A 106,702-nucleotide genomic window follows, 5' to 3' on the forward strand; every position below is an offset into this window, starting at 1 on the left:
TAGGCTAACTGTATGTCAGCAGTCATATTAAAATACAAGTATAACTGGCAGTTGAAGTAAACACGATTCAGGTATGACTGTCAGATTTGATTTCTATAATAACATCTCTCTAACCTTGAGATGCACTAACTTCAGCTCCCTCATCCCTTGGCTGGCTCCAGAGGATGATGTGGATGTCTGCCTACTGGCAAATGCACTGCTACATGCAAAAGATGGCGGCAGGCTGATTGAGCGGGGCTAATGGCTCCACCACTGACTGGAAGAGTACTGGCTGCCTATTGACAGTGTCCTGTCAAGATTCCACCTCTTGACAGGATCTGGAGGAATGTCCTCAGGGTGAACTCTACTACCTGATCTCAACTCTACTACCTGATCTCAACCGCCTGATCTCAACTCTGCCGCCTGATCTCAACTCTACCGCCTGATCTCAACTCTGCCGCCTGATCTCAACTCTACCGCCTGATCTCAACTCTGCCGCCTGTTCTAAACTCTACCGCCTGATCTCATCTCTGCCGTCTGATCTCAACTATGCAACCTGATCTCAGTTCTACCACCCAATCTCTACTCTGCCTCCCAATCTCCTCTTTGCCACCCGATCTCAAATATGCAACCTGATGCCTGTGATGGGACCGCCCAGCCACGAGAGTTTCGGCCGTAGAGAAGGTGCTCCGCATCGCTCTCACACCCGAACACAAGCTGCTGGTTCATTGCCAGGGCCCCTAGAGGGCCATGGAGAGGGTCAGCCAACCATGAAGAAGGTGAGCATGACAGATCTACCACGTTAATTTACTGAAGGCGTACGTGGAACGGGAAGCCAGCGTCATCATGGGAGACCTTCTGGACGTTGTCAAGGAAACACCCCATGCAAAGGTCCTATGTGTTGCTGGAAACCAAGCAAAGTGCATTTCAATATGAATGAACAGGGAAAAAAAACTATGGTAGAGAGAAATAAATGTAGAATAGAAGGTGCACAAATTAGCCCAGGAACAGATTGCTGTAATATTCGAAGGGATATTTAATGTATCTCTTGCTAATGGGTTAACCGTGATTTACCTCATTCAATAGTCATTTTCACATAGAGACCTGAATTTGTAAAAGATTTTATTGAGAGCAGTGTGTTCACTTCAACGACTTGCTTCTCACAAGAGGGACTCTTCAGGCTGCAGTTTCCAATTTACACGCAGATTAGCCACTCGCCAAACCATTACAGTAAGTGCCCACAGAGAAGGCTTTTGACACATTCCCTTAATTTATAAATTCAACATGCACAGTTAATGAACAAATGGCGCTACCACCGGGAAAAACGTTTCCAACATCTTGACGGTGGCGTGGCACTGTGGATAGAGTTCCGGCTGTTGAAGAGAGAGGAAATCTTTGTTCGATCTACATGAGTCCTTTCATTTATTGTATTTATTTCATTATAGGCCATGACGGGCCACCGATAAATCCATTGTTCTGTATGGATTCAAGTGACCAACCACAAGCTTACTGACCACAAGGCAAAATGACTGTCACGTGTGAGTCACCCACTGTTAATCTGCATCAACTGCTTGGATTCTTACCCGCATTGAGATGGATAAGTGTGTCGGCACCTTGCAATGAAAAACAGCTTTATTTCTGGTGATCTCTCCCTAAGTGGCATGTTGCAGTACTGTAATCGAGAGGTGGAGAGAGACGGGGGCAGCCTTCAAAATGCCCCCCCCCATCCCCTATATTGCCATGTGGGGCCACAGCCAGAGTCTTCACCTGCTTGTACCCTGTCACTGCAAAGGCCAGACAGAGACAGCGAGGGGGCCCTGATTAATGCAGCCTGGGAGAACAGGAACGTGCACACCGCCCACCACACTCCCCCAGCCTAGCAGTTAATTAAAACCCTGTCCGCGGAATCCTCCGGGCTCTGCCTCAAATCATAGGAGCCTAATGCAATTCAAGTGATTTATCGGGGGAGTGTGGAGTCTGTTGTTGACATAATATCGGGAGGATGTTTATCATTATGATCCGGCAAAAGCTTTGCTTAATTAACCCAGAGGGCTTTACACAAAATTGTATTCTACTGGATAACATGTTCACGTTTTTGTCTCATATTTTCATTTGCTTGCTCTATGTACCTGAAAGCCATAAAAAAAATCTATAATGATATTAATAAAAAATAATTAGAGGGGTTAAGCATGGATCATTCGGATTTGGAGATAGGTTGCAAATAATTTAGTTGAATCAGTTAATAATTCTGAGGAGATATACATCTTTCAGCTTTTCATTCCAGCTTTGAACCTATTTCCTATTAGAGTAGAGTGAGAGCCTGAAAGGGCAGTGTAAATTGGCCCAGCACTAAGTGGAATGGCTGGTGAGAATAGCCTTGACATGTCACGCTCTAGCGACTCCTTGTGTTGAGTCAAAGGCTTGCAAGCTAATTGTAGTCTTTATCTGGAAGAGTGTTTTCCTCCAATTGTGTTGGTCCCATAGAGCAGGATAGAGGATCTCTACATTTTCCTCATTATAGAGTCTGTGAGTCATTATCATTCAAAGCAGCATCCGTTTTAATAAAATCAATCGGATGGAACTTCCAACTTCATCCTTCCTGATGGCCAAGTTTGACATGACTCCCAACTGGGTCACGATCAGACAGTGACAGCCACAAACAGTTGACTGGGTCATCAGGAAGAATTAACATGACTACATTAAATACCTTAAATGGCAATCTCCATGCAAAAATAGATTTTCTTTGTCCACGGAGTCCTTCCCTGATAACTTCCTGGTTGAGCGAGAAGAGTGATTAGCCTCGCTTTGTACAAGCCTCAATCTTCAACATTCCCGAGGTTGCTGGTACTTTCTGCAATGACGAGCCGTTGTCGCAAGTTGGATATGACATTTAGAGAAAAAGTGGTATAATTTAAAGAGAAAAGGTCTAGAAAAAGCGAAGGGTTTGGTTACCAGGGAACGGGGCCACCTCATAGGGAGTAATAGGGTGTCGTTCAGGTGCACAGCCAAGCTTGTAATTCCCTCCATCTGCTCTGCTAAATGGACAGGAGAGCTTCAACAGGTGCACATATGCTGACTGGACCTGACTTCCTGCACAGTTACCTTCACCTTGATGAATGGGGATGTGGCACCAGGCCTTGGCTCATTAAATTCGGCCCGTCCAGAGATGGCAGAGCAGAAACTAAGAGAGGCCAGAGAGTAAGGCTGGAGAGGTTTAGTTGAATCTCAGCCAACAGGCAATTTAGGGGTGTAATAGGTGTTTGGGAGGGAATCCAAAATACTAAATACATGGGAACAGATGTTTCAGCTTGATAGTGTTCTCCAGTTCGGTGGGCAGAGTCTCCGTGTATATCTGGTGCCGCTCGTTGAACAAGTCCCCCAAACACAACAAACAAGATTTACCAAATCCAATAAACGTCCACATTGTGTTAGCGACTAAAATGGTAACCTTCGTCTAGCGCTGAATTTGAAGGCAGTTCTTCCTGGCTTGTAGTCACAGTGAACACGACTCAATGGATATTCAAATGGATATTACCTTTACATTGCAATTAAGCAATTCTGATTGAATCGATCAGCGTTTCTCAAACCCTGGTCTACGGACCAGCGCCAGTCTGTGGAGGAATGCCTGACATTGCGTGGCAAATCTCTCATGAAAAAGTCCCATTGATTGCATTGACACTTCCTTCATAGACTTATTTGTGTATCTACCGTGATTTCCTCCAGTTAGCATTTGGCACATACAGGGTGCTTTTCATTTCACTTGTATGAATTTTACTCTGGCTTTTGAAGGGTTTAAGATATCATTATTCCTCTGATGCTTTTTCAACCCTGAAAAAGCAGGGAGAGATCCAAAACATGCAGGGCAAGGGGCCTCCAGGAGCAGGGTTGAAAAACACTGCTTTGTAAGACACTCTAAAAGGGACTGTGGCAAAATCACAAATGAAAGCAATGCATGTTTTCTTTTTTACACTCAATAATTACTCGATATTCTGTAAAATGTTCATGAAACTTCAAAAAACATTTTCATGCATTCCACTACAAACAACTGACTTAAATCCTTCAGATTTCAATTTGGTTCAGTTACAAAAAACAATTATATGTGTTATTTAGGTGTGTTATAAATCCTCGGTTTCAACCCTAGAAGAAGGCCATGCTTTGTCCCTGGCATTGTAGTTTGAGAATTGGAGTCAGAATTTATACAGGCAGCTTAATTATAAAACATTGTCCAAATACTGGATAAAGATCTGATTGGTCAAAAGGAAAATATCTGAATTGTTTTCAATTCTGTAAGTGCCCCTAATTCTGTAGTGGCATTGTGACGTTGTAACACTGAGGCATTTTACCTGAAAATTACCTGAAAAACTGTGGTTACACAGAGAACCATTGTTAACCAAATAACCTTGGACATTGTAGCATGCTTGTTTTCTAAAATTATTTGATCAGAGATCGCAATGCTTTACCATAAAGCATCTTCAACAGGGCTCTGCAGTAGAATCCCACCTGAAGTTTCATTAGACGCCGTCAGATATAATTACCTCCATATGAATAGGTTCTTCGTATAGGTTATCTGATAAGTCATCCGGAGACAGTCGATTAACCTACACATTATGGCACACTCAGTCTCATGAGACTTCATGCAGGATCCAATCCAATGCCTATTCTGGAGCTCTGTTGAAATTGCAATTATTAAAATCTATGTTTGCAGTGTTCAAGCTTTTGAGGGATAGCATACTGTGCATTCAGAAAGTATTTAGAACCCCTTCCCCTTTTGCACATTGCGTGACTTATAACAGCCTTATTTTAAAATGGATCAAACAGTTTTCCCCCCACATCAATCCACACACAATACCCCCTAATGACCAAGCAAAAACAAGTTTTTAGAATTTATATTTTGCAAATGTACTAAACAAAATTATTATTATAATTTTTTGTAATCACACAACTTCATTGGAGTCCATCTGTGGTAAATGGAACTGACTGGAAACTGGATTTGGAAAGGCACGCACCCATCTACATAAAATTGACAGTGCAAAAACCATACCATTAGGTCGTGTTAGTTGACCGTATAGCCCCGAGACTGGGCAAGGGTACCAAACAGGACACACTTTTAAAATGTGAATTCATGCACCAGTATTTCTTAACCCCCGGTCTGCCGTTTGCCATTAACCAGCGAGTCTAACAGCTAGTGAGCTGGTGTTTACTGTATGTAATACAATGTTAAGAGCCAGTAAAGAGGTAGCCATCTCTATAGGTACACAGTGCTGGTAAGCAAGAAACACAGTTGCTACCTCAGATCATTTTGTTTGCCGAATGTCTTGTTTACCTATCAATAAAGCGGGCCACCTGTCATCATTACTCAGGTTATCATCATAGAGATGTAGTGCTGAGAAGCAAGAGGCCCTGTGGCTACCATCTCTCCGTCTCTCCCCTCAATCCCTTAATTGCTCTGCTGTTTCACAACTCTACAGGTATGATTTTTTTCTTTAAAATGTAATGACAATCTTAAAATAAGCAGTTATGTCCAACTTGGTTGAGCTTCAGTGGAGCTTTTAGAGGTTGTAGCCTCCCTGGTTGCAGTACTTCTCCACTTCAAATGAGTAATTTGCCACTGCAGTGACAGTACATTTTCTCTAGGTGTACATTAGACCAGGGGTTCTCAACAGGGGGTCTATCCATGACATGTGACAGCAACTTTATTGGTTCACAGAGGAAGTCCAATGGTAGGGTAATTGTTTATTTAATCTGTGTCAACTGGAAACCTCCTCAGGGGTTGAATATGTACACAAGAAGGATATTTCAGGGACTTTAATCATTAATCATTTGAATAATTTAAGTGTGTCCTTAAATATTTTCTTGGAATGGGGGGCCTTGGAGGATTTTTTTTTTTTAGAACCACTGGATTAGACAATACCCAAGACCAGTCCCTGAGGTAATTTGACCACTGGAAAATAAGATCCTGCAAAAATACTGCAATGCAGGTTTTATTCGATTGTATTGAGCTCACAAGTGTAATTCTCCTTTTTGTGATTTGGTGAGGTAAGTTGGTTTATTGTTTGTTTGCTACACATTTGTAATTAGGCTGGCATTATATTCACTGGTTTTTGTGTTTTTGCAAAAATCCCTCAGAAATTAAACACTGTTCTGTGGGAGGAGAAAATATACTTTTTTGAATTTTCATTCCAGTCAGAAACTTACAGGTTGCTTTATTGTTTGTAATAATTGAATGTGCCTAGGGAGGTTGTATTGTTAGTGTTTGAGCCAGGCTAGAAATGGCAGATGGTGTAATAAGCGACGGTTGTTGCAGAAGTGCAACAGGTGGTGTTTTGGCTCATGTGATAATTATCTCCATGAAAATATTTTCTGAAAGTTTGAACAAAAGCGTCCTTGGCTAATAACAATGGCCCTGGACTCGCATGGGGTGATGTAAATTGGCTCAGTACTGTCCGGGGATGATGGGGTTCATATCACAATAGGTTGTCCGTCTTCTTGGTTGTGGTCTAGTGACTCCTTATGGTAGGTTGGGGGCCTTCAAGCTCAGTCGTGGCTGTGGGCAAGTACATTTTTTATTCTACAAGCCAGTACGTACTAGTGAGAAAGTTCGGGTTGAACAAGCAATGTGATATGATGCAGAACGATTTGGCAAAATGTACTTCAGAGTAAAACATTTTTGATCGTTGACTTGTCATCCTTTGGTTTCCTTGTGTTACTGTTGTTTTGGACTTCTGTTCTTCTGTCCATATACACATACACACACGATACTACTATTACCACTAACACTACAACTAACGCTACTACTACTACCTACTACTCCTGCTTCCTACTATGCTTCCTAATAATAATAATAATAATCTGACTGGGAAATGTAGAGATAATCACTATATTCCTTTCATAATGCAGATGTAATCAGATGCTAATCTTATTCAAAATATAGAGGATCTCTTTATGTGAACTTATTAAATTTGGACACCTCCAGAGTGAAATAAAATCTAAGAGTTAAATGTCAGAAATATCATTTTATCAAGCAGGACACAGTAATACTCAGGTTGTCAATAATATCTCCAGCTAATTTGATTCTTTTTATTTCATACCACCAGTTTGCAGATAGGACCAAATTTAATTAACAGTAAATGAGTTGTTTTTAGACACCTTGATTCAATGACCATTGACTATGTCTAGCCAGACAGCTTATGTATTGAGCATAAATGGGCCGACACATGAGCACATGCTTCTACTCGTCTGCTCATGTCAATCACATGTTCCAGTGCTGCTGAGTACTTGAAGGCTGCTGTACGTCACGCAAACATTTGCAGGTGTGCTGAATTTACATACAGACTCGCACTCACAGAAATGGACATGCGCACACACACACACCAAACAAACACACACACATATGAAACACACAAATACACACATATGAAACACAGCCAAGTTTGAGACACATGCACTTTGCATACTGTGAACACACGAGACAGAGACACACGCACACACACACACACACACACACACCTAACCTTTCCGACGAGGTGAGGTGACAGAGGTGTCTTTATAAAAGTCCTTATTATCTTCGGAAGAGGACGGGCACCATCTTTCCAACAAGACCACATTTAGACCACTTAGAAATCAATGACCCACATTTCTGAAGGGAAGCTTTTAGACATTTTTTATTCAAGCTGGATTCTGTGGCATGTGTGTGCAGTGTTTCGTCTGCTTGTGCACCTGTCTCGTGGAAGTGTATGAGACAGTGTGTGTGTGTTTGTGTGTGTGTGTGTGTGTGTGCGCGTGCGCATTAGTTTGTGTGAGTTAATTTAATCACTGCATGATGCCAATGTTTACTGTGACACCAGCTAGCTGACAGTAGAAGTGACACTGACAGCCTGTGAACAGCCACTTTGGAAGAAAAATAGATGGTTGCTTTTGGGTTGAACACCACTCATCTACTGAACTGTTACAGGGATACAGCCCTAATAAAATAAAACTGGATTTTCTTAACCATGCTATTGGATAATTAAGTTAAGAATGGAATTCCTGTTAGGGAAGTATCATAAAAATCCTATATCAGGAAAACCCTGTATCAGGACGACATATAGCTTAGTATACAAAGAGCATTAGGCGGGTAGTCCTAGATGATTCAAATCAAGTAACAAGTAAAACAAATCAAGTAACATAAAAACAACATTTCTCCTGGAAGTTGCTCTGGATAAGAGCTGCTAAATGACCTAAAGATATACTGGTTTCATATGATGAAGCCAGAAAAAGTATATACAGCTTGGATTCCTATAAAAACTCTATACGATGAAATCCAATATTAAAACACCAATAAGAATCCAGGTCACAAATTACAAAAAAAAAAATTCTGCATGATTCCTCGTCTGGTGTATTTTGAGTTTAATCTACTTTTTATCAGAGTGAGGGCATCTAACATCCAATGGAATACCTGAAATTCTCTTAAGTTCCTTTTCAAATGGCTCTTATTAAATGGGAAATCTTTATAACAGTTGAACCGACGGTTGACAGTCAGCGAGGTGAGTGGCCTGACTGAGCTACAGGCAGAGAGATGGGGTAGGCAGGCAGAGAGATGGGGTAGGCAGACAGAGAGATGGGGTAGGCAGGCAGAGAGATGGGGTAGGCAGGCAGAGAGATTGGGTAGGCAGGCAGAGAGATGGGGTAGGCAGGCAGAGAGATGGGGTAGGCAGGCAGAGAGATGGGGTAGGCAGGCAGAGAGATGCTTTGTGTGGGAGGGACAACCTTTCCGACAAGCCAACCTAAAATCTTAGTTGCTGGGTCAAGAGGGCCCAGACCACGGAGGTGTAGTTTCAGGGCAACACAATGCGTACAACATCTTTCTGATCTGATATCTATTTGCGCGGGAAACACATTGAGATGTATCACAGAGCCTGGAGAGGTCTTTTATCCTTGGTACACAAACTGTGAAACTTTGGCCTCAAGGCTACGTCCACACATCTGCCTTAACTTATAGACTTTAAGTGAGCGTGTATGTTCCTACACAGTACTTTGAGGGAGAATGCTATGCTTTAGTCGCAAATGGTTTTGGTTTTGGCAGCAAAGGCACCCGCTCACCCACCACCTAAGGAGAAACCCCACAGACGTTGTCTCTCAGACTTCCTGTGGCCAACCCCAACAGACCCTTCATACAGAGGCCCCCCAAAGGTGTGTGCTCAGGCCCCTCTTGTACTTTATGTCCTTTCTGGACCGGGGTACAACGCGGCGGACGACACACAGCAGAGACCTTGACGAGTGGTTTCAGGTTGATAACACCTCCATCAGCATGAAACCAACTGCTGAGCATGAACTCGAGGAGATGGGAAGAGAGAGCATTGCGCTTCTGTCCTCTTCGACAGGGGGTCCGTAGAGTTGAAAAGGTTTCAAATTCCACAGCATGCATGAAATGGTCCAACTGCACTGACAACATGGTGAAAAAGGCGCCACAGCACCTCTTCAATCTCAGGTCACCGAAGAATGCACTGTAAAAATGCACCGTAAAGAGCCTGCTCTCAGACTGCATCCCTGCCTGGAGCGACAAGCGCTCTGCCCACGTTCATGTGGCTCTTCTGAGGGTGGTCAGCAAGCTGTTGGGACACACTGCGTGTGCTCCAGGGCATTTACTGTACACACTAACGCAGAGAGGTTGCAAAGGTCTTCACAAGAATGTTTAATGTTGTACTTGACATTTGTGTTACCTCGCAGTACCATTCATAGGCTGTGCACCTTCAGCGTTTTCACTGATACTGTATATAACACGCTACTGTTAATGAGCCGGAAATACGAGCACTGCGATACGCACACCACAATATCTGGCCGTTCAAATCCTGAACAAACTTTGAGAGAGCTGCAATGTGGGGGACAGAAAGAAACAGAAAGTTAGAAAAAATCAGAACGTTACAGAGAGAAAAAACAATCTTCTCTACGGGGCTATGAAACACATACATTTCCCAGCAGAATGAAGTCATGATATATGACGTGGAACACAGCAAGGCTGTAACACAATCAACACCATAACATCATAACGGTTCTGACATCACCTCCATAAAGGAGCCGACACTTGAGTCCTCTCCCACTCCAGATTACCGGCACACAGGGAGCACACTTTGGCGTCACAAGCTAATGGGCATTGCATTATAGCATCAACTTGTGTGTGTGTGTGAGTGTGTATGTGAGTGTGTATGTGAGTGTGTGCAGTGGGTTGGATATGGGAGGAGGCTACACTTCATTGAATCCTGTTAACTGGCTCTTTATTCTGAATTCCCTCTTCTCAGCAGGGCCTGGGTCCATACAATCTCTGTTCCCAGTATTAGTATAGAATTAGTTAATTTGTCTCTTTCAACAGCAAAGCTGTCCAATACAGACACAAACTAGCCATGTTTCAATCAAAATCATCTAGGTTTTCTTTATTAAAACAACAATTTCTGGACAATCATCCAGTTTGCTGGAGGGCTCAAAACCTGCAAAAATAACCCAAACAAACAAAAGGTTTTGACAGATTTTCTCATCTTGAGATGTTTAGACAGATTATTGGCTAGGCTGCCAGTGGCTTAACTCCCACCAGAGCAATTCAACTATTCAAGCAGTGAAAGCTACAGAAGTTATTGCTGTAATAAATAACAAGCCATTGCAGCTGTAGCTATGGATACATCTCTATCAGGCAGCCATATGTATGTTACAGGAATGATACACAGCAAATTGTTGTATTTCTAACGGGCATAGAAACACACCCACACATTTCAGGAATCTGTATTCAAGCGGGCACACAAAGAATCGGTTAATTTAACAGGTTCCAAATGTGGAAGCCCGCCACAGGTAACAAAGTGCTTGTTTTTCACAAGGAGAAAAAGACACAGAAGATATGTTTGCTTTTTCTTGTCATGCGATTCTTCCTCTCTTGTCTTTAATAAAACATTTGTTCCCCCTTTCCATTTCATGTTCAAACATCACCACTCATTGTACAGTTGACAATACAAAATAGACAGAATAGACTGTGCAACAGCGTAGTGAGGAACGTGCGCTTTTGTCATCCGCATTAGTAAACACCTAAACTCTCGACCAGGTGAGTGATGCTGTTGTACGGAAAAAAATAAATATAATGTACGTGACTCATTTAAGTTTCAAGGTACAAGTGGGGCATCATTTTAATCAGGAGAATGTCCTATTTTTTATAAAATACGGCTTGCGCCATTCAATGACTTCAAACTAGACTTGAAATAGTCAGAAAAGGCGATTTTTTTTATATACTTCCACGTAACGCAGGTTTAAGCGCAATTAATACCATATAGGACCAGATGTTTACTTCCTATGCCAGTTGTTATTTTTCAGTTTCGTTGTGAAATGAGGTTACAGTATTAAAATAAAAGAGGAGACCTGTTTTGGTGCTTTTTTGAGGCTATGGAATTTTAAACTTAATTCAGGTTAGAAGAGGCTGAACAAAGGTTAGTTTCAATTCACTTGCTATGGGGACGCGCTAGCGTTCCAGCTCAGCCAGCGTTCTTTTGCCGTTTTTCACTCATCTTGTTGTGAGTTTAGGTGTTTACTAATGCGGATTAGTAAGTAAACCGGAAACTGCAATACCGACTTCTAGACAAAAGCGGAGGTTCCTCACTGCGCAGGTGCACAGAGCCTGTTCAATTCAATTTGCAAATAGCATTAATACCGTACACAACTGGCAGGTTTACCCACAATATTGTTCTTTTCTCTATCACATATATACAGTATAAGTACATATTTCAAACAGTTTACTATTTCATTAAACTTCTTGAAATTCCAAGACGATTTAAACGTAAGGATGCCTGTTCTCAACTAAGAACATAAGCCAGCTAATCTGACCACTAGACATCTTGATAGCATATTTCATTTAACATAAACACTATTACACGTACACCATATTGTTTTAACAAGTAGAAAAACAATGTAGCTGTATGTCTACAATAATGCTTTTGAAGCCACATTATATTGGACAACTGTCCAGAGCGTTTGGCCATTAGTTTACAATTGGGATATCGCTAACTTTAGCTACTGTTAGGTACTTCAGAAAGAAAACACATTTATCCCCAATATTTCGACGCGGCAATAAAACAACAGCAAGAGAAACATATTTTCTAATAATTCAAAATGATATGTAATGCTTATGAGTACCAACCTGTTTTTCACAAGAAGAAAAAGACAGGAGGTAAGTTTGCATTTCCTCAGACGTTTCTTCCTCTTTCGAGGCAGAGGAATTACGCGCCTTTTACACAGCCAAACTTCTCTTGTAGCTCCCCCTAGTGGTGTTTACCAACTTATATTGCTCCCCATCTCAGATGCATCCAAATAAAAGTTCTAAGATGCTAGCTTAAGAAATATTTCTTATAAACTAATTAAATCACCAAATTGTGACTAAAATATTTGTGTTTGTCACAATAACATTCAAAAAGATATTTCCCCTAACCTCCAGCCCTAACCTTAACCGCAAAAACCTAACCTTAACCCTGAACCTAATCCCAAATTCAAACCCTAAACCCATTGTAACCCCAAACCTAACCAGTAAACCAGAGATAATGTTTTTCTCCTTGTTGGGACTGGGGAAATGGAAATAGCTACCAGGGTTGTAAACCACACACATTTCGTAGGTCTACATTAGAAATATATATTGGGACATAAATGCATTCCCCCTAAAAATCTATGTTTACTTACCCTAACTCGCAGACACCTGACCACAAACCTTAATGTAACCCTAACTCCTAACCCTAAATGTGCACCCTAATCCAAACATTTGATTACACTAAATGCAGGAGGAGGGCAGAAAATGTATGTACAAGTAGAATGTATAGATGTGCAATTAATTAAAATGCATTACATATGGCCATTTTAAACGTGCAATGGAAGCAAATAGGGGAGTGCAGAAAATGTACAAGTATTATGTATAATGTATGTAGAAGTGGGATAAATAGTTGCGCTGGCACAATTGGCAATTGTCAATGGCATTTTGAAATTGCAATTGAGGCAGTAGGGTAGCAGGTGCAACTGAAATGCAGGAATAAGCAGCAATAAGGTTCCAGAGGTAGACGTGTGTTTGTAACAATTGAAAATGCAAGTACAGTAGCAGTTTTAAGTGTGCCATTAAGGCAATTTTATGGTGCAAGTCGGCATTGTGCAAATTGTGTGTAGTCGGCATTGTGTAAGGCAGTGACAGAGTCCAGTGGTACAAAGGGTGGGTGTGGTTAGTGATGGGTCACAGAGTTCAGCAGGGTAACAGTAGATGGGAGGAAACTGTTCCTGAGCCTGCTGGTGTGAGAACGGAGAGACCTGCACTGCCTGATGGGAGGAGGGCAAACAGTTTGTGGCATGGATGTGAAGAGTCCCTGGTGATTATGCGCGGCCTGCGCAGACATCACGTGCGCTAGAGGTCTACGGTGGCTGGGAGCTGGGTATTCGTGATGTGCTGGACGGTTTCCATCACCCGTTGTAGGGTCTTCCGGTTGGCCACGGAGCTACCGCCAAATCACACTGTGGGGCACATGGTCAGAATGTTCTCGATTGTGCAGTGGTAGAAGTTCACAAGGATCTTGGAAGACAGACAAGAAGTACAGGCGCTGCCACACCTTTTTGACCAGGGCTGAGGCATTGAGGGACCAGGTGAGGACCTTGGAGATGTGGACACCCAGGAATTTGAAGCTGGACACACACTCCACCTCAGTGCCATTGATGAGAACTGGGGAATGACTGTAGCCTTTAGATTTCCACAAAGATCTCCATGGTTTTCTTTGCATTGAGGGCCAGGTTGTAATCAGCATACTATGCCGCCAGGCTTTTGACTCGTCATTGTCACTGAACTGGCCTTCCACCGTGGTGTCGTCTGTGAACTTGACGATGGTGTTGGAGCTGTGTACATGAGCGCAGTCGTGGGTGAAGAGGGAGTACAGGACGGGGCTCAGCACGCAGCCTTGTGGAACCCCAGTGTTCAGTATCAGGCTGGAGGAGGTGAAGTTGTCTAACCTGACAGATTGGGGTCCAGAGTCCAGTTGCAGAGAGAGGGGCTGATCCACAGGTCATGGAGTTTGTTGACCACCACTCGGTGGTGATGGAGACATTGCTGGCTATGGGGTCGGGTTCTTTGGCTGGTAGTCTGTGATTGTTTGGATGCCCTGCCACCTGCGTTGGGGATCAGAGTTGTTGTTGAAGTGCTTCTCAATCCACAGTTTGTGGTCACTTTTCAGGTACTTAAGGACTACTTCATAATCGAGTACAATTTCCCCCCCTACCAATTTTTTATGTCTACTTCACAATTTTGGCCTCGTCTTGTCCCAACAATTCCACAGCAGGTGGGGAAAGTTGTACAGGTATCTTGTTATGAATGTTGCCAGGACATTCTGCTTTCTACTGTACACAGGCACTGAGGGGAACTCATTCTCCGAAAAACTTTTGTTGATTTCACAGGCACCCGATTTAACACAAGTTGCTAGAGTGCAAAATGAAAAGTCACCCTTGTTCAACCTCAACGCTTCCACCCTGAGCAGTATTTAGCCCAACTGTGCTGCCATTTGCTGGACCCGATAAGGCATACAGGGGGTTTGAAATTGACTTTGAAATGTGTTGCTGGCATCAAAATCAAAATAGCCATGCATTTTTCCAAAAACAATAACATTTCAACATTTTATATGTTGTCTTCGTACTATTTTCAACTACATAGAGGGATGATTTGCACATCATTGCATTCTGTTTTTATTTGCGTTATAAACAGCATCCCAACTTTTTGGGAAACAGGGTTAAAATGGAAGCTCTTTATAATTATATGCATTTAGCCACTTGCTGATTTTCTGTGGAAGACTGAAGGTTCTCACTGTTATCAAAAATGTTTAGATTTAATGAGGGATCAACAATTGTTTATTACTGGAATCTTGTGACACCACCTTGCCGCCGAGCCTTACGCTTTGAGACTCAGTTGCTTACAATTCAACTCTGCGTTTATTTCCACAGGGAACAGATTACCTTGAGTTTCCCTGAAACATAATTATTAAAAGTGAACAAATCCATACAGCTAGGTAGAGAAATCGATAGGCATGCTGCTCACAGAATCCAGTACGTAGAGGTCTGTGGGTTGAGGAAAGCCTTTTTGGGGACCAGTGAAGGTCACCTATTGATCCTCCCTTCTGGACTGATTGTTTAGGAAGCCGACATTTGTTAGAGGATTGCTGAAACAAGTCCTGAATGGTCTGTTTGATTCCCAGGGACACCAACACGTAAAAAGATATATCAATTAACGGGTCTGCTAATGGCAGGAAATACCCCACCTCAAACAAATGCACACATTTATATGCACAGACACACACACATACACCCACACATCCTTTAACTTAGTTGTGAAATTATCAAAGATTAAATAGATAGCAGTTTATGTACGTCTGTTCTAGCTACTGTTGGTGTCCGTTTGCTAAAATTGTCCCACAGATATTGGCTTGCTATTGACAAAATGGTCAGATGTTTTTCATTACAAATACTTCTACTTGGGGAATGATGTCACATCTTCAGAGTGGAGCCACCCAGCTTTTTAACTTTTTGACCCGTGAGTAGAAAAACATAAATTTTGACCTATTCAGTAATTAGTTTAACACAATGGTGTCATATATATTTCTGCCTTCAGGAGCAGATGCAGGAAAAGGTCATTTTCAGTAGCAATGATTAAATGACAAGGTGTATGCAGAGAATCTCCAAAGATGGGTATGACTTGAGGGGGGTGTGAGGGGATTTATGCGTGACACTAAGCCATAATCGCGGTGAGTAATGTAACTCATCCTCTATTCGACATATTCAATATATTCACATATAAGAACCCAGATTTCCCAATACTGTACCTTTAGGTTGGATTCTGTATTACTAAGGCAACCTATCTATTTTTCTTTTAGAGCTCCTTGAGGTTAGTGGAGTGAAAGCAACTACATTGTTCATGTAGGGAGAGGAATCCCCAAGGAAGGTTCAGTGTGTGTTGAATAGTGATGAGAGGCATTCCTTACACACACACACACACAGATGGCCAAAAAAACGCATCCTGCTTATACAGAGTGTGGGGGTGGTGATCTGTCCCTCAGGTAGTGTGTGTGTGTGCGTGTATGTGACTGTGGTGTGTGAGCGAACTGGTCGGTGCATGCGTGCGTTTGAGTACGGACGGGGGCAGCTGACGTCCGAAGCAGTGCTCAGGGTTATTACAAAGAGGAGTGCAGGCAGTCTGCATAGCATGGCACACACCCATGGTGTCGCAGCCCTGGGGGGGGGGATCACCGCACGCAGACAGGGACAGACAGCCACCACCAGAATGTAGAGCTGCCACCGCTGATGTGATGAATCCTTTCATTATTCCAGATCAGATTACCCTGGCTTGGCGGTGGGGATATTGGCTGTGGTGAACCTGGCTGTGTGTAGTCATAGAGAGGAGAGCATCGCTTTCAGAGTGCCAAACTAAAACAGAAAGCCAATCAGTAGCTATCTGACCCAGTCTATCCCTGTACAGCTATCGCAAACCTGTGTCAAGCATTCCTCATCTGGACTTTGACACATAATCAATCCATTTCCGATGCTGAGAAAACACCCCCTGTGTACAGTAACCTTAAACACACAGCCAAGGCAACAAAGGAGTGTCTCAAGAAGAATCAAATTAATGTCCTGGAGTGTCCTAGCCAGTCTCCAATCCCATAGAAAATCTGTGGAGGGAGCTGAAGGTTTGAGTTGCCAAACGTCAGCCTCGAAACCTTAATGACTTGGAGAAGATCTGCAAAGAGGAGTGGGACAAAATCCCTCCTGAGATGTGTGCAAACCTGGTGGCCAACTACAAGAAACGTCTGACCTCTGTGATTGCCAACAAGGCATTATAGTCTGATCATTTCTTTGTCAAGGCAAACGTACAAAATCAGCAGGGGATCAAATACTTTTTTCCCTCACTGTGTACGATTAGAATTAATTTTTTTTAAATCTTGATTTTGATTTGTTTTCTGTCTGTTATCTATCATCATATATGGTGACAGAAGGTCTGTTTCTACAGTGGCTCTACACGAATAAATTCCATAATGTCAAAGTGAAATTTTTTTATTACAAACAATGTGCAGTGTTAGGTTTGTGCCGAACATAAAGCTTAGCTTTGGGGCCAAAAAGGGACCATAGAATCTTATTTTTCACTAACATGTTTTAATCATCCAGATCTTGTTTTAATTTTGTCCTGGTCTTGCCATTTTACACATCTAAGATCTAATTGCAATTACATCAAAATGCCGTTTTTGATAGTTTACGCTTGTCAAAACAATACCGGCACAATCTGATTGTGGACCAGATCAGGACAAAGGAATCACGCTGTTTTAGCATTTCCCTTTATTTGCACTGTTCCTGGCTCTGTCATACATTACCAGATAAATGTAGTCATACATTACCAGATAAATGTTGTCATACATTACCAGATTAATGTTGTTTTATGAAACTTTCATCACACAATTCAAAGCATAGGACACCAGATCCTCATCTACACACAAACACAGAGTTCAAAACTGAGGACTTGCTCAGTGTACAACATAAAAATTTTGACTCAAATCTTAAAATAAAGGGTGGAAAGAACATAGACAGAACCAAGGTTCTAGTGTGACATTTTCAAGTACAGGAATATGTATTATTTTCTTCATTCATTTTCAGGAAAATTATAGATTAGAGCAAAAGTAGACAGAGGAGAAAAAACATCAAACAAGGTGTGTCATGAAACATCAAAGTGGTTTTGTTTTTTTGTATACGTCTTGTCAGAGCAGTGAAAGAATGGCCTTCAATATGGCTTTGGCCCATTAACTAAAGATTAACCTAACGTTTGCTCCAGATACAAAACATGCACCTGCTTTTGAGCAACCTGGGATAAAACACTAAAGCAAAGTCAATTGCACCAGGTGTAAATGTAAGTGAATACATTTATCTTCACTAACCATCACACCCACTGCAAACATTGCCTCTGTCCTTTGTCAGAAATGTTTTTCTACCAAAATCAACAGAAAACCATTACAAAGGTTCAACATCTTCAGCTGTTTAGAATGCTTCAGCAGTGCCACTGTCACATTTATAAACAATGAAAACACAAACAAACTCTGTGTAGCATCAAAGCAAGGTTAAAACTACAATGTTAACATCTTGGGTGTTCAGGGTTTGCCTTAATAACACTGTCTATGCATTTAATACAGTAGATACATTTCTCCAGAACGTTTTCTCAGCTGTTTACCAATTGTCAGCTTACTGACAGGTTTGTTATTATTATAAATAATGATCACTGCTGCCTTCCGGCAAATTGCTTGGGTTCAATAATAATCAATTTTATTTTAACATATATTATCTATGTTCTTGTCACTCCTAAATTCTTGTCACTCCCATTGTTCTCATCAATTTATTTGGAATCTGTGGTAATGCAGTGAACAACAAAAGATCTGAATGATTTGAAGTATAACATTCAAGTTCATGAACTAATGCCATGGCATTGTTTCTATGTTCTGATAATTAAAACAATTGACATATTTATTAATATGTTTTAATTTAAGTTGTGAAACTGAATACTTGCTACAAAAACAATATTTTTTTCTAAGATGGGAGATTAACAGGGCTGCCTTGTCTAGTTGCTCTTTATCAACTCCTTTGGGGAGATTGGTGGCCTGTAAGCTTAATCATGGTTGTTGGTCGGAGAATGCACTCTCCTCCAAGCGAGATTGTGGCCCGAAATGTATTTCTGGTTGAATGTCCAGTGTAATAATATCCAAGAACGGCTTTGTGTGATAGGAAATAGAGGACACTTGTCCTCTATTGCCGTTCATAGAAGTCCCAAATCAACATCTTTAAGGAATTATGTGTCTACTATTCAAGTATAAACTGTTGAACATGTAGGATACAAAATGATTTGCCAAAGAGGTTCTGGCACAACCTACATGGTAAATCGAACCTAGAAGCATTTATTCGATAATTTGTTAATTATTGTGCAAATAAACATACAAAAATACATGAGGTATACAAATGTTCAGGAACAAACATGCAAGGGGGTACAACAAATTACAGATTAAACAAATATCCTATAATAAAAACCACATACATTAATTGTTTTCATAGCGTTCTTGTTTGAACATAGACATGTTGTAGTAGGCTACCCTCGTGCTCCAGACGTCACATTATTGACATCAGTGGCTGCGCGCAAGCGTGGATACAGTTAAATACCAGCCGCAGCGGCAGGTGTAGCTGCATACAACAGAAACTGAAGGACATTGTTTTGGGAATTATCGGATGCACGCCGGTAGGGAGAAATTGCTCAGTAACATGTGTTCTGTGGTATTGTAACCTATGCTATTGATATGGTTGTGTTCATAACTTGCAAGCACACACTTGTGTGAATGGTCTGGAGATGATGGAAACGTTTCTCAGAAGTTGAACTTACCGGCTACTTTGTTTCAGTTTTAATTAAGAATTATGAATATTTCCGTCTATGGCGATGGCTCGAACATATCAGAAGTACTCCAGCCGCTCTGTGTCGCCCACAATCAAAGTACTTTCCCGCCTCTGCGACTAGAATCCAAGTCCTTGGTCACTTCAGCCACTATGTTCGCGGTTGGAGTCCTGGGGAACCTCATAGCTATTGTTGTGTTGTGCGTTTCAAAGAAAGAACAAAAGGAGACTACTTTTTACACCTTGGTCGTTGGAATGGCTATCACTGACCTGTTGGGCACCTGTTTCACCAGCCCGGTGGTTATAGCCACCTACATATTCCAAAGATGGCCTGGTGGAGGACTACTGTGCGATTTCTTCTCATTCTCTATGCTCTTTTTCGGCTCGGCTGGAATGTCTATCCTATGTGCTATGGCAGTTGAACGTTACCTGGCCATAAACCACGCGTATTTCTACTCACAATACGTTGACCGGACGATGGCGCGTTTTGCGCTTATGGGCATCTACCTGGCCAACATCGTGTTGTGCATCATGCCCAGCTTTGGTTTCGGAAAGCATGTGCGCTACTTCCCCGGAACTTGGTGTTTCTTAGAATGGAGGGCGACGGATCTCCTAAGCGCCTCTTACTCTTTTCTGTACGGCGGAGTCATGTTGACGTTGATCGCTGCGACAGTTGGGTGCAACTTCGCGGTGTGTCGGTCGCTTGTGCTGATGAGCCAGAAGACGCGGATAGTAAGAGCGAAGGTGTCGGTCCAAGGAGGCTCACGGCGCGGCTTCCTGCCATCAGTCACCTGCCCGTCTGCGGCGGAGACTCAGATGTTTTGGCTGATGATATTCATGACCATTGTTTTCCTGGTGTGCTCTATTCCTTTAGTGGTAAGTGAAATACGTCCCATGGCATCGGTGCTTTTCTGATCTGTGAATGTTCTGGTGGTTTATAGTATTTGAAGGTGTTTTGATAGGCTAGTTTTAAGATCAGATAAAAGATATAACGTTTGTGGTTAAATCTTCCAAATATATTGATGGAATTTTAAGAAAATCACAAACATCTCTAAGTTGGGCCATTGTGAAAGTTTTCGAGTTAATGGTAGGCCTAGGAGATAGGTCTGTAGTAGCAACAAGCGCATTATTGTGTTAGTTTATTTATTTTTCGTTTTCTGCAACTGTCTAATGTTTAAAATTATTATTTAAAAAATATTGTACAATTAAAAAGTGTTAACATCTGGGGTTGGTTGCTTAAAACCAACGGTTCCCAATATTATCCTAAAGGGAACCCTTTTTTCAAAAACATTTATTTTGTGTAATTAATGTTTTAAGTTATTAGTAATTGAATTGAAGATGTCTGGAGTAGTAAGCTTTTGCTAAATGTTTTTCTCTACATACATTGCCCTACAGCTAATACACATATTTTCTCTCAATTGTAAAGGTGCGCATCTTTGTTAATCAGATGTTTGGTCCTGCCTACATCTGTGCGGGGGGCCAACCGGATTACCGCAGTGATCTGATGGCTATCCGTTTCGCCTCTTTCAACCCCATTCTGGACCCATGGGTCTACATCCTCTGTCGAAAGAACCTGTTGGTCAAGGGCTGTGCGCGGATGAAGAATACAGTTGGTCGAGTCAAGGCGTGCCGCAATTTAGGCTGGGTCGGCGCAAGCAGTCAACATTCACCCCCATCGTTTGAACACAGCAACGAGACTAGTTACGCGTCTTTACGCACGACCAACCACAGAAACGACTTGGAGCACCAAGTCGTGACTGAAAGTAAATCGTTTACAGACTACACCGTGCGACAGGCGTGGGACTTTGACACTGCCCATGAAAACTTTCATCCGTTTAGCGTTCCCCAGACTAGTGTACTAGGGTTTGAGGCAGAGGTTCCCGCCGTGCCCAAATCGTCTATGATGTTGTCTCCAGTCGGACGAAACGAGATGATTCCAGCGATTTGCGCACAAGCAGATCTACACACCCATGTCAGTAAAGTGGATATAGTCACTTGTACCTTTAGCACACCTAGTTCCTGTAAGTCGGAGAAGTGCCTCTGAATCCGTTGTAGGCTGGCGTCAATGCTAGATGTTTCTCTACACACCGGAATACATGAAGCTGATGTCTGAGATGTTTAACACAGACAGCCAGACAGACCTAGGACATTTACCTTGATGTGGCCTACAGATCAGATGAGAAATACTTGGCATCTGCACACAAAATCGACGCACTTTACGAACCTGTAATGTATTTGTACTATCATACCCTATGGGTACAATAGACATATTCTTGCCTTTACAACAGCATTGTGTTCATGTTTTTGGAGTTCAATGAATTTAAGGACGTGTACGCAGTGGTCTGTTTCATATAGTCGCCAACTGCTTGAGCATAACCTGTGCAAATACATCAACAAATTAAAATAAATAAATCATTTGAATCATTATAATAATTCACATGTCCGTTTGCTGCAGGATAATGTCTTTGCTATTATACTGCCTGAAAGACCCTGCATGTGTGTCAGGCAATTCATTCATACAAATATGTACTTTTGTATGGATGAATCAAGGTTTAGAAGTACTACTTATTTTTGTGCCAAAACAGTGTTGCATGCAGGTTGTAGTAACCGAATATAGCAACATTCCAAACACTTTTTGCAGAGTTTTTTTTATTGTTGAATATTTTGTATTACATAACAATTTGTTTTGAAGGTATTGGAAAACTGTGAGATATTTTCAAAATGGTGTTGTCATTGATATTGTGCATTTTTGTGTTATTGGAGAATTATGTTTAACTTAATGCGTTTATTGTGTGAATGACTTGAGCATAATTACAGGAATTACCATTGACCGAGATCAAACCCAAACAGAATCAGTGTTTAAAGTGACTTATTTTGTGATGTGATCTATTAAAGGAAGCATGGTGCTGTTTATTATTTTCTTCAGGTCTGATTTATTGCTTTATTCCATTCCTGAGAACAAAATCAATAAACATATGTGTTTGTAGACAATCAACCTCATAATGGTGACACACGTGGGCAGGGCTATTCAGCTCTGGTCCAAGAGGACCGAAACACTTCTGGTTTTCATCATCTCTTTCAAAATTAGGGGCTAATTCAGAACTGGGAACCAGCTGAGTGCATTTAATTAAGGGGTGAAACAAAAATCACCAATTCCATTCCAAGACCAGGGATGTAGAGCCCAAAACTGGGACACCACTGCTGAACATTTCCACAGACTATTGAGGTGAATGCGTGTGATGCCCTCTTGAGATAGGTAGTGAGAACACCTTTCTTTATGTATTGCTTTTGTGTATATCTTTTGTGTATATCTCATCTGTAGGGGGCGCTATGACACAAGGATAAGTACCAGGAAAATCGCCCATACTGAAAAGGTCTTCCATGCGCACATTTATAATGGTCTCACTTCTCTTTTGTAATGGAAATCTTTGTATGTGTCCGATTTTGCCAATAGTCCAAACATGTGAACAAGAGTGATGCCAAGACGAATGTGTGGAGAATAAAAAGGAACTGCCCAGGATCTACAGCATACCAACTCATCAGTGAAATGTGGTGGAGAGGAGTTTATGGCTTAGACATATATGGCTTCAACTGAAATCATCTCACTTGTCCTCAGTGGAAATATAACGGCTGACGGCAATAACATAATTAATTCTGGAGTGCACAGAACCACATTGTCTGCCAAAATACCAATGCTTCCAAACTCGCTGGACGGTGCTTTTTCAGCTGGCATGACAAGACGCCAAACGTACTGTCATAGCAGCTAGAAACTAGGGGCCAAATTCTGGAAAGTTCTTGACTGGCCAAGTTAATCTCCATTTAGTCTTTGATTTGCTGAATATGAGACCTAAAACAAAAAGGTCTCGAAACAAACATTAGTTGAAGATATCCATAATGTAGGCCTGGCAGATTATCACCAGAGAAGATTCCCATCGTCTGGTGTCAATGAGTCACACAATTTAGACTGTTACTGCATGCAAATTATGTGCAACTAAATACTTAACTTAAATGCCCTAATTTGGACATCATATTAATCCCATTCTTTTAGTGCCGTGATACATGTACACATTTTTTTGACATTTCTAAATAGTCAAATTAATATATAAACAAATATATTTCAAAAAATCGTTTGGAGCATAGGGCCAAAAGAGATCACAATACTCAAAGAATAATAAAGATGGAGGACAATGTATGAATCTATAACACGGTCAAAGCAGAGGTACAGCAAGCGTTAAGGGGTTTTAAGACTCCGAAAAAATAAGCAATCCATTATGTCTTTAGAAATACTTTAATCCTACACAGAATAATGCCATTGTACAAAAATAAATGATAATATTGACTTAAATTGCTCTAAAATACGGAAACAACAATGTAAGAAAACCCACCAAACTTGCAATGTGGTTAGGTTTTTAACCACCAAACAATTTCCTTCGGTTTTTAGAAATGTGTGACTATATTTTAGAAATATAGTCATGAGAAAAAGTTTTCGCCTAGGAAAGAGGCCTTTTTTAAACACATTTGGAAATATGGATTCATAATCAACACCTCAACACTACTGACAGATAAAGGTAACTGAATTTATCAAATGACAATCAACAATTATATTTTGCACCATTTATTCATCAAAAATCAACTTCAAGGCATTTTCATAGTACGAAAAAAATAAGTACATCCCTAGCTTCAATAGCTGGTGTTGACCCCTTTGGCTGAAATAACTTCATGTAGTAACTTATGACTGTCACTCTGTCTCTTGCATTGAGTGGGAGGAGATTTTGCTCACTCATCTTTACAGTGCTGCTTCAACTGTGTCGAGTTCGAGGGTTTTCTTGCATGCCCTTTCCCATGACGGCATTTCAATAGGATTAAGATCTGGGCTTGGACTCAGCCATTTCATAACCCTCCATGTATGCTTTTTGAGCCATTCTGTTGTAGGTTTGCTTGTGTGTCTTGGATCATAGGACTATTGCCATGTTCAGTTCAGCTTTAGAATTTTGACAATCCCTCGATAATTCTCTGGTACGACATGGAATTCATGATTGGCTCAATCATGGCAAGTTGGCCAGGCCTTGAGGCAGCCCCATACCATAATACCACCGACCAAACAACTACACTGTTGACTCATCTTCCCATAGCACATCGTAACACTAGTTCTGGTCTTCATCCAGGTGTTGTCAGACAAACGTCAGTTATGTCTTGATTTTCCTTTTGGAGAACAGAGGTTTTTGAGTGTGACAAGAGGGTTCTGTAAATACCTTGACGTTACCCTGGGGTCCCTGAAGACTTCCATGAGCATCTTTCAGTCAGCTCTCAGGTTGCATTTGGTGGGTAAGACCTGTCCTATATAGATTACCATTGGTCTGGAATTTTCTCCATTTGTCTATGATAGGTCAGACAGTGGAGTGATGTACTTCAAATTGCTTGGAAATGGCTTTGTAATCCCTCCCAGACTCAGAGGCATTAATAATCAGGTCTTTTGATCTTGGCATGATGTGTTACCACACACCCATATGGTGATGGCCAAACCAGAACAATGTTCTAATCTTTTTGGAAGGCTGGACCCTCCCAAGTTACACTCTAATGATTTTCTAATCATTTGCACCTGTTTTGGTGCACCTGATTCTGATTTTAGCCATTTGATTTGATGGTAAAGGCAGGAGTATACTTTTCAGCCTAAGGACATTGTGTGTCTGTATTTTGAAATAGCAAAAATTGTTAAGAAGTTACTTTTTCAAATTGGGTTACGTTTATCAATGAATGTGGTTGGAATTTAGCTTGAATATCCATGTGTCAAAATGTGTTAAAGAAATACAACTTTCCAGGGGCTGTACATGTCCACATGACTGTATGTGTTTTGAAGTCAGTGCCGCTGATTTTGTTGTTGTCTTGTTTTTTTTTACCACAACATACACACTCCAACAAAAAAAGAACACAGCAACACAAACCCCCAGGATATGTGATCACTACAATAAATATATATATACTGTCCATAAAAATGACTTCTCATACAAAACAATAATAAATAAATAACTTATCTGTAATAAATATTTTGACTATAATATAGTTATGCAAAGGGATGCATGGCATCCATTTGAGATCAAGTGAACATTGAAACATGTCATTATGGTTTGGAAGATCCCTGTATTGAAAATGAGTTTAAAGTGTTTTGAGCTTGTCTGCCTATGGTCAAATGTAGGGAGATATGGTCCTCTTTAAGGCATCCAAGTCAATATTTTCAACACTACTGCAAGTTAGTTCTATAACTGTCACAACTTCTGAGATCACATCATTGCCAAAGATATCCTAAAAATAACAAATAAGATTGTTAAAAAGGTTTCTCAGAGACATTCAACTCTGACTTTCTCCATTGTCACCCACCATTGTCGGAGAAATCAGAATTCGGAAAAATTAAATAAAGAGCCTGTGATGCATTAAAGATTTTGCGTGTAATGATGACAGAATGTTTTCAATTTCAACAGGGACAACTCTGATATAAGGTAGTTCTCTCAAATTGCTGGGATGTGTTTCAGTACACTCACAACCAACATTACAAAACTGTACATTTGATCAATCATATGGAGGACCAAAGGAGTCAAAATTATGTAAATAAATATATAAATTATTAATTAAATATGGTATTTTAAGTGGCACATTACAATTACATGTTTATTATAATGCCACAGGCATGATATTTCATAATAAGATACTGTATTTCCAAATGGCTTTTTTCATCAAAATAATATCATGGGCTATTTCATAATGTCATGTCCTTTTTCATAATTTTATGGCCTATTTCATAATTTCATGGTCTGTTTTATAAAACTCACGTCATTTTTTTCAAGGGATATGTCAATCAATGCAAATGGCTGGTTTTTAGCTGCTTATTGGCTAAAAACCTGTGCCTCTTCTGACTACAATGGATGCAGCTCATTCTTGTGATAGAGTTCTCTGCTAGCGAGCATATTTATAAACAGTGTTATCTACCTGGCAACACCTGTTCAAAACAGGTTTATTATAATAGGTAAGCAACATGTAGCTTGGAATAGTGACATGCCAATTAGCCAGCATTAATGCCCTTGGGATATATGACATTACACTGCATTATTGGTAATAATCATCTGGATGAATGTCTTCTTTCTTCATACAAACTAGCTAAATTGCTATCCTCATGCACACACCATAAATGCTGCAAGATCCTGTTTGCATGCCCACAAGAGGGCAACTGTAGGTGAATCTATGGTGGCTGGATTAGCCAGTCAGAGGCTAAACACAACACACTTGTAATGATTGACATGTCCCTTGTGATCATGAAAAATGTAATTATATTACAAAATATTAAATTATGAAATATGTCACAATATTATGAAAGAGTTATTGAAAATTATGATAGAGGCCATGATATTATGAAATACATGATGGAAAAAAAGCCATTGGGAAATGTGTTATTATAAAATATCATACCATTATTTTGAAAATGGACATTCTTGAAAATATTTCATAGCAATGTGCCATTTAAAATAATATATTTACTTCATTTTATTCAGTTATATGTATAATTTTGACTTCTTTGGTCCTCCATATACAGGGCCGGCTCTAGGCATGAGCGACATAAGCAGTCGCTTAGGCCCCCCGACCACTAGGGTTCCTCCGACTGCTAGGGAGTCCCTGACCGACAGGGAAGGGGGGCCCCAAATGAAATTTTGCTTAGGGCCTCCAAATGGCTAGAGCTGGCACTGTCCATACAAATAAGCCTCAAGATTTAGAAAAGTGAAATACATTTTATCTTGACTAAACTCAACTCTTTCATTCAAAAACTCCCAATTTGCTTAATGTGAATGTACTGCTTAACATACGTAACATACGTGTGAATGGTCCAGACACATTTGACTTGCCCTTCACTGATCATAGTCCCTGGTGAAAACGGAGCAGATGTCTATAAACAGTGTCCGTCTTTCTTCAAAAGGAAGTTCTTGCCACAGAGTCAACAGACATCAGACACTCATTTTGTCAGTATTAACTTTGTAAGAGATTCCATTAGATTCCAGGTAGCAACGGCAGATGCTGCTTTACTTTCTGTGGTTTCCAAGCCGAAATATTAACATGGTGACGTCTCGTCCTATGAATTTTCTGTTTATTGGTTGAAGAGTCCAGACGAGTACCGTCTCCTACTGTTTTTTTCCCCCCATTCTCATCTTGACTAGTACGTGAGGAATCCAGCTCAGGCGTATTTTTTACACCTGTCGCATTAAGTCGATTGCCCCCCCGCCATCTCCCCCCCCCGCCCAAATCCACTTATCTTGAACAGAAAAGGGACAACAGGAAGAGGTGTGGTCTCACCCCACCACCATGGACTCTCTGCAGACTCTCCTTCCTGCTTTGCGCTCGGTGCCCTGGGCCCCAGGGGTTCCCCCGAGATCCAGATCCTTTCCCTCCATCCTCCCATGTCTGTCCGTGTGTCCTCAGGCAGGGGTTAATTGAGAGCCGGTCGCCCGCCGTCCTCTTTGCTCCGGGCCGCGCCGCCTCAGCCCACGCACGCGCAGCTGGCCGCCGACAGTGACCGGATCGTCTGCCACGTGGTGTGAGCGTCCATGAAGGATACCGGCTCGTAGCGGTCGGGTCGGCAGCAGGGGTGGGCGCCGACCCGCCGCAAGGTCCGCCTCGGCAGGGACCCGTTCAGCATGAGGGCCCTCAGAGCCAGGTCGTAGTTAGTCCTGGACGACTGGCAGGAGCCCACGCAGAACTTGAAGAGGACAATCTCGTCCGAGTCAAAGCCCAGGCCCAGGTCCCGGACACGCATCTCTCGTTTCTCCACCCGGCAGTCTCGGCTGCTCTGCTGGGTTTTCCGGCCGTTTCCTTTGCTCTTTCTGTCCCTCTCTTTGTCTTTCTCTTTCTTCTTTCTCTTCTTCTTTTTCTTGGCCGAGCCTTTTGGGTCGGCGTCTGAGGGGTCAGAGTTGCGCGGGGAACGTCTCCCCCAAAGGCTTCTCTGATTGTCGTCGACTTCATACATCGCAGAGCGGTCTGAGAGATGGAGGGATAGACAGACAGAGAGAAAGAGAGAAATAAGAACAGTGGCATATTCTCCTGAATAGCATCATGTTGCAGATCCTTTTTTTACTCTTGTCCACTCACAACATCAACGTTTCAATTAAAGTTACTGTTGAATTGTAAAATACAGTAAGAAACACCACTCTTACCGTATAGGCCATACCAGGGAGTGTTAGGGTCCCTCTCCTCTTCTTGTTCTTCGTCAACCTCAGGTAGAGTGTCAGGGAACTGCCTCTCTCCCATCCTGCCCATCATTCCCAAAGCCTGGCCCAAGTTTGCCCCAAAACCAGCGCCCACACGGGCCCCTTCCACCAGGGGCAGTAAAGAGACCACCACCCACAGCAGCACCTACCAGTGAGGCCAAAGGTTAATGGGAGATGGTCCACAGAGCAGAATGACACAGCCAACACTATGGCCACTAATGGTCGATGATTAACATTACGATTATGGTGTTGGAGATCATGATGGTATTTGTAGTGATGGTTGTGCAGAGGATGATGTTAAATGTCTGTGTTTATAGTGGTATAGTTGCTGGAGGATTATGTTTGGAAACCATTATATTGAAGGGGATGAAGATGTTGACAGAAACATGCTGTGAATTGGATATGGATGGATGAACTTAAAAACAATGCAGGTGAAGCTAATGAAGTGGCTCACCTTCCAGTTTCTCAGGGGGTTAGGTGTGCCCACTGACTGTATAGGGGTGGTTCCCCGTCCGTCCCTACAACTCGTCCTCCACCCGGGCCCACCTGGAAAGAGAACAGAACAAGTCCCGGCTCTGTCAGTTGTCCCAAAAAAAACCCTCCGAAAAGACTAACATAAACTAGCGACACAACAGGAAGGTGGCGGCGATAACGTGTTCGCGCATCTGGCCGCTCTCTACAAAAAAACCTTTCAGCCCTCTAAAACAACACTTTGTGTCACGTCAATCCAGTCCTCAATGGCCATATGGGGGGGGGGGGACGACATGTTTACTGTGACTGAGGTAAAAAGACCAGAGCTCACCGCTGCCAAGTGTGTTTTAGTGTTGGCTTGTCAGTGGAGCGGCTCCCGTCGAGCGACAGCGGCTACGTTGGGTCAGAGGCCCGTCAAAAGGAGGCGGTGGCGGCCCGGAGGGCACCACACAGAGCTGTAACGCTCCACAGCCACTCAGGTGATGTGGCCGCTGATAAGGGATCCGAGCACAGATTGAGATGTTTCTTACTAGGCGCCTGGTGTGACCTAGTAAGCGCTGTGACTATGGTAGGCCCGCACGTCTCAACTAGGGTCTGTTACCGTGAAGCACCCGCGAACCTCTGGGTGACTAGCGGGAATGTGAGCAAACACGGACCGAAGACGGACGTCGTGCTGACAGTAACAGATTTAGATTGACATTGTATTAAAAGACGGGTAGGTTGAAAATCAATGTGTGTTCATATCCGCTACATTCAGGAAGTCATGCCCATGCTGCTGGAACAGCATCACGTTTATCAACTGATGTAAGACCCCCAACGGACATTAAAATTCACACTCCAATGAGACGTAGGTGGCGCTTAACAGTTTAGGCATGGATCCAGCGTCTTCACAATTCTTTCATCGAACGTTTAGGGGTTTATTTCGTCACGTCCTTCCACTGGACATCACAGCGGATGTGCAGTGAAAGTAACACCTCAGGGAACATTAATACTGCAGTGGGAATGACTGGAAACAGGTCCTGTTCTTCATCTGATATCCTTTGCAAAGCTTAAACCCTTGTATAATGAACCCAGTCAAAACCTGGGTGATTTCGACATCATCGGCAGATGGTATGGCGAAACCAAATTCAACACAGAGACCCGTGGAACAAGAAAACAAAGACCAGCAACAAATTGAGTGAAAACAAGCGTAGGCCTTTATAAGACACATAAACAGTCATCTATCATCCGCCAGACTGAAGCGATAGCCCCGGTGGCTGAACTGGAGCGGGACGTGAATGTCCAAGGTAAGGTATGTAAACCCTGCCGCCCAGGCATTGTCTCTCTGCTTGTGTCCCAATTGGCGATCTATTCACTTGATAGTTCCCTACATTTGGTCAGGGCCTGGGCTGTGTTTGAAAAACAAGTGCACTATAAAGCGATTAGCGTGCTATTTTGGGCACAACAGTCTAAATTCCGAAGCAAATCATCACGATGCTATCTTGACTGGAGAGTACAGAGGACTGACAAGGTTACAGTACAAAGGTTACGATAACATCTGTGCATGCATCTTTGACATGCTGCAGAATATTACAAAAGCTTTGCTATATCAATATAGTTACTGAGAAGCAATACAAGAAATTGGGGCCAGGGGAGAAGGTATATATCAGTCACTTACACAACAGAACCTACGAAACAGAGGTGATCTTAGAGTATGTGTGCGCAAGGTTGTGTCTGTTTGTAATTCTGTTATTTAGTTCGAAGACTTTTTTCATTTTATGGGCCACAAATGTCAAACCTAACTGTTCAGAATGTGAGATTGTGAGAGTCTGCAATCCACCGCAAAGCAGCAGCCTCTCCAGCTCCCTCGTCGCTAACCTGATTTAAAATGCGGACCATTGCAAGTGAGAGAGAAAGAAGGGCGAAAGGGGCGTTTTCAACAGCTCCCTCCCTGGTCCCTTGGGAGACCTTGTTCTGAGTCCCTAATACCACAGCTGGGAGAGTTTAGCCTCCTTTAGCGCTGAATTCTAGGTGTCTGTGTGGGTCTGTCTGCCTGGCTCATTTCACCCCACCACTCCGGAGCTGTTTACAGCCCCTCGCCTCCAGCCCTTTGGGGGATTGAAGGTGTTATGTTTAGGGTTAGAGTTAGGGATGGGGATTTTGACGTTACAATTAGGTTTAGAGTTAGGTTAAGGGTTAGGGGCTAGGGGAAAAACAGAAGTTTTAATGTAAATCCGTAAAAGAAAATTACTCACTAATAGTGCATGAAAAGGTTGGTGTGTGTGTGTTTCTGCACGGGCCCCAAGGTCTGATTCGAGACATTGGTTTGGTCAGTAGCCTGTTTGTCTGCAAAATATGTATTGCATTGTATGTAAACTCATAGTATAAACTGACATTTTCTCATGGCTAGCCTGGACGGTGCCACTGGTGACCGGCCGCTGCAAATTGGCCGGGGGAGGCATAGTCGGCAGGGATTTCCTTGTCTCATCACACCCTTGCAACTCCCTTAGGGGGCTCAAGGGGTCAGCAAAGCCGACTGAGGTCGTCAGGTTAGCGAGTGTGCCCACACACGCACTGACTCAAGTGGCTTCCTGGTTGGACGAGCAGTGCTTAAAGGGGAAAAAGGGGCTAATACATTTGCTCAGGGTTAGAATGTCTTTGACTCAACGTTAATACATGGACGGATTACATTTGTTGAACATAAATGTGTTTCACATTACCATCACTGTTACCAGCACTACAGTATAAAGTTACATTGTTCTGTATTCTACCGCTGAAGGTTCTCATACAGCGTAGAGCTAGCTAGCCTGGGTTTCCCTCCTGTGTTCAGTCTCACCGTAAAAGGGGAAGTTCAACAATACACAACTTTATATGTAATACACAGATGTTTTTTCTCACATGCTGGAAGACGTCTATAGGGAAACTGTAATCCACAACCTTCATAGCTAAGGGAGGGTAAACTCGATCTTTCTTGCGGCTGTTTAAAGAAGCCTAAACCATTGAGTGTGGTTTTCCCCCTGCCAAAAGACTAATTAAAGGTGAGGAATCATCTAACATCATGTTGTAAAATCTGGAAGGTTCCCTTTAACAGAAGAGAACCCTCTGCCATAATGAAGCCTCATTAGAGGTGTTCTATCCTCCAGCTCTACTTGTCACTAACAGAGCCCCACCACAGGGGCTAGCGATTCAACAGACCCCACTAAATCACAGGCGCAATAAAAGACACCTGTGGAAGAAAGAGGAGAAGAGGACTTTCAGAGGACTAGCCACCGGCGGTCATGATTATTACCAGACACATTTTAAAATGAACTTTCTTTTTAACCCCTCCTATTCAGGGTCACTTACAAACATTATTGATTTTATATATTTAGTACCTATGGTACATTACGCATTCATCTTTTTTCTACTGGGGACGAATAAGTGGTTGTGACGATGAGGTCCAGATTAGACATTTTGGAGTGAACACACCTAAGACACTGTGGTTAAAGCACCTACTGTTCCGTGTCAAGGGGTCTTTAGAGACCAGAGAAAGTCCCTTTAGTTGCCCTGGAGCATTAGTATTTGTTCTTTAGACCAGAGGGAAATGTGCCCCCTACTGGCACTCCAACACTGCTGTCAGCAGCATCTGGTATCCCATTCAGGGACCGACTAGGACCATCCAGGACAAACCAGGACCAAACAGGCCAAACAGGACCGACCAGGACCAACCAGAACTGACCAGGACCAACCAGGGCTGGTGAATAGCTTCAGAGGTGAGCCAGCAGAGGAATGCTGAGAACACAAACTCCCAACTCTGTGAGCATCTCCCCTATTTCCTTCTACAACCTGCTCTGATATTATGGCGCTCCTAGCAAACAAAGACATCAACAATCCAGTACTAGGCCCTGACATGTTAAAGCGCAGGGTTCTGGTTCGGGTTCGACCCCCCCCCCCCCCCCCACCCACTAGTCTGGCCACACTGACTGCACTACACCAGATGTGACCTTCTAACTGCAGCTAGACTAGGCAGCGACAGAACCTGGGGATCTGAATAAACTGAATAATCCCCTAATCCCTTCCAGGCTGGGGGAGAAGGTAATTGCTTGTTAGTGCCAGTTTCCACTCTTATCCAAGCTGTCACCGGTGGAAAACCCACAGAATGTGCAAAATGAGAAACAGACAGACAGTTCGCAGATCGGATGACTAGTCAGAACCGGCAATCAGAAGGTGTGGAGAACGCTGCCCTGGGCCAGCGATCCCTGGAGGAGATTAGGTGGACGAATGACATCAGAGAGTTTCTTCCACTGAAGAGTTGTTGGGAGAGTATTCAAACCACTAGGATACTCCAGACAAATTCATACATAAATGCAGGTTGTGTTCTCACACACGAACCCCACCAGAATAGCCATTAAAGATCAAAGAGAAGTTAATAAGATATAACTGATCTGTGCTTCCATTCAAACTAACAGGAGATTAGTATCAAAGGTGTTTAACGAAGCCGAACAACTCCGGACTGGTCCGATGGTTGTGCCGTCTTGCCCATCCCATGGTCCGTCTCACAGTATATCCTCACATTGATGGTCAGTCTCCCAGTATATCCTCACATTCATAGTCACACTGTGTTGGCAAGACAGCACAAACCAATCTGGGACCAGGCAATAGCAGCACAAGGCTCATTCTAAAACTCACGCTGATGGCCTGGTGCAGTATAGTCTATGGCCTGGTTCGGATCCAACCTACAGCTCTTTCAGAAGAAAAAAAAACTCTATCATCTCCATCTTTTACCGCTTTCCAGTCTATTGAAGCTTTCCAGTCTATCTCTCTCCCGCTAGCCTGACTAGAAATAAATCTTAAAAACAAAAAACACAATGAGCACTGAAGCCTAGCGGGAGAGAGATCCAGAGCCAAATGTCATTGTTAAGATTAGAGTGGTTCTGCATAGGACATTTGGTTTATTTTAGAGAAAATAAGAGAAGAGCAACCATTACTATGTAGTTGGCTTTACAGAACCTTCCATTCTAACACACAGGATATTATGTCAGGGGGAAAAACAGGGTTCGTGGTTGGGAGTGACGTTTTTGTTGTTGAAATATCACAAATAGATCTAATAGTTACAGTATGGATTCCAGCTTCAAGGGGAGACAGAGTAACCTGGTCGTAATCAGTGGTGCTGGTCACATCCAAACAAAGTGGCAGCATGGTTATAAAACCACATCCTAACTGAAGAGGTGTGCACTCAACTTGAATTTCACATCAATCATGCCTTGATGTCAAAGGAGAAAGAAAACGGATTTCTGCAAACAGATCTTAAGTGAAGATTTGTGTGTACTGGGTGAGCACTGATTTACATCTGTGTCAAGAGGTTGGCATCCTTTCCTTAACACCTAACACCTCCTGAGCACACCAGAAAGGTCCAGAAATACCTGAGTAATGGTGTTTTAACTGGGGAATCAAGTGTTTGAAGTAGCATTAGTGGATTAGTACCCTAACCCTCTTTGATTTAAACCTCTGTCTGTCTCGGAGATGCTTTGGAAAGCGAAAACAGACCCTCCACCTGTTTACTCCAGGAATTATGACCCATTGGTGGGCATCCTGCAGAAGCCCCACCCCTAATCGTAACCTTCATCCCACTGGGATGGGCCACGCCAACCTGTGTGCTGATTGGTTCACTGGTCAATTCATCAGGCCCTGTATTTCCCAGTCAAAGTAATACACTAATGTATACAATGTGTGTTTTATTCATAGTAAGTTAACCACAAAGTAAGTGGGAGGATCAGTTGATTTGTTTTAGTAGCATACGCTAGCATTATTGATACTTTTAGGGAAGCATGTCGACACAACCGATCACAGACTTGGACTAAGACACCACATGTAATGGCTCTGCCTTTGCTCCTAGCTAGACCTCTCCCATGTCCCTATAAGAACCCACATTCCAAGCTGATTAATGTAGTTAAAGAGGAAGTCTCAGAAAAAGAACACTTGGGTGAACCTCACCTTAAATGGGAACATATTAAGTCATGCAGTGGCAGCAATAGAGAATAGGATTTCAGATGAGCGGTTTTGTGAAAGTTACAAACTTCTGGAGTCACAATTGTATTTGGGAGAAAATGACTGACAACTTATTTTTGTAATTATTTTTACAAAACAACTGACAATCAAAAAAAAAAAGAAAGTTTAATAATTCACTCACTTACCCACCCACTCAATCACTTATACAGTCTACCCCCCCCACACACACACACACACACACAAACATAACCACAAACACAGCCCCCCCAAAAAAACCTTAGTCCTTCAACCCCCCAATCTACTTCTCATGTCTCATTTTTTCAGATGAAGTTCAGCGTGGGTCCGGGCCCAGGGAAAGTTGCCCATTAGTGTGTCTGGATGAACAAACGCCCTGCAAAGCGTTTCCGTGTCGCCCACTTGTCTTGAGCCCCAGACGGGCTCTCGTAACGACGTGTTGGCCTGGTGGTTCAAAGAGGCCCGTGACACCATGATGAATGGAGCTGACCTGGCAATTTCAGAAGAATACCGCTTGTTGTATCAAAAAAAAAAAGTGCTTGCGGCCACAAGCACTGAAGTGTAAACACCGCTAGTTAACATTCTTCTAAATTCAAGAGCAAATTTTTAAGAGGGAGATCTTGTGATAAAGACAGGAGTGTTTCATCTTTGTTTCAAACTTTGGTAATTGGAGCTTTGTTCCAAATCTAAGTCTGTTTGAAAAGCCAAACTGCTTGACCAGAAAATCAGCAATAGACATTAGGAGCAATAATGCATTTATGACAATGGAATACTGATGTATAACTAAACTGCAAGAATGTACAAAACATTTTGAGGAACTGTGTGCTTTTTAAAATTAATAATACATAACAAATTGTTCATTCTTTTTTATTACCAATTTGTAAGGTATTATTACATTACCCTTCACTAACCAGAAGGTGTTTTATGGCCTCAGTAAACCATTCCAGGTTGAGATTGAGGTTAGTGACATTAACCAGTAAAATCATTGACATTAGCCAGTACTGATAGTGACATTACCCTGTAACAATCTCAACATTACCCATTGATGGTTGTGACATTACCCAGTGATGGTAGTAACATTACCCATTAACGTTAGTTACATTACCCAGAGACAATAGTGACATTACCCAGTAACAGGAGTGACATTACCCTGTACATTAATTTACTTTACCAAATAACATCTGTAACATTAACCAGTAACATCAGTGATATTAGCCAGTAACTACAGTGACATTACCAAGTACTGTTAGTGACATTACCCAATAGTAATAGTGACATCCACCAATAACAATAGTGACATTACCCAGCAATGCGGGTGACATTACCCAGGTATGATATTAATATAAAAATATATGAATTGTAATTTTCTCTGGATAAAAGCGTCTGTGAAATGACTAAACTGTGACTGTATTATATATTGGATTTACAGCAAGTCTGACATTAAAGTTTCAGCTGACGTCAATATCCAGTTGTCTAACATTTGAGAACCACTAAGGCAAAAGACTAAAACTTTAATATCACTTGAGCTTGCCTACAAACAGGGTAACGCCAGCCAAGCAGCATTTGGTTTGAACCACCCGGGTTATAACAACAAGTATATTAGCCTGTTCAGGCACTTCACGTAGACATGGACCTACTGCCTATCAGAGGTGAATGTTAAGACGCAACAGTGAAAGAAGAGTGATGAAACATAGAGACATACACCTCCAAACCCACAGCTCCCACAAAATCCAATCAACTACAAGCTTGTTTAAACAGACCCTGCAGAGGGACTTTGGTAGTGAAGGGCAAAGGAGTGTCCCAGGCAGTTGATCTGACCCCTAGCCAAGCTTCAGACCTTCATGACCTTTGACCCGGGGAAATGGAACCAGTGACCGGCTCACAGGTGTCAGTGAGGTACCTCAGACACACACATTATGAGTCAGCTCAGACACTTGTAACACTGCCTGGGTGTGATGGGTGTCTTAACGCAGCGGGGATATTCAGTGCTTCATATCACAAGTGCAGAAACAAACATGTTTTCAATGTAAAAGGCTGTAGACTCCTACTGGAGGTTGGACAATCATATCTTTCCACCATTTTGTGGGTTCCTGATATTCCTTTCTGTAACTTGTATCAGACCTGGTGGATTAACATCACCTGTATCAGACCAGGTGGATTTTCATTCAGTTGGGTCTTAATTTCCCTATCTTAAAAAATATCTAGCAGCTTGTAGTGGTCAGCCGCTTTCAGTTTAAGACCAGGGTTTAAACTCCTCCCTATCTGCTTGATTTGAGTAACGAAGGGCAGTTCAACTTCTAATTTGGACCTCAGGTTTAAACTGTAGATCATGGAAAAGCAATGAAGCAGCATAAAAACGCATTGGAGAGTTTTTCTTCTCTGCTTTTCATTATCAATAAGATAAGATGTCAGACTGAAAGACGTTTGCCCAGAGTGACAAGCAGCTGAATCAGACAGAAACATACAGTACACAGACAAGCAGCTGAATCCGAGTCACCTACATGTATAAGCAGGTGAACACCATGCAGATAATCCAAAGCAGCTAGCAGTGAGAAATAACGCAGCCAGGCCAAACCATGGCTCCCCACCAACTGGGAGGCATATCCGCGGGAAGTATGGGTACTGGAGGTGCCGAGAGCACCGACAATATTCGGAAAGTAACTTTTAGCCTGGCCGTTCGTCTCCCGTTTTATATGCTGTTTGAATATAAAAGCGTCCTTCACACACATGCATGTTCATGTCAGTACCTGTGTCCCCCGGCATGAGTCCTACCTGACATAACCATGCGTATGCAATTCCCCCTGATTTAAATTGCCCCCCTCCCCCCAACCCCCCCACAGCTATCAACCGCACGACAACTTCCCGCGGCTTTGCTAGGAGGCAATTGAAATCAGGGGCGATTGCATAGGCATGGTTGTCTCAGGTAGGACTCATGCATGTGTGTGAAGGACGCTTTTATATTCAAACGGCAGCCCATCCCTGATGAGGGTAACACACTAAGACTTCACGACCACCACATTATTTAGATGCCCGGGCCATATATGGAACTGAGACATGAATGAAGAGGCCGTATTGGCGATATAAGGCTTATAGTGATCAATCAGTTTATAAATATATGTCAGACAAACACGTATGACAGAAAGACTCAGCATGCTTCCATCAAAGAAATCTGGCAAGTCGACAAATCAGGCCACCTGGCAGGTGTGAGCGAAGAAAGTTTTAGACAACAAAAGCAGCTGATGTGAAAAGAAAGCATTAAACCATGCCATTTATTTGTTGTCATAGCAAACACGTAAGACAAGGGGAATGACTAATGGCAGGTAAGGACTGGACTGTGGATTTCAAAGCGACTGACATTCACGCGTGCACGTATATTATGCATGAATATTATTAAAATAATGTCTTAAATCAGTTGAAGAATTACATGTCCTTTGTAATTTACATTAATTATTTTATACAGAAATAAATAATATTTTTGTTGAATTCAAGATTAAATTATGCGTTACTTACCAGAGATTTCATGCGTATTAGTCCAGTCAGCGCGCACTCCGGAGAGCTCGGACCCTTTCCCCCCTCTGGCTTCAGGTCGGATGTGGAGCATGTCTCAGCGGTGAAAATCAAATCAACAATGTCCTTCAAACGCTCATAATTCTCAAGCGTCCAACTTTTCAGTGTATGTCCTCTTTGCCTGAAGTGAATAAAAAACCTCTTCAAAGATTTCGGTTTCTGGAGAGCGCGGAAGGCGCCTCCCTCTACGCGGCCAAGCCTTTCTCTTCTCTCCACAAAATCCTATCAGTTTCAACCTGCATGGGAACATAATATGAGAACATAACTGTAATTACATAAAAAGTAGAATTGTACACAATTATCCACATTAACAAAATATGTATGTTGTAGGCCTTCACTGTCACAAATGTATTGGGTCAAACTAGTCAAATTTAAATATCATAGGTACATTTCGTTAATATATGAATCTGTGAAAATGTAAAACAATACTTAAATTCTAACATGGTTTACATGTTTTCTTAAATAGAATATAGAAACATACTATATGCTGCGTTACATGAAAGATGAGTAACAGGTTATTCGCTTCATGTCTGATGTATTTACATTTAGGACTCATCTCTAAACCTATGTAAAAGAAAGAGAAGAAAAATGTATAACAAATTAAGTTCGCCCTTACCTTTAATGACTTGCTCAGTCTTGCCTCCAAACACTGATTTAATAAATAATTAAACAGTTCGCCAGGAACACGCATATCCTTTAGGCTATTGGATATCCACAATAAAATGTAAAATTAAACCTTTCCAAGATACACCTTCGATCTTTTGGATAGAACCCCTGCAACTTGGTTTTGAGACATGTGTAGGCTACAGCGTTTGTCATTCGAAGTGGCCCAGACCTTGCAACTCGATGTCGTTCATGTTTTAAGAGCTTTTTTTCTTCTTTGGTACCAGTTGTTTTTCATAGCATATAGCTCAGTTTCTCTTTGCGACAGGCGCGCGACCAAATCCACTTGTCCGCAAATGAGGATAATTGCATTTTTTACGTTTCATCTCCATGCGTCATACCATTTGTGTTTACAGTGCAACTATTAACAACTCTGAATCATAATTTCAGGCTGACAATCACGTTGTATAGCATTTTCCACACATTTATAACTGAAAGAGATCCAATGTTCAAATACTTTTTAGTCTCTATTCGGGCTCACACTACACAACACTGAAGCGCGGGAGCCTCGTCCACCACGCCGCTCTAAAACCAGAACGCACAAACGCTCTTCAGAGTCATGAGTTTTCCAGCCGGTCCGCATACGTGTTAATGAGCGCGCACTGAAGTTGTCATCAAATAACTAACATTTTTGTATGTGTTGTACTCCGTAAACGTTTAGCCAATTGTAGGTGTTGACAAAAACGTTCTCAGCAGAAACAATAGCAGGAGTGCTGCACATTTTTTTTTTTTACAATTACAATTGGCCCCTTCTGCAAACTCCCCAAACTGTGTACACTCACTGCCTCATAACTTTGAGGGATTTCACTGCTTTCTTACATATTTCATGCACCAACAAGGGACCAAGTACACCAACACTCAATCAGGGTTGCCACCCTTCTCCGTGTTTGCATAGTCATGGACTGGCCTCCTTTACAGGATATCACAGCGACTGCTGCAACCAACATGTTGGAGGGAGAGGGATTCCTTTATAAAGGGCCTGCCCGACATTCTTCAGGCCCAGGCTCAAGGCTGCACCGCACGGGACGCAGGGACTGCCCCCCCCCCCAGCCCACCCAGCATACCGGTGTTTGCCCCCCCCCCCATCCAGTGGGCCTTCCAGCTGTGTCCCTCCCTCCAGGGCAAACACCGGGGAGCACAAAGCCTGGGCAAACAGCACCTTGCTCTCTGTGTGCTCCTCACCACACACACTCCCTATTAATAGAACCGGGTAACAATACACACAGCTGAGCGCGGTGTGCAGGAATTTGCATGTCGCCTCCTGGCAGGTTCAGCAACTAGTGGGACCTGCGCCAGAGTGCCCTGGGGCATCCTCCACCCCACGGACGTCTCCCTCTCTCTGGGCAACCCTCACGGACAGACCCAGTCGTAAGCTGGAGTGTGAAACCGTTGCCCGGGTGCATTTCCATCTGAAAGAGGAGCATGAATAACACCATAACAACAAAGGCTGACACTTTCAAAAGCTTTCTGAGGAGGAGCTTGACGGTAGCGTCCGACAACGTGAATCCGGAAACAGTCCGTCAAAAGAATGTACACGTCACAAAGCTGTACGTGTGTTCGGGGGGGGGGGGGGGGGGGGGGGGGGATTTTAAAGCTGTGCAGTCGGGGGCCTTGGATTGTTAATGCTAAGAAGGTGCATTGAGATGCACAGCTTGGCGACACGAGCAGTTCCCTCTATGTGACCAGGGGCCAAGCAATTACTCTGAAAGATGCTAATGAACTTAGCAGTGGTGTGTATGGCTTCCAAGCACAGATGTGTGTGTACACACCCTTTGCTAAGTCCCATGAGCACATAAACAATTCCCTTAGGCACACGCAACACACAGTTTAAAAAACACCCTCACTTAAACATGTTCACAAGTACACACACACACCTTAATGCTGTGCCAAAACGCTGCTTCCCCCATCCACTCCCATCCAAAGAGAACAGGGTCAACAGGTGAAACCACGGCCAGAAAACTTCAGAGCCCCGCATCCTCCTGAGCTCCCGGGACTAGCCGTCAGAAGTGTTATTGTCAGCGAAGGTTTGGGATGAATGACATGACTGCCAACCTTCTGCCGACAACTGAATTGGCAGAGGAACAAAGCAAAGTGTTAAACAAACACGTCACTCCTTACCACTCATAAACATGACATTCTGACTCAGCCCGCGTTGACAAACATCCTGCACTCAAACTGTAATGAAGACGTAGAACATGCCCCTTCCAAAGGCTATCACACTTTCAAACTAATTTATTCCACGGGCATTCCGTTATATGTTGCAGATAGTTAATTGTAAGGTAGAAGCCCCTAAGAGGTCTGAAGTGTTGTATAATGACAGTACTGTTGTTGTGAAACAGCCAACAATTCGCCCGCCAGCAGCGAAGGGAAGCCATTGTCCTGTTAAGAGGGCTACTCGCTCCAGCACACAGGAGTTCTCCGCCTCTGTGACCCCCTTTGAACACGGTGTACCCAATTTGGCTGGCGGCTGCTTATTTATGGAGTCGACATGTGTAAGGAAATTAATCCCAGGACTTGGTTGGGAAGCTGGCACACCTCATATAATGTAGGAATGGCTTTACATTTTCAAAGGATTCTTCATTAGGACTTTTCATAAGGACCTGCCTTTTGGATACAGTCAGACATAAAGAGTAGATTAATATCATACTTCATTACCACATAAATGAGAAGTCCCTGTACTGCTCAGCAAGGGGGTGTCCGGAGGATTTTCCACAGTAACCAGATGGATGTGCGGGCCATTGGACCTGACAGTGTCCCACCCTGTTTCCAGACAGGATGGGGGGGGGGCTGTCCAAGCCCCGGATGGGGGAGGAGAAGCATGGAGGGGGTCTGAGAGTGGGGGGCACCCTCCAGATGTGAGAGATGACTTTTTAAGAGAATTTGGTTCCCGTTTGGTTTCTCCAGTTTCATTTCACCTGTTCCCCAAAGGGTTCCCTCCTCAGTGGGTGTTGTCCGACATTCCCATTCCAGTTTGCTTTCCCTTATCTAATGGGAAAGTGGGAACTTCCATCGAATTCACACAAAACCCAAATGGTATTTGGTTCAATGCCCTTTCAAGTGCGTCCAAATTGTGTTTCATTTTTTTTCAACACCACATTACAAGCATGCACTCTCTCAGGGCTTGATACCGAGAGTACGATACAGGCATATGGTTTTGTTAGCCAGGCTGTAATTCCACCATGTTTATCATCACACCATTGGGGAATCAGACTGCAATGAAACTCAACCCGGTGACTTTGTATATTTTTCGTTTTACCCAAATACCCGCTAAGTTGTTTTTAAAGGCATTAAACTGGTTATTGCTGTGTCCGCTGCAATGGTGTGTATTGAATGTTCTAGTATTGACAGGATACCACAAGGATACTGTTCCAGATGTTTCTGTCTGCCTCTGAAGGGCAGGCCTGGCTCCAGTCGTAAGCGGTTGCTTATGGCCCCCTGCCGCTCAAAACACTTTTTTTGGAGGAGGCCTCAACTTACTACTGAGAGTTAAACAAACAGAATTCACAAGGTGACATTTTGAAATGTGGTTGTGCACAACGGTTCAGTTTCATTACAAATTAGGTGACAACTATGTCAATTTGTTTAAAGCCGAATTTTGCAGTTTTTGGCCACTTGTAAATGTGCTGCTGTGAAACCAAAATGCACTGAGGTATGATAATGATTCTACTTATAGACTATTCACATACAAATAATGTATTACAAATACAGCCTAAAATGGGACATTCACAGTGGTTCCTAAACTTTTGAATATTTCTCTTCCTGGAGTAGCCCTGAAGTACCCCAGGTTCCCTCTGGTTGGAAACCACTGTCATAGAATATTGACCAGGCTAGTAGGGCAAGTGCCCAAGGGCCGCATTTGTTTATGCCTCAAGGCGGGAAGGGGGGAGGGGGGGTCCTTCAATCCATTTGATTTCCTGGTTGGAAGAGCACTGTGGCGCAAACTCCTGGGAGGAAGGCTCCCAAATCTGTTGAGAGTTGTTTCATAGAGAACGGGCTGTAATTACAGTTGGAAATAGGGAATGGCAGAAGGATAGAAAGGAAACTAACGGAACCTACAGTCGGATGCTGTTCTCTTCTCGGTGCGCGCACACGTTCTTTCCCTTCCAGGCGTCCTTGACTTTTTTACAAGAAGTTTAGGTTTCGGCCTGGGCTTCACAGCTTTCCTACTCCAAGCCCGTGGAGAGGAGGCGGAGTGCAGAACCTGTCGCCCAGAATGAAAGCAGAGTCCGCTGAAGGGGTGCAGGCACAGTTCTCGTCCAAACGGACAAAACGGGTCAAGACGGCCCAGCTGCCTCAGGCACGTATTCACCGCCGGGCGCTGGGGGGTGGGGCTCTTTTTGGGCCCAACGGGGGTGGGGGTCGTGAGGTCGGCTAAGTCTGAGAAGAGTTTTCGGTGGCCAGCAGAGTGTGACAGGCCGAGGCTGCTGGCACCCTATTAACAACAAGATGGGACAGGGCACCAGTGGCCTTTAAAAGGGACCACAGTGTCCCTCGCCATTCAACAAGCCAAGCGTGTGTAAATGAACCTCAGCGCTTTCCTCCAAGTGTATCCTGACCTTGAGTTTAAGGATGAGGTAGTGCCTGATTCAGACCGTTATTAATTGAGGCGTGTCGACACAGTGTACGGGAACCTTGACAAGCTTAATTCCACCATATTTGTGCACGGTAAAGCCAACCTGTCGAACTCAAAGTGGAACAAAATAAAAATGTTTCACCCTTCTTCCTTGCGTACTAGTTGACGAGATTAAATTAGTCTAGGTTCAGAAATTTGTTTTTTAGAGGCTGATTTACTGTGGTTTTATTCACCACTATGATCACTGGAGACAAACGCAAAAAACATATTGCAGCAAATAAAAGCTCATAAACACAAGTGTTCCCACAGTCAATAAATTGAAATCATCTGCCCTTTTAACTTGAAGGAATTAAATTAGGGGACGCAAACAAAATTGCCATTCCACTGTTCATTCTGTCTACGGTTAGTGACAGTCTGTTTTGTCAGCAGTTGTGACAAGCAGTTGTAACTTATGTAGTGGCACTGACCACACAGCAAAAATTCAGGGGAATTTCTTTGGCGTATGTCAGGGAATCTCTGCTGTTTTCATATTCTGTAGGACATGTCAAGTCAACTTAAAGCAGCACTCTGGCCACATCTTTCCAGCTGAAAAGTTCCACCTTGCAAACAAATCAACAGTCTAGAGGTTTAAAATGTAGACTGATCCTAATCTATTAAAACAGAACAATGCATCCCTCACCTCATCCTGCTGCACACCTGAACCTGATTTTGAAAGGGATTGGTGGAGACAGGGTCAGGTCTCTTTTAGACAAGGACAGCACTTGGGAGGAGTTTGGCAATCTCGATGGGGCGATCATGTGACTGCAGTTTACCTTTAAGTCCAAATCAGGGACATTTCACCAGCAGCCAAACTTTCTCTTTTCCTGTCTGGATATACACAGAATGGTGGGTCCTACAGATATCCTGTGTTTCTAGAATAATCACTGCAACATTGTGTGTGTGTCCTGGTCTTGATGTGTCCCTCTGGGCCACTAAGCTGCAACTAGATCCTCATAAGGGTTTTTGCAGGTGAAAGAGACAGGATAGGGGATTAGAAAGCCTTTCCCTGTTTCTCAGCAGGAGGAGCCAGGACACAGGGCTGAGTCTTCAACTTAACTGTACAGTTCCTGTGGAGTCCTCTAACAGAATAACAGACACAGTAAGTGTGGGTGTACAGGACATTCAACCCTGACCGAGAAAGGACTTATATTATTGCCTGGATGCCATAGACGACACATTTATACTCCTCCATGTGAATAAACACACAACAAATACACAGCATGAGTCACCTTACAAAGCGACCAAAGTGTCAACGTATTTATTAACAAGTTGCAGATAGGACAAAGTCTTGATATATAATATATAAAACAGAAAAACACCTGTGATTTGATCAATAATGAGCTTGCCAGTGATTGATTGGTCAGGTCAAGGTAATGATTGGTTTCCTGCATGATGTCATTGTCATATCCAGTCCTAATAGTAACATTCTGCTAAGTAACCAGGCAAACAAAAAAAACAAAACAAAATTAAAAACAGGGTTGAGTCAGTTCTATTTAAATTAATGTCAAATCCAGGATACAGAATAAGAGTATTCATTGAAAAGCCCCTTGGAAATGCTGCCTACACAGTCAGGGTGCCGGGGCCTGCATGGGTTTGACTAAGCAACGCCCTTCTGACTCACACAATCCCACCCTCGCCATCACAATACGCATGATAAAAACCTTTAAATTAAAGAGATAGATAGATAGATAGATAGATAGATAGATAGATAGATAGATAGATAGATAGATAGATAGATAGATAGATAGATAGATAGATAGATAGATAGATAGATAGATAGATAGATAGATAGATAGATAGATAGATAGATAGATAGATAGATAGATAGATAGATAGATAGATAGATAGATAGATAGATAGATAGATAGATAGATAGATAGATAGATAGATAGATAGATAGATAGATAGATAGATAGATAGATAGATAGATAGATAGATAGATAGATAGATAGATAGATAGATAGATAGATAGATAGATAGATAGATAGATAGATAGATAGATAGATAGATAGATAGATAGATAGATAGATAGATAGATAGATAGATAGATAGATAGATAGATAGATAGATAGATAGATAGATAGATAGATAGATAGATAGATAGATAGATAGATAGATAGATAGATAGATAGATAGATAGATAGATAGATAGATAGATAGATAGATAGATAGATAGATAGATAGATAGATAGATAGATAGATAGATAGATAGATAGATAGATAGATAGATAGATAGATAGATAGATAGATAGATAGATAGATAGATAGATAGATAGATAGATAGATAGATAGATAGATAGATAGATAGATAGATAGATAGATAGATAGATAGATAGATAGATAGATAGATAGATAGATAGATAGATAGATAGATAGATAGATAGATAGATAGATAGATAGATAGATAGATAGATAGATAGATAGATAGATAGATAGATAGATAGATAGATAGATAGATAGATAGATAGATAGATAGATAGATAGATAGATAGATAGATAGATAGATAGATAGATAGATAGATAGATAGATAGATAGATAGATAGATAGATAGATAGATAGATAGATAGATAGATAGATAGATAGATAGATAGATAGATAGATAGATAGATAGATAGATAGATAGATAGATAGATAGATAGATAGATAGATAGATAGATAGATAGATAGATAGATAGATAGATAGATAGATAGATAGATAGATAGATAGATAGATAGATAGATAGATAGATAGATAGATAGATAGATAGATAGATAGATAGATAGATAGATAGATAGATAGATAGATAGATAGATAGATAGATAGATAGATAGATAGATAGATAGATAGATAGATAGATAGATAGATAGATAGATAGATAGATAGATAGATAGATATATATATATATATATATATATATATAAAGACACTAAACTGTGTGATATGGAACCGACTCCAACCCTGTGAAGAGAGCAAAACATGTAGGGTCACCTTGTTCCCAGCATGATATTGTACTTGATCAGACCTTGGGCTGGTGGCGTGAGCCAGGGCTCCTACAGTGTACTGGGCATTGGTTAGCTGTTTGTTGTACCTTCGCAGTGAGTCGTATGCTGGGACCCATGCCTGAAAGGCTGAACAGTTTCGTTAAACATGGTCAGAGTTATTCCTCCTTGTTCTTCTTTGGATAAAAACACAAGGGAGCAATTTTTGTTGATGGAGCCTAACAGCGAGGCCTTTCAAAAGGGGTTGTGTTCATTTGATCACACAAAGGAAACACTTTCATTTGGAATTTGAGGTCTTGGCAAAAATAAATGTTTTAGTGCATGTTCTTCTATTGATTTGCCCAATGAACACAACCCTAAATGCTGAATGACAAACAGAAAAATGAATACATCGGTCATGTCAGACGCTCCATAAAAGCAGGAAAAATAAAGCAACAAGAGCCACCAAATTATCATCAAAAAAGGTACAAAAAAATACCACTCACGTGAATTAAAAATCCACCATTTTCATATAAACACTGATAATCGTATTCAGTTTCAAAATAAAATAAAATACACTGACATTCCTGATGAAGAGGGAAATGGCAAAGGAGGATGTAATCAAAGCGTGGCGTCTCATCTCAAAACACTAAACCAACAGAGCAACTCCTAAACACTGTTTGAACTGTAACAAATTACTAAATGGGCTTTTAGCAGAGACACTTGGCACCAGTCAGCTTCTCATATCACATTACCAACATAAAAACCAAAACAGGGAAAACATTTTTAAAGATGGATTAATGTTTTAACACCATCAGACTGACTGCAACCTTCTAAAATATGTAATATTTGTGTTAATATTAAAAGATTGTTTTTTTTACTAAAACATCCCAATATTCCTTTAATGGTTATTTTACTGCAATAGTAGGATTTTTTTTTTTTAGTACTGCAAAAGCGCAGTCTTCTGTAACACTACTGATTTGTTAGGACTTCATCTGAAAGTTGACCAGATACTATGAAAATACTGGGGGCTCATCAATGACTACATAACCGAAAGTAAATCATTGAGAAAACAACTGAAACAGGCACACCAATTCGGAGCCAAATCTTATTAATAAATAATTAAAAATAATATTTTTGCTTTCTTGTCTTCCTGGATTTTAAAATCTGAAAATTTAAAAACCACAGGGTGGCTTCAATAAAGTGTGCTGATATAAACAAGATGACTGCGAGAGTTGAGGTTTAGAAAAGGCCCCCACATGAAAAAAACAATACTATAAATACTACAGTTTTGACCACCACTGAAGTATTCCCCAATTATGCTTTCTACCATACTGCAATACTACAGTATTAAACTATAGTCCTTGCCAGCATAATGTAGATAACTGTACTCCAGACCATTAACAATGGTTTAAGTTGCCAGCTATACAATTATGCCGTAAACTATATCACTGTACTCACCGCAGAACCCTCTCATTGTGTAGAGCTTCAATTTGTATAAACTGTCCACACTCGTTTGACCAGGGTACAGTACTTCCTTTGCACTCACAATGTCCAGACATGTGCACTCGTGGGTTGGAAACCTCCATCCAAAGTATGGACCCTACTGCATTCCCTACAGGTCACAGAAGCAGTACTATCCATTCAAACTCCCACCCCAACTACATGGTCATTAGGTCTTTCAGAGTGAATCCTGTGGCATCGACAATGACTTATCTATGTCAAAGATTAAACAGAGAGTGAATACCACAGTAACATCGGCCAGAACACTACCTTCCCTGTATATTACAGTGCACACTGCAAATAACTCTGCAGTAAACACTGTAGTACACAAACAGTAATACCATGACATTATACCACTGTATTACCGTATTTATGTCACGTGGACCTTTCCAACCGTCCTCGTGTAGTGTTGAGGGGATGCGTACCAGAGGAAGCCTGGACGGAGGGATGCTTGACTGTGTGGGCCGTAACGAGACCACGGACAATGGGGAGGGTGGCTGCAGCTTGTTAAAAAGCACGGTATAAATCTTTGCACTTTACACTGTGAGAGTTAATACATTCAGGCAGTAGAGAGGGAGGGCGTCTCCTCCCTCCTGTGTAACGAGGTACGTTTGGCACTACTGTGACTGTCCCGTCCCTCTGTCCCTCTCCCGCGCTGTCACTCTTCATCCTCATCCACGCTGCTCGTCCACTCAGGCAGGGGTACTGAAGCGTAAACGCGGTTGTCGAATCGTCCGTTGACTGTCGGGTAAAGAGGTTGGATCCAGGCACAATGTCCCCCCTGGTGTCAGAGAGCCTGTGGGTCAGAAGGCACGTGTGTGCATCTCTCCACCAAGCCGTCCACCTACATATCCTCCAAAGAAAAACTCAGGCAGTGTGCAGACCTCCTGGGGGAGGGGGTTTAAGGGTCCTTGTGCCACCACCACCCAGGTTCGTACCCAGCGTCCTCTGTTCTGTAGTTCTGGGAAAAGGCAAACCTGTGTGAGGGTTAGAGTCAGATCCCGTTGGTCAGGTCAGTGATGACCTTGGCCTTCACCAGCTTGCGCAGGAACTCCTTCTCCTTGGATATGTTGTGTGTCCACGACTGTGGAGGCAGAAGGGAAACAAAAATGGAGGGGGGGCAAACAGACACTGTCAGATGTTTAGGTCAGATGAAACCTAGGCTCAAAGACACTGATCCACCACCTATGAAGGATACATTGAGGTTATCAATGCTACACAGGACTGAATTAAAACAAGGCACTTTGGACTGGTTGCCATGTGTACTGAGCGTATGGAACCCCACCGGGCCCATCTCCCTCCCAAGGTGCTCTGGGCCCTGAGCCGAGTGTGTAACCAGAGCCTGAGGTTCCTGTGGGGGGGCCCTAGGACAATAGAGTGGGAGGGCCAGGCCAGGGTTGGGCTGAAACGGGCCCCACACCTGCCCCAGGGCCCTGCCCGAGTCCAAGCTGCGAGGCCGAGACTCTCCTGAGGGCTACAGGCCCCGTCTGGGTCGGCCTGGCCCCCACCCTGTGACGGATCACGCACACACAGGGAACCACGCCGACCAGGGCTTGGGTTTCACCGTTTCACCACAGGCCAGGGAGAGCAGGGAAGGCCAGAGCACGAGTCTTTTGGCCACGCCGTTGGGGGATTTACAACGACATTCTGGGGATAATGAGTCAGGTTAGCGACGGGCTGACAGCGGAAGCTTGCTTGAACCCACATGCACGTGGACTCCTAAAGATAACCATGTTAGGCTTTACTTTACACTGGACCAGATACAGTTGAAAACGGGAGACAATACTGGAACACTAAAACAGTGAGGAGGGGAGGAGTCACGGGTAACTCCGCCTCCAGAACAGTTTTCTGGTCGCATTTGAAAGGAATGGGAAGTGAGACCCAGTGATAAGGCACAGTACATTAAATAACACTACAATACAGGTCGATGGAGGGTCTAACAGGTGTAGAGAGGGACAATCTACTCTCCTCGCTCTCATCTGCACCCACCTGAAAACACTGGATAAGGCTGAAAAATATATGTGTGTACTGAGAATGATATTTCCTCCCCAACAGTTTAGATTTTGAGACGCATCCAAGCATGGCTGTTATAAAGGGAACAAGGCACACACCTCTTTGATGGCAGACATCTTGACCTTCTCGTAGTAGTGCAGGGGGAGGTAGGGCTTGTTCATGTCATACCCGAAGCCGGCCACCGCCACTTCGTCACAGTTATGAAGCGCCATTGTAATGGCAACCGTTCCGAGGGTTGGAATGTTCTGGAAAACAGCAGCGTAGAGGCGGCCATGTCACTTTATAGGGTACTGTATCCCCATAAGGCCCCAGGATGTTGAGGTATATGGCCAAAATATTTCATGGCTAGGGGATATAAGCGGAATATTAGCCATATACCAAACAAAACAAGGTGCATTATTACGATTGTCAGCTGGTTACCAACACAAAACACAAAAAATACATCTACTTCTGCATCATACCTACGGTATATGGACTCTAATAAACTGGATCCTCAATATGTCTTGTTTTCGCCGTGGTATTTTGGCTAATATCACACTCCCCGTGCCTTACTGCTTACATATCATGGCTTACAGCCAATAGAAGGGTTGGAAGCACCCAGTTGGTACTTTTTAAAATATACAGTGGTCACCCAGTCTGTTTTATAGCGCATCTTATGTTGAGAAAAATTACAGAAACAAAGCATAATCAGCAGATGACAGTTAAACAATGGGCCAAAACCCTTTCCTCTCAAAAGTGGTGGGCTGTATCAGAAACTGACTTAAACATGAGTGGATGTCATTTTCCAAACACTGGTGTAAGCCTGTCGGCGAGAAACCTCCCAATAATCAGAGAAAACGTTAGAGAATGTATTGGCGAAGGAGTACGAACAAGCGTTAAATAGTCCAATACAAACTGAGATATGTACATGGTTTATTTGACCTTCTCCTTCCAGTATCTCAGCAGTACCTGGCTCCCCCCTGGGCTCATGGGTTAGTTCTGGGCCAGATACGTTAACTCATATTGAGCGGAGCATGATTAACAATTTGCTTAAAACAGACGCACCCCCACAATGACACAGCAGTCTGACAGGGCAGACCTCCACTTCCTCGAAGCCCAGGGCCTAATGGGGAGGAGATGTGACGAGGCCAGGAGGCCCCCCTCTAAATGATTACCCTGATTTGGAGCCCTCAGGGCAGGTGTAGCTTATGCCCCCCTGCCTGGACGGACACACACACACACACACACACACACACACACACACACACACACACACACACAGGTGGGCATTTCAGGGGAAGGATGTGTCAGGCTGTATCCCGCCTTGATGAGTAGAACATTGGAGAAAACGCACACAAGCGCTCTGAGGGGGCTTCAGGACAACCCACGTGTTGTACACATGTTCCTGCAGACAGAGTTCAGCATGGGGGTGTCCCGGTGGTACAGTCCTCGTAGCCCATACCGACCCCCTAACCTCTGTGAGCAGCCAGGCCCCTTCCCCCCTCTCCTCTGGAGAACTTCACCGGCCCGTTTGAGGTAGTCTACTGCACTGTTCCCTCACTGCACGGTGACGGCATCTCCTGGTCTTTATCGGACCCGCTTCCTTTGATCAACCAGCCGTGGAACCAGGCGCTAAACCAGGTAACAGGCCAATTGAAGCTAATCAATGAGTTTGATTGATTAGTTGTGTTGCCGAGGAGAGACGAAAACCCTGCAGACACTGTGGCAGCCCAAATTCTGTAACGACATCTGACGCCCCCATTCAAAAACCTTACACAGTTACACTGAAGTAGAGGAGTTATTGGAGCGATACATCTGAAGCTTTATTTTTTCCACCATAACTGGTTCCTTTATTTGTAATAAAACAAATTGCAATATGCAGCATTAACAATGATCGGTTTCTTTAACTCCCCAATTGTAGGTTTGTGACTACCTATACTAAGTCATGCAAAATTGACAACAGACTATAACAAATGAAAACATGGTGTATAATTGTTTTAGCACACACTAAAACCAAATCTAAAGAATAGTAATGTCAAAAATAAAATAAAAGAAAGTTGACCAGAATCTCCCCTTCTGCATCTGGAGGTTTGTCCATTGCAGCGACTGGAGAGGAAGGTTTCGGAGGACATTTGCAAAACACTAATTAAAATGATCCTATAAACTTGGGTTCCAGAGGCTTGACCCAAAGAGATGTTTGGTAGAATTGCTTCAATATAGTTACATTTCCTGCAACAGCAAGGTGCTGCATTGCCAACATTGTCATAGGAACATGGTTTCTACTCAACGTTGGAGTTTGAGTCCTGAAGTGTGTCAGAAACACTCTGGTAATGACTGCAAGGTTGGCCCATGACTCCACCAGCATGTTGCATCACTTTTTGTCGTGTGTGTGTGTGACTGCCGATATTAGGGCCGTCCCCTGCCTTTTGTCGTGTGTGTGTGTGACTGCCGATATTAGGGCCGTCCCTGCCTTTTGTCGTGTGTGTGTGTGTGACTGCCGATATTAGGGCCGTCCCTGCCTTTTGTCGTGTGTGTGTGTTTGACTGCCGATATTAGGGCCGTCCCTGCCTTTTGTCGTGTGTGTGTGTGTGACTGCCGATATTAGGGCCGTCCCTGCCTTTTGTCGTGTGTGTGTGTGTGACTGCCGATATTAGGGCCGTCCCTGCCTTTTGTCGTGTGTGTGTGTGTGACTGCCGATATTAGGGCCGTCCCTGCCTTTTGTCGTGTGTGTGTGTGTGACTGCCGATATTAGGGCCGTCCCTGCCTTTTGTCGTGTGTGTGTGTGTGTGTCTGCCGATATTAGGGCCGTCCCTGCCTTTTGTCGTGTGTGTGTGTGTGTGTGTGTGTGTGTGTGTGTGTGTGACTGCCGATATTAGGGCCGTCCCTGCCTTTTGTCATGTGTGCGACTGCGGATATTAGGGCCGTCCCTGCCTTTTGTCGTGTGTGTGTGCGACTGCGGATATTAGGGCCGTCCCTGCCTTTTGTCGTGTGTGTGTGTGTGACTGCCGATATTAGGGCCGTCCCTGCCTTTTGTCGTGTGTGTGTGTGTGTGTGTGTGACTGCCGATATTAGGGCCGTCCCTGCCTTTTGTCGTGTGTGTGTGTGTGTGTCTGCCGATATTAGGGCCGTCCCTGCCTTTTGTCGTGTGTGTGTGTGTGTGTGTGTGTGTGTGTCTGCCGATATTAGGGACGTCCCTGCCTTTTGTCGTGTGTGTGTGTGTGTGTGTGTCTGCCGATATTAGGGCCGTCCCTGCCTTTTGTCGTGTGTGTGTGTGTGTGTGTGTGTGTGTGTGTGTGACTGCCGATATTAGGGCCGTCCCTGCCTTTTGTCGTGTGTGTGTGTGTGTGTGTGTGTGTGTGTGTGTGTGTGTGACTTCCGATATTAGGGCCGTCCCTGCCTTTTGTCGTGTGTGTGTGTGTGTGTGTGTGTGACTGCCGATATTAGGGCCGTCCCTGCCTTTTGTCGTGTGTGTGTGTGACTGCCGATATTAGGGCCGTCCCTGCCTTTTGTCGTGTGTGTGTGTGACTGCCGATATTAGGGCCGTCCCTGCCTTTTGTCGTGTGTGTGTGTGTGACTGCCGATATTAGGGCCGTCCCTGCCTTTTGTCGTGTGTGTGTGCGACTGCAGATATTAGGGCCGTCCCTGCCTTTTGTCGTGTGTGCGTGCGACTGCGGATATTAGGGCCGTCCCTGCCTTTTGTCGTGTGTGTGTGCGACTGCCGATATTAGGGCCGTCCCTGCCTTTTGTCATGTGTGCGACTGCGGATATTAGGGCCGTCCCTGCCTTTTGTCGTGTGTGTGTGCGACTGCGGATATTAGGGCCGTCCCTGCCTTTTGTCGTGTGTGTGTGCGACTGCCGATATTAGGGCCGTCCCTGCCTTTTGTCGTGTGTGTGTGTGTGTGACTGCCGATATTAGGGCCGTCCCTGCCTTTTGTCGTGTGTGTGTGTGTGAGACTGCCGATATTAGGGCCGTCCCTGCCTTTTGTCGTGTGTGTGTGTGACTGCCGATATTAGGGCCGTCCCTGCCTTTTGTCGTGTGTGTGTGTGACTGCCGATATTAGGGCCGTCCCTGCCTTTTGTCGTGTGTGTGTGTGACTGCCGATATTAGGGCCGTCCCTGCCTTTTGTCGTGTGTGTGTGAGACTGCCGATATTAGGGCCGTCCCTGCCTTTTGTCGTGTGTGTGTGTGACTGCCGATATTAGGGCCGTCCCTGCCTTTTGTCGTGTGTGTGTGTGACTGCCGATATTAGGGCCGTCCCTGCCTTTTGTCGTGTGTGTGTGTGACTGCCGATATTAGGGCCGTCCCTGCCTTTTGTCGTGTGTGTGTGTGTGACTGCCGATATTAGGGCCGTCCCTGCCTTTTGTCGTGTGTGTGTGTGTGACTGCCGATATTAGGGCCGTCCCTGCCTTTTGTCGTGTGTGTGTGCGACTGCCGATATTAGGGCCGTCCCTGCCTTTTGTCATGTGTGCGACTGCGGATATTAGGGCCGACCCTGCCTTTTGTCGTGTGTGTGTGCGACTGCGGATATTAGGGCCGTCCCTGCCTTTTGTCGTGTGTGTGTGCGACTGCCGATATTAGGGCCGTCCCTGCCTTTTGTCATGTGTGCGACTGCGGATATTAGGGCCGTCCCTGCCTTTTGTCGTGTGTGTGTGTGTGTGTGACTGCCGATATTAGGGCCGTCCCTGCCTTTTGTCGTGTGTGTGTGTGACTGCCGATATTAGGGCCGTCCCTGCCTTTTGTCGTGTGTGTGTGTGACTGCCGATATTAGGGCCGTCCCTGCCTTTTGTCGTGTGTGTGTGCGACTGCCGATATTAGGGCCGTCCCTGCCTTTTGTCGTGTGTGTGTGTGTGTGTGACTGCCGATATTAGGGCCGTCCCTGCCTTTTGTCGTGTGTGTGTGTGTGAGACTGCCGATATTAGGGCCGTCCCTGCCTTTTGTCGTGTGTGTGTGTGACTGCCGATATTAGGGCCGTCCCTGCCTTTTGTCGTGTGTGTGTGTGACTGCCGATATTAGGGCCGTCCCTGCCTTTTGTCGTGTGTGTGTGTGACTGCCGATATTAGGGCCGTCCCTGCCTTTTGTCGTGTGTGTGTGCGACTGCCGATATTAGGGCCGTCCCTGCCTTTTGTCGTGTGTGTGTGTGACTGCCGATATTAGGGCCGTCCCTGCCTTTTGTCGTGTGTGTGTGTGACTGCCGATATTAGGGCCGTCCCTGCCTTTTGTCGTGTGTGTGTGTGACTGCCGATATTAGGGCCGTCCCTGCCTTTTGTCGTGTGTGTGTGTGTGACTGCCGATATTAGGGCCGTCCCTGCCTTTTGTCGTGTGTGTGTGTGACTGCCGATATTAGGGCCGTCCCTGCCTTTTGTCGTGTGTGTGTGTGACTGCCGATATTAGGGCCGTCCCTGCCTTTTGTCGTGTGTGTGTGTGACTGCCGATATTAGGGCCGTCCCTGCCTTTTGTCGTGTGTGTGTGAGACTGCCGATATTAGGGCCGTCCCTGCCTTTTGTCGTGTGTGTGTGTGACTGCCGATATTAGGGCCGTCCCTGCCTTTTGTCATGTGTGTGACTGCCGATATTAGGGCCGTCCCTGCCTTTTGTCGTGTGTGTGTGTGTGACTGCGGATATTAGGGCCGTCCCTGCCTTTTGTCGTGTGTGTGTGTGACTGCCGATATTAGGGCCGTCCCTGCCTTTTGTCATGTGTGTGTGTGACTGCCGATATTAGGGCCGTCCATGCCTTTTGTCATGCGTGTGTGTGACTGCCGATATTAGGGCCGTCCCTGCCTTTTGTCATGTGTGTGACTGCGGATATATGTCATTATTAACCTTTTCATGCATGAGTTTTAAATATGCCTTACCGACCCCCCAGCGTGAGTTTTTTTGCACGTGACTTCAGTACTCTGCAGCATTTGAACTCACGCCAGCATTTGAATAGTCACCTTGCTAGGTTAGGAACACTACATGCATTGCATTGCAAGCTTCTCTCGTTGACTCGAATTCTAAGAGCTGGAAAAGTTGGTTGATGTATAACTGTAGCTAGCTAGAAAACGTCAGCTAACCGCTAGCTAACAAAGTGTGACCAGTAATTCAGTGCAGAGAAAATGAATAAACTATATAAAAAGCATACAACGGGTAATGTAACTTCTAGAAGGTTTTTACAATGGTTTTGATCGGTTGTCAGCTCTTCCAGGAAAAGTTAAGATGCTCTATAGTAGTCGCTAATATCATTCGTTTTTGTGTATTAGTGTTGGCTGCCTGTTGGTACGTAATTAACACTTCTTGTTCCGATTTGAATGCTTTCTACCTGGTTAATATCATAGTGTGGTCTTGAAACAATTACAATCAGGAAAAAAAAGTTATAAACACTGATTGAGCTAAATGTGAGCAAATAACAGCGCGGTCTGACCAGCCATTGTTACGTCACTCGTACCTAGACGTTCTAATGGTGCGTTCTAAACAATACGTTCTAATCACACTGGTGTGACCGTACGCTTCAAACGGTTAAGGGAGTCGTTTCTGTGGGAAATTAACACATCACTCATAGACGTTTGCTTACAGAATCCTATCTTCACCCCTACTTCACTCATTAAATGGTGGTCAACCTCCCGACACCACCGCACCTGATAGGCAAGAGAGAGCATGTGGACTGGACGATAGATTAAACTTTTCCTACTTCATCCCAGAAAATCCCAAATGCAAACACTTTTTAAACACTGATAATATAACGTTACTAACCCCTTTCCCCATCAGGCCGTTGTTGAGCGGCAGGCCGATGAACTGGAAGGCAGCCTCCTGGATGAAGTAGGGGTTCAGGATGCGCATCTCTGTGGGTTCCCTGGGGACATGGCGGGCCACAGACTTCCAGAAGCCCTCTGTACCCCGCTAAAAGAAGGGGAGAAAGACTGAGGTCACGGCAAGTTTTTGTTGCAAATTAAAGGAACAGGTACATCTAGGCATGATGAGGACAGAGTTTTAAAGACATCTTCACTGACAGACAATACCAAGATCACAACACAGACATTATCACAACACAGGAATTATCTTAAACACCACAATGATCACATGACAAATGATCTGAAATAACACAATAAGGTCACGTGACAAATTGTCCTCAATAACACAACTCAAAGGTCACAAGACATTGAGCACCTCCAGGTTCTCCTACAATCACTGGGAGAATGGCTGTGCCTCGGGTGTAACAAGGAGGACCACCAATCAACTAGAATTACCACCACGGTAGCGCCCCCACATCAGCCAGGAAGTGTTACAGGAAGTGACCCAAATAACACCCTGACCCCAGCAGGGTTCTGGGAGCCCTCACACCCTTCTGGGTCCTCCCACTGCAATCACCACAGACCAGACACGACTGGCTCCACCACATGACGGAAATTAACCCCAAAGAAATCCAAGGGCACAAACTCTGGGTCGCTGTCCGACTTCACATGCTCTGGAATGCCAAAACACACTTCTGGTGCATCCGCCATTTAAGACGATGAAAGTTGAAGTTTCACAATAAAAGCAAGAAATATTATAACAAAAAGCTCCTGTTGCGCAAACATCTGACAGAATCACTACATTTGATTGAATTCAGAATCACCAAGTGCATCCTCAACCAGGAATCCGGCCTGAACCATGGCACTCATAAACAACAGTAACATTCCACTACAAACAGAATAAACAGACTCGCCCGCCTGCCTGACTACCTGATACACTGCCAAAGGGGTCGGGAGATCTAAATGGGAATCACCTGTTCAAATAGTCAGAGGCCCGCCCTCCCGCCTTTGATATCAGGGGCCGCAGTCGGATGGCTTTGAGCGGCGGCAGGTTTTCAACCAGGCTAGGGCCCTCCACCCCCCTCGGCAAGCCGTGGCAGGAAGAAAACCTCATCTCTCCTGTCAACACACGGCTTGTGTTCGGGGATCTGTTTGGCAGGCGGTGCGGGGGCAGCGGTAACTAATGCATTTAATGCCGGAGTGCAGCGACGGCGAAGACTCAAAAGACAACAGTCCACAAACAATAGTGTCATGACGGAGTTAAGCGCCAGACAAACGATGAGAGAGAGAAACCTCCAAGGGCATGGATGATCAGCAGAGAACACCAATGCTCTTCAGACGATTCATCGAAAATACAGGAGCTCTCAACAGGTTTCGGTATAGAACGTAATTAGTTCTATTACTCTGAGCCCAAAGAATTGCCCAGTAACAGGTTTTACCTCAAAGTCATAAGACTGTTAAAGAAGCGTTTTTTTCTAATGATTTTAAATCATTAAAAGGTTTCTTAATTTGTCCCATTATGCAGTCTCTGTAGGAAGACCCACAAACACACACAATATGCTGCTGTTACTACTGCTACAGATGATTTGTTTTGGCCTCTCTTGTACCCCTGTGCATCGCGTCTGGCCTGGTACTCCATGAATTTAGCCTAGTCATTGTTATTCGTATCTCTGTGTATTGTGTCTTAGTCATTAGTTGTTATCACGGTTTATACAGTATACATGCATACAAAATGGCACACAGAATATGTATGTACCTTTTTTATTTATTGCCACCCCTCACTTTAACATTTTGACCGGCTGAATAGGCAGGCTGTCGTTAACACCTGGTTGTTAAACGAAGCATGTGACAAACAATTTTGATGGACAGCGAGGGACTTCCCCCATGACCCCCAGGTCGGGTGGCTCACTCTCGCACACGCGCATGCACGCACAGGCACGAGGGCGTAAACCTTGTGGGGCGGTGGTGGTGTTTGGTTTTGATACAGCAGAGAGGAAATGGCTGTTTCCCTTCTCTCGGGACAGGTTTATGGATAAATTGGTCTGGATTATTAGATTTAAGTGTGCGCACGAGGCGGAGTGGCCTTATGCCGGCACCTGTTAAAACAGCCTTTAATTGGAGAGCTAACTGTTTGCATAGCAGGGTGAGACAGAGTGGTCAAGATTCTCATATAGGCGCAGTCGGCCGAGTCTGGCCAAACCAGCGCAGTTTCACTGGTGTTGACGTTGGCTTGGCGGTAACCATTTCTCAACACCTAACACGGGTTCATCAATGTGACAAAACACAGATGTGGCCTTTCGGTAATATATTATTTGTAGGGGGAAAAACATGTCCCATGTCCCAACCAGACATGAGAGCCAGGGGTGGGTCACAGTAATGAGACGGATAACAGACCTGCCCACCCCAACACACAGCATACAGTTTCATTGCACTGGAAAGGTTGGGGGGGGAACCCAGAAAACATAGTTGCACTGCATGCAAGCTAGTTGACAGTGTAGGCTGTAGACGTCCACCTACGCTAGCTCAGTGTATCTCATTGATCTCGATGACATCAATGCTCACATTCCTCCTGTGGAGGCCCAGCAGCTAGTGTAAGGCAGGGTATCTGCAGGTTTCAGCAGGTTAAATTTAAGACTTTTTATGCCACTTCGAATTCAATTTAATACCAACTTCACAACAACACCCCATGCAAAAAATACATAAGGACACCAATTTGACTGTAGGCCTACTGCTAACAATCATGTTACTGGCTGTACTTAACAGGATTATCGTCTGTGGTACAACCAATCCGAACTGAGAAATGAAGGGCGTTTGTTTGAGGCTTTTTGCAGCGTTTTTGTGTTTCTCAAACTTCATATGGGATTCCACAGATTTAATTCCAGGTTTGAAAGACGTCTTGCAAAAAATACAGTGGGCTTTTTCCCCTTTTCCCTTCAACAGATTTCAACCACAAAACAACATTTCTGCTGTCCAACCACTTCTGACTGAATCTGCACTTTTCCATGGTAGCTACGGGAAGGTTAACAGCAAATCAACGACATCTAACATTCCGACTGAAATTGTGGTTCCTCTCCGTGCATGACCTGAGCTAAAACGCCTTAAACAAATCTCACCCTGTTCTGCATCACCTCGTAATAATGTAATAAATACTTTAAGGCCTTTAAAAAGACGAAATAAGACAAGACTTTAAGGCCTTTTATATAGAGAAAGAATTTTAAGACATTTCAAGGGCCCGTGGACACCCTGGTAAGGGCACTGTGGTGTCCATGACACGGCCAGAGTATTCCCCAAATCTTCTCTGGTCGTTTGAGGCCAGAACCTCCAGCAGCATCCCCATTGGGACTTCCTGCTTCGGGGCGGCCAGAGGAGAGGAAAAGGGATCCTGGTGGATTATCGAGCCAGTAAGCAGAGAAAACAAAAGATTCTGGCTAATGATTGCCACGCTCTTCTCTCACAGTGGGATGTGCAAATGAGCTGACCCGTAACCCAGCAGGTGAGTGAGCACTCTCGGCATATGTGCCTGCCTGCCCCCCCCGATCATCATTATCTCAGTCAAAAGTCAATGGCTGTCCCTGCCACCTACAAACTTTTAAACTAGCTTCACAGCATGTTGGCCCAGTGTTAAATCACACCATGGCTGTCACTCGGTCACAGCACGCTCAACTATCATTTGCTCATCAGCCTCTGATCTCATTTGCTTTGCTTCACTCTTATGCGTTTGGCCAATCTGTTTGTCGGGCGCATAACTCCAGCATTGAGTCTTCAACTGTCTCCAAGTATCCTCCCCCAAAAAAGGCTGCTTGGTTAAATTACATGCGAGTACCAACAAATATTTTATTTCATAAAAAAAAAAAAAAAAAAAGAGGCACAAAACTTAGTAAACATTTTTACGAAGAGCGACAGGCTTATCTGAGTGTGTCTTGGGAAGACGGAATGTGTGTAATGATGGTAAATAGAACTGACTCTGACAAGATCCTTTCCCAGAAATGCTCCCATTTTAGAAAATGTTGTTGAGGAGGCCTAACAAATCATAGTATCAACAGGTCAAGTGGTGTTTTTTCATCTCCTGCAGACTATTTCTGTTGATACCCTTCAAAGGAATGGCTGAATGCTGTTGGTTTTTCCACAAAATGTTATGCCTGAAAAGAAAAATCACTGCCAGGCTGTTAAATCAATGATTGCACTGCAACCATAACTGGCAATAGACATTGTCCAGTCCAGGGGTTCACAAACTTTTTACACCACATCAGAAAATATTTCACTGAATATATATCCACTAAAGGGGGCATTGCATACCACCAGTGGTACGCGTACCATAGTTTGATATGATAAAACTACACAGAGCAAAGGGAGAGATGAAAGGAAGACAATCCATGTCTGTGGAAAAAGAGAGATGACAAATAAGGTGGGGGTCAATGACGAATGATGATAACCAAGTGGCTACAACAAGTGGCGTTTAAGGACAGGTGTACTGAAAACTAACAAAACAAAAAAAACATTGTCAAATCCTTCAAATGGAAAAAATTGTGGAGAAACGGTAGCATCGAAACACCTAGTGTATGGAAGATTATATCAACAGTCATCTGTACATTACAACCTCTACATTTTTGTCCTTTAGCAGACACTCTTATCCAGAGCAACTTACAGTAAATGCATACATTCTAAAAGAGCTAGGTGAAAACCACTACACGGTTTTGCAGTAAGTGCATTCTAACCGATGAATTAGTTAATCGGCAAAGAATAGTGTTGGAAATAGACCATACTAATAATAAACATAAAACAAAAGTTAACAAAAAGACAGACAGAGGCACACAGTCACACACAACATTGTGCCTGTTAACAAAGAACCACTAAAGCTCATTAAAGAACCGTACGACACATAGTTGGTGAGTCCTGGGGTTTGCCAGGAATGGACCATCCACTCCACATTTAAAGAAAAGCCACTCAAGCTCATGTTCTTCTCCACAATGGGATTGATATGACCTCAGAACAGAACCACCCAAACATGTTGACCCTATATTATTATTTCTGTTAGAATTTCAGTGGACACACAGTCAACGCTGATAAACCCTCGAAACACATGCGCACACTATTTAAGAACTGAAAGTAGCGTGTTTAAATATATATATTTTATCACACACATTTCAGATTATTACACAACACCACAACTTAGGAGACATAAGGAGACGTAGGAGCGAAGGAGAGCAGGCAAAGGGGAGTGTGGCGAGGGAGGCCAGTTCACATCTGCAGGCCACCCACAGATGGTCACAGGGACCCTCCATGCAAACAAACACAAACACGCTTCACCCTGTGCCCGGCCACAGGCAGCCAGGCGAGACCGTCGGACCAGGTCGGGCAGGGTAACCGCAAACCAGATAAAGGCACGGAAAGGGGGCGCCAACTCAACATCCAAAAACAATGCACCCTGTCCCAGTAGCCCGACTCCCTGGGTGTTCCGAAGGCCCAGGGGACCAGATACTCCTTAGGTGTGCTGTGTGCAACAGGGGCTGCAGCTCAACGGGATTAGGATAGCTTCCGCCACATTGCTTCCTTCCGATCTGCAATCACTGAAGGATGTAGTTGTCAGAACCTGTTTATGGACCGGGCCACAGCATGCCATACAGATCCATAACTAAGCCTAACTGAAGCTCTGCATGCCAGCGTCAAGCCACAAACAAACCGAAATTATGGTTGCCTGGAGGTCATTAGCAATGTTTGACTCAGACGTCACCAGAACCACAGTGGCTTGCCAATGTCCTACAGGCAAAAAACATCTTTCGAAAGGGTAGGGTGTTTCTTAGGGACACTCGCCCAGAGCATGGCAAGTCAGCCAGGCTGAGACCATGGTTGGGTTATCAAATAGTCCAAAGTTTAGAGGTACTTTGAGTTTTTTCACCGAGGAATCTGAGGAATTTGCCAATTTGCTTTTGCTTTTCTTGACAGGCACTATGACCTCTACCCTCCACGGGGGTTAAAGCAGTCTTTTTTTCCTGAGGTTATCCGGTGTGTGAAACTAGTGCCTTCACACTCCCATGATGCCGAGCAGGGAAAACAATGGAACCACTTGACGGCACTTCGTCTCACACTGGCAGTGTATAGAGCTGTTGGAGCAAATGAGATAAAAACACGTAATTTCTTTCTCAGGCAATGGTGTTACATTCAGGATATGGAGCTTTTACTGAACAGGCCCCAATTTGACAGCTGTTTTTGTGAGCAGCTATTTTTAGATGCATACAGTATTTAGTACGAGGTTGTGTTTTTTCCCCACAGGTATTTTAGCCATTACTTGACAGCTAGCATCCACAGTAGTAAAACCGTGCAGTGGTGTCCCCTGGACGAGCTCCTACATGAATTAGTGTGAGCTCCTGTAAACAGACTGGCAAGGAACATCACAGACCCACCTTTAGTTGCCATGTTTACAGCTGTGTGTATATTCTACTTGGGTCCAGTTTGAGAATTTGCACACATATATATACAAACGTAGACCTAAAGTATGTGTGGGTGTGTAACTGAGAAAATCAGGATTACACCGAAAAAACAAAACAATCATTATCATTATGTTCGAGCACATTGGTAAACAAGCTAACTACGGAATGAGGCTCATTAGTGTGCTGGGTTTTGGATGGGAGCATGCGAGGTGGTCTGCCTTTAAATGAGTGTGACATGTTATAATAGCCCTCTTTACCATATAGGGCTGAAATAATGAGGGATTAAAATTCTGTATGGAGGCAGGAAGCCATGGATTAAAATCAGAAAGTCTCTTGGTGGGATCCTGTTTCTACTGAATTACAGAGGCACAGGTCATTTTAAGAAGCCAATACAGGGCGTTTTCCTATTGGGAAGCCCCAAGTCCCTTTCGACACTCTCTAAGGGCTATTTCACTTCACCTGGAAGTTGTTCAAAGCTTTCGTTTTAATTCCTTCACTTGGCTAAATGTTTTACTGCACCAGCAGTAACACTACATTTTAGAGTGATTTAGCAGAATAACCTATAGACCTACAGTTTGTGTATCAATCTAAAGATAGTTAGGTGGGACAATCACATGACCGATGCATGTCTTAATTAAATGACAAATGTGAAAGTGCAGTCCCCCAGCGTCTACAAGGGGAATAGTAGAAATAATGTATTTACGACACTAGCCATAGCAGCTAACTACATAACAGCGAGCTAGGTTAGCATTCGAGCATACGTAGCCATAGCAGCTAACTACATAACAGCGAGCTAGATTCGAGCATACGTTATACGTGTCGATTCAAATTCCCAATTTTAATAGCATATTCTTTCCGTGGTATAACTACAACTGAGCAAACAAAACAAAAATAAACAAAACCCAATCACCTCAAAGATGCCAAATATACAGACTGCAAATTCTGCAAACATTTGTTTAAAAATACCTCTGCGCAACAGAGGTTCAGCCTTTCAAAGGACAATATGCATTAAATGTCCAATTGGATCACGAAATCCATTCAGCCAGGAGGGCACGGCCATGAAAGGTCAGAGTCATCAGGTGGCATTATTACGAAAGCACACCTTCCACCCACCAAAAAGAAGCTACGAGAAACCTCTCCTTTCATACCTGGTGAGAGAGAGAGGCATCCTGAAAGGGCCTCACATTCCTTCCACCTGTGTTCGCCTGCACCACACAAAGGACTTCAAAGCTCCCACTGAGCAAACTGTTTAAAGTTGCATATATCAAAAAAAAAGCCTCAGTGTGGGCCAGACTAAAACTCAGCTGTGTGTAAGGATTAGTGTACTGGGAGTCCAAAAAACTTGCACTTTCTAAAGCTTGTTGTCTTTGTATAGTTTATCAGAACTTAATCAGTGTGCAACCAGCCAGCTGGAATTAACAAGGCGAAAATGCAAAGGGTTAAAAAAATAAATAAAATGACAGCACAATTGGGTCTGTAGGTCACTGAACACACACACTTCTGGTTGCAATGAGGCCACGATAAAACCTGTCAGTCACATCTGGATTAGCCAACTTGTCTTTTGAAGAGGGTTTCCAAAATAACTGAAAATCAGATACAGTCAGATATACCTTTCAACATTTGTCTGACTGCCTGGAATGTTACCAAGGTAACCAGTTGTTTACTGAGAGTGAATCATGTTTGGAGGAGGGTACTTATCTCATCACTCACTTCCCCTAAATCATTCAAAAGGGAATATCTACTTAAAGTAATTGAATGCAAGTGTACACCTGGTAATTAGTTGAATGTCTGGTTGGACATAAAATGCCTTTCCTTTTCATTTACCTGTCAAATAATACACACATCGAAAGGTAAACTGAAGAATACTAAAACCTGTAAAAAAGTTTTGTTCTCACGAGCGAAGAACAGAAGTGTGTGGTTGCGCGCATTGCTAATCTAATCTTGAAGGGGTTAACCACGGCCTCTGGGGCAACATTTCAGAGGGAATTCACAGCAATGATTGGCCTCATTTGTCAAGTGACAAACACTTAAGACACTTCAAACATGATACACTTACAACTTAACAGATATACGCACAGTCAAACAGAAGTGGGGTAGGACTGCCTCCAAACAGCGCAGCTGTCTCGGTCTGTGTCGGTAGAAACGGACAGTTACAAATACAACTTCTCAGAAGTCAGCACCATTTCTCAATTTCTTTGCAGGAAAAACATTAGCACTTGCTTACAGTCAGGCCGGGGCAGAGTCAGGCCGGGGCAGAGTCAGGCCGGGGCAGAGTCAGGCCGGGGCAGAGTCAGGCCGGGGCAGAGTCAGGCCGGGGCAGAGTCAGGCCGGGGCAGAGTCAGGCCGGGGCAGCCCTAAATAATTGGTGTGGCTATGAGTGCATGCAGTGCTGTCAAAAGACAATAAAGGTCTTTCGACCAGCAATTTATTTCATGAGAGAAAAAAAAAAAAAGTCCTTTCCTTGTAGATCAAAAGCTGATCTGCTGGGAGCAAGAGGCCAGATCAATTATCCCTGTCCATCATTCCCACTGTCCCACTACATACCCCTGACAGTCCAGACAAATCTGCTCATTTGAAAGGCCATCGAGCAGCCAAACATTTTCCTCTATTACTTATGCTTAACCCCCTCTTTCTAACCCCCATCTCCCTCCCTCCTAAACCCCCCATCTCTCCAGAGTCTTGTATTTTGACAAATGTCACCCCGTAAAAATTCCTGCTGGCCGCTGGTCCCTGAAAGTCACACAGCGGCGCTGGATAGGAAGCGAGTTCCCAAGATGTTGGGTTGGCAGATTTGCCAAAGGAATCCCTTCAGAAAATGAGCAGGAAGCACCCAATGTAAGAAAAAGTCAACACGACCAAGATTGAACGCTAGACTGGCAAGTTCAAGAGCAGAGTAATTTTTTTGCTCATGTCAAAAAATGTCCTTGAATTGAACCTACCCTACCATGACTAGTAGAGCAACCGCAGACTAGCAAGAGTGCTTATGGGAGCACTTTCAGTGATAACCGATAGAGAAAGGACAGTCATTAAAATGTCTGCTGTCTCTCCTGGCAGAGATAAGGAAAAACCCATTCAGTCAGCCAGACCTTCTGATTAAGAGGCCAATTCGCAAGCTGCCACTCAAACATAGGAGCCGGTTAGCTTGTCAAAAGGAAAGGACAAAGGTCCTTAAATAGGAAAATTTAATTTTATCGCTCATCACGGATGAATGAAAATTGGCAAAAAAGATTTACCACAGTTTAATCTGGGATTTTCTCATTCTTAAGAAAAATGGAAATCCGTGTACTGAATGTCACAGATTGAGAAAATGACTGCGACAAGAGACATGTCTGTTCACAACCACAATGGCTTTTTAAAAACCTCACCAGCCACTCTGTGCTACGGAAAGCACTAAACTATTCAAAATATCCACTGAGATCTACATTGGGTCCACATCCCTTCTAACAGTTTGGATGCCGCAGCAATGAAGCACCTAGAAATTAGATGGTACAGGACATTCAACAATGGAGTCAATCTGTTAAGAGCAGTCAAAGTGCACATAACTACACAATAACACAGCCAACAGTGTGAGAGGTTTTTCTTAATGGCCCCAATGAATAAAGGTAGCGAAGGTTAGCCTCGAGGTACATCTCACCAGTTTCTCATTGAAGACCATGTGTTTGAGCCACTTGAAGTCCAGTGGCTTGAAGGCAGAGAAGACGAAGAGCGAGTCCTTCTCGTAGCGCTCTGGCTTCTGCATGGCCCCCTCTGGGTAGGTGATGCGCATGGTGGTCTTGGTGCCCACGTCCTTACTGAAACCAGTGACCGGAGCCTCGTTTAACCTGCGGTTAGAGGAAGAAAAAGCTATTGGGGCCAATACCTTGTGTTGATATCACAGCATGACTGGGAACTTGGTGGTGTCAGCATTATGTTTTAATCCTTTCAATTAAAACTGGGAGTTTTGACAGTTGAAACTGCTGGTAATTTAGTTTTTTTTGTTTGTCTCCACAGGGTCTTTCTGATGTAGGGGTGGCTAACCAATGTCAGTACCTACAGGTATGCCAGGAAAAGTCTTGATGCTATTCAATGAACATAACTAAGGTCATTGGTCAAATACAATCAGACCACAATGCATTGCCAGGTGTTGTTGTAACTTCCATTCCACTTGAATAGGATGAATTTCAAAGACTGCTTTTTCCTAAGCGTTTTCAGACAAAAACTGTCATCATTTATATAAATTATTTATAATAAAAATATAATATGAAAAGATAGAATATAAGTAGAAAATATAACTACATTTTATTTTATCTAAGAATAACAGACTTCAGAAGGAACCTTATTCTCTTATAACGTTATTCTCTTCCCTAATCCTTGAACTGGAATTACATGGCCAGAGTGAAAGGAGACTCACCTCACCACAACGTCATATTCATCTATGCGGGGACCCAGAGACTTGTTGGCCAGGATTCCACCGTTGCCCACAATAACACATCTTCTACAACTTAAACTGCAAAATAAATAAAATAAAACAGTTGTATGCCATTTGGCAGACGTTTCCATCCAAAGCCGCGAACAGTCAAGTGAGCAAACATTTTAAAATGTTTGGCCAGTTAATACAGTTAAAAAAGTATGTATGTGTGTGTGTGTGTGTTACTTAATTCCCATAAAAATTACCTATCAAGGTCTTCACCCAGCCCGTAGTTTTTTGTGATAGTTAGAATAATGTCTATGATCCTTTCTGAAAAAAAAAAATTAACAGGAGAGAAAAAAACAAACTGTTAGTTCGAATATCAACCACAATTCACTGTTATTGCTAGATCACAGGCAGAACACTCACTAAGAGGATTAATAGCTCCTCTTTAATAACAAACTGTTGAGGCCTTAAACACCCAAGAAACAATGTAGCTGGCTAGGTGGTCCTTGGGAGACCTGGAGGTCCGGAGGAGAGAACATCCCTCCACGTTTATTCAATTACAGATAAGGATAAGCCATGGGCCCAGTGACAGCAACAGCGGAAAACCATCAGCCCTCTGGATGGATGAATCTGTGCGAAAAGGCGCTTCGGAAAAAATGCTCCCCATAAAACCGCTGCGGAATGCTGTTTTCAAACAAGCACGTTCTCCCAGTCGAAGTGTTCTTTGCCGGGATTCTGACAAGATGGATGCAGAGCCGGGGTCTGTTAGTGAAATACATGGCTGTTTACTCGTAACGTGCATTCCCGCCATGGTCCAGAGGGTAATATAGAGGAGTCATGAATTTAGTGTTCAAGACACATTTGTTTTCGCCCCTACAGGCAGGTAAGACCATTAGACATTTTCCCATATTAAGAGATTGATAAACTGTAAATAAAAAATTTAATAAAAACTCTATAACAACAAGATAATACCGGAAATAATTACTCATTGCGTGTACAATGTCATTTCAGTCACGTGCCTAATCTATTTGGCAAACCACTCCAATAAAATGGAATTAGGCTCACCACAGACCCATGACGGCATCTGAAACGGGCCTCTGGTTAGGCAAGAGCCAGTGCCAACCCCCTCACCACACCTCGCACCATCCTAACGATTAAAAAGCAGAAAGGGAGCAACAGGCCGTTGTTTGGACGAGGTGTTGATGTCTGGTATCAGGAATCACCCCGGCAGCATAAACAGACGGACAGACCACACCCGCCTGGAGCAGCTGAAAAAGCGCATCGGGCAGGTTTCTTCAAGGGGGGTGGGGGGCGTGCAGCTAATTGTTATGAGCACCCAGGATAAACACTTCAGCCAAGTATGTCTGGGTGGCAGGGGAGACAAATGGCCATCACCTTGACACACTCAAGGAAAAAAACTCAGCTGAACACAGGCAAGGGGGTTGGAGGAATCACTGAACACGCTCCGTTCAACCTTTAAATACAGGTAATTATTAGAATCAGGGGTGCTAAATTACCACTGGAGAAAACATACAGTGCAGTAGCTCTCCAGGAACAGGGTTAGGCAGCCCGGTTACTGAAGTGGCCTCCAACCCCAAACTTTAATATGCCCTGGGCCCCAACCCATTTGTTGGGAAACCCAGCTCCAGCCAATCTAAAACATAGCCAATGCAAAAAGGTCCCAGTGAGAAAGAAAATATGTTTGTCCATCTCCATGCCTGTGTATAGTATGACAGAGCGGCTAAAAACTGCACGGAGGTATGGTTTCTCCTGTGTTTCTAGCAAAAAAGGAGGTCTGAGGTTAACCTCAAATCGCCAAAAGAAACATGACTAAACATTTATTTTCATGCTTTGTATTTATTTTTTTACTTCAATTTGGAATCCTTTGTGGAGTTCTATTCAATATCTACACGTATCACCTCTCCACATGAATACAGCTCAAAGGGAAATCCTACGGCACTCACCGTCCGTGGAGACAACAGAAACCAGGTGTAAGCTCTCAGACATGGCTCTTTCCATTGAAAGCCAACAGGTGAGTGTGTGAGAGACAGTGCCCTTGCCAGGGTTACATTAAGTGTACGTTGACGTGCACTTTGCTCATGAGAAAATGTGATAGAGCAGGCATGCAAATTAGCGACCAAAACCCATATTTATGCATGACCACATCACAGGACAGGGAAGAAGGAACACTGGGAGTGGTTGGATTCACTTTGCACAGTCTCGTGTGCACACCTCCCAATCAGAGAATAAAATCAGCGCTGTTATCAGTCTCTAGCCTGGCCAACCCCCCACGACCAATATCACAGGTATATTTTTAGTAAGTAATATACACAGGACTCACTTTGGGCCCAGGCCCACAGTTTAAGTATCCTGCACTATAATGTTCCTCATGACACTCCGGTGAGTAAACTCACCTGAAAATCAGGGGCAATTATACATGACCCCTAAAATCCATAACAAAACAGCATTTTAAAAACCCAGAATGTGGATTGATTAATGGCAGGAAGTGATTCTACACAAAATTCCCTAGATAATGCCAGTCTGGTTCCATTAGATCTATTAATGTGAATACACAGCGGAAAATCTGTTGACTACTCCAGTATTTGGGTTGCAGCAGTTGGGGTCTGTCTAAACACTGTTGTTTTTCCAAAAATGCCAAAAATAAAACCAGGGTAACAACCAGCTAGTTTTCTAAATCACCTTAATTCTGGAGTATTGTTTCTAACACAACAAGGCTGGAACATTAGCAGGCGGATAAAACATTGAGCGTAACTGAATGAGTAGGCGCTACAGCACTGGAGAACCAGAGCAGCAGCTTGAGCGGGGAACACAGGAGAGGCCTTATATTTCGTCTGAGTGATGAGGTGAGCAAGGATTAGGAGAGCAATAGAAACCAGGACCTCACGCTGGCCGTGTAAAGCAACTTATTGTTTTCAATCTTGTGATCACATAGTAGCCAACTTGCTCGTAATGTTAGCCAGGCTAATAACCAATCAATGGCCGTTGTTCCCCAATTTGTGCACGTTAGACAACCTCTTACCTTGAGTTTTGAATCCAAACGGAGGCATGTAATTGCTGACTTTGGCCAAGCGCTTGAAGTTCCGGTCAAGGAACATGGGAGCCGGTTTCATGAACCTGTGGGCAGAAGGGTAAAACAACAGGAGAGATTAGGCTAATATATATTAGAGGATATCTATTTGTCCACCGACAAGAAGCCCAGCCTGAAACAAGTTTAACGATATAAGCCTATTTCAGTGTTGTGGGGCATTAAGAACATATTCACATTACTAAGAGATTAAATCTAGTGTTTTTCTTATCTCAGTTAATCATTTAGATAGCCTTTAGATTTACACCTGCATGTTTGAGATGCGCTATGTAGGATTGTGTGTCAATGTAGCGTTGAGTCTTCTATATATACATGAAAATATATTGTCGTCTAAATAGGTTCTAAAAGTGTGTTTAGACTAGAACTGTGCTTCATTTCATTAACATTCCAGGCCTCCTCTTCTGGAATGACTATAAACTCACTGACTGTCGCCTACCAGGTAACGGTGTCGCCTACCAGGTAACGGTGTCGCCTACCAGGTAACTGTGTCGCCTACCAGGTAACTGTGTCGCCTACCAGGTAACTGTGTCGCCTACCAGGTAACTGTGTCGCCTACCAGGTAACTGTGTCGCCTACCAGGTAACTGTGTCGCCTACCAGGTAACTGTGTCGCCTACCAGGTAACTGTGTCGCCTACCAGGTAACTGTGTCGCCTACCAGGTAACTGTGTCGCCTACCAGGTAACTGTGTCGCCTACCAGGTAACTGTGTCGCCTACCAGGTAACTGTGTCGCCTACCAGGTAACTGTGTCGCCTACCAGGTAACTGTGTCGCCTACCAGGTAACTGTGTCGCCTACCAGGTAACTGTGTCGCCTACCAGGTAACTGTGTCGTCGACCAGGTAACTTTGAGAAACCAAATGTTTTCTGTAGATCGACCGGTGCGTCAGAAAGACCAAAGGGTGATACAAGTAATCAAAAGAACTCCCTATGTTGTCTACTGGGTAAATAGCATGGAGTTTAAATTATGTTGCTGGTGATAGCAGAATTGATTCAGCGCCAATGTGAGATGCTTTAAATTGCATCCCATCTACACATTTGTTTCTGATTCTGTTTATACATGGCATTTTCCACTTTCATTAATCTAACCACCACATGCCAGTTATCCACTTCTGCCAGTTCCCTGAACCCATACCACACAGACCCAGACACACAAAAAGACTAGAATCTGACGACTAAATGGTGGGACGAAAAAGAAAAAAAACGTGGTTCAGACGAAGAGAACAAGACTTCCGCATTCTATCCTCAACATGTATTTCCCAGGAGAAGGCCTAGATCAGTCTAGATGCCTAGGGTGGGAATACGTGCCCTGCCAATGTATGGATACGTGTTTTTAGGTCCCTGATTTTTGTTCTGTATTCAGGGGGGCAGTGTTGACAGAAACAGATGTTTTCCAAAACAGCTGGAACACAAACAATGTACTCAAAAAAAAAAAACTAAAAAGCCTAAATAACTAATCTAACCAACAAACTTAACTGCCTCATGAACCTAACTGCCTCATGAACCTAACTAACAAACCAACCCAACAAACCTAACTATTATCCAACCGAAGACTTTACACATGGAAACAAACTAAAAATAACATGAACATTTGACACCGGCATGGCCAACCGCCCTTTTGGTCTCCCTCTTCATACCAGTCCACCTCACCTCTCCTTCCTACTGTCCTGTCATTTCATTAAAGTGTTACAAATACAGACAAAAATGAAAAACACAATCCCCTCCAGTCCTCTGGCTGCGCCACCCTTCTTTGACAAAGCACTTCTCAAATCAAGATGATCCACTTCCTCCCCGGTCTGGCCTCAGACCTGGGCTGTACGCACTACTTCTGGAAGTGTGGCCGGATGATGGACGCCTGTTTTTATGACCTGCTGTCTCATTGGGTAGAGCACAGAGGCCATCATTTAACAAGCCCACAGCTCCAATGTACCATCTTCACAGCTCGCAGTGAAGGTTCATTCAACACACTGGCATTAAACAGGGGGCTTGACAAGGACATTGCTGAGTATTTATACTTCTTTGTATAATTATCATCTTTATGTAGCTGTAGTCATCTTAAACTTGGGTGACTCCAATACTATACACATATCAATGATATTGGAAGCCCATTTTAAGTCATTGGTTCCCAACTAGAGGTAAAACTACCAGGGGGACTTGGGCTATTCATAGGGTTAGGGAAGACGGCTGAGGCCCATGTGGGGGGTTATTCCCTGCAGGGTTATTCCCAGCAAAGCAACATTCAGTTAGTGGTAAAGACATTAACTAAAAGAGGTTGGAAACCAATGCTTTAAGTAGTTCTCTTCGTAATGCATAACATTTACTTTGCTCTCATGAGAACCTTCTATGAGTGACACTTTTCCTATGTCTCCACAACACAAGGAGATTCACAGCACTGTGAGAAAGACTCCCAGAGCAGTAGTAACCTTCAACCTCGTGCATTTTACCGGTAAAGCCTTTAGTCTCATAAGGTTTTAAATACCCCATGATATAGGCCAACTTGCTAATTATCCCCGATTTAGAACCCGAAGCCCTGATTTAGAACCACTATCCAATGATTTAGAACAACTGTTCTATACCAAGAAGAACCGGTGTGAGATTTGGCAGGAGTGTAGTTGGTTGTGATTATACACTGAGGCCCTGGGAGGGTTTACACAGACAGCTACCAGACATTCTCTACAGGAGTGATTCCCGATGAAACCCAGATGAGAAAAATAAAATAAATAAAAACTGATTTGTTGGGATTACCACACAATTTAATCCATAGAATTGCCTTTTTGTGGAATAACTGTTAGCATATACTTAAAAGCATAGAAATAAATAAAATGACATTTGGCATATTTATGACATTGTGGCCATACCCCGAAGCATTCCAGGAAAATAACTGTGTGGCACAAACACATTCTTGAAGTTAAGTGAAAAAGAATGGGTTGCTCTAAACATGTATAGTACACTTCAATATTCACTATGTAAATGCACAAGGATTATATCATTTCAAATAAACATGTAAAGAGATACAACTAAAATTGCTATATTTTGATATATTACATTAACATTTTTTTTCAATAAAAATGTATGCACATTTGTCAGTATAAAAATTGACCATTAAAAGGTTACATCGATTTGATAAAATCCCCAATACTATGGTATTTTATTCTCACCGACTTTCCAGAGTTGCCACTCATGAAATACATGAGTTTCTCTGGAAAGAAACCACAGCCAATACAACCACTAATTACAGCTGCACACAGTTAAGTGCAATCTGTCTAAAGGAAGATTGCTACAACACCCAAAGAACGCAAGTCCACTATCAGTTTACCAGACCTCACTTCCGACAAGGCGTGTCTGAACCCAATGACCAAACAGGGTTTACAAAGAGTGATTTGTCAACTTCTCAAAATGTTGTGTTTCCCTCAGCTTACTTAATTTCACTTATGTACAAGTTGTACCACAGTGTCATGACGAGGGTGGGGGGGGGGGACTCTCCTTCTCACATCAGACAGAGACAGACAGGCCTGGACCATAGCCAAAACAAACTGTGATTCATCAAGGTGTGTCTTCAGGGGGGCAGTTGGGTTATAAATAACGGAGACCATCAAGACTCCAAGCCCATGGAAGGATGGATGAACAATCCGGACAGACTGACAGGGGTCTGGTCCGCTTGTCGTAAAAGACAGAGCTGCTAAAATGGGAGGCCAAGACACATTGTGCTCATTTCCTCTGCGGGGCTATCTCTCACTGTAGGCCATATTTTCATAACCTCACTGTTCAAGTTCACCGCCAACACTTGATTTAGGGCTCCAGTACAAATAATTTGGGTAAACGTGAGGGGGGAGGTGTTGAAAATAAATTGGATTCTGTGGGGCAGCGTCTTCTGGAAGAGGACACATGGAGGATGGAGGAGATGATTAGGGAGGGACCTCACGTTAGGAGGTTAAGACTGAGGAGGTTTCTCTGGCCAAGTTAACAACTGTCAGTGTTTATACTATGTCTATCAGGGGTAGGCAAATGTTTTGGCTCCAGGGCCACAGTGGGATTTTCAAAATACCACAGAGGCCAGAATAGATTTCATTTGGACCGATCGGTTTGTCGAAATCAATTTGCGGGCCAGAGAAAGAGCAGTTATTTTAAAGTCAATTATAATTTCTATACACTTCCTGTGTAATTTTAGACTTTCAAGCATGGTCTGGAGTATTTAAAAAAAAAAAAAAAGATTAACCAATAAATCAAGTTTCGTTTTTTTGGTACTCCAACTTACCAGGGATCGGATTAAAATGGGCTCGCAGACTCAATCCAGCCCCTGGGCTCTACCTCACCCACCCCTGATCTACAGTCTGGCAGGACAACTAATCTCAGCTAGAGTAGCCAAGGTATAATTATGTCTTTCAATAAGTGTTGTTGTTTGTATAGTCTGGCTATGGTACTATGAGTTAAGGGCTACCCATTTAACAAGAAGCCTACTTAATCATTGTTTAAACTTCTGTATGTTCAGGGACTGGTTACCCAGTCGTGACGCAACTTAAGCATTGCAATTATCGTACCAGATGAATTATTACATTGTTAGATCAGGTGTGGATACGCAGAATGCACAGCTTTCTGCTTTACCATCCACTTTTAAATGGGCCTAAAAAAACATTGAATTTCTGCAGACAGTCACAGGAAAAAATGAGGAAAGATTCACACCATCCTCTCACTTCAGTGTCTAGTCCGGTCATTTCCAAATTATAATTGTGTGCCTTTGTAGCTTTGTGTGTAGGCAGAGGGCTACTCATACCTCCAGAGTAGAGGTCTTCTCCGTTGCCCCTCACACCAGTCTATCGCCTGATAATGTCAGTGTCCAATCAAGGGTTAGCAGTGTCATCATGCATCAAGTTCAAGGAGCATCTGGAGACTCGCTCAATGAGGCCGGGATGAACAACCCGCCCTGACGACCTGCTTACACAACCCCACCCGCGCACTCTTATCCACCTCGACAAATCACTGCCTCAGTGAGGCATCAGATCCTCATATCCACACTGCAGAAGTCTCGGGCTCTTCAAACTCCTGGATGGTCAGGTCACTCCGACCAGCTAGAGACCTATTATCCTGGTGGTTTTCCCTAATACCCTAATTTAGCACACCTGACTTCAATAAACGAGACAGATAATTACTGAATGAGGCCGCATATACATAGGTTGAGTGAAAACAACCAGAACAGTATCCCTCTAAGAAAAGGGTTGGAGACCCGGGAAGGATCACTGTCTACAACACATTCTCACTACCGGAGTCCCTCAAGGTTCAGTTCTAGGACCTTTTTTTCTCTATAGAGTAACTGAGCTGTGAAAGTTTGTGCGGTTTCTCCTGTCGTTGTCATTCTGATGACAAACATATCTTATTCCCCTCTTTTGACACCTGCGAGGCTGCACACAGCTGCACTTCACCTCAACAGGGCAGAGGTGTTTTTCCTTCCCACTGGTCTACAATGGAGCAAAGAACAGGGCGCTCTTTGTCCTACTCTGCAATATAAAAATATATATAATAATTTTCTACTTGACCCCTTTGACTACAAAAGAGTTTGTCTGTTGTGACCAAGTTCAAGCTGCGCATTTCCTGGTTGTATTCCTTCTAGATCTGTCATTGGCGGGTGAACATTGTCATTTTCATGTCTAGAAGTCCATAGATTTCTATGGCTGAAATTACAATCTACGATGTGTTGGGCCATTCCTATGACAATGTCTTATATGACTGTTCCCTTTGTAAATCAATAAATATTTCCCTATTTGAATTTGCTGCCAGTTGCTTGTATTTATAATAAACCCATGTTTTCACTCACCAACCTGCAGTCACAAATAAGCTTGGCAGTAGACGTTCTTAATTAGTAATATTCCAACTGTGGCAACAAGGCTTTTAAATAATGAGACATAAGGTTTGTCACAACTTAACTGAACTTGAATGTTCTCAAACTTTAAATGAATGCATAGTTCTATGGATGAATGACTAATCCCGGACATATAGGGGTTAAAATGTAAACAAAAAATAATAACTTTAAAAACTGCGAAAGATTCAAAACGGTTAAAAAAATTAGTGATTTTTAAAAAAATAAACCATCCAATAACAATCAATAATAAAGGGAAAGTGTCAGATTCCACTCAGATATTTGGAGACGAACATAGAAGTTAGCCAATCAAATAGCATATATCCCCTTATAATTTCAGCGAGCTAACCAGCTTAAATAGTAGGCTTAAAAGCAATCTACAGAGCAAACCAGGATTGCCCAGAGCAACACAGGCATGCAAGATGATTGGTCTGTTTAGTTAGTGAAAACTATTATTCTTGGGGCAATGGGGGAAAACGCAATCCAACCAGACCATTTTACAATAGTAATACACTTTTTAGACTAGCAAAAAATAAGTGCAATTGACAAATATGAAACATTTATATAAAATAATTGTAAAAGACAGACAATTTTGAGAAACATTTGCAACTGACACTTCAAGGCCAATGTAGGATGCGTTCCAGAATTATTAGCACCCTAGTGTGAACATGAACAAAAAAGGTTGTGACAAAAATAGCACTGCTGTTCATCAGCTTGATATTACAATAAAAAACAAAACAAAAAAAGATCAAGAGCATGAGATGTAGTGATCAATGTACCATTTCTTTATTTTAACCCTGTAATGCCTAACCCCAGTCCCCAATTGTAACTTTTGGCATAAACCTAACACTTAACCCAAATTGCAACTATTCAAAACGGGGAGAGAAAAATTAAAAAAAGTCTCTATTATACAAATCTTTCTGATTGAACCAGTGTTTCCGGATATTTTTTCACAGATATATAGCTAAGTCAGAAACACACACAGACTATAAGTGGTGCTTACTGAACTGTAAGTGACTGAAGTGAACATGGTAGTAATCAATGTGGTCTCAGCAGGGGCTCCGTTCTGGAGAACTTTGATCCGACACGTGTGGCTGATTAGAGGAAGTCGTTGGAAGACATTGTTAACACATAGCCTCTTAGTCAGGAGGGCAGTTCCCGGGAAACTAGGCAGCCTCGCATTTAACAACTACTGTAATTTATCAGTTCCTCAACAGCAGGACCTTTTTAGTCTGATAATAACCATAAGATTAGTCTGTGTGTGTCAAACGACTTGACAGACCTATTTGGTTCTGTGGTGATCCATACAAAATTGTGCCAGAACTTATTTAGAAATAATGATGAACACAGAATAAAATAATCATGACATCTTCCATGAAGCTGTCAAACGGTCATTGCCAGCTCGGTATATCTTTCAAAATAACACAGCATTACGAGACACAATTAGCCATTTTCCTGCAGACAGTTTCTACACAGCCTCATTGTATGTCAAACATTTTACCATCTTCACCATTTAGGGTCAGCTGAGTGGAACACTGGCCAGAGGCATTTTTACTATGTGTGACAATGCTTCCTTTTTTGCCATAGAAGCTAAGCACATGAGATGATGACCTGTAGCTGGATTGTAGGGATGTCATCAAAGGCTTGGCGACGTCAGAGAGGGCAGCTGAGTGGAAGTGATGAGTCATGCCTTCCTGGACAAGAAGCCACCCGGTCAAAAAAAAAGCCTCCGAGGCAGCAGTGCCGGCGTCCATTTGAAATGAGTTGCGACGAGGCCCACGCTCCCTCAACAGAGACGCTTCTGTGTCTGCAGGGCCGACGGCCACGGCACAGTGTTTGAGGTCACGATATGAACGACCGAAACATGGATTGTGTGTGTGTGCCTGAATGAGGGTCTTCCTATGTTCTGAGGGAATCCCCCCAGAGGACAAGCTGGCTGAAGTAATGACAAAGCGTCTGTAGAGGCATGTCTCAATAGTCTAGCGTTGTTGTATCTCCTTAGCCCACTCTCCTTAATCTGCACCGAAATACAGCGTACTGAGAACATGTCAGCAAGAAGGAGTGGCGACAAGGAGAGGAAACCGTCCAAGAATATTGACATTCCCCAAATGACTCCAGTCAACCCCCAGGTTGTACTCACTTTGGATAGATGGCGGTCATCATTGCCGCCGCGTAACCAGGCTTGCAAACTCCCTCGGTGAGGTTGCCATACTGGTGGGCCAACTCCGCCGGCCTGCAAATGGCACGAGAGGTCGGGATGGAGGGGATTAGATTAGTATGAGAACAAAGTGGCATAACAGTCAAGCAGTGTTTGCACTATCACACAATCTGAATTAGACAAAAGATCTCCCCAGAAGATGGAACTAAAAACAGCGAGATAAAGCTTTTGGCGGGGGGGGGGGGTGTCACACGCTACAAGGGCATTTTATTGGTCTACGGACTTCAAGTTCAGACATTCCATCTACAAGCCCTTCGCCTCAATGCTATTATAGGCATTCATTTCCTGCGATATGGCTTGAGACTAGTTCAAATAAACAGCGGGAGAGGAGAGAGGCCGCAGCATTAGGTGAGGCCTATTTGTCACACAGAGTCAGTGTTGATGAGATGTGGGGCATGGCTGGGGGCTGGGGTGCGTGGATGGACAGGCTATGGCTGGAGCGGGCTGGGGTCTCGTCTCTGCCAGGTCAGAGGGAGTGGTCAGGCTCAGTCACCACGGCTATAAGCAGCTGTACTAGCAAACCCAAACTCAAAACTCAAACCCGTCAGAAACCGGATCATAAGCATTTAGAGTGTCGAAGCCGATGCCAGAGCCCGTCGGTGATCAGACGGTCCAGTCAAATGTTTAAGGGAGGGTGGTACGTTTACATCCAGACTCCTTGCGGACCAGAAAATAACCAGGGAATAGAGTTTGGGTGGCCAGGCAGAAATTCAGTCTCCTTCCCAGGAAATGTGGCTCAAGTTAGACTCCCATAGAGTACATTAGAAAAACGTACTAAATCTAAGCAGCTGTGGATAAGAGCACTGGCTAAATGACTGAAGTGTAAAATGATGTGCCCTGATAACTATAAAGTCTATTATTTCTGGCAAATACATACATTTCAGGAGCTGATATTTCTTGACCTAATTAATAAATACAAACAGCATAACTCATCCAATGGATGATTACTTCTGTGAGAAACATTTGCTCCGATAAGTTCAGTCATTGTGCAATATTTCCAATGCAACTGCTGGAAAACCCCAGGATTGATGGACTCCATTGAAGAGAAGCATACTAGCACTCGTGCTTATCCATAAAACTCTGGGTTTAAAATAGTACAGTTCACACTGAATAAAATGACAAAGGTAAGTAGGAATATATTTATTTCAACTTAGGATGGGTAGGAGAGAGTAGACGGGCATAAACATTTGGACTACGTTTGCAATGTATTTAAAGGAAGAAATCGACCTAGATTCATATTTAGGGGAGTCAGCACTTACTCGGAGTTGTTCTTAATTTCATAATAAGCCATTATTCAACTGTCCCAGGCTGGAATTTGTATTATTAACCTGTATTATTAACCTTCTCCAAATTGATGAACTGAAACTGCGCCCCGATCAAACAAAAGCTGCATTGTAAGCCTACTCCAGAACACTTCCCACTCATACTAGTGCTGCTGTTTACCTCAAAGAGCAAGTCGATGTTGTATTCTTCAGAATAATGTTTTCATTTTGGCTTAATTCATCTAATTTTCAACAGAACTAATACTTCCTATCATAATCGGGAAGCAGAGATTCAATTATTACATTTGGATGATGCTAACCATTCTAATTCCAGGCTGGGACAGAAGAGAATTATTCATGGGCCTTTCAGAACCACTCAGGGTCAGCGTTAATTCACCCAAATATGAATCTAGGTCGACCTATCAATTTAAAATGAAAAAAGCAAGATTGTCCAAAAATGGAAGACCACAATTTAGCATTTGAAAGAGATTTTACTTTGAGAAATTAAGTCTCACTTACAACTTCACGTCCAGCTTCTGTAGAAAGCCCTGCTTATCATACTCTAGAAAGACAGACAGAAAAAGGGTTAAGAAACGAGCAAACCATACTCATAGCACATTGTGAACAAAGACACCTGTACAAAAAGTGATCATCCATCCTGATGTTAAACATACAAGTCAACTGTCGGTGTTGCAGCTGTAGTTTCACATCTCTGTAAACAGTCTGTACATTTCCATAGCCGAACTAAAGCAAAACACTAGCATTAGAGGTTAGAGAGCATTTCTTTTGCGGCCAGTCAGAAATGGGATTAGAAAAAAAAGCCAGCCCAAAAAAAAAAACATTCAGCCAAGGTTCAAGTCCAAATGATAAGTCAGAAACAGCAGTTGTGGTTCACCTATGGAGAAGGACCGTGTGGCGGTCAGTCCATAGGTGCCATTTCAAGCATCACTGGTGAATAAGCTTTTTTAGTGGAGGGGGGAAGGGGGGAAGGGGGCACAAGACAATTCGTCTTTAAAAACCTACCTGCTTTTCCCCACCCTCAGACAAGAGAAAATGGTTAACAACTTAGCAATAGTGCATCCTTCAACACGGAAATCAATTTTGCAAGTGTTATTTGAATTCTACTCTGGACTGTTTGTGTGCATGTATCCATCACTGCGACCGGGACGTGACTAAACACAGACTTTGCCCCGTGCCACTCGGTCAAACTCTTAGGTCTACATAACGCCTGTGTCTCTTGAATCAACTGTTACTGAAGTATTTACATTCGCCATGTCTCTAGGAAATAAAGCAAAGACATACTACCAGTAAAATTCTACTAGCTGCAACCACTCGCAAGTGTGTGGCTCTTTACCATTTGTCACAAGCCAGTGAATACTATACACACACACACACACACACACACACACACACACACACACACACACACACACACACACACACACACACACACACACACACACACACACACACACACACACACAAATAAACATTTCTCAATAAAATCTTGAATTGGGGAGAGGGCATGCGTTCTCAGGACTCCGGCGGTCGCGCTGTGCCTTCCGGGGGGATTCTAGAGGAGAGAAGGAGAGATGAGGGAAGGAGAAGAGCAGGGAAGGCGGGCTTGGGAAGGTGACGGGGCTCAGAGCGCTGCCTTAAAGGGTGGACCATGGGTCTGAATGCAGCATGTATGTATGGAAGGGCGTTGCAGCCAGCGCTGAAAGCGCAAAGCGTGACCATTGAAGCCACCCAGTGCCAGGCTCCTTCAGGCTTGGCCTCAGCCAAATCAAATGCCTCTTTCACATGACTGATCAGGACCGTTTGTCCGGTACACGACAACAGGTGGCGCCGGTTCATCACATTCAAATAGGCAACTGAGACGTCTTTATTTGCGCTATCCACATTGGCGTTGTGACGTATTCCAATTCAAGTTTATGTGCAGCTCACAGTACTTCTCAAGCCGTATCAGGCCGACAAACCCACGGAGCAGCGGGGCCCCTGAGGGCATATTTGGTTGCAAACGTTGTTAAAAAGCTTGGAGAAGGAATACCATATTTAGCTGTAAATCGAAATTCTCTCACCATACCAATTGGCCTGTTGGGGGGCATGTCCAGTACACTTTGCCAGAAAAACAGAGCCAGGCATGGGGGCAATTGACAGCGGCCAGTGACACAGAGCCTGACAGGGAGCCTGGCCAGGAGGTAGGTTGGGAAGCAACACAGTCCAAAAAGTTTTCAAGAAACTAACACGGTTTCAATCTCAAAACAACTCATCTGCTCGCTTTCGGAGACTTCACACTAAATAGAACGATGTCGACTGCAAAGACGCTTTCTTGGAAACAGACAAAAAGGAATAGGATTTGCTCCGTGACAAGGGTGAGCTTTTTTTGGAGACGAGCCGCCCAAACATGGCCACTGAGGTGCCCAAGTCCTTTTGTTGAAGAGGTGTGGAGCAGAAGCGAGGTGGTGGGGCGGGGGTAGGGGGTTAGTACCTGAGACCACTGTTCGTCCCACGGTGAGAGCAATGTCAGCTTCCAACTCTGAAACACAAGACTGTCAGTTAGGTCCGGTTGGTGAGGGTAACCACAGCAACCAGTTTCCGCAGCTTGATTTGCTTAGTCAGGGCTTGTGGGCGGAAAAGCACAAACCCCTAACACCACGAAGGCAAAGGAGGGAGAAGAGGTTAGTGGCATTAGTATCCCAGGGTTCCATTAAAAAGCAAGAGTCCAGATCCCCCAATCATCTCCACAATGCCCTTTTGTGATTATTTTTAGAGTTTTCTTTGGTTTCTGAAAGGTAGGCTACCAGAGAAGGGCGCAGTAAATGAATGAGTACATTCTTGAAAAAAAGATTTAAAATTAAAACAAGAGTAGAAGAGACAAAATGCAAGGCTTTTGTAGTAGTATTAGCAGAGTTGTTATTCAACAGTGAGCCCCTAAGCATTCCATTTCAACCACTTTCCCACCTTCACCCAACATAAAGGAGGCGAGCGCCTCTGAGCCTCTACCTGTCGTGCTTTGACCTTTACTCGGGACTATGAGTGTGGGCTCCAATTCAATCTCTGCGAACAAAAGGGGTTAGAGAGGACATCAGAGGAGCCTGAACACAGGAACCTGAAAAGAGGCTCACCCACTACATCTCTGGTGAGTTGTTGGAGCAGCTGAGACCAAGAGTGGAATATAAAGTTTAGGCCTGGGAGTCATTCACAGCCGACACATACAAGTACAAACTAACATGATGGGAAAACAAATTAATAGACACACAGGACCACACAGAGATAGGGCTTGAGAATACCATATTTGCCCAACAAAAAAAAAAAAAAAATCCCAAATCAAGATGCCAAACGATTATGATGGCAATTACCCTCTAAAATAACTTTTAGAATGATTGTGTCTTGAATGGATGAGTACATGGTTGATGGGGGAAAAGGTACAGAGAACAAAATGCAAGGCTTTTGTAGTAGTATTAGCAGAGAGTTGTTATTCAACAGTGAGCCCCTAAGCATTCCAGTTCAACCACTTTTCCACCTTCACCCAACATAAAGGAGGCGAGCGCCTCATCCTCTACCTGTCGTGCTTTGAGTAATATTCGGGACTATGAGTGTGGGCTCCAATTCAATCTCTGCGAACAAAAAGGGGTTAGAGAGGACATCAGAGGAGCCTGAACACAGGCTCACTTGCAACATCTCTGGTGAGGTGTTGCTGAGACCAAGACCAGAATATGAAGAATAGGCCAGTCAGGGAGAGTGGACACGCACGCACACTCACAGACAGACATGGCGGAAAAGAAATGAACGGAGACAAAAGGACCACACACGGATGGGGCTTGAGAAAACCATGCTACTCCTGGTTGAACTGACCCATTACAAATGGTTTAGAATGCAACCGTTGCCAATCAGTCTGTATAAAGAAAATAATAAGAAGGCACTGCGGACCCCCTGACCCGTAAATCCCACTGCCCAGCGTACCCGTGTTGTTTGTTATCTTAACCCATTGGCAGAAAGTCCACATTTCCGTTCCACTTCCCTTTACAGATTTGTCTTTTTAATTTGTATTTCAAAGAGATAAAAACAGTGAACCCTTGCATAACAAGGTTTAGGTTCAAACAGCCATTCCAGATCTTCAAAAGCAACAACATTGTCCTCTACCAAAATAAGCGGAGGACAGCTGTCGTGTTCTTTTATCCAACGGATGATGATTAAGCACAAGCAGCAGACCTCTGTTGGACAATGGAAAGGAACAAATCGCAGTGTGTGTGAACATAAAAGCAAAGCAGGGGGCACGGTGATTCTAGGCAGATAAGAAACATACATTGGCATTGTAACCAAACTAGTGACCGAGCCACAAGTGTGTTTTAATGGATTACATTACCAATTAGAAGATTGCGGTGTTCATTCACTTGTTCATTCAAGTGTGACCATACAGCCAAGTATGCCTGCCAATTCGAGCCTATACACTTTATCCACAGTTTGGAATTAAATATATTATTGCCATCCCACCTGGAATTTGTAACAATTTACTGAACATCAAACAGTCTGAGGAACTCTGTCTACCTTCAAAACAGAATTGTGTCAAGGTACATATCTGATTCAGATTCAACCAAGGAAGGTGATGAAAAACTGCCTAAGCGTTCAGGTGTACAGTGGGCTCCATAATTGTGAAATGGAAGTTTGGAACAGTCACCCGGCCAAGCTAAGTGAGTGGGCAAGAAAGGCCTTAGTCAAGGAGGTGACCAAGAACACAATGCCCACTAACAAGCTTCAGAGTGCTCTGTAGAAATGGGAGAACCTGCCAGAAAGATAACCATCTGTGCAGCACTCCATCAATGGGAGCTACGTGCTATGAGGTTACTTCTATGCGGCAGGGACTTAAAAAAAACTGGTCAGGATGAGGGAAGCATGAACTCGGCACAATACAGAGAGGTCCAATACAGCACAAGGGCTAGGATTCATCTTACAGCACAACAACCAAGAAAACCCTGGAGTGTCTTTGGCACAAGTCTGTGAGTGACAAAATGGGGTAGTGTGCAAATCGAGTCTATAGCCAAACATAATGGACGGTGTGTATCTTGGAGATGCTCCTCAGGCCTGTACGGCAGCAATCTTCAGTACCTGCATGGATCGTGGACTTCTTGCTTTCAATTTTATCTTAAGCATGAGAAAGGCATTCGAAACTGGATTCAGATTGGGTGATTAGAATGTCATTACACTACGATAGTAATTTAAATAACATTTTTGATTTAATAATTTGCCCATTTTATACATGGAGCAGGGCCAGACTTCATTCGTCATCGCTCATCTCACTCCAATACACACAGACATCATCTTTCGACCTCAGTAACCACAGGGAGTAACTGTCAGGAAAGCTCACCAAAAAACTTTGGGTAGTGTGTTTGCACCATCAAAAAAGTAGATATTCTTTCTCATTCACTGACCGCTCGTGTGCATCTCCAAATGACAACACGCTTACAACAGCACTCTTCCTACAAATGAGTGCGTGTATGTCTGTATGGACCGTGTTAGCTCATTAGTCATGTGAAAGCACCAGAGTAAACACCAACAATAAAATGATCGATCCACTCTACTTCAGTCCGGTCAACATGGATGAGCCGTTTTATTCCCTACCATATCAGAATGACACACCAAACACAGGTGTGACCTTGCACAGTTGACACCCTCAGGTGTTGTGTACCAGCAGAGAGAAACAGAGAGCATCCACTTCCAGTTCCGCCTGCATGACAGTGCCCAGGGGGCCTGCCAGCTGTGGGAAGCCCTGACAGAACATCATGTCAAACCTGTCCCTTTCCCCAATTCCTCATGGCCACGGCTCCCATGAAAGGCTACACTCCTAAAAATCCTCCAAAAGGCAATTGGGTCGAATGCACTCACACTTCCCAACTCTCACACACAATGACGGCAACATTACAGTCTCCATAGCCAGTAATCAGGTGCATTTATATGTGAGAGAGGGTCTTAGCCTCCAGCCACAGTAATGCTGTGCAGTGGGCTAAACAGGCTACCCTGGTCCCTTGAGATTCCTGAAGAGGGAAACTGGAGGCAATTGATGGGTGAAATTGACAGTTACATATTGCGATTTTATTTTGTGGACGATACAGCATATCATTCTGACAACATCAGTCATATTTGTCACCGCTAGATTGCTGCAAAGTTTGTTTTGAGCCGTGCTTGTTCACCATCTTTAAAAATGCGAGCCAGTATTTGACCCACTTCTCCTGGCCTGTTGTTGTTGTTGTCGTCTCGCTGCAGCAGAAATACGATGTGAAATACACCTGGACCCGTGCAATGCATAAACACAACCATCGTATCGACACCCAAGTATCACAACATCATGTGTTGAGGTCCCAGGCCTTTCCCAGCCCACCTGGGGACCCTAAATATTTACTGTGAAAGGCGCACAGGGGCCTTGTCACGGCAACTTCAGAAATGCCAAACAACTCAGAGTTGTCAAAGCAGGAATGAAAACATCCATGCAAGCCGGCTTTAAAACAAGTTGCCAGGTGGGTCAGCTGTTTCACTCCTGGGACCAGACCTGATCGAGCCCAGAGGCTCCGCTGACCGGTTTACAGTTTCCTGGCACAACACCTCGGGCCTGAGTGCACGCTGTCAAACATACAAATTCACTAGTCATAAAGTAAGCATTTGCGGATCCACCGCGGATTCACACAGTGGTTGAACGGTCAGTCACACAACAATTGTCAACCAGCTAATACAGTGTCATTAGAATATTTTTATTTATTTATTAACAGCAGGGACCATAGGTAGTGGAGAGTTAGGCCCATTCGGGCCAAAACATGACAAAAAGAAATGGAATTGAATAATCTCACTGTTCTAAAAGGAATTAAGGCATTACAGGGTGTCAGAAGCCACTAAAATAGAGCTCATTCAGCAAAGGGTGGCTGCTTTTAAAATGTATCCAGTTACTCAATCTACTTAAACACCGTCCCCGGTTCAGAATGCCTCAAACACCGTCCCCGGTTCAGAATGCCTCAAACACCGTCCCCGGTTCAGAATGCCTCAAACACCGTCCCCGGTTCAGAATGCCTCAAACACCGTCCCCGGTTCAGAATGCCTCAAACACCGTCCCCGGTTCAGAATGCCTCAAACACCGTCCCCGGTTCAGAATGCCTCAAACACCGTCCCCGGTTCAGAATGCCTCAAACACCGTCCCCGGTTCAGAATGCCTCAAACACCGTCCCCGGTTCAGAATGCCTCAAACACCGTCCCCGGTTCAGAATGCCTCAAACACCGTCCCCGGTTCAGAATGCCTCAAACACCGTCCCCGGTTCAGAATGCCTCAAACACCGTCCCCGGTTCAGAATGCCTCAAACACCGTCCCCGGTTCAGAATGCCTCAAACACCGTCCCCGGTTCAGAATGCCTCAAACACCGTCCCCGGTTCAGAATGCCTCAAACACCGTCCCCGGTTCAGAATGCCTCAAACACCGTCCCCGGTTCAGAATGCCTCAAACACCGTCCCCGGTTCAGAATGCCTCAAACACCGTCCCCGGTTCAGAATGCCTCAAACACCGTCCCCGGTTCAGAATGCCTCAAACACCGTCCCCGGTTCAGAATGCCTCAAACACCGTCCCCGGTTCAGAATGCCTCAAACACCGTCCCCGGTTCAGAATGCCTCAAACACCGTCCCCGGTTCAGAATGCCTCAAACACCGTCCCCGGTTCAGAATGCCTCAAACACCGTCCCCGGTTCAGAATGCTTAAAACCCTGTCCCCGGTTCAGAATGCCTAAAACCCTGTCCCCGGTTCAGAATGCCTAAAACATGTGGAACGGACATTATATTTGTTTGAGCCACTTTAACAAAACAGTTTACACAGTCGGAGTTCAATAAGGTACACAAAAAGGGACAGGTCAACATGAACCTTGTCCTGCTCTTTAGAAAAACAGACCTCAGGAGATACTTTGTCTGGCAGGAGGGTGCGCAATAACAGCGGACCAATTAAAAAAGGGAGCAATAAAATTGCAGGACAATAATTAGGAGTTTCTTTCAGGCCACACACATCAAAAGTCACAGAGGTTTGTACAGAGTGAAATGCAGTGCCTGCCCTTTGGACGCATGCCTTACTGTGGTAGTACAACGCCCCCCAGTGGTCAAGACCCGAATGTTTGATAAGTGTCAAACTTAATACCAAAATACACCCTGTAGCTCCTCAAATCTCTTACAGTACAATGTGTTAGATTCTATGCAAGTCATCCAACGCTACCAGTCTTAAGCATGAACCGAGACCTGCTGGCCGGTTGTAAACTTCCAGGGCATTTTAATGTGAAGTATCTTAGCACCCCCTGCTGGATAAAAAAAAGAAAAGAAAAATACATTTCAGGGACCCCCATCAGTGCACCGTCACACCACCACCGCCCAGGGCAGAGTCAGGTTTTCCACCATTACGTAGACCACTCCATTACCACCACTCTGATTCAGAACCAACCAACGCCCAGAATTGCAAATGTGGGACTGACGAAAGGACCCACAGCTCTCAGCCTACTGTAACAGTCAGTCAATCGGATCTCCTTTGTAGAGGCACAAAAATAATGGAGGCAGAGTTCCCACAAAAACGATGGCGGCAGAAGCTACGACAGCGGTGTTCCAGGAAATCCTCTGGGGGGAAAACGAAACCGTATCTCATCAACTAGTATCTTTCTTAAGACATCAGGCAATCTAAACGTATCATGCCACTAGCATTCTAACAGCTAATAGCAATGACTGAGGAAGCAGAACGTCTCACTGCAGGGCTCAACACAGTGCAAGCATTCTACTGGCTCTTACCAAGACATTCACATATGAATATAAGCAAGTCAATTTAAAAAACACACAACAAAAGTGAGAGACTTGGCCCCAATTTTTGCTTGAGACACGCGGCTGTTACTTAATGTCGGAGTATGAGCCGCAACTGGAAGCAGGGAAATCAGATTACGTCGGTCAGACTCAAGTGAACGAGAGGCACAGAGGATATACTCTCCTATGGACAAAGTGCCTTTGATTCCATTACCCTCCTGTCATTAAAAGGGAAGCTTAACATCTGTCATTTGTGACATTTTGGCTCAAAATTAAATTTGGCAGCACACCACATTACTTACATTACGAATCCATTTCGCCTCAAGAAACATTTCACAGCACGCGCATGCGGCTTTGGTTCTGGGGTAACAACGGAAAGGAAAAATAACATGTATCTGCCTGCCACAGCGTTTGGAGAACCAGAAGGTTAGTTGGGGGACAGGCTGATAACTGGGGTATGTGGTTGTATCGCCTTGCCAGGATGGACGCCCTGGATACGAGAATCTGCTTACTGGCTCTAATGTAAATACGGTACTAAACAGTCAGAGTTCCTCGTCGGCCATGGGAGAAACGGGCTGCTGGGCTGGTCCTGTATAGCCGGGGGCAACGCTCTCAAGCAACACGGAGACAGTGAGTCTGAGCTGATGTATATAGATTGGAATTAGGCCCCGCGAGGGGAAACAAGAAAGGTAATCACCGATTGTCTAGCGGCCAAATGGAGATGGGCGTGTGTGGTCTGAAGAAAAAACAGGAAGGAAGGAAGGAAGAAAGAAAGGAGACAAGCTGCCAGATGAGGCAACAGACGTCAAATAAAACAGGTCTACACGACCAAAATGAAAGAAAGACACACAAAGACAGTAGGAATCGCACACTGAACAGCATGCGTCAGTGTGGGACAATAAATACATTTAGATGGACGGACGGTCATGTAACTCACGTGGCTTCTGGCCCCATACGCGCTGGTGCAGCTTCCCAGAGAAGTTGAAGATGAAGCCCAAAACCAGTATGAGGCACAGGACGAACAGCAGCTTGTGTGAGGGCTTCATGGTTCTCAGTCACTATCCGGCACATGGCACCATCCGGCACATCCCCTAGGATGAGACAGGGAGATACCGAGGACAAGGGAGGTAAGGAGTCAGAGGGGTGTGCCAGGGCACTGGTGAAATACACTGTGTTGCCAAATCAAGGCATGCAGACATTAAAAGGGAATTGAGCAATACTCGTAATACGCATTACTCCAGGAATTGTTTGTTTTTTTTCGAGGGGAATGCATTAGTGTTTTGTATTTCCCCACAATCCCGTAAACGAGCGTCCGTCTACACTGTAGCAATCAGTAACGGGGCCCACGACATTTCCCAAAGACCTTGTCAACAAAGTGTTCACGACAAAGTAGCGTGTAGGCTACAGGGTTGCCAAGTACAGTGAAGATTTCCAACCCCATTAACCACCATAACACACACCTGCAGGGCCTGAAAATTGGCCCCAAAAGAGTCTCCATTCAGAAGTCCCCCTTTGTCTTGTGTTAATTTATTTTTTGTTTAGGCATTGCCTTTTGTACACATCTATTTATCCCAATACATCAGTTTTATTTTATTTTGATAACAATAATATGACATTCACTTTACAGGCTCCTGGGGCTTGCATTACCTCTCAAATGTCTGTGGTATTGGCAGAAGTATTCTGAATTCACATCTAAATAGCAGAGAGGTAGAGAAAAAGGCTCAACTCCAAAGTTTGTCTAACTCGTTATGAAATGGTGAAAAGGGCAGGTCTCAAAAGGTTAGTAAGAAAACGTGGAAGCTCAACCAACCGTTTTGAAGGAGCACTAGAAGAGATATAAATATATTAACATTTCACTCAAGGCCAGGTTTCTGGCAGATACAAGCATATTTCAAGCTAAAAACCTCCTGGTGCAAGTTTAAGGTCACACTACCATTGCCTCGGGACGAACACAGGCCTAACACTCCAATAGCAGGCGAGTTACAGCTGATGAGCAAGGAGACATTTGTTTTACCAGATCATTTTATTTAAATCAAACGATTCACCAAACGAAGACATCCCACCAAGTTGTTGTTTCTAATGGGAGGACAATGAAGAAAAGTGTAGCTAGAAACAACAACATCTCTAAACATCAAACTAAATATTTGGAGGAAGTGGTGGAAGACAATGGGACGGGTAATGGAATCAAAGGGATGATGGTGACATTTCTTAACAGGTTTGTAAACAAACAAAAACAAACAAACAATTCACTTAAAACACCAAAAAGAAGAGATTTAGTGTATTTTCTTATATGGTAATTAAAATTTGCACAACACAGTACGTTTTCCAAAAAAAAGTGCTCAGTGATACATAAGACGAAATTACTTGAGAAATGAAGCAGGAACCACATTCTCTCAGACGCAAATGAGCAACTTCCTGCCACACGAGAACTGACAACCTCTTGGCCAGGATGTACTTTCAGCCTGTCTGGATGTCTGCACAGCACCCTGCCTGTAAAACAACTTCAGGCCATGTTTAACCTTCCCCCAAACTACTCTCTTCAGAGACAACGGACCAAGAGTACCAATGAATAAGGTGATTAGGTAGTGAGGTGGGTCAACATTAGCTAGCGTAATTAGTTTCCATGTCCACCACTAAGTCAGGTGCTCATGAAGCATGTGAGGGAGAAGATGGAGTCCCGCCACTGACAAGTTATATAGTAACCTTTCAATTACCTTACTGAATGAACCACACTGCAATTGGGGCATTTTAAAAACAGTACTCACGAATGCCTACATAAGTTTTTGTCAAAATGATTCCAATTACCCACAGGTTACAACATTAATATTAAGTGAATATGTGAGCAACACAAGAAATATTCTTTAAAAGTAATCTTCTGAGATTACTGATGTTAATTTCCCCAATACAATTCGTGATTTTCTTCTTGAAACATTTTACTGAAATTCCTTTATCATATGAAGGACTTTTACTAAGAGTGCCCAGAATGCCAACAGAAGACTTCAAAGCCTTCCAATGAGCAATACAGCAATCCTTGTTGACAAGCAAAAACTTCAGCCAACCGCCAAGAAAGAGAATTGGACAACAGATCAAAAATATATACAACCCCGGTCAAAAAAGGTTGGGACGCTGTGTAAAATGTAAAGAAAAAGAGAATGCAATGATTTGCAAATAATTTTAACTATAATGTTCAATTGAAAATAGTACAAAGAAAACAATTCAAATGTTGAAACAGAGAAATTATATTGTTGCTAGAAATATATATGCCCAATATGATGCCAGTAACATGTTATAATATTATCTAATTAAGATCCACTTAACGTGTGGAAAGGCAGCATTTCTCAGTTGAGTAACAGCTAAATATTTTTTTCCCACTTGGATATTGTGGGTGACTGTAAATAAAGCCGTAAAAAGTCTGATTATATTTGTTTTATTTCAGGCTGAAAAACAAAAATATAATAAACAGACAAGTAAATTCCAAAATATCTTCAGTAATGACTGCAGGTACAGGCTACAGATAGTAATTAGAAAAGTATTAGTTCTATCAAAAATGTACCCGACAGGCCACATCCATCACACCCAGAAGTGTTTCTACTCATTTCTAGCGCTAACACACCCATTCCGTTATGCCATGAAAAAAACTGTAGCTCAGATGAGTTAAAAGAAATGTGACATATCACAAATGTATTTGTGACTTGATGCTTACATACACCATGGCTTACAGCCAAACAGCATTTGAGATTTGAAGCACCCAGTTTACAATTACAAATCAATTTCTGTGTCTTTCACCAGAGCAGCTGGAGCATTGCACAAATTATTCTTAAAACCATGATCGTGAAAGACCATCACACTGAGCTAAATTAGTCCTGAAATTATTACATTACCCCTCTTTACAGTGGTCACTACAAAAAGAGATGAAGCAGCTTAAAATGCAAAGAGCAACAGACGTTCTCCTAGCATTAGGAGCAAAGGCAATACTGCAGCCTGATTCTATAGATAGTCTGTAACGACCAACCACAGTCACACGGTGTCTGTCTGTGCAGAGAGACTGAAAGAGTGAGCCTTGCGATTATGCACACACGCTATTCAGAAACAATCTACAGCCACATAATACCATAACATTAATTAAAGTATTGTGATTGAATTAGGGCTGACCCCTGGTCACAAGAAAGTTTTAAGCGGTCTCAAGTGAGACAGAATGGAGGGGGGGGATAATCCACCACGGACGCTTAACAGAATAAATTGTAGGTCGCATGGTCTTGCGGAACCTTTTTGCACTCCCTTTCTATGGAAGGGAACCAGAAGAACTGTGAACAACCAGCAATATTAAGTGATGAAGAAATATCTTTCACAGCATACGTGCAATAAAGGGTAAAGTGACACACACGCTGCTGGGTTCTTTGTCACAGACAAACAGAACGATGCCCATGGGCATTCCCATCAGAGTACTTCAGTCACAGTTACTTAACAAGACACCCTCTCCGGCCCGAAAACAGGGAGCCAACCCACCAGATGTTTACTCAGGCCTAACCTTTAGTCTCAGAATTACTCCCTGTCCAAACAATGTTAGGCATATGAGCTCTTGTAATTACAAAATACACATTAGTACAACATTCTAAAAAGACAGAATACACAAACCATAAAGAGATTAGGTACTTAATTATCCACCTGATTTGCCTTAGAGGCACCAAATATGTACAAAGAAATGTTATTTATTTAACGCTGTAGAAACCAAGGGAATTACCTGAGTTAGCCTTCCCTTAGACCGGGCATGCGTGCTGGGAATTGCTAGGAACCTTAAAATGCAATACTTAAGTGACAAAATGAGGCATTGCAATTCTCATAATTTTGACACACATCACAGATTCAATGTTCCAAACCTCCCATAACAATATGAAAAGATATTAACGGAAGTATGACAAACTGGTTCCCCATTTAAAAACGACAGAGGGAAGAGTACAATTAATTTCACGCTCTCTTTCATAACGTGGGGGAAATAGGAGAGGTTCTGCTGACAGAACAGCGGGCTGGACTCAAACCCAGGCTGCAGCAGGACATGAGCACCAAAGGCTGGAGCTTAGACCACTAGACTAGACATGGGATTGTTTCCCCCACCCCTCAAAAAAATACATTATAAATGAAAAAGAACAATGTATCAACATACATGACATCAAAGAGGGCCCACCTACTTTCTGGCAGAGAACACAGTGATGTGTACTAAACCTGCCGCCTGGGATATTATTAGTCCACAACATATAATTGGCCCTCAGCTGAAAGACACGTGTGGAAAAGCTGGTCAATTCATAGTGTGTGGGCCTATACTTCAGCACTGAAATTCAGACTGTGCACAAGTCTGTAAAAGCTCCTGTCTAGGCTACAAATGGAGTATAAAACATCCATGTACATCAGTCATATAGGCAAGAACAGCTACCTTGATAAGACATTCCGCTTGTCTCTGTGACAGTAATTTCCTATTTGGCTTGCATCATGTACTTGAATAGCACTAATGCATTGGTCAAATTTAAAATACTGAGTGGAGTGCAACTCGCTAACAGCCTAGGCTCATAATGGCCTTGTAATATTTTGATTCCACTATTACATGAATGCTAATGCAATCGAAAGTCAGGGGAAAAAAATAATTTACGATTGAATTAAAATTATCTAAATTATGAGGATAAATGGTGGAAAGGCAACAGCCTAAAGGCTGTTAAAGTGCTACAAAAAAAAAAGTTTAACAAAAAACTGTGTAAAAGTGTTAATAAAGCCAAACAGACCTGAAAGTACTTTAATGTCAAATGTACTGATTCATTTCAAGCACTTGGTCATTGCCTGCTAAACACCATTATGCATTAAGGCAAAATGCAATAATGACTACATCGTTACCCAATAGTGTATCCCACATCATATTCTGCACAACAGAAAAACATTTCTCACATCATGTTTCACAACATCTGCCAATAATAAAGGAATTTTAGACTTCAAAGTACAGATGTTTCAAATGAGAAAATCAAGTGCTTAAATGTGTGGAAGCCAGGATACGTCAAACAGGTACGCTAACTAATGGGGAATTTCCAGGAGACGTGCAGTAATTGGCCAGACAATTACCACCAGATAACTAGTAATAACCAGCCACAAAACAAGTCACGTGATCATGACACCCACAAAACAAGTCACGTGATCATGACACTGGGTCATCAGGAGCGATCAGCAGATTAATTACATTTTAAATGCTAAAAAGCTGTCATGTCATACCAGTGGTATAATGACTCACAGTACAGAACTCATCATTTGAACCACCTAGTTCATACACATACGGCCCAAATGAAGTCTTCCTTTAAACTAATGAATAAGAGTAAGAGGTTATTATGATAGTAGGAGATAGTTGCAATCAAAGCTACCCTCACCTAAGGAATTTTCTCCAAATTAGGGATTGGATATTGACTCAAAATCCTTTGCTGTGAGTGATTTAGGTAGGTGAAGACTAAACAAAAACCTATTCAAACAGACTGGCTCTGCAAAAACATGTTTCCAGTCCACAAAGGAATGTGTATAATCTCCAGGGACTCTTGGGAGACTCTTACACCCACGTTTTCAGGAATGTGTGCCAATCTAATGAAAAAAAAAAAAAGGTCAATCTCATTTACAAAGGTATTCAGATGCTTTATGCAGTATTTTGTATAAGCACCTTTAGTAGCGATCACAGCTTTGTCTGCTTGGGTATGCCTTGACCAGCTTTGTGAACCTTGATTTCCATTGTTTCTCCCGTTTTTCCTTGTAGGCCATCTCAGATTGGACGGCGAGCATCCAAGAACTGCGATCTTCAGCTCTCACCACAGATTTTCAATATGGTTCATGTCCAGTCTTTGGCTGGGGCAGTCAATTCACACAGTTGTCCCAAAGCCACTCCAGGCGTTGGCTGTGTGCTTCAGGGCACTGTTGCGCTGAAAGATTAATCTTCGCTCTAGTTTGACATCTGAGGCACTGTTGATCGAGTTTTCTTCAAGGAACTCTCTGCATATTGCTCTGTTCATCCTTCCCATAATCCGGACCAGTCTCTGCTGCTGAAACAATTCCTCGAGAAACTCGAAATAACTCAATCACAAAAAATATCATCCACACAAATTCTTTGCACTGAAGCTTCGGTTAACCCGTACTGCTCAGTGGACAGTTTTGCACAAATTATTATTACGGTTGCAACTACAACAATGACAACGCGCTTACGCTGTGTATACGTGAGGTAGACGTGATTTGATGGCGGGGGGGCGGCAAAATGGAGAAAGGGAGAGAAAATAGCAAGGAGCGAGGCAAAGAGACAGGCCAGAGAAAATGACAGAAAGTGTCCAAAGTTTGGGATCATTAAGCAAAAATAAAATAAAAGATTAAAACCAAACTTGCCTACCACAATGTCAATGATTCAACATCTCAGATGAAAAACATCCAGCACATGCATCCAGTCCACAGACCTGAAACAAGGTAACGTTAACATTAGCATTGCAATTTGACTGCTAGTTGAGATGAAGGCCAGTGAAGGATGTACGTTAACTATGGCTATATGTAATGGCTAGTTAAGAACATAAATCAGTATGTTGGCTAGTTATTAAGTCCATAAGTTAGAATAATCAGTAGAACACTCCATTACTAAAATAATCAACAGTATGGATGGTATGAGCAAACGGATGCACAGTACCTTGTTCTTGCCATACATAGCACCTCGAATTCAGGCCAAATGTTTTTATTTCATCAGACCAGAAACCAATCAAATCCTAGAGACATCTCTCATTATCAATAGTGAGACCGTTTATAATGCAGGGCTTCATGTCCATGTAGTTCCTGCTAATGTTGGGTTTTTAAGCTAGTACCCAGTTGACTCCCCATTCACACCTCAGAGGTGTGCACCCGTCAGGTAGAGCTGCATTTGTGTAGGTATTCAAATTAAAGGCACTCCATTCATAGTCATTTTTAATCACAATGAGTCACAAATGTTATTGCCAGTGCGAATGTTATTTTTAATCACAAATGTTATTACTAGTCCAACCAGCAGGTTAATATTCACATTAGCAATTTGCTCCTGGTGCCAGTTAACAAAAGTCAGTGACAAGCATTGGACGAGCAACATGAAGACAATTCAGATGTATGCAAATAAGCAAGCCAACAATACTGCTCAGCACAGTTTCTAACCCCTAATGAATTGTTTGAGAATGGCTGGTCTTAGCACCTCTGAACATGCTTACTACCTTGTTTGCACTCATAAGGGTGGACGAGTGTGGCCCGCTGGTGTAGTTTATGATGGCCGTGAGCTAGCTATCTAATAATTCCTTTTCCATAGGCTAACTGATAAAACGGCTGGTGGGTGGCAGTAACACACCAGTGTTGTGGAATGCCAACTGCCTTAAAATCCCACCAAAGAAGAAAAAGGCTAGGATGACTTGAATTCAATAGCTAACTATGAAGCAAACCTCTGCAACAAGCCTATTGAGTAAAGGGAGTGCTTGATTAGTCTTTTTATTATAAGAACCTTCATGTTTGTTTAAAGATGAGGCATGGGCAATGTTTGTGTGTTTTTTGGTCAGGGGCCTTGGGGTTCACATATTAAGACTGACAAACAAGTACCATTTCAGTCAAGGATTTGGCAATACAGCCCTGAAAACAAGTAATTGTCAAAGGATTGCTACAGAACCCCAGCAACTGGATGTAGCTGTCGAAATACAAAATTTCCGCCACTGTTTGGCACAGCCAACCGGCATTGGAGTGATGAATCATTTGACCTCAGTCTAAAACGTGGGGTTTACTTCGCTAATCTTAACTTTAACATACTTATGACCAACCCTAACCTAAAATGAAGACCAAAAGTTATCTAAATTATTTTTACGATAAAGCCAGCTTACATAAGCGAAATTATGACTTTACTATAATATCTACAATAGTGAAAAGCAGGTTAGTGTGTTTAAAACGTACCTTGCTAACAGCTACATTAGCTAGTTTCATTACCTAGCCATCTCCTAGGTAGCAATGACATGGTCGGAGACAATAACAGCGAAGACAGAAGGAACCAGTATCCGTTGTATCTTTGTACCAGATATTCCCAAAATAGCAACAGTAGTTAGCTACAGTAGAGTAGATGTCTGGTTTATAAACTGTTTAGCATAACTATAGCTAACACGTAGGAGAGGAAATAACGGTATTGTTGGTGGCCCTGAAATCCCCTTTAACTTTCGTAGAAATGCAGCTATTTCGCAATATACAAACAAGAATGGTGAAACAAGAATACATACAGTAACAAAAATATTCCTTTATTAGTCGGGTTAGCAAGACATTCAAAACGTCTGATTCACCTAGCTGACGTTAGTTGCCTACAAAACCTTACTCTACAGATAAATACAAATTGTGAGACGACGGGTTGCTAACTTTTTTCCGTTAACAGTGACGTACGGGTTTACTGGTTAGCTAACTATTTGACTGGAAATGTTTTCTTTTCTTGCCAGCTCGCGCCTGTCTGAAACCAAATATATGATGGTAGCTACAGACTACGTTTAAAAACTCGGTTTTGGGTTTCTATGGATTTCCTAATTTAACTAGGCCAAAATATCGCATTAGCCACAACCAAGCCATGTTTAGCTATGACGACCGCATTCTGGCCAACGTTACTGCACACGATATACATTTACGTGAACATTTGTTACTAGCTAGTGTAGAAATATTAGCACTACAGACAGTACATCAAACAAGATAGATTGAAAACCAGGTAAAGTAGTGGTTGTCTCAAATAACAACATGCAACATTTACCAGCGTCGTCTAAAAAAAGGACGTTTTACCCAAAACGTCGAGCTGGCTAGTTACAGCACAAGAAAACAGATTAGTTCAAATGTGTACTATGGTCGTTACCTTATCCTCTCCTTTTCAGAGTTTCACGTTATTGTTTAAAATGTTACTAAAGGTAGTTAGGTAGCTAGTTTTAAAAAACGAAGAGGTCGCCAACGTAACGGTATTCCCCCTTCTTTCCAGAGCATCATGTTAATCCTGAGAACGACACGCCAACTAGGAGATGTTCAGAGAACAACTCACCCTCCCTCTCTTGCTCGCGCCCTCGTCTCTGTTCTCCAGTCCACTCCAACTCAATTGCAGGCCGGTCACATGGTTCTGTTGCGTTTGCGATTATCTCCAGTACTTCAATTGAGTTCAATACACCTTTTCATTCGTTCAAACCTACACGTGGCCTTCTCCTAGTCAGCTATTATATTATATTCTACTGTTGCGTATGCGTTTGCCGCGTGCCTTTATGTACCGGAGGGTGCATCAAAATCCCTTCATTGTCCCACTCGATGTTCAACAATACCGATTAATGTATTTGTTGTATTGTCACCTACTCCATCTATAGTTTTTGCTTGGCATGCACATACTTTGTTACCACATTGTCAATTGTAAACAGGTCTGTTATAGCACTTGGTAAATAAATGTCTATGGCAAATCATGTCCGTCAAATGTTTGAGACTATGTACTGGGTCTACCGACTTTGTTTTATCAATTTCTCTGGGCTTCCTTCGATATTGTGGTTTCTATACACTGACTATGATATTGTACAAATTGGTTTTATATCTGGTTTTAAAAACAATCAAATTGTCAGTAATATCTATATATATATTACTGACAATTTGATTATTGTTTTTAAAACCAGAAATAAAACCAATTTGGACAATAACACAGACTAATATTTAACACAATAAATTACACATGAGAAACAAATTACACATGAGAAACAACGACTTGGTTGTTTCTCATGTGTAATTTATTGTGTTAAATATTAGTCTCCTGTGCAAAACAGACCTTGGTCTCAATGGGACTGTTAAAAGTGTTTATTTTAAATGGTCAAAACCTATTGGATAAAAACCTATAAACAGATATATGCCTCACTGTAGCCTGTAGCCACAGCATTAATGTTGTAAGCTCAGACTGTTGGAGCTCAGTGGATCTATACTGCTCACCTGCTCGGCTTACACCTTTAAGTCGTTCATCCTCTGAGCATCTTCTATGTGACATTCACAGGCCCCATCCTGTATTGGGCTCAGGTCCAGGATGAAAAGGCACCCGCACTCCTCTCTGATGTACAGTAATATTGCACACTAATCTATAAATATTGAATGAACCAAGAAACTCAATCCGGACACTTACTGTTTTCCATTAAGGCCAGCCAGATTAGCAGCATGATGAAGTATTTATACCGGAATGTACAGGCACTAAGTGTCCTACATCATGTCAACATTTCAGAGTCTTCTCTGGTGGCAGGGAGCAAATGCCCATCGCTTCGGCTCAGTTACCTTGCATCATTCAATCACAAAAATGTGCATCCGTCCTTCAAAACTGAAAGTATTTTCAATACATTTACCATAACGTCATTACACAGCACAGTTTAGACAAAGAACGATTATTGACTCATGCCACAACTGGCCTGCGGGCCTCACTCCACAACCCTGCTATTCCTCACATGATCTTTCGGGGAGCATCAACAGTGTTGTTTACTGCACGGTATATTATTTCTCTCAATTTCCCTATAGGCTTTGTTTGAGGCGGGTCTGTAATGGTGGCCATGTAGCGGCCCTGAGATGCATTGTGCATGGTGTCTCTTGACAAGCGATCTATGAGTCAACTTGTCTTCTGTGAGGATTGCCCATCGCAGCGATACTGGCCATGTTATCGATTTCATGGTTGGGATTAGGTTCTTCTTCAGCCCGCGTAGTCTCACAGTTTAAAACACTAAAGGGGCTTAAAATGATGAGAATGGCATTTGGTTAATTTTCTTCTTTTGGAAATGTCCTTAACTTCAGTGTCTAGTGTTATTGTTATTAGTTCTGTGCTTTACTTTTATTTCATTCTTACTACTGTGGCTTAGTTTTCTATGGCTTCCCGAATTACTTCCCCCACCCCATAAACTTAATGAATGACCAGTAGTTTTACATGCAAATTATGCCAATGAATACATCAACACACTTACAGGTCAGAACCTATGGAAAAGAGGCTTCTTAACTACCCAACCGTCTCAGTTAATGTATTCTGGCTGTGAACAGTTGTAATAAATGATTTACTTTGCCACCCCTCAAAAAAGGATACCTTCACCCAAAGGAAATGTTTTTTTAACACATTGTGACCCCTAGTATAAAATGTACTCATCACAGATGACCATCAGTCCAAAAACATATTGAAGCAAATGAAAGATATTTGTTAAAACAAATCAGCTTTATAAAAAACCACCTCAGACTTGGTAGTCTTGGGAGCATTGTTTTACAAAATAAATTATTGATTGTCCCTTGCATCATATATGAGAAGCGAAAGGCTTTCACTCTGATAGGATGACTTCCTCCCAGACAGAAGCTAGAAGTAAACAAGACTTTGAGACAGAGGTTATGTGTGGTGAAGCGTGATGGAAACAGTAGACCCCAAAGATATTCAGACTGTGTTTAAAAGCTTTCCTCCTAAATCTGAGGGAACAAAAAAGCTTTACTCTTTCACCACTGTCTGTAGAAATTTGTGGCAAGTCCTCTCAGCACGATAAAAAGATTTTCTCAGGGCTTTCATGGGGTTTCAAAGTACCTTATTTAATTGTATAATGTCCTCTTATCATTCCTAGTCAAAATCTTAAGAGAAGGGCTGTTTCTGAATGGCATTACATCATTTTGAGGTTTTATTTGAGGTCTGATGCATGACCAACTGTTGACAAAGTCACAAAGACTCCCTAAATAAATATAGAATGCTGCCCTTACCATAGTTTCAACTACTTTGTGTTAGCAAGGCAATGACGGTTTCTTAAATCATTTTTCAGGAGAATTATCAATTTCTTTTTCAGTTAAATAAGGTTGCTAACGAGATCTTATTAAAGGTGATTTATCTTGATTACAGCATCTACATCAATGGTGTAGACTTTTAATATCCACTCCATGGTGACTCAGTTCAAGTATACAGGAAGTGTGTGGTATCAGTTTTGCTGATTTCTATTTTTTTTGCCAGATGGCAGCAGATGGAACAGTCCATGGCTCAGGTGGCTGAGGTCCCCAGCAATCCACCTGGCCTTCCCTCAACACAGATTGTAAATGCCCCTTGCCTTCCCAAAAATCAGACTGTAAATGCCCCTGGCCTTCCCTCAATACAGACTGTGAATACCCCTGGCCTTCCCCAAACACAGACTGTAAATGCCCCTGGCCTTCCTTCAACACAGACTGTAAATCCACCTGGCCTTCCTTCAACACAGACCGTAAATCCACCTGGCCTTCCTTCAACACAGACCGTAAATCCACCTGGCCTTCCTTCAACACAGACCGTAAATCCACCTGGCCTTCCTTCAACACAATCCTTAAATGCCCCTGTGTGTTCCGAGTGATCGTTTGGACTAACCTGCCCACCCTCTGTGGAGCCACATAGAGTGATGTGGTGGCTGTACCGGGGCAATAATGCCACCCAAAATAATCCCTCAAATGGTGCAGTTGTAGAAGTCTTAGGGGTCATTGGGTTTAGCAGCAGGGATAAGCGACTCAAAGCAGTTGCTGAGGACGCCTGGGGCGGCAGGAGGACCCAACCCCCAAAAGTAGTTTACACATTAAAAATAAATCCCGTTTTTTAGGAAGTCAGTCGGGTTCTCAGCTTACTGTGCAGAGAAATAATAGTAAAAGAAACCATTGGAAATATGTTTGTGTTTTCTGCTGTTATGCCAATCACTCGATTAGGTGACATTATTCATCGCAATATATTCATTGTTAGTCTAGTCTGCTGTCTAAACTTAGTAGTAGCTGACATATTTGTTGTAATATTGGCCACATACTGACCAGCAAGACATGCCCTTATCGCCAATGAGCACCTATTGTTTTTTGTCCTGTTTTTTTTTTTCTTTCAGATTTGACTGCGTTTTTTAATCTCTCTCAATTCAGCAAGGTTATTTACCGTTGCCTTGACTCATCGCAACTCCTGTGTTTGGGGGAAACATCTCCACCGAAACACGGCTCTCTCAGCCAGGACGTTTTCTTGCATAATCGCTTGGTAGAGACTGCATTCCCCAGCCAACCACAACTGCGCTAACAGCTGTACCGCAAGATAGTGACTTAAATCACGCTAGCCCCTTTCATTAGTGATTCTCTGCAGGCAAAATTGTAACATTGAATTTTATATATTTTTCTTTAATCAGTTTTACCAATACCTGAAACAAGGAACTAAAGGCTTGGCGTGGCTATTTAAAAAGAGTACCAGTACAGAGTACCAGTGTAGGGGTGGGGTGTGTACAGTGGGTAGGGAGATAAGGATAAGGCGAAAAACAGTATTCACAGCCGCCAAATATACGAGAAAATTATTGTTTTCCATTGCTAATCTTTTGGCTTGTAAACAAACTGAATGTCTCATATTTCAATGGAGAGCAAACCGTCAGTCACATCCTCTGAGCCTCGAGTGTAGGATGTATTTCTTATCAAACAATCTATGTGAGGAAACGAGAAGGAACCTCTGATGCTGAATGTCACACTCTGACAGACTTCTTTCACGCTGATATGGCAGAGAGAAACATTTCCAGTTTTACAATGATATTCTGCACATGGTTTTATGAGACTTAACTCTGCAGTTAATGTCTTGCAATTGTACACTCCAGTTACTGGAGTGTGGAGACACCCTCTGGAAATGGTCAAAGCCAGAGGATCAGCCATTATTAAAAGAAACCCTGAAGCAACGAAAGGTTAACAGCCCAAAGCAAGGGCAGAAACAGTTTTCACCTGGTCTGCTAAGGGATCCAATCCAGCTATACAAGCCTCCCCTGCTGGCCATGGGTCTGAAGGGGAATGAGGATTGTGTGCTGGTAGACACAGATTGCACAAAGGATCATGTGCTGGGTTATACATCATGTGTCAATGTTTTGCCTCGGGGGAACTTATAGGTTTATTTTATGCTGCTGCAGTCGGGTTAACAGGCCAGTAAAACAACAAGAGCAACACTATGAGAGAAATAGTGAAAGTAACCTCACAACAGGATAAAAGGAAATAGAACCCATCAAAGTTCTCTTTTTTCCTATTTTTTTGATTATATCGGGTAAAAACACAGAACAAAAGTAACAGAACATAGACAAACACAAATGTCATAATGGAGAATGACACAGAACGCAGCTGTGTTATAGCTCACAATGACAACACACTGTGTTTATACACTCAACAAAAATATAAACGCAACACTTTTGTTTTAGCCCCCATTTATCATTACACAACAATGGGCCTCAGGATCTCGTCACGGTATCTCTGTGCATTCAAAATGCCATCAATAAAATGCACCTGTGTTCGTTGTCCATAACACCCGCCTGTTCATACTATAACCCCACTGCCACCATGGGCCACTCGATCCACAATGTGGACATCAGCATACCGCTCACCCACATGACGCCATACACGCTGTCTCCTATCTGCCCTGTACAGTGAAAACCGGGATTCATCTGTGAAGAGAACACCTCTCCAAAGTGCCATTGAATGTGAGCATTTGCCCACTCAAGTAGGTTACGACGACGAACTGCAGTCAGGTCGAGACCCAGATGTATACGACCAGCATGCAGATGAGCTACTCTGACACGGTTTCTGACAGTTTGTGCAGAAATTCTTTGGTTATGCAAACTGATTGTTGCAGCAGCTGTCCGAGTGGCTGGTCACGATCTTGGAGGTGAAGCTGCTGGATGTGGAGGTCCTGGGCTGGTGTGGTTACACATGGTCTGCGGTTGTGAGGCCGTTTGGATGTACTGCCAAATTATCTGAAACGCCTTTGTAGACGGCTTATGGTAGAGAAATGAACATTAAATTCACGGGCAACAGCTCTGGTGGACATTCCTGCAGTCAGCATGCCAATTGCACGCTCCCTCAAAATTTGTGACATCTGTGGCATTGTGCTGTGTGATGGAACTGCACATTTTAGAGTGGCCTTTTATTGTGGCCAACCTAAGGCACACCTGTGCAATAATCATGCTGTCTAATCAGCATCTTGATATGCCGCACCTGTGAGGTGGATGGATTATCTCGGCAAAGGAGAAGAGCTCACTAACACAGATTTAGATAGATTTGTGAACAACATTTGAGAGAAATAGGCCTTTTGTGTACATAGAGAAAGTCTTAGATCTTTGAGTTCAGCTCATGATAAATGGGGGCAAAAACAAGTGTTGCGATTATAATTTTGTTCAGTGTACTTTAGTTCAGGGGTACTCAACTCCAACCCAACGATGTCCAGAGCCTGATGGTTTTCTGTAATACCTCATCATTAAATGCACTCACCTGGTGTCTGAGGTCTAAATAAGTCCCTGATTAGAGGGTTCCAATGACAAAACAGAGCGGAACTGGCTTTTAGGTCCAGAGTTGAGTTTTAGGGCTTCAGTGTAATATTTGATATTTAAATTAAATTGGTAGGTTCTGAAGAGTGGGTGGAGTTGCTCAAACCTGTGAGGCACATTTTAGGGCACCGTTGTCCTTTCTGCTTATCTGTAAGTGAGGGGAGAGCACAGAGAGGACGGTTTAGCTTGTGAGATAATCAATACTTATAACAGTAGTGAACCCTGAGTATGCCAGATACTATTAAGTGTGTCTTTATCTGTACCCTGCCTCTGAATGCTGTTGAAGATATCAAGACAACCTCACTGAATGTTTTTTAGTAAGAAGGGCCATGTGAAAGAACAAAGCTTTTGTGGACAAGTTGGGGCAGGTCACCAACAGAGATGTGGATTTAGGTGGAAGCAACTTGACTCTGTTTTTGTTTTAGTTCACAAGACCATACTGTACTCTATACTGCAGTATTTTAACATTTTGTAGACAATACTGTAGTACAGCCTTTGTCAGAGGCGGACCAGAGGTGGTCTATTTGGGCCAGACCCCCGGCCTTTGTTGGTATGCTGCGACTAGGTTTTGAAATCCTGAAATGATGCAGCTGTACTGTGAGGAAGTCACTTAACCGCTGGGTTCCTTAACATTATATTGTAAAGCATTACAGGATTGTGGGATCCTATGGTGTAGTGTACTATTCTACAGAATACTCTGGAAGTAGTATACCATAGAAAGATCTAGCATTTTTTGTAGGTAAAGGGTGAGGTACATTTCTAATTTGGGTGCTAGCACTTTAAATTCACCAGATTGGAGGGGGAGGTTTACTAAAGTTATCTGCAGCCAGATAGTTCGTATGTAATGAGAGTGCACACTTTTAAACGATGCCTTCTTAAGAAGAAAAAAGAACCACTCCCATGTTTGCTGGTGGAAAAAAAAATATATTTAGAAAGTGTAATTTCGCCTCTTCCTCTGAAATATTTATTTGCAAATTCATCATTCTCAAACTGAGACCAGTGACATTGTGAACTTGCACTGAGAAAATACACTTTTTGGATGAACTTAAAAAAAAAGAAAAGTTTTTGACTTTAATCCAGTTACCATTGATTTCCGTGAAACATAAATCTTTGTTAAAACATTAAGAACATGTCCATCCCGCAGTGCAGGGTC

The 106,702-nt window shown here is 43.2% G+C and overlaps 3 protein-coding genes across 16 annotated transcripts; 1 reads left to right on the top strand and 2 right to left on the bottom strand.

Annotated features, from left to right (window-relative positions):
* Positions 1 to 19,431: 19,431 nt before the first annotated feature.
* ptger4c (prostaglandin E receptor 4 (subtype EP4) c) lies at positions 19,432 to 21,451 on the top strand. The gene is made up of 2 exons (XM_010894492.2): positions 19,432 to 20,283; positions 20,834 to 21,451. The coding sequence occupies exons 1-2, from the start codon at positions 19,432 to 19,434 to the stop codon at positions 21,449 to 21,451; spliced, it is 1,470 nt and encodes a 489-aa protein (XP_010892794.2).
* Positions 21,452 to 27,744: 6,293 nt separating this feature from the next.
* LOC109615175 (glial cell line-derived neurotrophic factor) lies at positions 27,745 to 39,519 on the bottom strand. The gene is made up of 5 exons (XM_020043806.2): positions 39,289 to 39,519; positions 38,616 to 38,908; positions 29,107 to 29,198; positions 28,599 to 28,797; positions 27,745 to 28,422 (listed from the first exon to the last, which is right to left on the bottom strand). Exons 2-5 carry the CDS (start codon positions 38,704 to 38,706, stop codon positions 27,926 to 27,928), a joined length of 879 nt encoding a protein of 292 aa, XP_019899365.1. The 5' UTR covers positions 38,707 to 38,908; positions 39,289 to 39,519; the 3' UTR covers positions 27,745 to 27,925.
* Positions 39,520 to 46,831: 7,312 nt separating this feature from the next.
* On the bottom strand, positions 46,832 to 99,459 carry st3gal3b (ST3 beta-galactoside alpha-2,3-sialyltransferase 3b). Of its 14 annotated transcripts, XM_010893884.3 has the most exons (16): positions 99,108 to 99,281; positions 96,624 to 96,687; positions 90,165 to 90,318; positions 83,989 to 84,042; positions 83,429 to 83,482; positions 82,914 to 82,961; positions 80,942 to 80,984; positions 79,083 to 79,175; positions 71,029 to 71,123; positions 68,249 to 68,312; positions 67,986 to 68,081; positions 67,230 to 67,416; positions 57,130 to 57,276; positions 50,521 to 50,667; positions 49,387 to 49,493; positions 46,832 to 49,205 (listed from the first exon to the last, which is right to left on the bottom strand). In XM_010893884.3, exons 3-15 carry the CDS (start codon positions 90,271 to 90,273, stop codon positions 49,404 to 49,406), a joined length of 1,227 nt encoding a protein of 408 aa, XP_010892186.1. In that variant the 5' UTR covers positions 90,274 to 90,318; positions 96,624 to 96,687; positions 99,108 to 99,281; the 3' UTR covers positions 46,832 to 49,205; positions 49,387 to 49,403. The 14 variants fall into 14 exon arrangements, with proteins under 14 accessions (XP_010892186.1, XP_010892137.1, XP_010892127.1 ...); XM_010893835.3 differs by lacking the exon at positions 99,108 to 99,281 and adding an exon at positions 99,288 to 99,459 and having other exon boundaries at positions 46,832 to 49,493; XM_010893825.3 differs by having other exon boundaries at positions 46,832 to 49,493.
* Positions 99,460 to 106,702: the final 7,243 nt, after the last annotated feature.

The sequence above is a fragment of the Esox lucius genome, chromosome 3 (assembly GCF_011004845.1).
Source record: "Esox lucius isolate fEsoLuc1 chromosome 3, fEsoLuc1.pri, whole genome shotgun sequence".
NCBI lineage: Eukaryota > Metazoa > Chordata > Actinopteri > Esociformes > Esocidae > Esox > Esox lucius.

Bases quoted from the DNA above. Each gene is read 5' to 3' on its own strand.
- ptger4c (XM_010894492.2), top strand. From the start codon at position 19,432: ATGAATATTTCCGTCTATGGCGATGGCTCGAACATATCAGAAGTACTC. The intron at 20,284-20,833 runs GTAAGTGAAATA...TCAATTGTAAAG, and splicing joins TGTGCTCTATTCCTTTAGTG to GTGCGCATCTTTGTTAATCA.
- LOC109615175 (XM_020043806.2), bottom strand. From the start codon at position 38,706: ATGCTCCACATCCGACCTGAAGCCAGAGGGGGGAAAGGGTCCGAGCTC. The intron at 29,199-38,615 runs GTAAGTAACGCA...TTCTCTTTCCAG, and splicing joins TAATACGCATGAAATCTCTG to GTGGGCCCGGGTGGAGGACG. The intron at 28,423-28,598 runs GTAAGAGTGGTG...TCCATCTCTCAG, and splicing joins TCCCTGGTATGGCCTATACG to ACCGCTCTGCGATGTATGAA.
- st3gal3b (XM_010893860.4), bottom strand. From the start codon at position 90,273: ATGAAGCCCTCACACAAGCTGCTGTTCGTCCTGTGCCTCATACTGGTT. The intron at 71,124-79,082 runs GTGAGTACAACC...TTCTGCCCACAG, and splicing joins ATGACCGCCATCTATCCAAA to GTTCATGAAACCGGCTCCCA. The intron at 50,668-57,129 runs GTTAGTAACGTT...GCTGTTTTCCAG, and splicing joins ACGGCCTGATGGGGAAAGGG to AACATTCCAACCCTCGGAAC.